Raw genomic sequence first — 144,179 nt, 5'->3', positions numbered from 1 at the left:
AATGGGGAAATCTAATACTCTCACACCCTGGTCTCCAAGTCCCTGAAAAACCATTTTCCTATCAGAATGTCACATATTTCTTAGAGATGTTTATGAATATATACAATCACTGTATCATTCTTATCTTGTTGGGGAGAGTTCATTTCTCCCTGAATTCCATCAAGATTACAAAAAAGATGTTTTCTATAATGTATTTTATTTCCCTGAAGCAAAACTTCATATTGGAAGCTTCTTTTTCTCTTTGTATTATTTCACTTTTATTGTATTTCACTGGTTTTATTATGTGCTTTCCCTCTATTTGCTCACCTTTTCTTTTTTTGGACTTTAGCTTGTTTTGGAATGTAATGTTAAATGCCATTCAACGAGCAAATTCTAAAATTCCCCTTGATGGCTCAGAGAATTAAATCTCCTTACTTTTAATTTGAGATTATGTCTGATGTGCACAGCTTGTCACCAAAATTTGGTTGGCACTCTATCTTTTATTCAGTTTATATATTTTTTCATCATGGGATGTCTGCTAATCTTGTTCCCTTGTCTGATAAAAGCTCATTTCTCCTCCAAACAGTCCGGGTAGTTTATCCAGGTCTTTAGTATCCGGCTCTTCCATGACTTGGCCTCACTCCCCCCTCACAGTCTAGGTAACTGCCATTCTGGAACCAGTACCAGCTCCCCAGAAGGTCCAGGATTTCTCTCCTTGCGAGGGAGGGATTTGTGCCTGTGTTGCCAACTGAGCAGAGGGCTGTTCTTCCACTTTTCCTGATTAAAATGTAAATTCACTCAATGCACTGTTACTTCTCCTCCCCCCCATGTTGTTTTCTTAATTCCAAACTCCCTTCTAAGGACTTGAGTTTCCTGACTCTCTAAGATGTTCTCATACCATCCCCTACACTTTCCCTGTTTATATTTGAATTAACTGCCCCACAAATCACTTTTCTTATGCTTATCATCTATTCTCAGCTTCCTTAAAATAATCTTTGCATTACTCAACTTTGCATCTCATCTTAATACACTAATCTGCCTGACACATATCAGGTGCTCAGTAAATTCTTTGGGAAGTAAGTAATAAACATGCACTTTATTGTAGGTGAAGAAATTTATTCTCAAGCAGGTCAGTTAGGGCATTTTGTTGCAAACAACGCATTAACAAATAAAAGCAGGACACATGTGTATACATACTAGGGCTGTCAATGGAAGTCCCGGTTGATGTACCTATGATGTTTAGAAGCTATGCAGGCACATACAGTATGAAACGCTCCCTGCACACAAGGAATGGCAGAACCCGTGCTGGCATGTCTGGGAGCACTGTCCTGTTCTATTCTTGGTGGGTACGCCATGCCCACCCAGGACACACCCGCCATTGCCATCGCTAAGTGCGTGTTGTCTTTTCAGCCATCATTTACCAGAAAGAAATTTGTTTGCACCTCTTTCTCCATACCCATTTTGAACAGGATTATCAGGAAGGGGCATAATGGAAGGAAATCGCATGCCATGCATGAGATTTTGCTGCAGGGGGAGTAAGAAAGCAAGTCTCAGGCTTAAGAGATAGTGGACATTAAAAGATACCTTGGAAAAATTAAAGCAGTAGCTATTCATCAAATACTTAAAAATCGAAGGAATAGATCTCTTCTTAGTAAGCCCATTAAATTATGTACCCAATCTCTTAAGATATATCCTCCATTTTTTCCCTTAGAAATTTTCTGCTTCCAACTCTAAACTTTTGAGAGTATCGCCCATCCCCTTCTGTGCACTAGTAATAATCCCTTTAATTACATGGTCATCTTGCAGAGGGGTGAAAGGGAGGGGCAGTCTTGGCTAATGGAGAAAGCCTACCTGTCCGCTGTAGCATTGGCATCCAAACCTTTGCAAAGTCCCTGTTTCTGAGCTGGGCTTCTAGTTGAGTGTAGGTTCTGCACCAAAGTGCTTACTTTCCAGTTTCACCACTTCCTCACTGTGGCTGGAGTGAGTTCCCTAACCTCTCTTTCCTCACTGGTATGTTGAGTATAATAGTAAGCCCCTACCTCCCTGGGTAGAGAAAAGACTCAGTAAGAATGCGTTCAGCACAACGTGTGGCACGTAGCAAGCACTTCACCCTGGTGCGTCACTCATGCTCTCCTTCCAGGAAGCAACTGGACCCTTGGCCCCTCCCATTCCCCACTGTGTGCTCCTCTCCTATCTCAGAGCTACATGCAAGCCCTTCTTTACCCATGAAGCTTTCCAATAACTGGATGCATTGACGATTAATATCACTGGATGCTGTGGCTTCTTAACCTTTGTGCATTGTCATGGATATTTCAGTGTGCATGTAAGAAAATAGTGAATAATATGTTTTTGCCTGCAGTCTGATGGATCCCTTTTACATCCCAATGGATTCTCATTGATCATAGTAAATCCACTTGTGCTCTGCTTTAGTGATTCTGAGTACTTATGATTTAAGGTAATTGTCATGAACAAATTGGTGTTTGAATCAGAGTAACGCTTCATCTACTAGGTATAAGACTGCTTTTGGTCACTGGTTTCTGGCCATTGGATGCTTTGGCTAGAACTGGCCTGAGAGTGCACAGGTCCATCTGGTTTTGCTGTGACAGAGTTTGTTATTTATTCCAACATTAAAATTTTGTAGATGACATTCAGGGACACAATCATGAGATGAATAGAGTGAAAGACATTCTCATTATTAACAATCTCCCAGCCAAGATTTATACATTTGTAAGTGTCACAGAGTATAATTGTGATTTATAACATTATGTGGAACTTTGGGTAGGCAGGGAAAAATCTTTACTGTGAAGGTGCATTTCTTAATCTGTGGGTCAGTGGGGACCCACTCTAGAATTTATTTCTGGACCAGCCTCGCTACAGTAGTCCCCTGTCCCCTCCTCTCTCTGGGGCCCCAGTGTCCCAGGAATCTCTTAGAGGAGCATCTACTCACAGGCTTGGGTCTTGTCCTGGCTTTCTCACCACCCAGGGTCACCTGTGATCAGAGCTTGCTCTGCTTGTTACAATCCTCTTACATGGCGAGGTCCCTTTGGTTACTGGCCAGCAAGGGCCCCGCACCTGCTCCTTCTCGTTTGCGTCTGAACCATCTCCTCTTTTAGACACACCTGTCTCTGCCTCAGTCACGGCAGATCCTAAACATTCTCTCCATCCCAAAATGTCCATGCTCCGTGCCCCTTGGTTTCCTACACTAACACTTCTATCCACTCAGTAACTTCAGAGCAAGGTGATCTGCACAATAAAACAACATCTGTTTCTCTGACCAGCATGGCTCAGTTGGGTGTCATCCTAGAAAGTGATGTGTTGCCGGTTCAATTCCCAGTCAGCACTTATGCCTGGGTTTTGGGTTTGTTCCTAGTTGGGGCATGTGCGAGAGGCAATCAATCAATGTTTCTCTCTCTCTCCCCCTCCATTTTCCTAAAAACAAAATAGCATGTGTTGTTTATTTTGCACAGTGTTCATGAACATTTATGGATAGATATAAAAATCATGTTTTCCAGTACTGAACCAGTAGAAAATAATAAAAATTCTTGTATTATTTTTTTGGTATTCTGTATATTTATGGTGCTTTGACCTTTCGGGCTGGAAAGAGTGGCCCCTCCCAGGACTAGGTTATCATTAGAGACAGCAAAGGGCTCAGTGGCCAAGCCCTGGAGAAGGAGCACACTGTCTCCCTGAGCTGCTCCTGTGCCTTCTCATGCGGCTGCACCAGACTGACCATCATATAGAGCAATGCGGAATGGTCACCAAAAACTACCGGGCCCTATCATCAACTAATTCCCTTTAAATATCAGAGATGTGCTTTTTTTTCTCATTATATCTAGTTATTTCCCCTAGAATTAGCTCTTTTTCCATTTTGAGTCACATCAGGCCTCTGAGGCTTTCTTGGTTCAAGGGCATATTCAACGCTGGAGTGGATTGTTCTGTGGGCCTGGATGTGGAGCACCTGCGGGGTCGTTTTCCAAGGGGTGGCCCTCAGGTCACGGAGCAAGGCCCCTGATCTTTGATGGGCCCTCCCTGCTGGTGAGCTTTCGAGAAAATTACACCCTGTTGGGAAGAGATAAATTATTATAGAAAAACTGGATCCACATCCAGAAAACTGAAATGAGGGAAAATAAGTGCTAGACCTTAACAGTTCACCTCATTCTTTATGAGAAAATACTTAAGTGCAGCATCTTATTTACTAAGATGCCCAATAACTAATACCCTTTACCTCTGAATGTTTCCATGTACTTTCTTGATTTACACTTGTTATTATAAGTATGAACAAATATGGCACCTCCTTGAAAATAACTTTTCTCTTCCCCAAATGGTGTTTAGCCTGAAGAAAAATCACACATAAAAAGTCAAGCTGAGAAAACATTTACTTTGGGTATAAAACTGTTACTATTACTCTACTACGAATCTTAAAACCCTAGTAAACATCACTGTTTTTTTCAATAATAAGAGAGTTCTGAAATATAATATTTTAAGAAATTTTGTTTGCAAATAAAAATGTTGAGAGAAAAGTACATATAACCATAAATAATTTGTAAATCATTTTTATTTTTATGATATTTATCAGCTGAAATCCATGAATTCTTATAACTTACCAATAATAAGTTATAAATGAAACAACAGCCCCATATTTGACTATCTAAGTATATTTATAAAAATATATAAATATCTTCTTATTTTATTTTACCATCATTTTGAGTTTTTCTACACTTGTAAATAAAGGGGTGAAATCTAAGGCTCTTTAACCTATTTACCCCCATCTGTTATCAGTAAGTAGAAATTTGAAAGTATAAATTAGTATATGGATTTTTTACTTTGCCTTGTTCATTCCAAATAATTACATTTCTCACCTTTTCTCAAATCTGCTCGACCTGAAAATCCTTTCCCTCAAATTCATCATGAATTCTACTTTTTTTTTTTACCTAATACTTTATACAAAAGGCTACAATCAGAACAGGTAAATCTGGGTTGTATTTGGCTTTGAAAATAAGCAGGAATAATGAAAGATTTGTCTGCGCTTTTCATTGTGATGAGAAGAAAGGAGGTTTGAGCTATTCCAGGGATGCTGAAATGTGACAGTTGCCAAGGCTAGGCTGGAACATCTGCTTTGCTCCTATTCACAGTACTTGATGCATTAGAAGCTTAAACTCATTCACACATCGGAGACCGACAAACTTGGTGCTCTCTGCAGGATGGCACTTGAGTGAAACCATAGCTAACGAAGAACTATTTACGAGTATCCAGAGAGTTGGCACAAAGTTTCTCAGAATTTACATGCAGGTGTTTTTTTTAATACATCTTGCAATATGCGTAAAAGATGAATAGTTTATAAGTACAATTTGGAAATAGAACATATGACATAAATATGTTTAACTAACCTTTTGTTTCTCTACAATCAGGAGCATTTAATGAACTTGTAACATTAATGAAAAGCTATTTTTCCAGATAGCACTGGACATTGCTCAGATATTTGCATTTTATGCAAGAAATCAACAAACTAATGAGGGGACCTGCTATTTGATTGCATAGTTTTATTATGTTTTTTTCCAAAACGTTATTTTATTTTATGAAAGATTTTATTTATTTATCTTTAGAGGGGAGTGAAGGAGAGAGGGAGAGAAATATCAATGTATGGTTGCCTCTCACATGTCCCTTGTTGGGAAATAGCCTGCAACCCAGGCATGTGCCCTGACTGGGAATCAAACCATGATCCTCTGATTCACAGACCCTCACTCAATCCACTGAGCTACACCAGTCAGGGCCCAAAATATTATTTTAGAAATGTCTTAAAATCCATATCAAACAATTGCTTGGTTTACACTGTTTATTGTTGATAATAAATCGTTACACTAAAAAATAAACTAAAATTTAATTTCAACATTTAGACTAGACCAAGGAGAGAAGCTAGTAAGACTGCATCACAGGCTTCAGAAGAGTGGTGTTTAATACAATGCTCTGCCGATGCCCGTGTCCAAAGTAACTGAGGCTTCTGTCAAATGCACTAGTTTCATTTCAGGTGCATTTGCTTAAAGATTCCAGAAGTTTTCCACATAAAATTCAATTTGAGAATGTATGTTCTTCAAAATCCATTAGACTACACTATAGGAAATGCTAAAAGAGTTTGTATTTCCTGTAACAAATAATGTTTGATTTTGAAACTTGGATCTAAACTTAGATTCACAGATTCTGATTTAATTATGCTCCAGGAGCTTGGTCATTTACAGACTGAAATTGATTTTCCTGGGAGAATTGAAAGTACATAGCCACCTGAATATTTATTTTGCTGCAGATTTTACATGGAAATAGTCATGGAGATCGCCACAAAGTCCATGGAGTCGGCCTGCACACTGGTTACCACCTAAGAGTGTTCTCCGTTGTGAAATCCTAGTCCAACAACAACACGCATTGACTTCACTGTTTATGTGTCTCTAAAGATTTTGGGTTTTACATCTTGGCAATCACAACTGGAAGTTTGCACTTATAAAAATGTGCCATGGCCTTTTCGGGATGGTGATGATCAAGTTGTTAGGTCTCTAGTGACTAAGGCCTATAGCTAATAAAAATAAACATATGTTTCAGCTTACAATAACACTTGCAAATATTTTCAAACTGTTTATGATAAAAATACCAAATGTCAGGTGAATTACATGAAACATACATCTGAATATGTAACTGAGCTTTTAAGAACATGAAAAATATACCAAAGTAGGAATGAAATAAATACTAATATTAAACTTGAATATGTTGAAGGCAAAAGCCCATAGAAATAGAATTTTAGCTTAGTTATTTTCTTAATCCTCACCCAAGGACATACTCACTGATTTTAGAGAGAGGGGAAGAAATGTAGGGGGAGGGGAGAAAAAGAGAGAGAAGCATTGATGTGATACAGAAACATCGATTGGTTGCCTCTGGTACATGCCCTGACTGGGGATTGAACCTACAGTGTTTTAGTATGTGGGATGATGCTCAACCAGCTGAGCCACCTGGCCAGAGCTCATTTACATCTCATAAAAATAGTAGAGATAATGACACAACTAAATATACAGTTAGATGAAGATGAATACCGAATTGGAGATGGATGGAGATACAAATATTATATCCTCTTTCCACTGAATGATGCTAATGTCCAGCGGCCTTAAGTAATGTTTCCATAGCCAAGTGTCTCTGACTTGGTTGGAGTAGTTCAATATGCTGTGTGATGTTGCCCACGGTGAACTGTGGTCATAAAAATTGCTATTTTTTACATTAAGAGATAACTGCCATAACAGTTTATTAGTTTCAAGTGTACATTGCAATTATTCAGTATTTGTATATATTGAGAAATGATCACCACACTAATTCTAGTCAACATCTATTACCACATATAGTTACAATTTTTTGTGTGTGTGATAAAAGCTATTAAGATCTACTGTCTTATCAACAATCAGATACACAATGCACTATTACCAGTTATCGTCACTAGGCCACACAAGACAATCTCATGACTTACTTTATAAGTGGAGGTTTGTACTTTTGACCATCTTCATGCACTTCCCTCACTCTCTCCCCCCATCACTGGCAGTGAGCAATCTGTCCTCTGTGTCTATGGTTTAGGTTCCATTTGCATTTTCCTATTCCATACACGACATTGGGCTTTCTTGGTCTGAGTTGGCTCACTTAGCATAATGCTCTCTAGGTCCATCCATATTGTTGAGAACAGCAAGTTTTTCTTCTTTTTTTAGGGCTGAATAATGTATGGGGTGCTATTGGATATTTCAATGCATATACATTCTTTGTGTCATGTATGAGTGTGCCCAAGATAAATGTCACATGCACCACATGCAAAAAACATGTTTTCTTGATATTAATACTCAGATATCTGCCCTCTCCTCTCCTATTGCTTTAATATTTATTATTTCAAGAGATAGAGGGTTCTGTGACAAACCATGACTTAGAATAGTTTAACTTTCCAAGTCTTGTCATGGATTCTTTCATTTGTCTGCATCCAAAGCAACCCCATAAATATAAAAAATGCATTCCAGAAATTTCTCCGCCAGCGTCAACTACTGCTTTGATAGCATTGCTCTTAATGAGGTGGTTACGTGCATTTAAGAAACACTAACTTCCGGAAGAGAACATGAGTGCACTTAGCTGGAAGGACCATTGGGCCCTCCTGTGAGAAGCTGGAGAAAGCAGGGGAGATGAGGTGTAGAGAGAGATTAAAATTGTGGGGGAGCAATGATGGGATCTAAGTGAATCTTATAGCACAACACTCGCTAATCTTACTTAACTTTTTCTCTGAATTTATAGTGGCTCCTTGATTTTAAAATGTATGCCTTTTAGTGGTTAATATTACAGAAATTTATAATTACATTTTGAGAGCATGACTTTATCTGTGACTTATTCATTTCCACCTAATTATAAGATTGAATGGAATGGAGAGTGATTAGCATTTATTGAGACCCTACTGTGTGCCAGGCATATGTTATCACATTTTCCACTAGCTTTGGGGTGACCCATTCACTTATTTTTCATTTCTCCCATTTGTTGTCACTTCAAAAGCATGCTATGACTACAATACATGGTAGTTAGTAGAGGGAAAGTTATGCCTGAATTCGAGATGTACAAGGAAGGCAATAAAGTTAAAAATACACCTCGCTTGTAGTCAGTTAACTTATGTTTCAATGTCTTTAATTGATTGGAAATTGAATTTGAATTCTTTGAAACAATGAATTCTTTTATAAGTAGAATATGTTATTTTATAATCATTTGTGTTGTTTCCTATTTTAATCATTTTAAATATTTTTCTTCTAAAAAAAGTGGTTGTTCCGCCCTGGCTGGTGTAGCTCAGTGGATTGAGCGCAGTCCTGCAAACCAAAGAATCGTGGGTCAATTCCCAGTCAGGGCACATGCCTGGGTTGCAGGCCAGTTTTCAGCAGGGGACGCATGAGAGGCAACCATACATTGATATTTCTCTCCCTCTCTCCTTCCATTCCTCTCTAAAGATAAAAAAAGTGGTTGTTCCCAGACAGCTGAAGCTGTGTGAGTGTTGCATTAGAAACCTGTTATGGCAATTTGAAAAAATTTTACAGTGTAGACTTTATGAGAATAATGTGGCTGTTTCTCTTTAAGTAAAATGAAGTATAAATGGTACATGTGCTACATTCAAATGAAAGATTAAATCAGGTCAGTTGCATTTTATGAGCCTATTGCTTTCAAAGCAGAGCAGAGGAGACACTGAAAGAGGAAAAAACCAAAGACTTGGCTTCAACCCTGTATTTTAATAATATCACATGGAAAAGCACTCATTTTCAAATGTCCAAATCTCAGGTGGCCTATTCAGTTTTCTGGAAATGCTACTGTATACCTTTTTTAAATCTTTAATTGGAGAACATACTCTCTTTTTGATGTGATAAGCACATATAAGCATCCCCCAATTCACAAATTGGGTGTATTTCAAAAGATTATTTTAATAAATTGAATTTTGAGCTCACAGCCCTTGCCCCGGAGACAAGTTTTAGAATGATGCCGGATTCCTATATTGACCATAAAAAATGCATTTTTATCCATCGTGAGACTGAACCATTTTAAAAAAGAGAATGTAAAATCACGTTTAACGTACATTTTGTCACAATATAAGCAATTCACTTTATTTTGTTCCAACGATATTTTTATTAAGTAATTTCATACCAAACTCTGGAAATATAAACATAAAGCAGCATGTACAAGGCCTCAAAGAGTTCACATTCGGACTGACTGGTCATCATTATCTAAGGATTGCAGTGTATTTATGGGGACAATTTTCCCAGGAACTAACATGGAGTCAGCATGCAGCGCGCAGTATGAGTCTTCAGGGAGTCATACAAAGTCTCCAGGGTTTGGAATAATTGACTTCATCAATCTTATCTCAATAACATTGTGTGACTCCAAGTTCTCCTCTCGGCTCACTTCTTCCGGCTCAGTTCCCTCTACCCGGTGATCTCATTGATTTAAATTTCTTTTACATTAATTACTTACTACAGGAAACCCTAAGAACATGCCATGATTGAGAGGCGATGGCTCTGGATTGCAAATGTTCAATCAGTCACACACAGTTACTACCCTTGTCTCTCTTTTGAAGTGAGAGGAGAATGTTCTTTGTCTGGGAATAGAAATAGTTCTTCAGAGCAGATGAGGGGCAAATCCTAGATGGACAGGGACATGAAGAGTCCTTTCCATCTCAGCTGGATAGCTAAGGTTGAAATACACCTGAGGCTGGAGTGTTGGGGTTGGGGAAGCCATGGTGAGAAGCATTGAATGAAAGAAGAATGTGGAGTTATATGATAAATTGGACATGACCTTTCTCTATCTGAGAGTAACCAAAGTACTATTTACTGCACAGCATGTCTGAAAAATTTCAGGACCTGCCAGAAAATCGAATCACAGGCAGACAGAAGACTGTTCACAGAGAAAGTTTTAAGAGAATGAGTAGAATAGGGTAAGAGTATTCAATGACCTTCAAGGAGAGAAAAGAGATCTTCTGGTGTGTCTTACACTACACCTTCTTCCTTACCTCCTGAACTCAGTCCAGGGATTCGCTGATTCAGCTTATTTGTGGCACTGCTCTTGACTTGCATTGTTTTGCTGACATTTCTCTTAGTTTCTCAGCAAACACTGTTGCTGTCTTACTAAAGGATTCATCATTGTCTGCCTAAACAATTGTAAAAAAGCGTATGCATGCAGATTTTGCCTCTTCTGTACAATTTATTTTCCCTGGTTAGGCCAAAAATCTCTTTATAAGAGTTACCATAATTGAACAGTCTCCAACGAAGAAACTAATTAAATAAAAATAAGATAAAATTATGGAAAGCCTAATAAAAACAAAATGTGTCTAAAATTGATATTTGTGTTTCTGTAACTCAACAGAAATTTCCTGAACATCATGTAAAAAAACTCATTGTTTTATGTAAACTTTATTGTATATTTAGTTCCATACATACATACATACATACATTGTTTGCTTCCTGCGCTCTCTATTCTCCTCCATTGGCTAATTTATTTATTCTTTTGTTGATGCTATAATGCATTAATACATGGGGAAATCAGTGCAGAGAGAGATAAGGATCAAGAATGTTTTCCAACTTTCAAAGCAATAGAGAGACACCTAGAAAGTGAATGATAGATCAGATTTTATTACATATGGACAGGAATCAGAAGTATTTGTAATGAGTAATAGTGCAGTCCTAACTGAGTGAGGCTCATCTTGAGGGGTGAGATGACTAATAAGTGGAGATAAATAGTGACTTGCTGGTATATGTTTATGAGGCATGTCTATATTCATAAATGAGGTATTATGTGGAAAAGTTGTAGTCATGGAATCTAATACTTATTTACAAACAGAACAGTCAACTGAATTCTTCCACAAAGTATGTAATGTTTTTATAAGCAGAAGTGGTATTTTTTAAATGGCGGCTGGATACAGGTTTTTTCTTGCATGTGGGTCCCCATTATGTCAGAAGCAACATGCTGGGTCACCCACTTGTGTGACCTACACAGGTGCCAGGGAGTCTTCTAAAGGCCAGCGGGAATGTGATTGCCACTGCATTGCTGTGACCTTTTGGGGCAAGTTTACAAATAAAAATATGTCTAACTTTGTGTCCTTTCATGAACATTTTCTCTTCCCTCCACTTTTTTGTTGCTTTTTCTCTACTGCTTTTTCTATTTTCTCAGCTTCCCTATTATCCTTTCTATCCACAGTTCTTCCCTGCTTTGGAGTCTCCATTAGCAGTTTATTCTTGTGTCTCTTCCTGATCATTCCCTTTCTGGTTGGATTTGTTAGACTCAAGAAAAAAAGAGGCAATATGCTACTCATGGAAGCAATAGTAATATTTTTGCAACTCTATAAAGATGAGAATAAGAGAGGGATACAGTTGATAACAAACACAAAAATAAGGTACTACTGCTTGTAAATACGACTCTACAACCAACTAAAGATAAGAGTTCAATACTCTGGAAGGGTATGTGTGTGTGAGAGAGAGAGATGTAAGAGTGAGAGAGAGAGAATGGTTTTGCAAGGATGATACTGATTCCTTAAGAAGGGCTCTTGAGTACAAACATTTTTGAGTTTTTGCATGTTAAACATGCCTTTTTATAGTTTTCAAATTGGAAGCATGTATGGAATACACATACAACCCTTGGTTTACATGTTCTTTCCAGGACTCTCCTGAAAGCGTTGCTGTCATCATGTTTTGATTGTTGCTTTGGAAGATCTTCTATCATCCTGATTTCATTCCTTTAAATAGGATCTAGTCTTTTTTTGTTAGGAGGCTTAGCTAAACCTTTTATTATTTTATAATATTTAAGTTTCTGATTTGAGTAGTTCTTGTATGTTTACAAATGCTTATTTATCAATATTCAATTTTTTGGGGGGGATGTTTTGTGATCATTCTCCTCTTCTTCATGGTTTGTATTATGGAAAATATCCTCATCAGTGATCATCCGTCTTAATTTTTGTTCCTCTGAATGACAGGTTACCTGAATGTCTTTGTCATTCTTAAGATGTCTTAAAGTGTTAGATTTTACTTGACTAGAGATCACAGCTATTTCTATTGCATCGATGAGATATTTGGGTGAGTTATTGTGTTTTACATCTAAAAAAATGTTCTTTCATTCAGTTCAAGAATAGCATTGGAAAGGTTTGAGTATGTTTGCTGATAGGAGGATACTTTTGTTTCTATGTTATTCTTAAGTTCTATCACTTTCTTTCTTCTCGCCTTTCATCCCAAGACCCCAGGGAGCACAAGCCCATGCTTTTATCCTAGAATCAGTGTTATTTCAAGTCTACCACCCTTGGTAGTGCATACTGCTGGCTCTTCATTTTACTTCATTAACAGTGAGTTCTCTGATTGGCTGTATCCAGATCTTTCTCAATATATGTCCATTTGGGTAGACCTACTCATTCTCATGTGATTATGTCTATTCCATCATCGTTAGGAATCAGCTTCCTATTTCTGTTTCCTCTCTGCCTGAGTTTCTTCCTGTGTTTGGAACTAGCCATGCTTGGTTGCGAGTTTCCACACTGAAGGGTAACTGAACTTTGGAGTATTGTTTGTCATGGGTTCTGAATGGTTTCATGCATTCAAATTTTTGAGCTACTCAATTTTGGAGAATATGTAAAGAAATATGAATTTTTTCAGCTCTGTGTGCCCTATGGAAATCTCAAATTCTTCTAATTCTAGTTTGAATATTAGAGTATTAAACTATTTCTTGTCAAATTAGCCTTTTGCAATATGAATGATATTCATAGTACTATTGTGAGGCTTTCCACTATATATGCATTTAAAGAGGATATTTAAACACTGGAAATTAATCTATTTTAGTATTTCCAGAGTAAAAAAATTTATGAATCATAATTTCCAACTGTAAATGCACATATTCCAATATTATATTTCTATAAACTATAAGATAATAAACAAAAAAATTTTCTTTTGGACACTTGCAGCCTAGAAGAGCAATTAGTCATTCTAGCCACTGGTAAAACTGTTGTATATCACCCAAGGTACTTGCTCTTGAGTTTCATTGAAAGTAGGAAGTCCAATAATTAAAAAAGTTATAAAAATATATATTTCTCTGCAAGAGCTACAGGAATTCTGATGAAGCAGGTGTCTGGATTGAATGCCCAGGACTTTCATTTCTTACAAGAACTACAGGTCATTTTGGTTGAGAAATATATTCTCTTGCCTTTTGTATTATTTTTTCTCATATATTTGTAGCTTTCCTTCATTGCACTAATAATATTTCAAAATTATAGAGGATAATAGTATTCTATTTTAATTAGTTGTTATTCATTCCTTTAGAATGTATATTCCACACGGGTCTATATAATACCCTTAGTGTTCAGGACAATGATGTACCTGTTGTAGGCAGTCAATAGATATTTATCGTAAATGTGAATGATTAAAATATCAAAGTACCAAAGCCAAGCTCTGGATAATCATTGTATAGGTTCTTACACTTAGGATGGATTGTTTTAAATTTTTAATGTAAATATAGTCAATTTATTGATTTTAATATGCATTTCTTATGCTATCAATCCCAGGCCATTAAGCTATCAAAATGCCTGAAAATAGAAAAAGAAACATTAGAATGGAGAAGCAACTATTTTCAGGAGTGTTTAGAAGTGGTAATATTTCTCTGTAACAGTGAGAAAGCAGGTGCTCAGAAACACACATGCCTGGCCGTTCTCAGGAGCAGTGAGTACCCAGGGGCGGGCACCCTTCCCTGAGCACCAGGTGCTGCTTTGCAGGTAGCTGGTTTGAATAAACTGAGTTTCAGTCAAACAGCTGAGGTCTGCCTTTGTTTGAACTGTATTAATAAAACTAATATTCTGTATCCTAGCCCCCTTCTAGCATTGTTCTTTATGTGTGGTCTTTCCTGTTGTATGGTGATCCTTCTAGTCCTGTATCAAGTGGGTCCGAAGTGTCGCTGCCACATGCTTTATCAGCAATGACCTTGTCTTTCAACAGATGTATATGGACTAGCTCTTATGTCCAAGATTCAAAAAAATGATGTTAGTGGTTCCACTCATTATAAATCGCTGCAATTTAGAGAAAAATAATGATATTTGCCACATCCATTTCTTATCTGCTCTGCTCAGGGACTTCACAAGCATCACCCCATTTATGTCTCAGGACAGCTCTGTAGTAAACATGGGACGACTTATGTTACATAGATGATGTTACTGAAATCTAGACCACATGGACTTGGAGTGATAGTCTGCAAACTGGCATTACAATTTCATTCATTACAGAACGTGTAAAATTGTCTTTCTTAAAGTTGTATTAGGCAAATGAGAGCATATTTGGCACAAAGGCAAGTCTTCAGCTTCAAATAAAAGAGCCAGAACTCTTCGTTCTTGTCATTTAGTGAGGAATTTATGGCTGGAATTCTCCAGATTAAACTCACAAATCACCCTCCTTAGCATTTCCTGGGTGGTGGATTCTGCACCTGGATTCACAGGTATGCTCAGCAAAGTGCTTCAGGACAGCCATTCGTATTATCCATCCTCACCTTAAGTGTAGTTACAGTTCATTTTCCTTCCCTCTTCTTCTGGCATTAGAGTCCAAGTCCCCTTTCTCGATTCCAGGCTTTGCTAAATAAATAAATAGATAGATAGATAATAGATAGATAGATAGATAGATAGATAGATAGATAAATAGATAAAATAGTCTAGTTCCAGAGTGTTGCATATAACAAAAATGTCTGGCCCATAATGCAGTTTAATTATTTAGCTGTCATCTGCTTTCAAGTAAATACTGTCTCCTCTCCAATTTTAAAGCCCTTCAAATATCATGGGAATCTGTGCTCTTCTGTTTTCATAAAACTGGTCAGTGGATTATATTTCTTTCCATTAAGAAGATGGCTTTTCTGATGTGCTTCCTTTCCAATAGTCTTTTCAAGACAGAAAAAGATTATTTCAGGGCTGCCTCACTCAGGCGTCCCGAGCCCCACTCACCTGAACTTAATTAATTGGTCTTCCTTCCCCTCCTGGCCTACTAAATCTGTTCCCTTTTCCTGATTAATGAGCACAAATAACACACATGCATTCACACAGTAGCAGTGAGGCTCGAGTGTATTTACAAATAGCTCATGACTCACTACAGCTCAGCATCGTGCGAACTTTGCTTAGGTGCTTCTGAGTTTCCCTGCTGTGGGTCTAGGCCAGGCCTGCACTGTGAGAACAAGACAGAGCACCAGTGCCTTCCCTTTCTGTCTGTGGGTTATGTATTTGATACATATGTCACAGTCCCTGCTCACATATTTTTCAGAAGCAAGCATCTCTCAAGCCTTCTGGAGTGAACCCCCAAATCCAACACTCCCACAGAGGGCAAATGTCCAACTCTTTCATCCCAGAAAAGATAACATTTCCCTTTTTTGTTGTTGTTGAAGTCAAGGTGAGAACCATTACATTTGCTACTTCATGCTTTATTGAACACAGAGACCAGAGGTCCAGCGACCATCTGCCGTGTGGCTCCTTCTCTTACTGCTCTTGCACCTTGGCAGGGGCCTTTATCACCACTGACCTGGGAAGCAGTCACCTCTGCTCAATGCAGCAGACTTACATTCTCCAAGCACAGTGTCTGCAGCCTCTGCCCAGAAGTGTCCTACCTAAGCCATCAACTTCACAGATGCCAGAGTGTGATTGGGCTGAGGATCCTGGAAGGTATACATTCTCCTGAAGGGAAGCAAACCCAATGTAAAAAATTCTATATCTAAAAATAGCAGAGTCACAGTGGTTGATAAATGAGAAGTAGAATGAGGGTGAGCTTGAAGTCTTATGCCTCGATTTGCAAATAATGTGAAATTGTGATTTTTTTATCTGACAACAGGCTTAACTCAGTTTTGCTTATTGGCTCTAAACATATGTGACAACTGCAGCTTCTACTAAAAATATAGAAAGCTTCCAGAAATACAACACAAAACCCTGAATAATCTACAAAATCATGACTGTCTTCAATCTGCTAGACAGCCATGGACAGGACAATCAACTAAAAGAAGACAATATCTCCAAAGAGACAAGGAAGTGACTTGATTGGGTCACCTGCTTCCCTTGAGCAGACTCAATATGTGAACTGGTCAAGAGAATTCTGTTAAAATTTACAGTGAATTACTCAAGGCCAATTGTGGGCCAGGGTGAGAGTAAAGAAATCCTAGGCACTGCAGCCACAGAGAAACTCATGCCTTCTCAGAACCTCACGAGCAAGTCTGGAGTCTCAGAGAGTCAGAAAAGAAAAACTGCTTTGTGGTACAGGTGTAAGGAAAGGGAACAGAGGCACCCATGGTGAAAAGCAAAGTCCCCCTATACTCCTTTACTTCTATGTCTCTTACATGAAAGCAAAACAACAACAGCAACAATGTAATAATAATAATAATAGTGTAGTATTCCATCGTGTAAATGTACCAAAGCTCAAAAAGATGAAAATGTTATTTTAGCCAATAACTGGAATGGATCTGGAGAAAAGTATGCAAAGTGAAATAAACCAGTCAGAGAAAGAAAAATACCATATGATTTCACTTATATGTGGATTCTAATAAATAAAATAAACAAACAAAATAAAAATGGATTCATAGATACGGAGAAGAGACTGACAGCTATTAGTAGAGAGGGGGATTGGGGGATTGGATGAAAAAAGTAAAGGGATTAAGCAAAAAAGTAAAAAAACAAAAAAACTCATCGACACAGACAACAGTGTGGTGATTACCAGGGGGAGGTAGAAGAGGGTAGAGGGGGCATAAAATAGAAAGAGATATGACTTTGGGTGGTGAACACACAACATGCTATACAAATAATGTAGTACAGAATTGTACATTGGAAACTTATCCAATTTTATTAACTAATGTCACCCCAATGCATCCACTAAAATTTTTTTAATTTAATGGAGGGAGGTTTGCAAATCTGTCCTATTCTTTCCATTGAAAATGCATTGTACCTGTGATAAGGGAAGAGGAAGGGGAGGGAGAAAGAAAGGAAGGACCCCACTGACCCTTGGTAAAGGCTAGGAAAATGTCCCAATGATCGGACACGTCATGTGGCCAGAATCTCTGAGCAGTCCTCTGTGTGCTGACCTGAGACTGCAGCTGAACCAACATTTCTTAGGATACAGCTTTTCCCCATCTCTGCTCTTTTCACTAGAATTTCACGGATGAGCATCCTCCAAAAAGATGTTGGTGGTCCCATTGTCAGTATATACTCTATGTATTCAAGATGTCATCAGATGTAGGTAATAGACTTTTAAAAATAAATACAAGGCAATCGTTTTGGAATAAAAGAGTAACATCTACTCTTGATAACCTGGAAAGACATTTTTGGAGAGAAGTGGCATTCACTGTGAGACTTCAAGGAAAGGGAAGATTGTCAGAAGCAGATACGAGGGTTGAATAGTTTAAGACAAGTTTGCATACAGGTGCACAAAGGAAGAATTAGCAAAGTATTAATAGACCAATTTGGCTGGTGCACAGTGATTTCAGGAGAGGTGTGTGATGCTGAACAGTTTGAATGCACATTACATTAGGTCACCAACAATTTATGCATCAATGTAAGAAACTGAATTCTGCCAACCACACAAATAACCTTGGAAGAGCTCTGTGAGACTCAGATGAGATTGCAGCTCTGGCCAACACCCTGACCTCAGTCTGGCAGGAAACTGAGCCGAGGACTCAGTTAACCTATGCCTGAAACCAGGCACTCGGAACCCGTAGAGCAGTACATGGTTACTATATTATTTTCAGCAGCCATAGTGTGGTGACTTGTTATGCGGCAATAGAAAAACAATACAACCTTCCTGCATCATCTACTGGACTACCTTGCCCTAAATTCTAGAGGAATACCACCAATAGCTATGAAAATAAGATGACTATCTAGAATTAATAATTTAAAAAATTAATGTGAAAAAACATGTCTGGGGGTTGCATAAATCTCAGATGCTTACACAATGAGAATCGAGTGTAATCAGTGATAATTTGACATGAAATACAACCCAATCTAGTTAACACTCATTTTCTAACTTCATGTTTCTTATTTATTTTATTTCTTTAGCAGTTGCCTATATAGTTTCAGCTGTTTTCCATATGATATGCGGTTTCTATTACTTTACAATTCAGCTCATAAGGTCTGATTCAAGCATAGAATAACAAAATCAGCAGCACCTATTCTTTTGAAATACCTAAGCAAATTTGGGTGACAGGTGTAGAAATTGCATGACTAATTCAGAGCGCATGGGATTGAAAAGCTGGAAGGTAGTTGGCCCATAAGATAGTTCCATCTCATTCAATTCAGATAGCGTAGCTCTTAGAATCACCTTTTATTAGCAAAATGTTTGAGGACTGATATAAATTTGAGTAAGTGGCAAAGCAATTTGTCATAGATCAAAATGCCTTTCCTCTTTTCCTACAGAGACATTTAAAACCTTCTTGAATGTTTATGTTCATTAAGTTCATTTCATGGGCATACTGTGGCCTGATAAAGCATTAGGGAAACCAAACAAAATAAAGTGCTTAATAAGTTCATTAAAATATTTACTGGATATAAATTGAATTTTTGTCTAAATTAGTTTTTCCAATTAGAAAAATATATATATTCATTGTAGTGAATGTGGAAAATACAGATAACAAAATAAATCAATAGCAGTGTTTGTAGAACTCAATTTGACACATTCTTAGTCATTTGGACTATACTGTATCTGTAGCACATTTGAAAATATTAATTGATAGGTTAAAAATAAAGATATTATTCTTTATATTTGCTTACTTTTGATTAATAGTAAAATTAAATTTTAATATAACATGCATGCCATTTATTTTGTCCTGGTATATTTATGGCAGATATGGTCAGATATTTTACTTCTTTCTAGTGAGATATTTATTATCAAATATATAAGATAATATATATTGCATTTTTTGGTATTTCAACTGTGTGTGCATTTTGCTCTCTGTGATTTGACGATGAGAAGTTTAAAACTGTTCATGCAGTAAAAGCTACTGACTTAGTCATTTCTGAATTTTGTCTTTGGCTTCATACTTAGAAAAATATTCTCCATCACAAAAGAATGTCAAAAAGTCTGTCATTCCTGAAAAGTTGTCAGAACATAGAAACCCCTTGAAAGTCTTCCTTGACCTGTGCCCTAAATAGTGCCAGTGCCAATGAGCATTTCCAAAAGGGTTTGCCCTGGAGAGCCAGGCTGTCTGGGTTGGCCCTTAGGAATGGGTGACAAGCCCACTTTGAACACTTTTCTTTTCAACCAAGGTTTTCTTTCTTGAAGTCTTTGATGAATCTGAAGTTGAATGTGTAGATGTTTCGAGGTAGTAAACTAAGAGTTTTTACCCCTCCAAATTTTTTTGTTTGTTTTAAAAAAGATTAAATTCAAAATACCCTTTCTAATTCAAATTTGCTAAGTGTTAATGAAGACTTAATATTCCTGACCCTGACCCTGACCCTAACTCTAGCTCTAGCCCTAAACCTAACCCTAACCCTTTAAAAATCAAATGCCATCTTTTCACTAAAAATTCATATTTTATTATGAAGAATCATGAATAATAATTCTTAGTGAATACCTGGTATAAAACTAATCCCTAATTTGAAATAAAAAATAGTAAAACGTTCATAATGTAAGTCTGAAAATTCTTCTGTACCCAATTAAAATTTGGTATTAAGGCTAACAGGAGAAAACTACTTGAGCCATGTAGAGTAATTATGTGAGGGCACTTGTCTTTGATTCAATGATGTCCACACAAATTAATGAACTCAGTTTCCCAAATGCTTGCCTTAAGTTGGAATGTATGATAAATCTTTAAAAAAATCAAGTTTTAAATTAATTTGCTTTCTCATAAATCAAATCTGATTATTCTTATATTTTCTGGTTCTCAATTGCCCTCAATGCTCCCATAGAAACTGGTCTCTAGCCAGTAAGAATATGTCAGCTAGTTGTGAAAAAATCCTAAGACAGTGGCACACAGAGTGACATGAAGACGAGAGTTGTGAGTCAACTGTGTGTGAGATCTTCTGCGCTTGAGATTGGATATGGAAATCTCCTCCTTCACCTCTGTCATTCAGTCTTCATTCCCAGTAACTTTCTCTTCTCTCTCATTGGTTTCAGGAACCCTAAATATTTGAGCTGACTCTATGGCTTCCTGACCTGAATTCTGAATGCAGACCCAGCTGGTTATCTGCAGCAACATGAAGCCTCATGACTCATACAGAGAAAGGTCTGCGATGGAATGTCGTTTATGGTGTGTGACCTTAGCAGGCTCTTAACCTATCTTGTCTTCATGTATGTTATCAGCAAATACGCATTTATGTCTATCTATCTATCTATCTATCTATCTATCTATCTATCTATCTATCATCTATCTATCTATCTTTCATCTATCTAGAAAGAAACAGAGGGAGACAGACAGATAGACAGACAGAGGAACAGGGAACCAGGCCCATGTTGGCTGCTGCTGCAGACTCTAGGCATAGGACAATAAACAGAGCACAGAAGAGCAGCTGCCTCGTCCAATGTGCTAGATGATGACAGCTTCTGTTACCCAAGGGGAAAAAAGATAGCAATTGTGGTGCCAGGTTGGGTGGTGGGAGTTAAGAAGATCTGTGAGGGAAAGATCCCCTGAGAAAATGACAAAGTCTTAAAGAGGACAAAGGAACCATGAAGCAGACTGAGGTGAGATAGCCCAGGCAGGGGAAGCACAAATCTGGAGACTGGCCAGGCCAGGGCTGGAGCCAGCTTGAATGAGGGACCAGACCCTGAGGCTGGAGTGTAGAGAGCATGGGGAAGAATGGCATATGTGGGCTACAAGTAGGGGGTTCTAGGTTTTGTTGGGTCTCTACTGTGGATAAGGAATGTGGCCCATCTTCTTTCTCCTTCTGAAGACATTTTTTTCTGTCTTAGAAACGCCACTCTTTCAAAGTCAGTGTGTGACAATTCAATGACTTTCCCATCTTCACTTTCTATGCCCCGAATCACTGTCTCTTGCGGTGTTTACCAGCTATCTGCCCCAAAGAGAATTGCTGTATGGATGGATAGGTGAGACCCTGTGTAATGTTTCATACATTAATTCCAAAAAGTCACAGTTGAGGTAGAACATGTGTGATTTGGGATTTAACAAAGGTAGATTTTTCTTTGCACAGTTAAGAGAAGTCACATTGAATTTCCTTCCCAGTAAATCTCACTATCAACATCCATAGCACCTTGAAAGACCTATTGTAAGAACATCTGCTTTTAATCATTCTAACTAAAAAAACTTAAAAAAATTAAACCCCCCACAGATTTGTTGTAGGTCTATGAAAAACAAGATGTGTTGTGCTTTGCAAATAGTGGATTCAGCACAGTCTTGTCTTTCACCTCACCGACTTTGCAGTCTACCTCAGGGGAGGACCCATCATAGAAAACCAATCACACGGCAAGGCAGACTGGAAGGAGCGCAATGCCACAGGTTCGATGTACTGTAAAAGGCAGGAGAGTCATTGCACTGTGGGACCATAGATGGCATTTTATAGAAGGACCTATGTGACCTGACGGAAGGATAATTAAGAATCAGAGACACAGTGATCAGCTGAGAAAAACAATCCAGCCTAAAGGAAAAAAAAAGCAAAGACAATTCTGGCTTTTCTTCACTGTAGTCTTTTCTGTTGTCAAATTGCTTTTGCTCCTTTAGCCTGACAACTCTGGTTTTATTACTGTGACATCCTACAGGAGGTCTTATGCTGGTGAGTCAGGCATTGATTTATTTTTCTTGCTATCTGTTTGGAAAGGGTGACCCAGAGGAGCAGTCCTTTGGATTTCTATGGAAGTTCTCTTCTTCTGAGCTGTGGGTTATCACAAGCCATAAGGATCCTAAATCTGAAGGAAGCCCTCCCCAGGATATTTGAATGTGCTTTTCATGGTGGCTTAAACTAAATTGTTGCCTTGCCTGCTTTCTTCCTGTTCTTCCAAGTTCCGGAGGCGTTTTTATGATGCAGGCATTTTGCATCTTGCTGACATCTGACCTTCTACGGCTGGCCGCCCAACCCAAGAAGAATCCTGTGCCATCACTTACTGTTCGCAACAGTCTCTTGCTTCAGGAAGTTGTGTCCCTGTTGGCCTGTTAGTTCTGCAGCTTTCTCCACAATCTCACCTCACCCTTTTAAATTAGAAGGTTTTGTTAGAATTTCCTCCAACTACTACCTATATTTCCCACAGAAGAAAAAATTTTGCAAGTCATCCTATTATTTATTAAATCTTTTCCACTCTGTACTATATACACAGACATATTTCTGTCCCTGAAAGATATCTTTCTTAGTTTTCAGTTTTATAATACACAATTTTCCCCTTAGGATTTTTAAAAGTTTTCCAAGGGATTTTGAGAAATGTAATGTTAGTATATCTGTGGTATACCATATTTGAACATATACCCTGACTTGCTTTTAAATATGAAAGAAGACAACTCTAAGAATACTAAGATGGCAAGTATTTCAACTGCTCTAATATGTCATAAAACCTAAGGAAAGAAAATATATATTATTCAACCCCTTTACAAATATTTATGAATAATTGCCTCAGTATGAGATATTGTTTAGGTGCCCAGAATGTGATAAAAACAACACGGAGTTCTGGTCCTCTACCTTATAGTCAAGAAGGGAAGAAGAAATAATAAATTTGTTATATATCACGAACAAGTAGGTAGTAGGAATTAATGTATATTTCCAAAAATGCACGGAGAAAGCATTGAGCTCTAAGATTAGGAAATTCATCAGCAGGACCCTCACACTAGTTGCTTAGTTGAAGTTTACTTTTCCAGTACTGACAGAATTTAAAAAAGAAAAATAGCTCATTTTCTTATTTAATAGATGAGTACATATTTACTCTTGGTTAAGTTATTATGCTATGTTTTTTTCTTTTGCTTATACTACAATCAAGCTACATGGTGTCTGAACAACGTAGAGACCATCACACTAGTCAACCATAATAAGGACATTCTGTTTCTCAAAAGGGTTAAAGAAAAATTACCTTGGAAGTCAAAAGCTTGGTAGGACATCTGTGCTTTAGAGGTAGAGAATAAACCTGAGGCAGAGTCAAGGGGTTGTTCATGTCAGTAATATTTTTAGGGGGCCATGGACTTAGAGTATTTCAGGAATTCCCTTACAAAGGAAATAACATATCATTGCCTTTTTCATTCCCCTCACTGAGAAGGAAGCACCAACTTTGGAAGGCTTCTTTGAGGTATGGAAGCAGCTTACTCCCTACCTGGGAGTACTGTCCAGTTGACTTATCAGGAGACCCACTATGCTGTTAGTGCTGAGTAAGACCCAGAGCAGGAAAGTACTCTCCAGGATGTTCAGGCTGGGGACAAACTGACTTGCCCCTTGGGCCATGTTACCTAGGTCGTCCTATGATAGTGACATGCCCACGTTGGATTAGACACCACGTACAGTTCTGGGTGACCCCATTAGAAAAATCCCATAATACATACTTCTAGATTTTGGGGCTATAACATCTTTAGTGAAAAATTATGTAAATTAAGAAAGTAGTTCCTAACATGCTGGAAGTGTTCAGGAGAGCGTAGACTAGACCAGCACTGGGGAGAATGACATGCTAGCAGTGTATAGTCCCCTATCACTGTGCTCAGCACCAGACACCCATATTCTAATATCCGTGGCAGTCCTGTTTGGACTAGGTTTGTTGAAGATATTACCCATCATTTGTTTTTCCTCAGTTTTGCTCTTTTACTCTTTTTTCCTGACTGTCCGAATTCTCTGTTTCAAGGGCATTTGCAGAAGCCTAAAATGCTCTGTGCCGAATTCCTTGCTGTGGCCACCATTTTGTGACAGAGGTCACAAAATGTATTTTAAAACTTCAGTGTACTCTTGGATAGTATTTCAATGCTTTTTGACAATTGTTCTCCCTAGCTTATTTTTCTGAATGAACTTTATTTATGTTTTCTTGCCTAATTTCACTGAGTAGGATTTCCAGCACTCTGCTGAACAGAACTGGCAAGAATAAATATCCATGTCTTTTTTTATGATTCTCAGAGGAGAAACACTCATCACTGAGTATGGTGTTAATTGTGGGCTTTTCACATATGGCCTTTGTTTGGTTGAGATCATTTCCTTCTGTTACTAATTTGTTAAGTCTTTTTTTAATCATGAAAGAGTAAGAATCATTTCAAATACTTTTCCTGCATTAAATGAGATAGCAATGTGTTTTCTTTTAGCAGAAAGTTGTTTATTCTGTGAAAGTGGTGTATTGCATTGACTGATTTTCATATGTTGAACCATCCTTGCATTTCAGGAATAAATACCATTTGGTCATTGTTGATAATCCTTCGAATAAGTTGTTGAATTGGTTTGTTGATGTTTTGCTGAATAGATTGCGTCAATATTCATTGGAGATATTAGTCTACAGTTTTATTTTCTTGTAGTGTTATTCTTTTGCTTTTGCATCAAGGTAACGCTGAACTCATAGCACATTGTCCTTTTCAATTTTTTTGGAAGACTTTGAGGAGGATTGATGTCAATCCTTCTTTTTTATTTTTTATTTATTTTTTTAGTCTTAGTTATACACTTTAAAAAATTATTTTATTGTCACTCAAGTACATAGAAATCCTTCTTTAAATGGTGAAAGAATTCACCAGTTAGCCATCTGATCCTGAAATTTTCTGCCAGGAACCTTTGATTGTTCATTCAATCTCTTTAATAGTTACAGGTTTGTTTAGATTTCGTATTTCTTCATGACCAGTTTTAGTAGGTGTGTGTTTCTAGAAATGTATCCATTTCATCTAGGTTATCATTGGGGGAGCATGTATTTATTCACAGTATTTCCCTATATTCCTTTTAATTTATATAAAATGGATTGCAATATATCACTCTCATATCTGATTTTATTTAATTTTTTGTGTTTTTTCTCCCTCCATCTAGCTAAGTGTCACCTTTAAAAATTCTCATTTTGATAACCAATTCTTAACTTTGTCGCTTGTTTCCATTATTTTTTTCTCTTCTCTATACTGTTATTTTTGCCCCAGCCTTTATTATTTTTTCTTTATTTTGGCTTTGGAGTTTGTTCCTTCTTTTTTCCCCCTTAAGGAGTACAGTTTGTTACTTGAGATATTTCTTTCTTTTTCATATAAGAATGTACAGCTACAAGTTTTACTCTTAGCATTGTTTTCACTATAATTCATAAGTTTTGTAATGTGTTTTAGTTTTACTTTGTCTCTAGATATTTAAATTTATCCTTGTGATTCTAAAATGTTAAAATTCTGACTGCCACAACATTCCCAGTACAAATATGATCTCTATGTCTTATTTATGACTATTTTCTATGACAAGTTTAGGGACAAAGAAGTTCATCTTCTTTTGTCTCTCTCATTGCTCTTAAGTGTTTATTAAAGAACTCAGTGAGTATGTGATATTGAGTGTAATTGATAGTATATAATATTTTGTAAGTATGTAAAAGAGGTAAAGAAATTTTATTGATTAAGACAGGTAATATGAATAAAAGGGAGTGACAAAAGTATTAGTAAGTCTATTAGTGATGGGTAGGAGAGGTAGTTCCAATTCCTAAGATTTTACTCAGTGATGTTTGATATAAAATGTATACTGAAATTATTTCTCATGCCTAAGAATGTGTTTGAACTACGTAAGTAAGCATAAATAAAGTGGTACAGAATATATTTTCATTCCTTCATGCAGTCCACTAAACATAGAAAACAGAAGAAAATTAAGAGTCAGAGAAGGAAAAAAAAGAAACACCAGGCTGGCGCTGAGAAATGGGCTGCTGTGTGGTCCAAGGATGGATGTGTGACGAGAGCAACAGGAGATCAGTGCATGTGTATGGCATCTGCAACTACCCCACAGGATGACCATCATGTTTAAGATTTTGATCTGAGAGAATTATGTACTTTTCCTTATAAACCTTTAACTCTCTAGAGAAAAATAAAATGCAACTCATTAGTTATAGGAATATTTCACTTCTTTTAAAAATACAAAAATCAGAAAACATAATCATAACAGTTCTACCTGAAATCCAACCTGGCAGTGTAAAAAGCTACTTGAACACAATAAAAAAGTATGGACTAATAAATAAAGGCATCCACAGTTGCTACTGCCACTCTTCCAGTTTATGTCCAAGTATCCATAGTGCTCAAAGCCAACCCTCACCATACTTCTTTATTCTATGTTTCCTGGGAAGACTTTGTCTGTTTTTATGCCCATGTTTTTGCTTGTTCTCTTATTTGGGGGAGTGCTCTCCTCCTGCTTTCCCACCCCATCTAATATTGCACATTTATGCAGGTTGAACTGATACATAAGCCATTCATGGAATCTCTTGTGATCCTAGGAAGGATTAAATTCTAAGGCAGGCATGCTTTCTATTCTCTTCAAATTCTAGCATGGGGCAGAGAAAAAGCACCCATTACATAACAATGCAGTCAATGCAGTTAACATTTTTCTTTTTGATTGATGAAAATTTTGATTTTTTAGAACCTTTATTCCCTTTTGTCTTCTGCAATTAAAAAAAGTTTAATTCCTTTTTTACAAAAGAGTCTTTAAAAATTTGGGATGTTATGATAAATGTCTTAAGTTACTATCTCACAGACTAAACACATTCATTTGTCTTTGTGACATGATTTATAGACTCTTCAATATCCAGTCACCATCTCTTTAATGTATTATAATTACATTCATCTGGTGTAATAAAATAGTACGGACCTTTTGATTATGTGATTAAATGAAGAAATATATCAAGTTCAAGAATGGAAAAATGTAATATTATAAAAATGGCATGTTCATTTACATTCATGTAAAATATCAATAAAGTTACAATTGTAGTATATGGTTCTAAAGATTGAGATGAGAGAATAAATGCCCAAGAAAAACAGTAACATTTTTAAAGAAAGAGCAAATGCATGAAATAAAATATTATAAAGTTCTCAGATTTAAAATAATTTAGATTTAAAATAATTTTTATAGCTCAGAAATATACAGTTAGATTGTGTGCGTGACTATATTTTTATCATTTGTGCATATTTATCTAGTATAATATGATAAAACATGTTTCAAGTCAGTTACAAAAGAAAATATTTCTCCATATATAGTGTTAGAATATTTACAACTTATTTGAAGAAAGGAACTGAGTTTTATTCAACATTCACACCATTTAAATAAATAAAATTCAGAGTACACAAAAACCTAAATATAGAAAGAAAACAAGCCCCCCAAATTATAATTATATTTGTTCAGTCCTTTACCTTATGTCTTAGAACTCCTGACTTCTCAACTTCTCATGGACTTTATTACTGCAGTTAAAGTCTCCATATGCTGGAGCACTGCCTTCATTATAAAAACGTTTTGTCACATGCAGTTAATACGCTCCCTTTAGTCCCTGTTTCCTCCATTTCCTCCCAATTCTTTTCTTCTGCTCAGAGCATAATTATCTTTCAAGGCTTTCTTTATCCCGGTTTCCAATTCCTCAGCAAGCATGTTATCCTTAAATCTTTTCAATCTCCAGTTCACCCATATTCTGTTTTGAATTATTTTCACGATAAAGGCTATTATTGCCTGTTTGCCTTCACCAAAAACTTCGGTCAAGACATGATCTCAGTTGTCATCGGTTTCTCTCCAACATTTGGCAGGGTTGATGACTCTCCCCTTGCTTACTCCCTCCTTTTGTGTGGCCCACCTCAACCCAGTTTTCCTCCGAATACTGTAGCTGTCTTGACTTCCTTCTTCAGAACTTTACATTTGACATGCCCCAAACTTGATTCTCAGTCATTTTATTTTCCTTGTGCACATTCTCTTCCTGGGTGATCTCATTGAATCGCATGGTTTTAAAAGTCGCATCTATACCTCAGACTTCCAAATGGGTTTTCAGATCTAGTTGTCTCACAGGCCTACTCAGCGTGACACTGCTTAGTGCTCCATTCCACCAACATACTGCTCTCAAGGTTTCCATCTCCAAAACTGCCCCCAATCATTTATTAAAATCCACCCTTCCTTGAATAGTCATTTGGGATCTTAACTTTCTTCTCACATTATATCCAAGTTTAACAATAAGTCCTGCTTATTAAGCTAGATAAGACAGTCCTTGAGCTTAGGTCTGCTCCCAAGTTCTACCGTAAACCCGAGTGTTAGCCAGCGACTCTATCCCAGAGTGCTCCGGGATGAGACACAGAAAGGGGCCTGGAAAGGGAGGCTGGCCGAGCACAGCCTCTAATACCACTGACGCTGAGGCCCTGGCTGCGTGGCTCAGTTGGCTAGTGCATCGTCCCCATACACAAAGATCGTGCCAAGATTGTGGGTTTGATTCTCGGTCAGGGCACATACAAGAATCAACCAATAAATGCATAAATAAGTGGAACAACAAATCAGTGTTTCTCTCTCGATCTCTCTGCCTTTCTCTCTCTCCCTCTCAGATCAATAAAAAAGCCAGAGCTAAAACCAGGTGAGTGGATTTAAATATGGATGTTGCCAATCACTGGCTGCATGGGTCAGGTGACTGGCATCCTTGTCCTGCCTCTTTGTGCCTTTGCTCAGGGTTTCTGTTATTTCGTGTATGATTTTTAAAATGTTATTCTTGGATTACAGTTTACATTTAACATTATGTTGTATTAGTTTCAGGTGGCGATTAGTAACAGTACCTACCTTGTTGCGTTATTTTGGGTGTTAGGTGCATTAGTGTATATATATATATATATATATATATATATATAATGCATAGAACAATATATATAGTACATGAGGTTGAACTCTCTATAAATGTAAATTCTCTGAATGTCAGCACATTAAAGTGAGCATTTCTATAACATAAAAATTATTATTAGCCCTGCTAAAACAAATTAATAAGAATACAACTACAGGACACCAGTAGTTCCAAAAAAGATATAATATTTAAGAGAGCATAGCATTGGGACGAATTAGAAAAAGGAATTGTCATGTAGCCCAGACTCAGACCTTGGCATTTATAGAGAGATGTCTGATGTATACAAGTGATGGAAAGAATCCACTAGCTGCCTGGACTTACCTTAGGGAGACTGAGCCATGGAGGTGAAAAAGCCTTGAAAACAGACCTTTGTTCTGTCATCAAAACAGTGGTAGAAGTAGGTGGTCTTTTGAATAAATTATACTGGATATTTGTATATTCATTTTCTTAAAAAACTTATTTTGATTATTAACCTACAAAATATACAACAATCACTTCCAGATGGGTTATAGCTCTAAATAAAACAAAAGATCAATAAGGGAAGATAACATTGGAAAGATATTAATGTCAATGAAGGAGATAAGAATTTCTTTACCTGACTGCCAAGATAATAATCATAAAATAAAATGATACTTCTTAAAATGTTGTATATGCATCATATAATGCATAAAAATTAGGCAAGCAACAGAGTAAGGTGGGAATATTCACATATATAAAATTGACTAGGAGCTCATATTCATAATATATGTAAAAATTAAACCAGTAAAAAAGAAAAACGAATCAATTAAAATGGATAAAATATCTGAAAATATACTTGACAAAAGAGGATACCCAAGCTGACAATGCATACATGAAAAATGTGCTCCACATCATTAGAAATCAGGGGAAGGAGCTGTGACGTCTATGTGATTTCTCTAGGTCTTCCAGGGTGAGTTAAAGGAAAGAGTCAGAAGTGCAGTGTTTGGTTAGTGTTGCAATATCTGTTACAGCTGAATAGCACATGCCTGCCTATGACCTGGTAATTCCTCACTTAGCACACATTTGCACTAAACCATGTGCAAAAGAATGTCCGTGACAGCCTTATTTCCTTAATCAAACACTGGGAAAAGGGAATCATGCCCATTTATTAAGAGAATAAATAAATGCAAATTAAGCTTCTTACAGCAACAAGAATGATTTACTTAAATCATTACCTTTCACAGGGTAAATGTCTCAGTGATAACAGTGAAGGAGAGCATCCAATCAAAGGCTCTGTGTGCATGAGGTTTCATTTATATTCCTTAAAAATACAAACCACAAAGACCCAAGTCAGATGCTTGTGCTTAGGAAGATGAGTGGTTCTTAACTTCAAAGGGAATTTTGGGGTATTGGTAACATATTATTTCTTTTGAGGGGATGGTGTACATGAGATTATGTCAGGGAAAAACCTCCAGCTACATACTTAACTACACACACATCCAGGAGAAGATAGAGTTAAAAGGTGATGGTAAATAAGTATCTGAAGGGAGTATGAGTGCGTTGAACATTTCTGGATGTTTGACTGAGCAAGTAACCTTTAAAAAATGGACTTGTCCCAGTTACAGAGGAAAGTGGCATCAAAAAGTGTTTTCTGTTTTATATGTAAAGCAAATTATTCAATGAAGTGAAAGGTGGAAGAAAGGTGCGGAAGAAAGATGAAGTAGCAGGCCCAAAGGTAAGACATTTATTGGGGTGTAGTAGCCAGAGATTAGCCATTGAAAGAAGAAATATTTTATCTTTTGATAGACATAAAAAAGAATGTATATAATTTACATAAATTAATTCAAAATACATAGTAATAGAGGTTTTTAATTAAAATGTGTTTAACATGTAAAAAGACGTGGTGTAAACTGAGCTCATTTAGGTAGAATTATACCCTCAGGTTTATAAGTGTGTTTTTAAACTTGATTTCACCCCTGGGTGATGCTTCCAAATGTAGTGACCTTCAAGAAGAGCGCAAAAGTGGCCCACAGGTGTGAACCCATTATATATTCCTACCTAGCCTCCCTCTACGGTGATACTCTGCTCCTCCTTTACATGTTCTCTCTAATCAGAGACATATCTGTGGAACAGCCACAGCTCCTTCAAATATATTCTGACCTTTACTTATGTACAGGGTTCTCCCTTCCTTTTTCTAAATTTTGGCTTGAGACAACACATTCCTCTGGCGTCGTTACCCCATCTGTCAGTTTTCTTTTGATCTGTCAGTTTCCGTTTGATGAGTAGACTCTTTTCCATCCTCTGTTCCGTGAGATGACACTGCTGGATTTTCTCCCGACCATTCTGGTTGTCCCTTCATTGCTCCATATCATTATCTCCTCACTTCTCTGCAAAATTGCATTTTTTAAATTGACGTTCACTCTTAAAAGCCTGGTTGTCAGCCAGCTGGCCTTTCAGGCTGGAAGGCATATTTTACTTTTGCCAAGTTTTATTTTAAACATTGTCTTAAGGCTTTTGTCAAAATCTCCTAATGCCAGTATATAGTGTCTTCTTCAGAAAGTTGGAGTTCTTTCTGCCTCATTAATCTCCACCTACCTAACAGATTTATTGCTGTTATCCACACCTTGAAAAGGTATCTTTTGCATTGTTTTATTTGTGAGCAGTAACTTGAGCAATGACTTTTTGTTTTGTATACCTGTAAAGTGAACTGAGAAATTTCAATGCAGAAATCTGGCCACAGTTTCCTGCATCTTCTGCTAAGAACCTCCTACCCATTTACCTCATGACTCAAAGTCATGATCTTTGATAAAGCCAGCGACTTCTCATGCCTAAAAATAGCTTGTGAACAGTCAGTTTCTACAATATCATTAGCTGTTGAAACTCGGCCTGTCCACTTGGAACACCGTCAAGATGAAGAGTGTAATGGAGGGAAGTTGAATGTGCATACTGGAGGAAGGCAGGACGGGTGCCCGACTCAGAGAGAACCTGCAAAGAACCTGGCGTTCAGAAAAAATGGCAAACATCTGAAGGGAAGTGGTAGAGCTAGGTAACTTCGGATAACAAAAGACAATTCTCTTCATAGATGGTGGGTGTGTCACTAAAGTGGGGGAGTCACGGGCTCAGCTGGTGGCAGGAGCAGGGACAGAGCCTGGATTCCTGGTTCTCACATACACAGCAACTTCAGTATCTCGCTATCTACTTCTCCTTCCTTCTCCCTTTCTTTCCTTGTCATTCATGTTTTTACTTTCAAGTTCTGGGTAGTAGGTAGTGTTTTCTTTGATACTCATGCAATTCCTCTCTTTTCCCTGCAGATCAACAATAGCAACATGTACTGGTGAACTATGTGTGAACATTCACACAAAGACAGGTGCACTAGTAAACAGCCTCTTTATTTCCTGCATTCGCTCTGATTGAATTAGCCTGGGATGGAGGAATAAAATAAAACAAAAAGAAAAGCCAAGCCTTCTCCAAGGGATTGATCACATACATGATGCTGCTGATATATATTTTTTAATTCTATAATTTGGGCTTGAAAAAAAAGTTAGGTTAAATAGTATGAATTAGCCGATACAATAAGCACAGCCAGGAAAAACATACATTTCAAGAATTGCACCCAAATTAAGCAATAAAGAATTATATTTAAATTCTTGTAAATGGATGATGTTGAGAAGTGGATGATGTAAAATCATTTTTGTGTTACCATTCTCAATGGAAAAATTAAAACTAGTGTGGTTTACTTAGTTTAAATGTATGGATTTTGGAATAGCTGGTGTTGCAAAGCATGTTAACTATGTCCAACTAGCTCAAACAGAGTCAGGGGGCTTTGGCTACAAATACATGATGAAGATTTATTCATGGCTCTTAGAGTTTGCAAAGTAGAAACACAACTACCTGAAGTGTTCCAACTGAGAAAGAAGAGCCGAAGATCCTGAAACTAAGAATCAGTTTTGCATTCTTAGCCTCTGGATTAGTCCGAGATGGCTCCTCTAGATGACCAGTGGTCCAGATACTGAATGTCATGTGGTCTTGATAGGTGAGCTTTCTTTTCTTAGCCCTTTAGGGAGTAATCAGAGGGTTATCTGGGGGTTTGATGGAAATGTGGCATTGATGAAGGCCTGGAAAGTTCAAGGGTTGAAGTTCCCAGGCTACTTAAAACACAAAGAGTTCTTTGCTCATGCCTCAAGCTACCTGACTTTACTAATTTAGCAGCTTGATTCTATTGTATTTCTTCACTTTATTTCTCAGATATGATCAGGTATTTTATAATTATTTTAAATTATCATCATCTTTCCAGTTTCAGGAACTTTAGGACTGCCTAGCAATATATACAGCTGTTAACCTGGACAAAGGTGAAAGAGCAAGAAATACACAATAGTTTACTTTTTATTTACTACATTTATCTTACATATTATAATCATATTGTTATGTTAGGTTCATTATATATTTTTTAAAATTATTTTTAATGTATAATAAAAGTGTTTAAACTCTTCACAGCAATTTCTATGAGCACACAAAGTAGTTTGTACATTAAAAGTTTTACGTTAGTTTTAAACAAGAGAGAACTGATTGAAAAATATATAATAAAATTTGACTTTACTGATCTGATTAAAAATGTATTACCCAATGGGAAATGGACTTACTCAAATATGTTAATTAAATTTTATTGTTAACTGAATTATGATAAAAAGTACTTGGACATGAAAATATTTTTCTGGATTTTAAATTCTACTTTAAAGTTTCAGCTACTATAACTAATAATTTATAATATGAGATTCTTGGGGAAAAGGAATTTAGATAGCTTTGTTTTTTAAATATATATATTCACATAAACATTTATGATGTAAGTATATACATTATATACACAAACACATAGAATGCATATAGAATGTACTACTTATATGTTTACAATATTTACATATACATATGTTACCATGTGTATATATATATATACACACATATATATATATCTTGCATAAGATGTTATTCTTCCATATATATCTGTAAGAGTCCTAAGATATAAAGCTGAACAAATTGGTAAAATATTAAAAATATACATCAATAATTTACATTTTAAGTGAATTTTTTCAAATGCAAAGCAGTATGTGGCCCTGAGTGAAAAACTATAATTATTTGTAAAATGGAATTTGAATTTGCAGTAGCAGAAGTATTTTCTGATGGTTAACTCTTTTTTTAAAAGATTTTATTTATTTTTTTGGAGAGGATGGAGGGAGAAAGAGAGAGATAGAAATACTGATGTGTGAGAGAAACATTGGTCAGTTGCCTCTTGCACACTCCTTGACTGGGGAGCTGGCCTGAAACCCAGGTATGTGCCCTGATGGGGAATCGAACTGGTGACGCTTTAGTTTGCAGGCTAGTGTTCAACCAACTGAGCCATCCCTCCATGGCTTGATGGTTGGCTCTTTAAATAATTTCTGGAAGTTTTAAACCTCTCAATCTACTTTAGTTTGGTAGTTTTGTATTTTTAGGTTATTTTTTCTATATATATGCTTCTCTGTTTCTCATATATAATTTTCTCTTCTTCTCATGTAGCCTGTTGTCCTGGACTCAATGCACTGAGTATGATGATCATTGCTTACTTAGCTAATTGAACAGGTAGTTCATCCATTCAGAGAATGAAACCCACAGCACAGCATACCAAGGCAACATAATCATTTGAATCTTTCTGATTTTATTTTGATTTGGTTTGTATAACCAATCAAACATGCCTTTGAGGCCCATGGAAGGGACAATGATTTGCCCTGCGTTTATCGGGCTGCTTTGGAAAGCCCTGTGGTGGGGAATGTGGGGGAACTATTTTCAGAGAGTGACCTCCATGGCACTTTCCTTCTCCTGTGCAGTGTTTTGGATGCAAGAAAGCCTTTGGTTGTCTAGCCTTTCCTTAGAGAGAGTGAACGACACAGAGGAAAGTCCTAACAAGAGACTCATTCCTTCCTCACAAGCTCATTATTGTGTGTCCTCAGGCAAGACCCTCAGCGCCCGCCTCTGGTGCTCTGTCCCAGCACGTGCTGAGGTTACGCTGAGTACCCAGCTGCACCTCTGCAGAACGCTGTGTTCTCAATCCAGCAACAGCGACTGGGCACAAGGTCGAGTCTAGGAGCTTGTCTGCGTATGCCCATCACACCTCCAGGGGCTGGAAGACTCCTTTCTGAGTGATGAAGTTCAGTTTAAGGGGAGAAGACCTTCTTGCCCTTGATCTTCTCATACTTATTTATCTGGTGTCAGTAAATTCTGCCTAAGAGTTCCTCAATATCCAGGCTCCCTTTCAATTTTCAGATCTGTCCTCAGATTTGTACCCATCTCATGTCATGCTGAGCAGCTGTGAGATAAGACCATGCATGTGATGATGTACATGGACATTATGCACTTAGGTAAAACAGGTGTACTGACCTAAGGACATGCAATGGGGGTCAGACACCCCATTTGTTTGTCTCTTCAACAAATGGTGTTGGGAAAATTGGATAGCCACTTGCAAATGAATGACACTCAGTGAATGCATAAGTGCTCCGGTGTTGTTGTCAATTCAAGTTTTGGCTCAGGGCCCTCACCGAGGGCCTGGCAGGTGTCATGACACTCAATTCTCAAGGCATCTTCAGAACCTGGTGTGTCTAAGCCCATTCTCTTTGTCTTATCTCGAAACTGCAGTGCTGCAGTGAGTCAACATAGTGATCGAGCGTCTCTATGAAAGTCATGGAACATTCAGAATCATCCTCAATCTTCTCTCTGTGCAGACATGGAAAAAAAAGTCCTGAAATACCAAACCCTATTCCATGTTCTCCTGAGGCTTCCGGTTTCCTCCATTATCTTCATCCGAATGATCAGCTGCCAGATTTATTTACATGTCACGATCCCAAGTCATAGTGAAATGTTTCTGTTATCTGTTTTGCAGCCCTGGTCTTCTTCCCTTTGGCCATGCATGGTGCCACCATAGTCATACCTTCCAGGTATTCCTGGTGGTGCTTCATGACCTGTGGTGTCATTCATCCTACTGAGCACCGGTGACTTGTCAACCCTGGTAGGTTCCCATGCTGTTGGACACCTCCTTCTGCTGCTTCCTAGTAAAAGTAAGTGACGTTGATCTACCACTTTGGGAGTCTAACGTGACCAGGTGCATGTGGACAAGCTCAGCCTGACAGCTGGGAAACGGTGCCAGCTTGTCTCCCTGGGTCACATCTCTGCAGTCTCAGTCCCTCACAAATACAGGGGCACCCTCCTGTCGGCATCACCCCAATCTCTCATTTCTTCAGGGATCTCCATGTCGGCTCTCATTCCATGGAAACTGAGAACCCCACAGACATGTGTCAACAATGTGTTGAAAAGCATTTGGGTTCTTTGGCTATAAGTGCAAAGAGTAATTACACCTAAGAGTAATATTGTATTTAACATTATGTTATTAAATACATCATCTGAAGCATATTGAGACACTAGATTATTTGTGTGTTGACAGGTACAGGTGTTGGGAAAAGGCATACAGTTTGGTTAACCAGCAGGAAAGAACTGCAGATACTGAGTGAATTAGTTTTATGACAATGGGACTCACCAGCCTAGATCATCTTTCTGTCCTCAGTAGTCCACTCTCAAGCAGCAAAGCTTCTGACCAGCTGGGCAGGTTTCATGACAAATTGTTGAACATTTAAAAACAGGTAGTGCATCATTTCCACATTCAGAGATTGGATTATATTCAGAATTTCTTTTTACTAGAGAGATGCATACATTTCTTCACTTAGGCAGATGCATGTGTCTGAACAGCTGCTGATTTCCAAGTTATTTCCTGCATTTATTTATAAACATTTTGAACACACACCCCAACGTGGCCATAGCATTGCTATAAGCTAAAAATAAGAGCGGAGCCAGTCTTCCAGATGCTGCTGGCTTGACACAGAGCTGCTGCTGCAGAGAATGGGCATGTGATTCCAGCGCAGGGAGGCAGCGCTGTGTTCGGGGATCCGGTGAGGCACTCTCTGCCTCACAATGAATTGAAATTAAACTGTAAAAATACAACCTGCTATGAAGATTGTCACAAATCAAAATGAAGTGGTGTTGTTGCTGCTCTTTTCTTTTTAAGCAGCAGGAAACCCAACTAGTAATTCCATGATCTGAGTAAGTCAGATTCCCTCAGGTTTCCTTGGATTTGTGCTCAGTTTCTTTATTTCAGCTGCAAATGTTCATAAAATACACCTTTGAAGCTAAACTGTTGCTATGCTTTGGTCCTAGGCCTGGTTTTGTTGATCAACCACAAATAGCAGTTTATCACCATCTCGGTTTTTGCATTCTACTTCAAAAGCTACACGAAAGACAAAATAAATCTATCTATTTCAGTCAATAATGAAAACATTTTAATGGAAATGTAAGTATAAGTATTCTTTGGTGACTTCATATACATATTCGCATGAAGAATATGACAAAGAAATTTTACTGTTCTATTTTCTTATAGATTGATATATGACTGCATGTCCCCACTCTAAAATAATAAAATCAGCTCAAAATATATACTAAAAATTATCTGAAAATAACTATATATACATGCATGCACAAACACACACACAGAAAGAGAAAAGAAGATGTTTTAAAACCTACAAAATGTATGTACTATACTTGGAAGCAAAGTTAGCTATAAATTCATTTCAATCAGAATAAAAAGGAAAATTAGTTCAATTGCCTTTGTCTGGAAAAAGTGGTTTTCTCAGATCATTGGAAAGTGCAAAACATGCCATGATATTAAATTACAAAAGTAACCTGCCCATAGTAAATGATCTTTAATGTTTTATATGTAAAGAACAGATAATTTATTTGAACATCTTTAGTAGTGACTCTAAAGAATAGCTGAGAATACTATGTAAAAAAAATTCAACCCATTATTAAACAATGAACTATTATAATGTATTTATCATGTTGCAAGAAGTCATTGCTTTTTGGAAATTTTCTCTTCTTAATATAATTAATTATAGCAATATTATATTATTTTTTAAAAGACTACATTTATGAAGTGCAAAAATTTGAGCAATAACTCATGAGGAACTTGTTATTCTTTACATTTAATAATAGTTATAAAATGATTTTACTATACTGTTTATATTTCTTAAATTTTGTCAAAATTTTATTCTATATTTAATAATTGGCAAATTTTACATTTTATGGGCTTTACTCAACTTTCTGTTTCACTAAAATCTTCATTTAGTTTTGAAAATTACAGTTTTACACATTTATAAAAGGTACTAAAGTTTTACATCTAATGAGAGCTAACTTACTATTAAGCACTCTTCCTGCTGGAGACCAGACTGAAAGCTTTATGCACTTACATCATTTAATTCATGAAAGAATATTATTAATCTTAACTTGAAAAAAAAGAAAAGTGTATAGAGATTTAGCAACTTTCCCTGTTTACATAGCTCAATTACATCAGAGAGCTAGGAAATAAATATACATGTATTTGTTTTAAAGCTTGTATCCTTAAGCTCTAAAATACATTACAATAAAATGCCACTTATATTTGACCAGTTTAATCTATAGTGTAATCTCTGTGTATATATGTATGTATATATATACACACATACATATACATATATACACACATATACATACATATATATACACATATACATATGTATGGAAATCATTCTTTCCTAAGTAAATTTGTGGAAGTTGAGAAACACTTGAAAAGCAAATAAATTATAGTTTCCTAATAAAGACATTTTTAGAATGTTTTAACTGAACATTTCAAATTAAACAAGCAAGAGAGTTCAGTAATCTGATTTATGTCTTTCACTAGAATAATGTTAATGATGCATTTCTGAGCCATTTTCTTTTACACTAGAGTAGGCAAATGCCTTGATAAGGACAAAATATCACAGGCAAATGTATAACCAGAATTCCTTCTTCCCTGGATTCCAGAGAAGTACTACGAGCCAAAAATGTTGCTCATGAAAGGGATTCCTATGCTATTTCTTCGACTGCACCATCCAAATGTCGGGAATGTGGCCAAGTTACATTCTAACCTTAGGGCTTCCTCAGTGCCCTGTGCAGAGCGGTGCTCGTTGTTTGTTTGTTGGACGGGTGCATAAATGAATTCGAGTGCCTGTTTTTGTTTACATAAGTTTTCCCCTTAGTTTGGCAAGCATCTGACACAACTGTGGCCAGTTAGTATTTAGCTTTGAATGAAGCTGCCCAAATGTTCTCTTAAGCAGATAAACCAATTTCCACTCCAACAATGGGTAAGAGTTCTGGTAGCTCTGCATCCTCACTAACAGTTTGTATTGTCAGTTCTTACTATTTTCGCCACTGAAATGGATGTATCACTTGCTTTGCTTTGCCATTTGCATTTGCTTACTGACAAATGATGTTGGAAAACTTTTCATATGTGTATTTGCCATCTTTATATTTTTTTTATGAGAAATCTGTTCAGGTCTGCTCATTTTTGAGTTTTCTTTAATTCTCTTTTGCAGATTTTTACATTTGACATATTCTTCAGTTTTCTCATTATTGCTTATTAAATTTTAATGGTTCTTTGTATATTTTGGGCACAAGTCTTTTATTATGTATATATTGTCAATGTCCCCCTATTTTATTGCTCATCTTATTCTTTAACAGAGGTTTTAATTTTTAAAAATCTCTTATATTTTCCTCCTATTTTGTGGCTTATGCTTTTGGTATTACTTCTAAAAGCTCATCACCAAACCCAAGGTTTTATTTTTTCCATTTTCCCTTGAGTATACATAATTTTCAATTTTATACTTAGGTCTATGCTCCATTTTGAGCTAATTTTGTGTAATGTGTTATCCAGACATCTAGGTTCATTTTATGCATTTATGCATCCAAGTGTTAAAAATGTTTGTAGAAAATACTATCCTTTCTTTATGGAGTTGCCCTGTGCCTTTGACTCTCGGCGGCTATTGATGTCGGTGTTCTGTTCTATCGATCTGGCTGTCTGCTCTTTCGTTAATGCCATGCCATTTGATTACTGTAGCTTTATAGGAGGTCTTGAAACTTGGCAATGTAAGTCCTCCAACTTTATTTTTCTTCAGTGTCTAGACTGTTCTAGGTCCTTTGCCTTTTCACAAAACTTTAGAATCGGTTTATTTTCCTTATTCCCATTTTGATTGTGATTACCTTGAATGGATAGATCAGTTTTGAAAAAGTTATCAAACAATAACAGATCTTTCAATTATATCCGTTATATCAGTGTCTTATAATCCTCTGCAAACAGATTTTTGTACACATTTTATTACATTTATACTCAAATGTTTCATTCTTTGGTGCTATTATAAAATGGTATTATGCTTTTTTAAATTCCAATTTCAATTGTTTATTGTTGACATATAGGAAAGTATATTACTTTTGCACATTGCCCTCACTTTATGAGTGTGTAAAACATAAATAAATTTGGTCATCATATATATCTCACATAAGTGATCTTTTATAAATCTAAGAAATTCAAAAGGTGCTGAATGGTACACTATAAATTACAAAATAAATGTGGAATCAGAAATTGGTTCTTTGAATCAATTTTACTTGGCATAATTTTAATATACTACTGAACTGACCTGTTAGAGTTAAATTAAAATGCTGGCAACTATATCAAGGATGACTTGCCCCATTCATAAATATAGTATATCCTTCATTTAGCTTGGGCTTCTTTAATTTCTCTTAGCAAAGTTCAATAGTTAGCCCTGGCCTGGCCTTGACTATGATGCATAAATTTATCCTTGGCTATATATTTTCTTTATTCTGTTATGAATGGCAACTTTAATTACTTTTCGAGTTAATAGACTGTATTTCAAGAGCAATTTTTAGGTTTGTAGCCAAATTGAGCAGAGGGCATGGAGAGTTCCCACCTATTCCTGGTAAAACTTCAGCTCTAAGCTCCACGGAGAATCTCTCCCAGGCTTCTGAATTTCCCTTCATGCATCACAACTTTGCTTCAACCATGCATTCACGAGGACTCCCAGACAGGTGTTTGCAAAGTGTTCTCTGCACTGCTTCCCCTTCTCAGGGACTCAGCTCCTCAATTCCCTCCCCTTGGCCTCCCCAAGCTCCACCCGTGGACATCATCAGGGACCATAGGGCACCCCGGTTGTTCTTCCACTCCATGAACACTTTCTTTGTTGTGCAAATAATTGTTTCAATATTTTGTCAAGATTTCTCATTTTTTATGGCTATAGACTAACATTAGTCTCTGTTATACCCTCCTAGCTAGAAGCATAAGTGTTAATATATGTTTTATTCCTCCAATATTACTTCTTATTTTTTGAATTGAATAAAATTGGAACCCTCAAACCTGCATATCCAGTTGAAACCATTGTTTATGTTTCTTTCACATTTCCAGCTGTCTAGGAGGTCTAACTTGGTGGGAGGGGGAAGGGTGCTACATAGGGTGTGATATAGGGGGAGGGGGTCAAAAGGTACTGACTTCTAATTACCTAAAAAGTTAGTCCTAGGTGCTGTAATGTACAGCATGGTGACTAGAGTTAACAATGCCCCATTTTGTATTTACTAAGAGAGTAGACCTCAAAAGTTCTTATTACGAGAAAAAAATTGTAACTACTGTGTGCTGATGGATGTTATCTAGACTTATTGCAGTTCACAACATGTACGAATATCAAATCATTAGGCTGTATGTCTGAAACTAATGTAATTTACATGTATGCCAATGATACCTCAATAAAAAAAGACATTAAGTGCAGTTATAGAGTTTTATGTGTGTCTGAAATTTATCCTGAACCTAATCTATCTTGGATTCTTATTACAGTCAATAGTAACCACCTGAGACCTATTTGCTCAATCAAACACCAGAGAGTTCGCCTAAGATCTTCTTCCTCTCCTCTTTTGCTAAAGCGCCGCCTATGAACAAGATGGAACACAGGGAAAGGCAGGGTTTGTGGTTAAGAGCACAGGCTGTGGAGCTGGGCTACTGGGACTCACATCCCAGCTCCACCAAGTGCCAGCTCTGAAGCCTCAGGAAAATGGCCTCAGCTCTGGGCCAGTTTTCTCATCTGCAAATGAAATGACAATGATAATAACAATGATATGGTTATGTCACAAAATGAGTGTTCTTAAAACAAACAGAATTATAGCTACTTCTTTAATAAATGAAAGGCAAAGCATAGTAAACCAATTGCGTTTTTAAAAACATCACGAGCAGGAAATGCCGCTGTTGATTACCAAGTTCAAAACCATTATATTTTTATACCACTTCCAAAATTGGTCATCCTGACACCAAACTTTCACCACATTTTATAAACTTCATTTCACTCTGAAATAAAACTGTCTTTATAAAACACAATTCCCATGTTTACCATACCTAATGTTTTTTATTTGCTAATGTCCTTAAAACTTTCTACCATGGCACTTGCTCTTAATTTGACCTCTACTTATCCTCCAAGACACATTTATTATCAATTTTTATTTTTCTTTGTAATTGTTCATTAAAAGAGGAGTCAATGGATGTGAGGAAGTTCATTGCTGTCTTAAGAAATGGCCACAACCACCCCAACCTCAGCAACCACCACCCTGATTGGTCAGCAGCAATCCACCAACAGAAAGAACAGGACTTGTTGAAAGCGCACACAGTGGTTAGCATTTTCTACTAGTAAAATATTTTAATTAAGGCATGTGTATGTATATATATAAGACATAATGCTATTATGTCTAATACTTACTAAACTACAATATAGTGTAACCATAACTTTTATATGCACTGGGAAACCAAAGAAAACTGTGTGAGTAGCTTTATCCCAAATTTGTTTTATTGCAGTGTTTACTTCACTGTGCTGGTATGGAACTGAACAAGCAATATCTCTGAGATATGGATAATAAAATTATGAAAGGCCACTGAGTCATAACCACATTTTAATGGTATGGATTAAGGTAGCTTTGATGATGTCTATAGATCCCAATGAAACTGGGGCCAAGTGCAATTATTTTGAATTCCCAGTTGTGTATTATTTCTAGACAATAATACAATATTGTACAATATTGCACACTATGCAACAAGAAAAATAGCTCATAATATGGTATTGGTATCAGACAATTACTAAAAGCTACACAGAGGTGATTGCATAACCCATGGGAAAGTATTTCGATGAAGTCAGTCTCTGATACTCTCCCAGGGAAGAGGCTGCAATACTCCAGACGATCTGTTCAGGACCCTTTGATGCTGAAACATCACAGCAGATTTCCACCATGGACCGAGCGAAACTGTGTCTTGGAGAAGTTCTTAGGGAATAGCCTAACATTAGGTTAGACTATTAATTAGCTAAATGTGCCATCTAATTATCATTTTAAAAATTCACAAACTATACCTTCATTGTCATTTTCTGCTTAAAAATAAAAACCTGTTTCAAAGGGCCATATTGAGGAAGATCAGGTATGCTCTGCCCTTTCGGTCTAACTCTGTGACTTTGGGCATATTGGCCCTGTGGTCGGGGCCATTTTCTGAGTCAAATAGATATTCCAGGTAAGAAGCAACCAGGTGTGATACAACAGGGTTATATACCCCTTGTTGAATGATTCATAGTGAGTCATCCAGGGAAGGGTTAGGGCAGGATAATGGAGTTTAGTTCACACCACAGACTACTTTCAGTAAGTTTTAGCTTTACAACACTGAAATTTGGGACAGTCTTTTGAAATTTATATTTAGACAAAATTGAAAACCATTTATTGAACACTTACTGAATGCAATCCATTATGCAAATTACTGTAAATCTCTAAATTACCAGCATATGGAGATACAAAATTAAAAATTCACAAGTTTTGCCAATCAAATATTATAGGCTATTTTAGTTTGACAAGTTATATAGTTATAAAACACCAAACAAAACAATATATCTTACTGAGGCACTTGCCTAAACTTTCATAGACTCATCTCACATAGCTTACTGGACAATGCTGTTTGTGTTCAAGGCAGTTCCTTCAAGAAATATGCAGTCAAATGCTATTTCTTCTGCATTGCAGGAAAGGACAATTTAAGAAAATGTTTTACTCTTTACATTTAGTTTTTGATTAAACATAAACAGTTATACATAAACACAGAGACTAGATGCATATTGTTTTTTTCTGTATCGATCATGCTTCAAACAAGAAACAGCTTGGCCTGGGCTGAGTAGCTAAGTAAGTTAGAGCACCCTCATGAAACCCAAGTTTGTGGGTTTGATCCTCAGTCAGGGCACATGTAAGAATCAGCCAATAAATACATCAAAAGGTGGGACAACAAATCAGCCTTTCTCTCTCTCTTCCTCTTTCTCTCTGAAATTAATAAACAAACAAACAAACAAACAAATAAATAAAAGAGAACTATTTCATTAATAATATATCTTAAACAACTCTGTTACTGAACACCTACCTCTCAAAGGTCAACTCTTAACATTTTAGAAATAATTATTATGTACTGAAGGCATACGAAACTAATGGCTTCTTTTTCTCTACCATTTATTTGGGGATTTGGTATTAGGAGAGGTGCCTGCATTGGCAGAGATCAGAGCATCAATCTGAAATATTAGGGAACAAGGAAATGTTTACCGTGAATCCCACCTTTAGCAGTTGTAGACCAATTATTTTGAACTCTTTCATAGAAATAAAAAAGTACAAATTCTCGTCTCGTGAAGGCAATTAGAATGTTCTAGAAAATTCATCACATGTAAAAATTGAAAGACGTTATTGGGTAATTTCACACTCCTGTAAGTAAAACCCTATCTTTTCTATTAGAAACGGGATCTGAATTAAATAACTGTGTATGCCCAGACTCTCCAGGGCAGTTGTTTCATTTAAAATAAATTAGGTAACAGACTTGAAATACATTTGCTAGGTGTGTGCATTGTGCACCATTTAAATGTAAAGAATTGGAGGAAGTAGAGAAATTATAAAAGGAAACTAAGAAAGACTGACTTTATTTAGAAAAACCAGTTACAACTGAAAGTTAGTTGTTCTTTTCATAATGTATAATGACTTCCTCAACTAATAATTAAAGAAGCCATAAATTAAATCCGTTTTAAGTTAATACCAATGAAACACCAATCTGGAGAATAATTAGTTCATTTATTAAAGTGTTGTGCATTTTTTATAAAAAAATGTTTATGTCATTCTCCCATCTGTCAAGAATGTGTTGAGTGTTCCTATATGATACATGCTGGCAGGAGGATAGAGGTGCACCAGAAATACAAGATTTAGTCTTTGCCCTCAAAGGGAATTGTGGTCCGTGGGTGGACGCATCATCCCTTCATTTGACTATTTGCTCTTTGAGTTTTCTCCTACCATAAATTCAGTCAATTCTTTCATTTATTTTTTAAAATTTTATATTTTAAATACAGTGTACATTCAATATTATTTTGTATTAGTTTCTGTTGTAGAGCATAGTGGTTAGATGATCATATACTTTACAAACTGTTCCCCCTGATTATTTCTTTGTAATAATATATCTCCTCCAACACATTCCCTCCCCACTCCTCCTGGGATTAACCATTCATCCTTGCTGCTACTACCTCTCTGAGCTGTAAATATTTCTCAGTTTTTCTCATTGTCTCAGTTATAACCCATAGTCACCATTAAAAAGAACACACAATTCTTGAACTGTGGAAAAATTAATTTCTGTTGTTTACACTGTGGAAACTGGTGTGCTCTACCGCAGGTGTAACAGACCGATAACTGGTCATTTTCCTGTGCTTTAAGTTATCAGTATATTATTTCCTACTATTTGTGTCACAGCTTTAGGGGTATAAAGCAAAAGATAGAAAAGATGAAATGAATGTATTACTAAATAGTTAATGAATTACTTCAATATTATTCATTGCTATTTAATTATGATAAACTTGATAAACTTGATATATTACCCTACCATATTAAAATAGAGTTTTCTCATAGATACACTGTAGTATGTTCCTGGGTTATTATTTTTATTCAACTGACCTAACTATTCTGCCATGCCCATATCATATCATGTTGTTACTTGGTCATCTGATTTAAAATCTGAAGGTCCAATTCCTTTTCTATTATCTGTAGTCAACTTATCCCAGAGCCATCCAAGAGTGTACATTTATGTTAAAAAGTCATAACTATTTATTATCCATATGTTTAAGTGTGGGTGGGGACATGAAATGTTCATGATCCGAACCATCACACCAGTGGTGGCTCATGCTGCCCTGCCAGGAGGTGAAGGCTGCTTCCCAGCCAAGATGTCAGTGGATTGTGCCGATCTGCCAAACAAGGTTCTAAATAGAAATTTCAAAATGCTTGGTTAGTGTTCTTATGAAGGGCACTGTCTATTTCATCATAATAAATTAAATTGGAAAATGAAGCCAAGAAATATTCCATTTTATATCTTCATTGTGCTTATGCGGACAGAGACTTTGATCATGGCTGCAGTTGCTACGGGACTAAATTTTTGTTTGTTTGTTTGTTTCCTGAATCCATGCTTTCTTTATTCCTCACCATTGATTTTTGCACAGCCAACTGGATAGATCATGAAGTTAATCAAGTTCAGTCTGGGAAAATAGACAAAAAGTCACAATAACATTCTATCATTCAGTATTATGTTTTTATTGGTGATATAGCTGTTCCATACTTTGGCCACCTACTTATTCTCTTAGAAATACGTCACAGTGGGTGGTGCTTTGCATTTCAGCCTCTAAAACATTCAATCCATATTGGCATCGGCATAGTTCCCAGCTGAGCTGTCTTTGCATCTCAGTTTTCTTTAGAACTCATTTTTGCAGAGTGTGCTTATTCATATATTTGGTCATTTTAAAAATACTACCATTCACTTCATGCCCCCACTATGTAGGACATACCATGCATATAGAAGTTGCTAGAGGCATATTTTGAAATGAGTGAATAAATAATCAATCAGTGCAAGATGTCTTGTTAAAAATGATACACGGAAAAATAAACATATGGTCTGACACTGAGCCAGCTTTAATCTACTCTAATTGAATGATGAGATTTCCACATCTAGTCTTTTCAAGCTACCTCTGTGCTCAACTGGTCCCTGCTGTTTGTATTTTGTGTAAAATGCAGCCAGAAAACCCTTGTTGACTTACTACCAGATAATACCTTTTCCATATGTCTTCTACAAAGAAGGCAAATTAAGTTTTTTAATTGAATTTATAAGAGTGAGATTGGTTGATAAAATTATATAGATTCCAGGTGTACAATTCTATAATACATCATCTGTATATTGTACTGTGCATTCACCATCCCAAGTCCAGTCTCCTTCCATCACCATTCATCCCCTTTACCCTCCACTACCTCACCCGCCCTCCTTTCCTTTGGTAATCATTATGGTGTTGTCTGCGTCTGTGAGGTTTTCGTTTTTTTGTTTTGTTTTGTTTTTTGCTTAATCCCTTCACCTTTCTCACCCAGTCCCCAAGCCCCCTCCCCTCTGACGGTGGTCTTGTCCGTTCTCTGTATCCATAGGTCTGTTTCCATTTTGTTTATTGTTCCTTAGACTCCACATATATAAGTGAAATCACATGCTATTATATGGCAAATTAACTTCCACGTAAAGAGATCGGAACTTTCAAGTCTTCTCTACTCCCCCTGCTTATTGGCTGAACCATAGAAGATCACGTTTCACAGAGGACTCTACCTCTCTCCCTCTGCTACCACCTAAGGCAAACTGAGTCCCCCATCATTCAAGCACCCAGAGCGGCCTGTTCAGCTCAATGTGGAATTTCTCTCCTCCACTCTTTTGTCAAAATGGCCAGCAGAGCTTGTGTGATGACAGACAAATATAATGGTAATTTTTTCTCTTGGATTGAGTAATAATTATAATTGGCAAATTTCCAGGGAAATGAAAACTAAATATCATGCATAAATAATAATCGATAAATTCTCAAGGAAACAATAACTAAATTTAATTTTTTGTCGAAGTTACACGTCCTGTTCTCCCCCACCCCCAACCCCCACCCAATCGCGGAGCGCCTGTACGAGCCAGGGAGGTTCAGAGAAGGCCAGTGGGGCCGATGAGGTTCCTATTTCGATGGGACTTGTTTCTCCCCCGGATGCAGGATGGAGGAGCACTGAGACAGGATAATAAATAAGCAAACCCGTGACTCAGCAATGTGCTTGCAGATGTTATGTCTTTGCAGACGTTGAACTGAAGCGAAGGAGAGGACTGCGGGGAAATCTGGGAGTCAGTGTGAAAGCAAGCGCAAAACCAGCCCATCCCAGGTGAGACCAGAGGAGCATCATTTACGGAATATCGAGGTTGGGGCTGTGATCAGGCTGAGGAGAGGGAGCCACACGCTTGCCTTGGGAGCAAAATTAAAGGGGATTCAAAAAATCTCAGTAACCCAGTTAAACACTTGGTGCAATATTTTAAAACATAAAAACAAATCAATGCCGAATATCCATGATGAACAGAGAACACAATAGGAGAAAGCCAGGCTCTCGTTATCTGCCCTGTCACTCAGAATTACGGTTCAGAAGGACCTGCACGTTCTGATCAGGCCTGCATCCCAGCCAAGGCCCGTGTTGCCCACCACGTAGGCTCAAGGAGGGCTGACGGCGGCATGAACACGGACTGGGTCACACAGGGACCTAAAGCAATGCTATTTTTTAATTGCAGGGATCTTACTAACTTCCGCCTGGAGCAAGAATGGAAGGTTATTTGGACAGGCGTTGGAGGGGATGCGCTTTCAGCTTCGCCTCGGATTCCCCAGCGTGCAGCAGCTCACAAGAGCGGCAGGTAAGTGGGAGATGCCCAGGAAGTAGGAGAGGACCAGGGTCGCCATGCAAGGTCACTGTTGGGAGTTTGCAGGGGTTTTACTTTGACTTTTCCAGTGCATTATTTAGGTAGTAAAAAAGTGACTTTAGCCTGAGAGTGATGGTAAATAAGTGGGCAGTGGTCTGCTGCTATTTATTTTGTTTTGTTTTACATTTCAAGATGGCAGCAACAGCTTGTGTGTCAGTTAAAAATGTACCATATTTTATTCTATATCTGTAGATATCTTGGACTTGAATTCAAGTGTATATCTTTTGTGTCCAATAGGTACAAGCCTAATACATCCTTTTAAAAGTGTATATCATTATAACAATTCCTGTTCATCTTTAAAATTATTACACTAGCTTAATACTATACTCCTAAATGGCTTTATTTGTTAAAATAGTTTTAGATATTTTACTTCACCTTTTTAATATTAATAAAATACATTACTAAAACTGAATAAATAAGGCATTGGGTTGCCTGATTTTATGAAGATAAGATGAGGGATTGATCAGCATCGCGTTTTACCACTCTTTGGAAGTTCCTTTCATTGTGGGAGCATCTCGTTCTTATTCAACAATACATTTGAAGCATTCTTATTACCTAAATGCTTTGAATTACAAAGAGCAGATCAAGGGACTGTACTGTTGAGGACAATTACTTAATTGGCTAAGAGCACGGAGAATAGAAATGAAGATGGAAAGGGACTCTGTGCCACGAAACACGATGCTGGGAACCACCATTTTGATTTCGCTTGATAAACTGTCACCTATGAAAATTAAATTGTAACCTTAGTCACCTCCGTCACAGAGAAAGCAGACGTTTAAATGTCCCCATCCTGACATAAGTACGTGAAGAGTCACCCAATTTGAAATCTAATTAGTGTTTAATAAGCCATTTGAAATGATGTCATTCAAGTCCTACAAATTAATCCTGCTCTTTCAACACCTGTGGGTATTTTGCAACAGTAATTATTTCACAGCAAAAAGCAGGCTGAACCAGTTGATATTAACATAAGCGTCTCTTATGATTACTGGACACATTTCTCTCAGAAAGGTGTTAATAACCTCTTCCTGGTGCAAGAGGAAGGGACTTGCTGCACAGACAGTGAAACTTGCTCTGAGTGAAGGTGGTTTACTATTCTACAATGCATTTCACAAGGTCAAATGCAGAAAACAACCTTCCCCAACCTACTCCGGACCTTTTAAAAATTCCTTAACTAAGCACTTGTCTATCCATTTTTTTAAAATCAGACTTGCAGGGATAGTATACCAAACAAGGACATTAATAGAAACATACTCTTTCACTAACAGCGGGAGTTTTAAAATAAAGTAGCATTATGTCTATTGTACAACTTAGGGGTGGAATGGGATTGGTTACTAAACTGGGTTTTTTTTTTTAAGAAAATCAGTTCATCAATTAATTTGTCTTTGCTTTACCCTAAAATACTTTGTTTATTTTCTGTCCCCCTTAGATAATATTTTAATCTCTGTTCTGTACACATTGTGACTGTGGGGTAATTCCCACCTCGGATGCACCCCTCAGCGGAGAAGCAGGATCTCTGTGGTGGGGAGATGGACTCAGCTCAGCAGAAATGGTCCATCTCTGAAACTGAAGCTGTGGCGCTGGGCTATCGTTCTCCTTGTTCAGATGGGGCAAGACATCTTTCAGCTATGAGTGAAAAAAACACAAGGAGTATCCGTCATTAAAAATAAATGCTTTTAATTTTATGCATTTGTTTGTAAAAGGGAAAGGAGTTCTGTGTTCCTCGTGTGTGTTGGTTGGTTGTAAGGTTGTTGGTAAATATTTTCAGGTTAAGCCCTTAAACTCTGCCCTGTGCAGCACAGGATTTTCTCAAAGCCATCACATTTAACGGAGCTCTTAGATGCGTAGGGTTGTGAAGCAACAGTGAGTGGCAATAAATCTGGCAGTATTGTAGGTTCCTCTCTCCTAGTCCAGAATCTGAGCCACTTCTGCAGGGGTCGTATCTGTTGGCTGCACCAGGATATCCCCTTCGCTTAAGACTCACCCAAGAGTTACCTCTGCAGAGGTTTAACATATTTTGCTTGGAAACTTAATTACTACATCAGATTTGCACAGTTAGCTATTTCTTTTTGTCCAGCAGAAACTTTCAAAACCTGCCTAACATACTGGTTAAAAAGCGTTCAACATATGAAATGCATGGTGTATAAGCTATGAGGGAAGATGGGCATTATTCTCCTTGGCTCTTGGTGCTAGAAGCACCATTATATATATATATATATTTGATGACCTATTTGTCACAGGCGAGACTTCTTCTCTGCACCACTTTAGAATTACTATTACCCAACTTGAAATAATGGCTATGGCATGAAAACAGTACGTTTTATTACATTTTATTATATGGATTTCCATTTCCCAAACAGCCTTCCTGGGGCATAGTAACAAGAGGGGCTGCTTTTAATCACTAGAAGAGTTGACGGAAAAGAGCTTCAAGTTATTTCAAAAACTCTTTTCCTTGGTCAATTGTCAAAATAGTTAACAGTCAATAGACACAGGAGATACTATCCCCCCAACCAATGTACGTATGATTGTGCAGAATTTGTTTCTTTCTCCTTTATCATGTTTTTTTCTCCTCAACTTGTAATAATAACAAAGCCTATTTGAAACTTTAAATATTATTGACTTTAAAAGTGAATTAAATTATATAAATAAAGACAATTCAAAGCTGTTGCAAATGGTAGAAATTGTGTTATACTGCATATGCTCATGTAGCAATATTCGGGCAAAAATTAGGTTCCCACACCCAACATACTAGGAAGTAATGATTTGATGATACCCTTGCAAAGTATTGAAATGATATTCTACCCTAAGAGTCTGACACTAAAATTCAACTTTCGTTGGTTCCTTTGTGAACCAGAATTCTGCACCTCACCTCCAACAATCGGAATGGTACTCCGGGGCCTTGGGGGCAGCAGTGAACCTGCATGCATCTGGGTGAGTTCGTGTGTTCTGTAAGCTCAGTGGCACAGTCATTCAGTTCTCTCAAACACCTGAGCTGGGGTATCAGGCAGTTACACTGATGCACTCACAAGAACAGCCCCATGAAGGGGTCAGTGTTTTCTCGAGCTGCTTTATTCCTGGTCCATGTTACAACATGAAATAATTGACATACATTTCTAAATGCTTACATTATGTAGTGTATGTAAACCAAAATATATTACATGAGCAGGGATAAAAATAAACCTTGTCCTTTTTTTGTTATGCCTAGTGAGATAGATGACCACTTAACAATAACTTGAATCACAATTTATGTTTGAGGGTTTTGGGTTGATATTTACCAAAAAGGAACACTAAGTATGTTAGCTAGTAGACCTGAACTTGACAGCATCTAAATATCCAAGACTGACCCTTAGGCAGGACTGTATGGCTATTTCCATCATTGAGTTTCGAAAGACCCCTGTGTTAGCGTGGACATGATATCCAGGAGATTGGGTGAAGACCAGAGGCGCAAACGGGAGAGCTGGGAGGAAGACTGGAGGAAGCCAGTGGTGTCTCCCATGGCCAACTGAAGCCGCTCTTGTATGAACTGGAGGGCAGGTCAGCGAGGAAAATGACTTCTGTCATCCTGTGGTGATGGGGTGTCCCTATGTGTCTGTGCCAACATTGCAGAGCCTTAGTGAAGAGACACTTAGGTGTTGTATACCCACCATCACAATGCCCACATATAAGCAGACTATGTACTAACCAGTGGACTTTAAAAATAATCATCTGAATTTACTGTTTGAAACAAGTGTTGAAGACCTGAAGTGGGTCTTAGAAGGTAGCAGGTTAGGGAGAGTATTTCAAAGAACATACATTAAATATGGAATAGGCATTAAAATAATTTATGACATTTATTTAAAAAGTGGAATGCTGCATAATGTTTCTATACATCAAGAGAGCCAAGCACACTGAAATTGGGGACACACAATAAATAAAATGTCTGTGTACAATAAACCTGGTAGAGCAATATTTGTGTTGCTCACTTGGCATGTGAAGAGGGAAAACTTTCATCCTCACATCTGAATTGAAGGATGCTATTTTGTCTCTAGTTGTCCGAGTGGGTCTTCTGCATGGTTAATAAAATTCAATTGTTGGAGTGGGCTTTTAAAAAACTCAGATGGAACATTATATAATATTAACATTTAACATTTATTTGCATAAAATAGGATAAAAACCAAAACCAAGAGGAACGTTTGTATTAAAGAAAAAGATTGAGGGTAGCTGGAAAAAATAAAAACATGAATGTGTGATGCATTTAATACGTGCTGGACTATGTAGAAGACAAACTGAAAACATGGTCAAAAGGGAAGATTATTTTGTGTAGGCTTAGTTTTCATCTGTTTCTAATCCATGACCTTTCCCTGCTAATCTCCAATTCAGACAATCCATCTACTAACAATTAACCATCTTTTCAAAAATGTATTCAAGTATGTTGAGTCTCTGCACAAAATGATTGTTTATCAGATACACTGAAAAGTAATAGAACTCACCAGGGCTGTAAAACATGTTTATGTATTCAAAATAGAAGTAATAATTTAGGCTTTAGAGCTAATCGTACCCTCTCAGGGATGAGAAATCCAACTCCTTGTAAAGTTTCATCTTTAGCTAAATGCCACAAAACTAGCAAAAAGTATAGTTCTATATTTCAGGGTCCTCACTTGCTTTACATAGTGGACATGTTTTCTATTATTTTAAATATATAATTTTTTATTTTAGAAGTTTTAGATGTATAGAAATTAGAAAGACAGTGAGCTTACAAATACCTCGCACATAGTTCTTCCTTTTATTATTATCTAACATTAGTATAAAATTTCTATTAAAGTTAATGAAGACCCAAGTCTCCTCTTTTATGATTCTAGTATAAATGGCTTTATTTTCTTTGAGTTTCAAATTCCAGTGGTCATTGCTGGCATATGGGAAAGCAGTTGACTTTTGTATATTAATGCTCTATCCTTCGAACAAGCTATACACACTTATTAGGCCCAGGGTCTATTTGTAAATTCTTTTGAATTTTTTAACTTATAAAATATCACATTTGAAAATGATACTTTTATATCCCACATATGAGTGAATATGGCTCTTACCCCAATACATTTAATAAAAAGTACTTTCTAAAAAGAAAATTTCTGTGTAATCTAATAAGATACTATACTTATAGAAAACTATAGCATAATTAAAACAAAAATGCATATGAACATTAAAATAACCAATTAGCAGCAACTTTTTTTTTTTTCAAGTACATTTTTTTTTCTCTTCCCCCCCCCGGTCTCCCCCTCCCTCCCATTCCCCCCAGTCTCTTTGTGTTCATACTTGTTCCTCAAAATCCCTCCCCCTTTTTCTTAAGTCCCTTCCTCTCCCCTCTGGTGTTTGTTTTATTAGTGTTTTTTTTTATCTGTTTTTTTTGTTTTTTTTTCAAAGGTGTTAGAGACTTTTATTGTTGCTCATTTAACATTTGACAACTGTTAAAATTATTCTAACAACAGTCAAATAATATCTTGATATCTTTTACTGCTCATTTAACATTTGATAACTGTTGTTAAAATTATTTTAAATGTTATTTTTCACTCCAGCTTGATGATCCATCGTGGGGAGGGCAACTCCCTTTTTTCCTGCCTCCGGGCTCCTTGCTCCTGCTCCCTAGGTATCCAGGTGTCAAGAAGGGCCTCCGTGTCTGCCCTCTGGGCAGCCTAGTCCGAACTGAGTCAAGTCCCACGACTTGACTTCACAACATTAGGAGTAATCCAGGGAAACGGTAAGACCACTATAGACACCTGTTCTTTTTCAAGATGAAATCGGTCCAGCTAACCAAATGTAAAGTTATTATGTGAGAACATCAGAGTCCAGAGGCAGATTAAGACCTGAGAAATGCGATTTCTTCAGCTTTAAAATTTAAGGGAAATTCAGGTGCCTTCAATCCTCATATTTGCTACAAATAACAAATCATACCATTCAATAAATAAGCACACAGATAAAGGAAAGTTGTGTCCTCAAAAAAACGTGCTCATGAAGCCCTTCTCCCAGTGGAAAGTCTGTCTGGATTGGCAGAGGCTTCATTTCCCACAGGTGTGACCCTAGGAAGCCAAGGATGTGGTCACACCTAGCTGGGTGCATAATGTCATCCATCCGGTTTTTGAAAGTAAAAAATGTAAAGCCTTCACTTCCAGTGAAACAACCATTATTGCACTAACCCAAAAATGTACTCAAGTTTTATCCTTCACCAGCCACCTGCGTGGGCTCTGAGGTTGCCATTGTCTCCACAGAGCACTTCATAGATCCTAGTTCAACTCCCTGCTGTTACGTGGGAATCTGTAAGATCAAAATGAATATTCATCATGCAGACTTTAACTCTATGAACACAAATTGGTACGAGGAAACAGTAATAAATCTACATCATCTCTAAATTATTTGTAAGCAAGGATAGGACTGGTATCTTAATAAAAAAGTCAGATTTAATAGTCTCAAAACACATGAGTTACTATTTTTTAGCATAATGCATTGTACCCTGCTTTATAACTTCTACACCTTTTAATGGCTTAACCCTACTTTAATTGTTTAAATACAGTTTTGAATGAACTTAAAGTACCTTCCATGCTATTAGGTAAAAAATTATATAGATTTTCTTCAATATGAAATATGAGGTTTAATTTTCATATTGGAAAAGGAGACTCACCAGAGATTAGCTCTGCAGCCTCATCAACTGCAGAAAGAATGGCACGATGTCAAATATATTTAAACCATAATACGTATTTTGGCAGATAGCATCCACTATTTAATTGGCTTTTTTCCAACAAGTGCATAAAATATATAAAATCTGTAAGTCATCTGGGAGTACATGTATCACACACATAATTTTTCTTGGGGTTCACCAGGAAGTGATATTACTTAGCCATGATGTGTGTAGGCTTAATTCAGTTTTCTTGTGTATGGGTGTGACTGAAATGGACAGTTCCCATGAAAAATTATCAATTGCAACATTAAAAATTTAATAGTGGAAAATTTCAGTTTTTCAGTCATTATTTTCAAATTGTCACAGACAACCTTGTATTGTATTCTTGGAATTCCCTCTCTTAGAGCCTTACCTCATTCTTTAGAGAAGTAAAATGTCTGTTAAGAGATAAGGCTATGCATGCAGCTAGGGTTTCAAAAGAATATCAGGACTTCCTACGTGATTTATCAAAAGTCCGTAATGATCTACCTGGAGCAAGGTCTCCAGGGAAAATATTACCTTCAACTATCGACCTGCTTCTCAATTGTTGTTAATAATCATTTTGGGGAAATAATTTTTGTAGATGATTTTCTGACATGATGTATAGCGAAACATTTTCTCAAGTACTGTAAAGTTTTTTCTTAGCCTAAATCTATACTGCTAAAGGATTGTTCTTTTGGACAATTATTTAGTCCTTTGTATGACATGTGCTATTAAAAATTAATTCGGCTTTATTCTATTGACCTACTTTAGGGAATATTTTAATAAATAGCTCTATAACCTCTCTTATATAAATTTTAGCACCACATCAATAATTTTTAGTATTACTTCTCTTCATAACGTGGTCTGAAATGGGTATAGATCCACCAAATTTTTGTCACTAGTCTGCGATTAGATAAGGAAATAAATTCAGAGTAAGCATTTAGAAAGCTTTAGAAATCCTTAGAAATAACTACCAAGTGATTGTATGTGTGTTGTATCTAATAAAAACAGGACTTTTATATATCTGATCATTTAATTTTTATTTGTATTTGCACAAAAGTACTATCTGTGATGATTGGAATTTTCTTAAAAGAGTCCCTCATTTAGACCATTTGGAAGTACTGACTTCTCACATGGCGTGTTCCTCAGCAGGACTCCCAGACCTTGATTGTGGACTTCTCCTTCGAGATTAAATGCCAACTCTGTCCTTTGTTTATTTCTGGTTCATGTTGCTTATTCGGCTCTGTACTACTAGAGTCTGAAGACCTTGGAAATGTTCTCTTTGCCTGGCCGCTGGGGTACAATGAGACACCTATGCTGCAGGGATGCCATGGACACCCACTAAGACTGTGACGAGACATGGTTTGGCTTCATGTTCTAGCCCAGAAGATGCAGCCCCCTTTCACGTTCTTGTTGCTCTTTTGTGCTCCTAGCTTCTGAAGGGCAGAGGCAATATCCAGGTCCTCGTTTTATCCCCAAGGTGCTCAGAGCGTGGATGCTCCTAGAAGAGGTAATGATTCTTGGCAAGTGGCTCTGTGTTTCCCAGTGCTGGGTGAGAGGGCATCTGCTGAGCAAAGAGGGGATGAACTGACACTCAGTGGACAGGGGACTTGGGCTGGTAACACTCCTGGTCTGCTCTCAAAAATGTTCATGAGAACATTAGAGAAAGCTATTAATTTATATTCCTAAAATTATACCATCTAAAACAGCATGTTCTTTTTACAAAAGTACTTTGCTCGACCTTTTTTTCTCTTGAATGCATTTACATTTAACTGGTGTTTTCCCACTGAATTCTAATAGATGAACCCCAAGTAAGTTATCGTTCCTCTGTTCTTTTTGGTATTCTCAAATCTGTATGAATTGTTTTACATTCGTATCTGGTATGATAGCTGATACAAAAACACGTGGCAGAGAGGATGGGTAGTTAGGAGATCTTCAAGAGCTTAGAGAATTCACTTTACAGGGACTTACATTTTTAAAAGAGGGTCTTGTAATTTGAAAGCTTAGATATATGAGAAAAAATCTTCTGATACTAAGTTGTCTCTGAAACTGTATTTCATATGTGACAAGTGAAAGGTTCATTATAATGCAGAAGACTTAAAATCTGGAAGCCCCTCTAGAATAGTCAGGGAAAAGACAAATACGACCCGTTCAAGCTTCCTGAGGAAATTTGAAGCAGTGAGAGCACCTCCTTTGTTTCCGGCTAAAACTCACCTCAGCATGCCTTGAGGATACTTTTTTCTGTACTAAGTGATTTTTAAAGTCCCAAATTATATAATATCACTTCAGAAAATTTGATGGTGGGTTCGTTTTAGGCCAACACTTTTCTTTTTTTTTAATATTTATTTATCTTTAAAGGGGAAGGGAAGAAGAGAGGGAGAGAAACATCAATGTATGGTTGCCTTTTGTGTGTCCCCTGCTGGGAACTGGCCTGCAGGGAACCAGCTTGCAACCCAGGCATGTGCCCTGACTGGGAATCGAACCGGGATTGTCTGGTTCCCAGGCCCGGGCTCAGTCCTCTGAGCTATACCAGCCAGGGCTAGGCCAACACTTTTTGAGGGTGGCTATTTGTTTATGGTTATTACTGTTGTACTCGCACAAGGGGCCTCTGCTCTTTTTATCTACTATCACAAGATACACCTTTATCACTTGGAGAGACACTCTAAGGTGAATCCCAATGATTCACATAATTGTGCAGCCCCCTTGCCCTGAAGGTGGGCAGCCCGGTGGCCTGTTTCTAGTTCACGGGGTATAACAGTGTTGGGATAGTACAACTGTGATCACAATTTTCATGTTAATTTTGTCTTAGCTAGAAAGAGAGACTCTGTCGTTGGCTTTGAGAAAGCAAAGGGCCAGCCAGCTGCCTGTGGAGAGGGCCCTGTGGCCAGGAACCATGGGCAGCCTGCAGTAGGCGGGCAGAAATAGCCTGGGCTTCCCTCCCGCAGTCATGAGAAGCAAGCCCGGGAGAGGAGGCTGGGCTCCAGAATGCCGCCCGCACAGCCCCTGGGTTTCAGCCTGTGAAGCCACGAGTGCAGGACCCTGCTCAACTGTGGGTGGACTCCTGACCCTGAAAAACTGTGAGATAAGTGAGTGTTATTTTAAGCCATTAAATGTGGTCATTTGTTACACAGAGACAGGAAAGCAGTATTGCAAAGGAAATCTCTATAGCCCTTTTAGTAGAGGTTGTCTGTTTTCTAGAGATTTTAATATCTAATGTTTGCATAATAATTTCTTGGATGTTAGGCATTAGTTTGGTTTCTAATATTTTCTATAACAAATATTACTATTTTTCTATTACAGATTCTACACATAAGATAGAATGACAGAAATATAGTCATTCAGTAACATTGCATTGGCAATAATAATTTTATTGCCATCTATTGATAAATTGCTTCCCAAGATGTTTTTCTAATTAAAATGAGCAAAATATGAAAGTGTCCTAGTGGTTTTTTTGGGGGGAGACCATATACATTATTCTTAACTAGACACTCGTGGAGGAAGTTCCGCAATCCAAGTGCTTGACCAGAAATTGTGTTTGCATTCTTTCCACCAGGCTGCTTTGCTAGATTGCCGACATCCCCATGTCCCGTGAGGTCCGCAGAGCCTCCCTGACTCACTGAAGTGGTAGCGCTCATTTTCACTTTAATTAATACCGAATGCTGACATTTCAACAGAAGCAGAGAAATTTCTGATTGAGCAGCCTACACCAGTTTCCGTGTTTCTCTTCACATTTTGAATGAAGCCTGTTGGTTCTTTTCAGCTGCTTTTCAGAGAAACAAAGCAGAAAGCAAAACCACATCTCCAGTGCTCTGAGTAATAGCCTGACACCCGTTTTAAAAAGAATCCCAGCTGTGTCGTTTCATAACTCATATGTTTGAAAGCCTTTGCTGATTTTCCTGCATGTGGGGCATGGTTCTGCCTTATTTCCCACTCCAGCTTGCATGATTTCAAACACTCTGCTCAAAGAGCATTTCAAGCCCTGAGCCTGTTCAGAAACCAGGCACATGCTCTGCATTGACAGGAGTCCCCACCAGAAGGCACTTTCCTTGGAGGGGCAGGCCTTTCATGCTGGAATGTGCTCAGCCTCTTCCTCCTCCCAGGTTCAAGCTGCTTACCACCACCCAGCACTAGGGCTCTGAGGCAGGTTCTAGAGAGCGACCAGGGCTGCTATCAGGAGCATGGCTGTGTGTCCCAGCACACTTACCTCTCTGTCTCAGAAGCTACCTGGCAGGGACATGTGTCAGGGGCAAGTCCCCAACACTGGAAGAAACATGCAGATGTATGATTTCCAAAGGAATTTCTGTTTTCTGAGGACCCACACTCTCCAGCTGTGCAAACCTTTAACTCTCCCTTCACTGATGTGCCTGGATGAAACCACAGAGCTGTTTTTTTTATATTAACAAAAGTGCTTCTGATTTTTATGGTTTTCCATTTTTTTGCAAACCAATGATACATTCGCAGATTAAAAACTGTGCCATCCATAATATTCTTCCATGTTTTGCTACTTCCTTCTATTCTTTTACATGCAGCGTATTAGTTCTCACCAGATTCTGCAGCAGGATGCATTTCATATACAATTCATTTTTCCAAAGAAATCATTAAAGTGTTTATTTATGGTCTCACAATATAATATAAAATCAATATAAAAATTTATAGTTTGAATTAGAAGTTAGCGTTGAAGGAAGTAATGGGTCACAGAAAAAAAAATTGAAAGTCAATCCACTTATATCTTTAGGTTATTCTTAGGTAAAAATGACTGTCACTTGGTAATTCGGAGAGGCATGTGAATATGCACTTATCAAAATTATTCTTGAAAAAATATTTTTCAATAAATTATTCAAGGTTTATAACATCTTAAAATATCTTAAATGATATTTTAATGGTAATGTAAGAAGATAAGGAACAACCGTGAAATCAGGAAGGCTGCTTCTTAATCTACTTTTCTTTCCATGTACGCTTACCTGCAGGGACTTTCGAGGTAAATTGAAGTTCACCTATGGATTTCTCCTTCTCCTTCCAATACAGAAAATTATATTCAGAAATATTTACCATCTGCCAAATGTACACCTCAGTTCCAGACCTCTCCCTGAGGCATTGCTCTCCGTACCTACGGACTTGCTTGAACCCTCCATGGGGATGGGTAGTTGAGGTCTCAGTCCTACCACGTGCGAACAACCCAGACCTCAGCACGACACTGCCCCTCCCTCAGCAGCATCCGCTGGTCCTGTATACATACCTGTGCCGCCACTTTTTTTTTTGACTGTTCATGCTCACGGCTTGAAATCATATTTGACTCATCACTTCTTTTCATCCTTTAAATCCAAAAGTACTAGGAGATGTTTAACGAGAATATATTCAGAATCTGACTGCTTGGTCCTGCCCCAGCTGGTCCTTCCTCCGCCTCCCAGGGATTACCACCTTAGCCTGCCCCCCCCCCCCCCCCCCCGTTTCCAGCCTCCTCCCCACCCCCACACCCTGCACAGATCCTTCCCAACCCAGTTTCCAGCCGGATCCTTTGAAAGATGAGTGCACCAGACACCACTCCTTTTCAAAAAAAAAAAAACAGCTATGGGTTCTCATTTAACTCTAAATAGATGCCAAATCCCTTCGGAGGTGTGGGGAGCCTGCGTGCCCTGGGCCCCCAGCACCTCTCTGACGTCCCGTGCTCCTCTCCTCGCACCGCAGCTCTCTGAGGCACATCCACCGATGCCTTATTCTTCCTGGAGGTGCCAGGGAGGCTTCTGCCCTAAGGCCTTGGCACTGGGTGGTCATTCAGCTGAGAAAGCTGTCTCCCTGGACATCACCTTAGCTAGGTCCTTTCCCTGCTTCAAGTTCATGACCAAATGTCATCTTTTCTACAATGCCTTCTGTAACCACTTTATTTAAAATTTCAGCTGGATTTCTTATTCCTCTTTCCTGCTCCACAGTGTTGTTTTCCAATCCCATTTCATTTGTCTTTGAATGCACTGCACAATTTATGTATGTATGTATGTATGTATGTATGTATATATGTATTTACAATTTATTTTATGTATGTACGTATTTATTTACTTATCTGTTTATTTAGTGTACTTATTTATTTTATGTCTTCTGTCCACCTCCCTCACTAGAAAGTAACCACAGAAGTATCCATCTCTTCTATGCTAAGTGAAATAAGCTAATCAGAGAAAGACAAGTACCACATGATTTCATTCAAATGTGGAATCTAATGAGCAGAATGAACTAACAAGCAAAAATAGTGACAGACTCATTGATAGAGAGCAGGCTGACAGCTGTGTCCCTATGTCGGGGGTGGTAGAGGGATTGAGCAAAAAAGAAAAAAGGAGAAACAACTCACAGACAGGGATAACAATAGGGTGATTGCTGGGACAGAGAGTATTGGGGAGAAGTGGTGATGGACGGAGACCTGACTTGGGGTGGTGAGCACACAACATAGTGTACATATGATATGTTGTAGAAGTGCGCACCTGAAATCTGTATGATTTTGTCAACCAGTGTCACCTCAATAAGCTCAATAATAAAAAAAAAAGAGCATCGATCTCATTTTGCGTCACAGGCCCCACTAAATTACCTGCATGCAGCAGGTCTCAATGGCTCATTCAATACTTAATGAACATACACTTTTTCATAGTGGTACTGAGTTATGAGGATGAGAAAATAAAACAATATACCCACTCACGGTTGTGAATATTATTTTGGGAAAAAAACTCTCCTGTGTATAAGTCAATTATATCTCAGTGTAGCTGAATCACATATCTCCAAAATAAAACAATTCTTTTCCAATCTTTGTTCTGGACAAATGACTTTGTTTCTGCAATTTTTTTCTTTCCTCGCTCTCCAGTTGCATCCCATTCTATTTCTGTGTTCTTTCTGGGTTTCTGAGATGTAGTACTTTCGGCTGAGTGCACGATTTCCTGTGTAATAGTATTGTACACTAACAGAGGGCACAGCCAGATCCTGTGCGGCAGAGCCCGCGCGTCCTGAACCAGCAGCAGGAAGGCGAGAAGGCAGCAGAGCCCGGGTTGGGGCGGGATGGCTTTATTTAGAAGGTCGAAAGTCCCAGCAAAGGCATGGGGTGGGAGGTCCCAGGGGTTGTTTTGGCTCCACAGGGGGGGTCATCTGCCGCCGTTTGAGTCCATGAATGAGAGCGTTGAGTTGCCTATAACGAAGCGGCTTAAACACAGATTCCACGTTTTCCTGGCGGAAGGATTCCAAACCTCACTCACGACCACCGGTTTTTGGAAGTGGGGTGAAAACTTGAATGTCTGTGAATGTGAGGAAATTCGAGAGAACTGGGCAACTGTAAGGAAGTCCGTACATTTGTGTCAGGTTAAACCAGTTTCCCATCTGCTCTTGCAGACACACTCAAATGAAATTGTGCATTTGGTGGGTTGTGCATTTGTGAATTAGAGAGAATCTGTGATGCTAGAATACTAGAGAATAAAAATAGTGATATAATTGCAAAGAACAAACAGGAAATACACATGTCACAAATGTATAAATTAGTTAGCTTAAAGCCTTTACTAGGCAAAAGTCTAAAGCAATTATCCACATGGTGACTACTCGCAGAAAATAGTTCTGACGTGAAAAGAAATTAAGCTGCCTAAATAAAATCCGTATGAGTGAGGGAATATCCTCTTATCCAGTCATTTCTGCAGGAAAATAAGAGACACGATGCGTGTTGGAATTCATACGTGTGAGCATCGGAGTCTGTGCGCACCTCTGCCTGTAGGACAAGCTCTTCTTACTTCAGTGGAATCGCCAGCTCATAGTTTCCCAAAGAAAAGAATTCCAGCTCCTGAAAGAATTGCTAGTAAAATGTTGTCATGCCATTTCCAGAACTACCAATTCCTTACATGGGGAACTGGTGATTTAAAAGCTGTAACCTGAAAGTGTCTAAGTAGCCATTGACATACTTAAAGAGAAGAGCTAGAAAGCTTACACAAAGAAGGTGACTTTGCTGGAAATTCTCTTGGGGAGACACGGATGGTTCTAAATGCCACGATATTTTTCTGATAAAAACAAAAATCTCATGAAGGTTTTGGAATTAATTTTAATATATAGTAAGAACAATAAAAACATATATTCTCAGCATGAGTAAAAGAATGGCAGAGTTTGGAGAGAAAAATAAAGACTTGAAAAATAACAATTTTTGATTCAAGTACCAGTACCACCACCACTAATCAATTTTGTAACTTGGACAAAATGATTCACTTTTATTATTTTTTAATTTTAGAATATAATAATATTAAATCTAAATGGTTAAAATAAAGAGTAAGTAAAATAAAATTTATAAAACACCAAAAAAAGGATAATATCAGGGTGCGAGTTGCTCTTTGAGCTTCACACTCAGATTTCATCCAACATTCTATGGAAAGTGGAGTGAGAATTTTTATTATGATGATTTTATTCTGATGGGGAGCAACCAAGCTTTGCTTTGCATTATGAATTTTAACAAAAATGTAAGACCAAGAGCCAATTTCAAATATTCAAAAAATGTATCTTATGAATGTTGAAAATAAAATGAAATTGAGTTCAACTTCCATGAGCAAATTTGCCTGCCTTCTGCAGTACATGTTTAACAGATGCGCATTTGTTTTTTAAATAAAGTCATTTTAACTGCATTGGTTAGAAGCAACGACAGCATATTTTGAAACGTTGTGATTGTTGACCTCCCTGCCTTCCCCTGATTTGTTAGAGAACACTTCCTACATTTGATTCAGGAGGACATGTGTTCTAGAGGGCTGGGGAGATGTTCACGCACACGGAACATGTTTTCGAGTAAGAAATTCCCTGTAAAACATTTAATTAAAAATAATGACCATGCATGAGTTGTGAATTTCATGAATTGAACTGGTCATATTATTCCAAATATGATACATATATCAAACTGGTCATATTAATTCCAAAGTAGTAAAATATACCAATTATATGAATACCTATTCTTTTTTCTTCATCTGTGGACATTTTTTCATTGCTTTTAGAGAGAGAGGAAGGGGAAGGGAGGGAGAGAGAGAGAAAGAAACATTAATATGAGAGAGAAACATCGATCGGTTGCCTCCTTCCAGTACCTGTCCTGACTGAGAATCAAACCCACAGCCTTCTGGTTTCCCAGATGATGCTCCAACCTAGCAACCCGGCCAGAGCACCTGTTCTATTTTTAATGCACACACTTGTTTATGACATAAATCTAACTATATACAAAGATGATATTAAGACATTGGTACCCCACAGATATTAGACTTTGCCAGTGTCCGTAATTCATTCTGTCTCTTCCATTTTTTAAAGAACCAGGCCTAATACACTGCCATATAGGGAACTTGTCCAGACTATAATGAAGATTAGACACATGGGAGAAGCTGCTATCCAAAGGATGGCAGTTGGATACAGAAAACTACTGATGGAGCCAGGTCTGCATGCAGTAGAGCTGGGGCTTGGAAATCCACAGGCTCTCAGCATCTTTGCTAATATTCATATTTTCCCCCCTCCGCTCTTGGGAAAGTAATAAAATGACCATTCACAGAATGTATTTGTCAGCGCAGCTGTATTTGAGGAACTTTTTCTTTTTTCTCTTTCTCACAGAAGCAAATTGCTCCTTTTAAACATGCTTCTCTGGGCTCCCACCCTGGATGCATTGAAAGCATATTGATTATGCCCCACGCAGCTGCCAGAAGCAGCCGCTCCCTCCTTCATGTGGCTTCCTTCCCTCCCTCGCCTCGCTCTCCCCACTTCGCACTCCCCACACTCAGCAGCCCTCATTCCCCTTGTTAGAGCACTCACCCTGTTGTGCCACATTATTGGATTTATGTCCCTCCCACAGAGGTTTGGACACTTCAGGGCTGAGTCTGTGTTTGTGTGTATTTGTGTTTCTGGTGCATCTCTGTGGCTCGGAATTACCCCTGACAGGTCTGACCTGTGTGAGATGTTACTGTGACAAGGAGTGTGGGTCCCACATCACAGATGGCACCTGACCCAGATTATCTTAATCTCGCTGAAGGGATGAAAGTGAGGATGAATGACTACCTAGCAAACAGACTAAGATGAGGACAAGTATTATCTAAATTTTAAACAAAAGGAGTCTGAGGGTATAGGGTTTATCGTCTTGCACTTTAGATTTGTGTAAGTGGAAACAGAGAAGTTGTGTAAACCTTCAAACTCAGGGTCCTCAAGTATGCAGTCAAGACCATAACAGTGCTTCCCTTATAGAAACATTACATGTCAAGGGAGATGAAATACATAAATCCTTGAGGCTAGAATCCAGCCAATGTTTAAATATTAGTAATTATTATTTTATGATTTTATTTAATCTTTTAAGATATCCTTAAGTATTTCTTTTAATTATATTCTAAGAATTCCTCATCACTCTACTCAAGGATTTTTTAAAAGAAGAAAAATTGATTGTCAAAAGTTGAGACTGCCCTGCCGAATTCAGAATTTCTTAACTCTTACAGTAGGTTTGCTCAGGCTTTGAAAGAGTTTAAAAACAATCCTATCAAAGTGTTTCTCTAAAGCTGATGGTGCTCTCATTCCTGCATGCAGATGCATTGGGGCAGAGATGCGACTGGGTCCCAGGGTATGGCTGGAATGAATATGAAAAGCATGGGCACTATCTGTGAGCGAATCCATGTTGTGAAACCTTGTTGGCTGGGAAGGCTCCTGCCCCTTACAGACACTGACAGCAAGAGACCCGCTCACGCAGGGGTAGCTCTGGAGTCTTCCTCTCCACAGCTCTGCATCTTCAAGTCCGTGACATGTGCTGAGATCCATGGCCTCCGATGAGCACATCACTTCATCCCCGTGTATCCTGATTTCCATCTGGTTGATTAGAAGCCACCTCATTAAGTTCAGTTCTCCCACATGGCCTGGTACTTACCAGCAAGATGTCTCACCATGTAGAATTTCTTAGGACCATCCAGATATCCCACACAAACCCTGCTATATCTTATGAACCTGTTAATCACACACTAAAGATTCCTCAATACCATTAAGGATGCTTCAGATGTTATTTCTGGTTTAGAGGAATGAACGAAGATTTGATAAATGAGGAAGGAAAAGAAAAAGCACCAGATTTGGACTTTAAGGTTGATATCTTGGGGCAGTTTTCAAGCATTCCACTGTAGAATCAGACTCTTGGGACAGATAATGAAATTTTCATGTCATCTCGGGATACACGCTCTGATTTTTTAGTTCCTCACCCAGGCAACTTACTAAGTGCATTTCATTTTGTATTCCACCTGAAGTGCAATTATTCTATGCTCCTTAAAACCCATTCTCCACAAAGAGAGAGCTATAATGGCACTGAAGCCTTTGAAAGTAAAGCCTTATTTGCTTACCATAAAAATAGACCAAAATTAAAAGTTAGAAAAACTCTTTTAAGGCCATGCATTCACCCTTGGTAATGCCATTTTAAAACCTGTATAAAATGAAGTTCAACTTAGTCCAATATACGATCTCTACACAGGTCACATTCCCTATGCCTCGGACGCTTTCCAGCACCCTCCGCACCCGCCGCCCCAAGCGTCCACCGTCTCTCAGTTTAGATTCTCTTATATCACCATAGAAAACCTCGAGATTTGAAACTGTGAAGCCTCGTTGTGTTACCTGCTAGTGTTCTCTCCATCGTCCTCTGTTTTAAATGTACTTATCTTTATCCATGAGCATCCTGGGAGCTCCCGGAGGACATAGACAGCATGAGGCTTAGTCCCTGCCGGCCTCCTGTGCATCGGATTTGTCTCCAAACAGTAGGTTTCCCAGGAAATATTCATTAAGTCATTGACTGAGTGGGTGTCTGTTACACACTTTATTTATTTTATTTATTTCTAAGTATTTTTTAAATTGTTCAAGTACAGTTTTCTGCCTTTTACCCCCATCCCAGCCCACCCCCCACCCTCCCCACCTCCCTCCCATTTCCACCCGCCTTGTTATGGTCCATGTGTCCTTTGTACTTATTCCTGCAAACCCTTCCCCTTTGTTACACACTTCGGAGCACTTGCAAGGTATTAACATTTGATACGAAGGTGAAAGGTAGTGGTGGAGTTTATCTGACATTGTTACCATCCAAATGATGAGAAGGATCTTTATTTTATTATATTTCATTCAGTTGGTTTAGTGATTTAATTAAAATTCATTTACCACTTTGCCGCAATGCCTTTATGTCTAAGAAATTTGCTACAATTGATATGCACAGGCAATGAAGTATTTAAAGTAGAATCTTTATCTAAAAATACCTCTTATATTTTTGGCCATTTGCATCTTTTAGTAGTTATTTCCATTAAAATGTACTAAAAATGGTGATCTACATGTTAACAAAGGATAAGAATAATCTAATTAAAGTGAGAGAATTAATAAACTGGTGGAAATGCAAAGAGGAATAGAAATTGAATCTACTGCCATCATAACTTTACAATCAGCTGAACAAATCAGAGGATGTGGCTTCTTCTGTGATTCATTTGAATGTGTTCATTTCCTGCATTGATTTCTGGAGAGTAAGGAGACTGGTCAGACATCAATCAGGGGGTAAGCAGGGCCCAGAGGAAACCAAGTTCTCAATCAGTGATAAGTTGTAGCAGATTAATAACAGAAATGAAGATAGGGATGAAGCTCAGGTAGATAAATTTCAGCCACATCGAATATTCCACACAGATGAACAGAAGTAGGGTTTTTGCTAAAATGTATTGTTTACCGATGCATGGGTCTCATTCTAACTTTATGCCAGGCAAGTGGCCAATGGCTCAATTTGCTCCCATCTCCATTCTATTTACACCCACAAACAGTGAAAAAATGAAAGTTTTAAAATAAAACCAAAGAGATGGGGGAAGTTTACAACTCAGTGTGACCTATAGCAAAGCTTGCTTAATCTTGCCTTTGTATTTATTTTTGTCTGTGTTCCTTCTGCATTTTTCACTATCCATTTAAAAGCACTCTTTGTACTAAAAGGTGGGAAAGTGATCTAAAAAGATCCTGTCTTAAAATATAGTAATTTTTGAAGGTCATCTATTCAGAAGACCGTGTTTATAACTTACAACCTTTTGTTTTCAACCACACAGACATGTATCCTCTGGCCAAATCAGAGTCTTGACTGTGAAGTTCGAAGATGTGGGAAAGACAGAAAGAATAGTACTGGACTTTGGAAGGACATAGCGCATGCTTGTCCATGACTCTTCTAAAGTAAACACTAAGATGCACATATAAGCAAAAACTGTATAACAAGTAAAAGGATTGAGTTAATAATTTAAAAACTTCTCACAAAGAGTGCTTCAGCCTCAAATGCCTTCATTAGCAAATTGTTTTATATATATATATATATACATATATATATCATATCAATTCTTCACAAACTTTATTGAAAAAATAAATAAATAAAGAGGAGGTTATTACACTTTACCAAAACCAGACAAAAATATCACTGTAAAGGAAAACCCTCTAGTTATCAAAATATTATATTCAAAGTTCTCTCAATATATCATGTCATATATATCTTTGAGAAAATACTAGCACACTGAATGCAGAAAGACATAAAAAGATCATGCAGAATTAGTAAGTGGAAATTATTGCAGGGGTCTGAGCTTGCCATCATTTAAAAATGTATTGATGTAATAATACACATACCATTACAATGAAGGGGGAAATGTGATGATGTCAGACACACAAAAAATCATTTGACAAACTTTAACACCTCGTTTCTATAAATGATGTAAAATGACACATGAGCAAATCTATAGAGGCAGAACTTACACTGGTGGCTGCCTAGATCTGAAGGTTGGGAGGTGGCTGTTGAGTGAAAACCCCACGTGAAGTGAAGGCAGCTTGTTGGAGGGAGGTTTCAACAGTGGACACTTCACTGTGGAGATGGAGTGACTCTCCGGGGTATTTGTGTAGCAAATAGGAAGAGAAAAAACTATGCAACTCAAATGTTGTAATGTAAACTACTTCATAAGATGGGAAGACTCTCCTAATGTATTTCAGTTGCCATATTAAATTTGGAATAACACAGAAGATATGTAAGGGCTTTAATTAAATTGGATAAATCTCAGTCTGAGCAAATTCTCAAATGACACGATGTTTATTTCCCATTTTAAATGTTTTTTCTATATAAGACTCAGAATCTTTGTTTTTATTTTTAAGGAGAAAAAATGCCTTTACTCAGCATCACAGTTTGCTTTATTTTAGTAAACACAACTTAATGTAACCCTATAAATATCTAAGAAAAAATATTTTTCAATCTACATAAATTATAGAATGTTTAACTTTGGCTTCATAAAAGTAAAAAAAAATCTAAGTTTATTAAAACAATTACTATTTAAATATATATTCATATAAAACATATATATTGTAAGAGCAGTCCTACTTTTTATTTATATTATATTGTATGACATGTTCCTTTATAATGGTTAATAGAATAATGAAATATAAAAATGGTAGGAATGAATCTCTAAAGCTATTCTGTTTATTTCCAATATGTAATTCATTGAAATACTAAAGAACAAAGATAGTTTAAACCACAGATTAAAAAAATTAACATCCTTTATGTACTTTCATCTCATATACAAAACATTTTTTGCTTTTGTGTATTCATAATCACCAACAATAACTCTCTAGAACTAAACAAATGTAGTCAGTAAAAATTAACTTCAATGTAATTAGATTTGCAGTAATAAAATGGACCAGTGTTTTGTAAATTTAATGGAATGATCATATTATGTGATGCAAGACATTCATTACCTTTATTTGAATGTTTATTATATTTCTAAAATTATGCCTTTATAAACCTGCTGGGTGGAAGCAAAATAAAATTTATTTTTTATTCCTTTAAAGGGTGAAACTAAACCATCAAAACTAACATCAACAACCTACAATCAAATGTGCTCTAATTTTCTGGTATTCTAGCAAAATTCAGTATGTTCTTTTATGATTTTCTGTTATTAGAATGCATCTCCTGAACATATTTGTTAGTTGCTACCAGAGTGCCTAATATGGTGCTTAAATATATCTTAGCCAAGGAAATAGGTTTTCTGCATGTTGGGAACCTTGGTCACATTTTGCCAATGGTTAAGTTTCTCCAACTAATAAAAACAACAGCGACTTTTCAATGGAACAGTTACCCACAGCATGAGGTCATTTGAATTTAGCATAAACTTCTTACCATAGTTCTGAAAATAAGACTAAAGGGAATTTGCGTTGGACAGAGAAATGTAGCCAGTTAAAAATGCTCAAAATATTATGATATGGTTTATAAATTCCTCTTAAAATTTTGATTTCTATTTAAGTGGATAAGAAAATTTTTATCTAATCTCAGAAGCTCTTCTGCATCTTATAAAATCTTGTACATGGCAAAGCATTTTGGAATTATCCATTTATCACATGGATTTGAAAGTCTTGCTTGGCTCATGAACCTTCTCTTCTAAACAGACAGCAGGAACCGTGCTCTTCCACTGTTAGATCCCAAGTATTCAGCACAGTGTTTTTGGCAGACTCTGCTGGACAGGGTCTGCAACAGGCAAATATTTAGCTCCAATAATGTTTGTTTAAAATATAGTGACTCTGTTCATTACCTCTTTTTTTGGCATTTTTAAGCTATGTTTTGGAAATACCCTAGAGTTTCTAAAATAATCCTGGTTTTGTTAATGGGTAACTTGATTTGTACACAGAATTTTATTTATCTTTAGTACATAATACTTTTATTTGTGCTTGATTAGTTGAATATTTGATTTTCTTAATTGCCTAGAAGCTAGTAAACTCAAAATTTAGGTCAAACAGTACTACCTTGGAGAATAATTATTTTGTTACATATCTGTCAATGTTTGACTTGTTCTTTTTCTTTATCTTCAAGAAAACTTATTATCAGAATACATATGTTTACAAGTATGAGATCCTGCTAAAATTTTGACCTACTCTTAATAAATCCTTACCAAAACTACATTTTGATTTTGTAAGAAAACACTTTAAATTTTATACTTAAGAATTTTGCTTATTTGTGGTCACCAGATATGCTCTTGCTATTTTAGAAAATACCACATGTGACTGGCATCATTATTCACACTTGATTAATGAGAAAACTTCAGTTTCCCTAAGTAGTGAAGAGTCCTCAAATCAGAGGACTGGTAGGTGCCAAAGCTACAGTTGAAGCCCACATCTGGGTGCCAAGAAAGGAATTCTATGCTCCCTAGCTTGACCCTTACTACATACTTAGAGATGACGGAATATGAAATCACATTTATCCGGTATATCCAAATGATTTCAGGCAATTTTTAGAGTCTATAGGGAACCGAATATATCCAGAGTAGATTCTATCATCTATTCCATAGTTAAAATCTCATTTTGCCTTTGTTCAGATAGATATTATATTTCTGTCTTCAAAATTTCAACTATATAAATAGAGCATAAAATGAGTGACTAAAGGGAAGGCTTTTAGTGTGATTGATGAAGACAGATAATTAATATCAACTTGTTCTTTTTTTCCTTCCTGCACCACTTGAGACGAATGAATTTCTCAATAGCCAAGGCATTTTTAGTATCAGTGACCAATATTTATTAATTAAAATCAGAGGCTGTGGGGTGCCAGGCAAATGCACATTCTTCTCCAGGATGCAAAGGGCTGAAACTTACAAGACATCTTGATAGTTTCTTTGGAAATGTGAAGAGATTGCTCTAAGCAGGAATTTTCTGGAAAATTTAGGAGTATGATTTTCTTACTTACCAAAGACACATTTAAGCATTGTTTAAAATAACAGAATTTGGTTATAATTTCAGCCTTCTAAATTTATATTTATTTTTCTTTTACTAAATATAACCCAGGCACCAGATTATATGACCACAAAATCTGTGATTAGAGAATTTAGGCCAAGAGCTGACGTTTTTTATTCTGTGTCAAGTTCATCATTTAGCCAAGGTTTCTGCTGTCAGGAGAGCGCACGCACAACCTCGGCTGGGCCAGGGCTTCCACTGACGCTGAATGTACTCGTCTTTCCAAATGAGAATGTGCTACACTCAAAATGGTGTTTCTTAGTTTGCAGAGTGAAATGGCAATCAATCTCATCAGCGGCAGGGATCCACAACTCTAGAGAGAAATGATCAAACGTACCTGTTCCCTCTATTTTCCTAGTTTTAAAAGTTTTTACTGCATCTTTGGTGCATAGTTTTTCATGACTGTAATTATAATAGTGCTCCAACTTCATGTGAGTATGCTCTTTCTTTAAATACACCTTTACATGTCAATGTAAGAAAGAGAAAGAATCGAAGCATCTCTGCTTGAAGGCTGAAGGAAAGACAACCTAGTTTCTTTCAGCTTCGTCCAGCATCGTTCTTCAGCTCGCTGGCCTTTGGAAGACAGAGGAGGCCCCGCATCCTTGAGAAGCGAGGGGTACCTGTCACATTTGCCTGCACAAACTGGAGCGGTTTGTATTATTTTTAAACCATCCAATTGCATACAGCATACAACTGGAGTAATACCAAAACCACGACGGTGTGATAAAATCAACATCTCTCTTGCTCATTAAACAAGAGAGCAAAGTGGCTTATTTAACAGCCATCTAGGGCCCCTACCACCACTATGGCTCAGACATGGTGAAGGCTCTGCAGGAGGCCGGGGCAGGCCTTTGACCAGCCCCTGCCAGGTCCTCCTGCAGCCCCCGGGAGGGTCAAGCTCACCAGCTCTCCTGCTGAGCCCTCCTGGAGTGGCCCCTGGCACACACTTTCTGGGGAGCCAGCTTCCCCGCGGTCTCCCAGCCAGAGCCGCTAGCTAGAAGGTGTCAGGCTGTTTGAAATGTGAATGAGCAAAGAATTTTTAGTTCAGGCTTTTGCCATGAATAATTCTAGTTAGATACCTGTGTTGGAATACACAGCCAAAGTTCTTACAAGAGGTAATTACAGTCCCTGATTTTTTTTAACTCCTTTGTTTTCTTTACCCAGAGAGTTGCATTTCCCTATTTCTCTCTCTCCCCTCTCCCCTCCCCTTTTTAAATTACGTTTTGCATCATTTTGTCATGAGCTTTCTGGATGAACTGGGATTCTCTTCATACTGTTTCTACATCTTTATTCCACAGCGTTCTTCCTAATGAAGGGTTCCTGTCCATTTTACACTTTCCCCATTACCTTTTCTTTAAAAACTTATAAGTCAATATAATAATTATTTTACTTACTGTTTTGCTCACTTATTTCATTTTGTAGAAGACTTTTAGATTCACAGATAAAAATTAACAGATAATACAGAGTTCTAATATAACCCTGCACATAATTTCCTATTGTATTAACATATTATTTAATAAGTGTGGTTTGTTTGTTAGGATTAGTGAACCAACATTGCTACACAACATCCATAGTTTGTTCAGATTTCCTTAGTTTTAACCTAATGCCCTTAATCTGCTCCAGTATTTGACTGGGGCCACCTTGTTACATTTACTTGTCAAGTCTCATCAGGCTCCTTTTGGATGTGACACTTTCTCAGACTTGACAATTTTGAGAACTACCAGTCAAGTATATTTTTGGCTGTTCCACAATTATAATTTCCCTGATATTTTTATGATTGTACTGAGATTCTGGGTTCTGGGGGAAAGATCGCTGATTCCATATTGCCAAGGTGATTATGGCCGTCAGTGCAGACCTGGCTGAGGCCGCAGTCTTTGTCAGCCTCCTGCGCTGGAAAGTGATGCTTTTTCCACCCAACCCTTCCCTACTCTGTCTTTAGAAAGAAGTGCCCACTCAGAGCTGACATTTAAGAAAAGTGAGCCCTGCCTCATTCATAGTGGAGTATCTACGTAATTTATGTTGAATTCTTCAGCTCTGGAGTTTTGTCTCATTCCTATTTGTTAATTCATAAAATCATGAATATTTATTGTAAATTTCAGGTTGAAATCCAAACATTTATTTTGCTGCTCAGATCATTTGGGCTTTGGCCATCAGGAGCTCCTTCAAGTGTGCTCACATGCCCCTTTGGCACACTCACGTCTTTGAGGGATTATTTGATGGTTTGAGGACCTCCTTGCTTTCTGGCATTACAACCAAGGCCCCTTGGAGAAATGGTAGCTCTTAGGACTAGGCTCATCTTCATAGGTCATGCCTTGGTCCTAAGAGCTACCATTTCTCCAAGGGGCCTTGGTTCCCTTTATTCAAGAGGGCTACTAAACACTAAAAAATGGACACTCACTGTATGCATTGTCCCCAGGGTGCCATTTCTTTTCGGTCCTCTCAGTATATGTCTGCATACAAACACATATATATGTATATATCTATAAATACGTGCATATGCAACCATAAGCATTTATTTTGTGTCAAAAATGGGTATATGCACATGGGTCATTCTGACTTCCTTCCTTTGCTTTTCTATAAACTGCTTCTCCAAGAGTGGGAGATCGGGCTATACAGGGAGACCTCCCCGTGTAGTAGGATGAACCTGTGCACTGCAGAAAAACTGTACCTAGGAGGGTACAATGCTTATGTGAGATCCATTTTGTCTTTCATCTTAGATTTCTCTTTCGACCAAAGCTACTCAGGTCAGCCACTCGTCCTCCTGCAGCCTTTGGTGCGATTGGGTCCTGCTCTTGTTAAACAGATGCTGCTGTCAGCCCACCAGCTTTCTGAGATGACACAACATCCTCAATATTTTTTATTTGCTTGCGTCAAAGTTTAATCTTTATGCTATGAGGTTCAAAAGGTTTTTGACAAATGAATAATATTATGTGTTTTGATTTCAGTACCTTAAAAATTTCCTGCACATTTCACTTTCAACTTCCCCAAACGCCTGGTAATCACTGTCTTTTCCTGTCTCTATAATTTTGTGTTTTCCAGGATGTCTTATAATGTGAATTGTTCAGCATGCAGCCTTTTCGATTGTCATCCTTCACCCGGAAATATGCACTTCCGGTTTCTCCACGTCATTCCATATTCAGTAGCTTTTCTTTTTTTTCCTTTCTTTTCTTTTTCTTTCTTTTTTTTCATTTTACTGTTTGGAGCTGCTTAAAAATGCTTCTTTAAAAAAGCATTCAAATTCTATTTGTTTATTACTTTTCTATTGGATTTGCAAGAACCCTTTGCTTATCAACCTTGTATCTTGCAGTCTTGTTATACTTACTTATTTGTTGCAGGAATTTTTTTGTTAATTATCTTTTTGGATCACAGTCATGTCATCTATAAACAAAGATAGTCGTGATTCTTACTTCCATATGTGTATGCCTTTTTTGTTGTTTTAGACTTCTTACAGGCTTCTGGTATGATGCTGGACAGAAATGATGAGAGAGGACCATGTCCAGTATATTGATGAGACCATTCTTCCTTCCTATTACAATTTATTTTTTCTTTCTATCTTTTCTTTTGAATCTTAGTTCTTCCACTTGTGCTTACTTTACTCAGACATTCTCTCAACTTATCTACTTTTCCCATTAGTGTCTTTAACATATTAATCATAGTGATTTGAAATCCCTATTGTATAACTCTAAAACCTGCCCTCCTTGAATTTGGTCCTGAGGCTTGTTTTGTCTCTTGGGACTGTTTTTTTTTTTTCTTGCTTTCGCCATGTCAGCTTTGGGGGACACAATATATAAGGTAACAGAACCTAAAATAAATAGGCCTTTAAGGCTTTATGTTAATCTGCCTCTGAGCTGCACTCTTTACAGTTTGCTGTAGCTGTAGGTTTGCCAGAGGCTAGTTTCCTCCAGTGTCCTTATTTATGTCCTTCTGTTTGTTGTCTTCAGGTGTCTCTAACAACTTACCTATGATTACATTTCTGTCTTTTAATGGGCCTGAGTCCCTGGGCTATGACCCTCAGAAGTGGTTCATAAAGTTGGTATTTTCTCTCCTTTGATGAGAGAGAAGACCAGAGGAGGATGCATTAACTGATGTCCCTTCCCTTAGGTCAGTAAGGTTTGGTCTAGTAGTTTCCCACAGAGAATAAACATGTGCTCTGGGGAATGATCTGACCATATTTCAAAATAGTTATTCTTTCTTTTCTCATATGCAAAACATGAGGATTGTGGGTGCATGTACATGTTTGCTTTCAGCATGGGAACCAGTGTGGAATCTGAAAGTGAAACCCACAGAAGGGCTCTCTGGGTTTTCCAGACACCCAGGACTTTATCTCAACCTCATCTGCTTCCAGCCTCCAGAAACCCTTCTAAATGCTCACCCTTCCCAGAAGTGTGTGGGCATCCTTATTCTATATGCATGTCTGCACATGCATTGTGAGACCTCTAGCATTTTGACAACATTATGGTTGCAGAATAGCATATCTAATTGTGATCTCAATTTGCATGGCTCAGATTTATAAGATAGAACTAACTAACTCTTCATTATCTAGCAGAGGTGAGCTTCAGTGCTTCCTGTTTGCCGTTTTGTATAACTAACACCATTTCCACTGCTTTGACCCAAATTTGGCAGAGGACTTTGGCAGGCTCTTTTAGAAAATCTAGAGCTGCTGACGAAGTTCCATCTTTCTCTTTTGTCAAGCATGTCCTGAGGTATATATAAATGTACATAAAGTGGAAGGAGAGCCAGGTGCCTCCCCCAAAGCTACTTATGTCACCACACGTAAAGTGTGTGGAACGGCCTTCTGGAGCCAGCTGGGGTGGGGCATCATGCAGGTGCAATGGAAGCTGAGTGCTGCTAGACAGAGACCGTTCATTGGGTTAGAAGATGAACACCTCCACCTGTCCACCGGCTGTAAATGTGACAGGGAGTCTCCACTGGTGCCAGGGACATGAGAAGAAGAACCAAGAGACCACAGTGCCATTTTTCTTTTGGCAAATACTGCATGGAATTGATTTTTTACAGTGAAAGAGTACAACTATAAAACCATACCTAAGAAGAAGGGCTGGAAATAGGGATACAGAGTCCCTACTGCAGTGGACACAGCACTGGCCCACCCATGCAGTCCTCTAAGGTGACTGTGGAGCATCGGTGAGACAGACCACATTATGTTACTGCCGTTGGCTTACCTAGTCTTGCAATGAATATTCTAGAAAGGGTCTTGGTACCAGTAGAGGCCATGACTGGTGTGCAGGCACATAAAATTTTCAGAGCAAAAGTGCATGGCACAAACAGTCAAGTGGAGTCTGGAAGAAGAAAAAAAGAAAGCTTGACAAGGGACAGAACACTCACTGTGTGTGTCTTGGGTCATCAAAGCCCTGTGGAAGGCTTTGGAAAACTAGCAAAATGGTTTGTGAACCTTGTTTGTCTACCTTGTTGTCGGCTCATTTGTGCAGCCTTTACATATGTTTTTAGGTTGTGTCAACGCAACTTTTTGACACCCATGCTTGTAGAAAATAGAATGCCTTTTAGAGGATGTCTGGATTATGTATTCCATGCATTTTTAAAATAAGAATTAAAGGTTATAATCATATACTAGGAAAAGAAGCTGACTGTTTTGACTGAAAAATAAATCCAGGAGCTTACCAAAATAGAAAACAAAGTGGCAGCAGCTGGGTGGGACTGAGTTCTCAGTTGCTGTTTGCAGGCAAACGTAATGAATTCCACAAAATACAGACACTTTTTTGGGTCTTTTCTCCTCTGCAGTTAATCTTGCCCGAGGTCCACAGAGCAGTGCCTGTACGATTTTGGCAAGGAAGTCGACTACCTGGGAAAATCTGTAATCAGTCAAAAACCGTTTATGTGTAAAGATGGTAGAATGTATTTCTCCAATACTCAAGGACTCAAAAATATATTATCTATATCATAAATTTCTTTAAAAGCTCATCGCATATGCTCTCAAAACTCATTTCAAGGAGGTTCACAGAAGGATTGTGAAACCTTGATTTGATAGAAAGAAATTAAAAGAACTGAAGTTGGCCTCGGTGCGAGTTTAACATGGAAAGTAAGGCCTGGCCTGTCACACATCTGATTTAAAGTCAGAAACACTGATTGCTATTAATCTTCTCAGGCTGTGGTAACAAAATAGCATGGCCTGGGTGGCTTATAAACAATAGTCATTTGTTTTTGCAGATGTGGTGTCTGGGAGAGTTTCCTGGTTCAGACAGCTCTCTTTCTCTATAACTTCACCTGGTGGAGGGGAGTACAAAGCTCTGAGGGGTCTCTTCTCTAAGGGCACTAATCCCATTTGTAAGGCTCCACCCTCATGTGCTAAGCAGCTCTCAAAGGCTCCGCCTCCTAATGCTATCACTTTGGACAGTAAGTCTCAACGTATAAATTTTGAGAGGACATAAACAATAACAATTTGTCAAAAGAATGAATTGAATAAATGATCGAATAGTCATACTTGTAAAGATTTGGTATCAGGTCTAATACTTCTTTGCCTTGCCTGGGGCCCAAAGCTGTTTTCCAGTTTTTCTGAAAGTTTTATGGTTTTTATTTTACATTTAAATTTGTAATCTGATTTGAGTTAATTTTTGTATAAGATATGAGTTTTTAGTCAAGGTTGGTTGGTTTGTGTGTGTGTATGTACAATAATGGATCCAGCATAATTTATTTGAAATATCACCCATACTCATTGAATTGATTTTGCATCTTGGTCAAAAATTAGTTGAACATACGTGTCTGTGTCTATTTCTGGGTCATCAAGCTCATCAACATTTTTAAAATTATGCCAATCCAATGTCTTTGTCCTTGTTTTGAGGTAAGGAAGGTCCCAGGCCTGGGTTGAGTTAGCTTGAGATTTTGTGTTGACACTCTATATGTGGGCTTATATTTTGTTGACTTAAACAATTGCAATTCCACACATTGCAGTCAAATCACAGTCCTTACTCCTTATATTTGCTTGGTATTAGGTTGAAGATCTAATTTGGGGTTCTGTCATTATATTTGTCATTTGGGGTTTTGTCATTATATTTGTTTTACACCTTTTCCTCTGATGACTTCCTGTTATTCTGACCAGGATTCTCTATGCCTCACGTTACTATGTGGGTCCACATAGTTGTACACAACTGTGCCTCACGTTACTGTGTGGGTTACAACGTTGTACACAAGAACACCCTGCAGTGCCTGTTTGGACAATGACCAGCCCTTCCTGTTGTGTAGCCTTTCTTAGTTCGGTGGGAAAATCCGATGTAGGAGTGGAAACTTGGGTTATTTAGTGCATAGGTTTTAAATACACTAAAAACTCCACTCCTGGTGTATGATACACTACCTTTGTTGCCCAAAGTCCACTACTTCTGGGGCACTTCGGCTAATTTGTATCAACATGATCACTTGTGATTCAGTACAGTTCAAACCCTAACGCCAGCTGTATTGAATCAGGCTGCAGTGCAGAGGGCTCTGACAAGCCCTCCAGCCTATTCTGACATAGGTGTTCTCGGGGCAATGAGGTCTGGTGACACCAGGCCTCCAGGACTTGCCATATAACCCAGATTCACAAGAGAAATCCATCTCTGTATAATTTCTCGAATGTAGAAACTAGGGTGGCTTTACAACATGGTTCATAGTCCTTTACTGGCAGGGATCCAGCTGCATCAAACTTTTCAGAAAAGTGTTCATTAGCCTTGTATTGTCAAAGAGCCCAGACTCCAGAAAAACAGGCCAGTTTGTCCAGGAAAGAGAAGATGCAGTTCATCTTCTATGGGGAAAGTGCACACATAGAAACATTAAGAAAAATAAACCACTGGGTCAAAATTCCTGGACTCCAAGGCCAGAGTTGCTGTTACTATGAAAGTCAACATAGGGCATTCAGTCTCCCCTCCAAGATCCCCTGGTTTTGTTCTGGTACGTACGAGTGCCTGGCAGCCTGCGGCCCAGTCCTGAGCACTCAGGGAAGCCCTGTGTAGAGAGCTGTGTAGACAGTCAGGCATTGTCAAGTCTTAAATTCCCGGTGCAGCCTTGCTATAGAACTGCTTTCCTTAATTTTGAAATATGCTCTATATTCGACATGGTATTTTAGGGTCATATGACAAATAGATGTTGTCTGATGGAGGTGTGACCTCATACTGACATTCACTTTGGTGATGCATACACGCTCTCCTCACCAGCAGGTTTCAGGACAACAAACAGCACTGAGTACGGATATTCCATGACTGGATTTGTCTTTGTGCCAATATGCATAATGCTTGGTGGTGCTTCTGTCAGAATTTCCTCTATTTAATTTCTCATGAAATTATAGTTTGCCTTGTATGGAATCATGGGTGGTATTTTTCAATATGGTTCAATTTACATAATTTCACTTTGAAATTACATGCTTATGGAATGTGAAATGAACTTTTTCCAATCCCAGCGATGCTGTTTCCCTCCCTTTTTGGCACATGTACTTGTGAGAATCATCGTTTATATTTAAACAATGTGGGAAAGAGGTAATACAATTTTTTCCCTTATTTTGACTTTTCCCAAAATGACAAAAACAAAGTTCTAGTTAAAATAGTTGAGCTTTATGAAACCTTTGAGATATGATGTGATAGAGTATTGTAATACTGCATATTTTTTCATGTCACCTTCAATTTTGCACATGATTTGAACATTGTTCAATTCTTACTACTACCGAAGTAATTTTTCTAAAATGTATATGTTGGTATTCTTCTTGTTCCTTTAAGTAAAGAAGAGAAATAGACAAAAAATATACTTGAAAAATAATTAAATAAAAATTTTAAAAATCTATCTTCAGTTTGGACAAGAAATGGAATTGAGTCCATGTTTACTAGTAAAACCAATTAGTCAGTTATGCGGAGAATTATTGTGTATTTTGAAAACAACAGGTGTCAGCCCACAGAAAAATTATCCCTTTTTATCTACAGGGATATCAGTTAGACATATCTATTCAGAAATCCAAGGCAATTGACCTTCCCAATACTGTATTATAGAGATGAGAGTACAGAAAATTAGAGGGCACTGGTCTTCAGGATAAAGGACACAGGGAAAATTGATTATTTAGGTGAATGAGGACATAAAACTGAGGAGGAGAAAATTTAGCAAAATCAATCCATGAGTTGAAGCTGGTGATTGGAACTCGATATTCTAATGTACATTGCATTTAGTCTGTGATCTTTGGGGTGACAGTATATTCCTTCTCACTCACGTAGAGAGAAAGAATTCCCAGAAGAAATTACTGTAAGACTGCAGGTAAACTATTTGTGGTTGGAAAGGAGAAAGTCCAAGAACAACAATGTTTTAGATAAGAGAATTCCAGGTGTGCCAGGAAAATCAGAAATGGTTCTTAACTCAATCTGTCAGGTCCGTATTTGAATTAGCGTTTGAATTACAAGGATAAATGGATCAAGTGTTAAGTCTTTAATAGATTAGTCTTCTTATTATGCTGAGATGTCTTTTCCCCTGCTTTTCTTCAGGGAGATTACACATTTGCAAACCTCAGCTGCTCTTGTTTTACGCCTTGGCTAAGCCAGCAGCTTTATAGTTCATCAATCAATGTCTCTAAGTGCTCGCAAGTTATATACAGTTTTGTAGCTTAAGCTGCCTTTCCAACTTCCTGAATTATCACCTTTATTTATTCTTGTTCATTTTCACTACTTCATCCTTATTGACCATGTAATGAAAATTAAAAATGCAAGCTTCTATGCTTTTATTGTTCATTTTAACCTCATTTCTCCAAAGTTAATAATCTTTGAATTTCATTTACTTTGTAAAGATTAAATTAAGCCTAAGTATAAATAAATCTGTGCCTTTTATTTGCATGATTTTGCTGTGAATTTGCTATACTCACCCATATGCACATGACAAGAGCCCATGTCCACATTCTTACAATTCCAGATGTCTAGCCATGGAGATGACAGCATTGATATTTCATGACCAGTGATAAACTAGAGACACATCTCTTGTGCTTGGATTAGCAAATTAGTTTCCTGTTGCTGCTGTAGCAAATTTTCACAAACTTGATGGCTTAACACAAAGCAATTTTTATTGTCATATGGCTCTGGAGGTCAGAGTCTGAAATGGAAACTGAGGGTCCACAGTCAGGGTCAGCAGCGTCAGAACCACATTTCTCCCAGGTGATTTATGGGAAAGTCTGTTTCTTTAACTTTTCCAGAATGTGAAGGATGCCCCAATTGCTTGCCCTCATTGTTCCACCTAAAAAGTCACACCAAACCCTGAGGAGCCATTAATACACAATTTGACATTAATGTTCAAGTTATTTTTGAATATTAACATATTTTATTTAAACATTTCTAGTAATTTTCTCTTTCTTGCTCTACCAAAGCCTTGCTCCTCTTTTCAATCCCTCACCTCCAAATCCAGCTACACACACACACACACACACACACACACACACACACACACACACACACGTGTGTATTTTGCAGGAGAACTGCAAAAGATTTGACGCTTGGCATGTGGTGATTCAAAAAATATATGGTCCTTTCTTAGCACCTCTGATGTCTTTATCTTACAAATCCATAGGCTATGTGGTCACCATGGCAACTGGTAGGCTTGTAATTGCAACCCCTGAGAGCTAATTTTTCTACTCAAATTGTGGCATACATTTAACCTATGTGCAGTTTCAACAAACCATTTTTTAGTGACAAGTGTTTTGAAAGATCTAATTTAGTCTGTTTATTTGAAGGTGCATTCTTTCTTTATTTAACTTTATAAACAATCCCTAAAATGGGCAGCAGGTGAGGCAGCTTGTTTATCTTGCAAAATTATACTCGATCATTTTACAGCAATAAAATCTAAATGTGTGGCAATCAAATTTTCTGATCTTACCTATAAAAAGCCATCCCTGTTCCTTCATTGCACCAAGTGTTTCACAAACCATCTCTCACGTTCCCTTCTGTCGACTTCTGCTTACAGAGGGCCTAGTGGACCCACGCTCCAGAAGAACCTATTTTAAAGTCAGTTCATTAGCATTTTTAACTGTACATGCAATCATTTTTGGAGTGCCATCATTTTATCTGCCATAGTTAGGTCTATTTACCTGTAGTTAAAACAACCTTCATTCTTCTGTCTCCACTCATTTCCAGAGAATCTACAAAAATAATAACACTGATGGTGGCCATAAAAAAGGAGAAAGAGAAGTTAGGAGTGAAGAAGGCAAATATGAGAAGCCCCATAATCTTTTATTGGAGAACATATTCTATTATTTGTTGATTCCTTATTTCTAATAATATAAGGAATTAGAATTCCTTATTCTAATAATAATATTACTTTTCTCCACACATACACAGGCACATGTGGCCACAGTGATTAAAAGAAGTCCTAGGCCCAGAGGTCTTCTCTGTATTTCCATTCCTCGTATCCTCAGAAGAAATTCTTCACTAACTATGACAAAGAATGCGTACAGCATTCTAGGAGTTTTTTTTCCCCTCGAGATAGTATATGTAGCCAGACAGGTTTGTATGCAACCAAGGTGTCTATTACTTTTTTCAATCTGTAAGACTTTTTAAAAAATTTACTTCCTAATGCTTACTTGAAGCTAGTTTGCCTTTATTTTCCGAGTTTGTTAAGAAGAACATCTGAGTCATTGACGATTAAGGAGGACATTAGGAGAGGCAAGCAGAGAGGACCTTCTGATTTGAAATTTTAGCCCTCTCAAAAGCAAATTCCATTCTTTTGGGAGGGGATTGGGAGCTATCTCTTTTATAGCCTGCATTTCCATCCAGGTAAAATCTTTGAGTCAGGGCTCTGAAACAGAGTTGGGGATAATGGCAAGTTTTTTTTTTTTCTCTGAGCAATGCCACCATCCTGGGAGTTGGTGCTCTGTGGGGTTGTGAGAACCTGGGAAGACAAGCATTCTTATAAAGGAGAGCCCAGAGACCTCTTCACTGCCTTTCTGCTCTGTGAGGAGGACTCAAGATCTCGCCATCTGGAATTCAGAGGAAGGCCCTCCCCAGAACCTGTCCCTACTGTGTCCTTGGTCTTAACCAGACCTCCCCCAGAAGACTTCCAGACACCGGAACGGCCAGAAATAGGCTTCTGTTGTTCACACACCCTGCAGCCTGTGGTGCTTTGGCATTAGCAGCCTGAGCTGACTGAGACACCAGACTCACACAGAAACTATAGTACTACACACTCCTTAATCCTTATCCTATAACTGTTTAAGGCTTGATTAACCTGCTAGTGCTTCCAAGAATATTTTACAAAAAAATAAATATTCAGCTTTATTTATTCAGAATTATCTGTTCCACTTTGCAAGTATGGAGCATTTTGATATAAAACTTATGAAACTAATACTTGTAACATAATGCATTCATCATTTAATAACTATAAAAATGCTAAAGCAGTTATTGGGGACCCAAACATACAGGAACAAAAACAGTCTTATCTTTACCCTTACATGTTTTATGTAAAAAATACATAAACAAATAAGTAAATTAACAATTAATTAATTACAAACAGTAATATTAGAAAGAACACAAATAGTATTCACAAGAGAACACAGTAAGGGAATAATGAATCATAAAAAATACCATTTTGACATAGAAAACAAAGAGTCTTTGAGAGTAGACTTGAAAGTGAGGAATAACCCATGTGAAGAAAACAGCTGTCTTTAGATAAAGGGGGAAATGTTAAAAATGTATTAGCTGAACATTTTTGAGCAAAAGCAGGGATGCGGTGTGCCTCTCGGGTGTGCCTCGTGGGTGTGGTGCAGTGAGATAGCCAGGGGAGTACCCCGCAAACAGACCGTGCTGGAAAGAGCTAGTGGGGTCTTCTCTACAATGGCATGATTTTGAATTAATTTTAGTGTGTCAGGAACACATGAGATAATTCTGGCATACATTAGCTACATTAACAGGGGTCAGCAGTGCCTTGCCCATGTTCCAAAGGGTTCTGTCTGGTGCACCGTGGACATCGGAGTGAGTGAATGTGAAAGGGTTGAGGAATCTGGAGGAGAAGGCCGGCAGATTACAGTGCTGATTGTGGATGGTGAGAAGTGCTCAGAATAGGGACACATTTCAAAGGAAGAGCCAAGAGGAGCTGCAGATAAATGGCATGTGGGGAGTGAGAAATGAAGGATCCAAAATTACTAAAAAAAAAACAAACAAAAAACAAAAAACAAAACTTTACTCCAAGACTGGAAAACAAGTCCTGACATTGGAAGAATGATGGTGCTTTTTACTATGAGGGGATACTCAGGGAGCTGAAGGTTCAGAAGAAAAAAATAAAAGCTCTTGTTTGGGAATTGATGACAAATGTTATCTCCAAAATGATTTGGGGATCAGGAAGCTAACGTCCTGTGGTAGCCCATGACTACACAGGCTTAGACCTGAGCTTGAACTAGTTAGGACAGTTTGTCTATCAGCACTGTGTCCTTTAGTTGCAACATTTTCAGTGGCAATAATTACTCCAAACGTGATTGTAGCTGACACGCCCTAAGGAATGTAAATCTAATGTACATTGTCTGATCTAGCTGGTTTTGAAGACAGAGGGGATGATTTAACAAGACATAGGTCACCTGGAATGAAGTGCTTATTGAAAGCACAGCTCTGACTGGCCCTGATTTTTCATGGCACCGTGTGTTTGGCTTGACTGCAAGAACTGGGGGAATATTAGCTACCGCAGCAGAAATGATGAAGTAAACAGCAAAAAAGAATCCATGACCATCTCAGACCTTTATATTCTCTGCTCAAGGCATAATCAGAAGCTGAGCTTTCTCTTTCATTGTTAAAGGCATAACAACCATCTTGATTATTGGGCAAATTTAACAAAATAACAGAGAGAGAATCTGGTTTTGAAGTCTAAATTACAACAGGAACTTCTGATCTCAATCTTGCTGTGCTTCTGAGTCCAACTGGGTCTTTGTTTAGGAATAAATGATATTCTGAAGTTTTTGACACAGAAAGATTTGAGAGGACTCGATTCCAAATAGCCTAGTCCCTAAAGTCCACTAAGTTTCTTGTGTGCAAAACCAGACATTTTTAGATAAAGTAACTCATTCCTGGTTTCAGACCATATGCTTATGTTGAGCAAACACATATATCATCCCCCTGCACCAATCTCTCCCAATCTTAAGAGGCTCAGACCTCTAAATAGTGCCAGAGAGCAGAGTATGCAGCTGAATATTCAAAACAGAACAATTACAGAGTTGGCCTGGAATAAGAAATCTTACCAAGATAACTACAGATGTTTTTTTAATTTATATCAACAAGCACCTGTAGGTGTGTCAGAGGATGAATTTCTGTGGTGCTCAATCTGGCAGGGATAAATGGTTTTCAATCAAGGACAGGAGTACCCTCTTCCTACAAAACAGGAAAAAAAATGCAGTACCACACCACAGGAGGGATTTCGTAAATCAGGGTGAACATCAAAATCTTAAAACATGAAGGAGGATGACTTTAGCAGCTCCACAATGAACTTCTCTACTTACTTTTTCCACAGACGAGATGGTTCTGGGAGAACAACAGTGAATTAACACATGTTGGCTTTCTTGCTGCCTTCAGTGATGACTGCTGCTGCATCCCTTTTGCTGGACAAATGAACAAGCGTTGTGGCAGGTGGCATATAGTCATTGATAAGGTTATTGATTTTTTTCTCTAACCTCACGTTGTTCAAGATAGTAGATACTAGTCAAATATGGTTATTTAAATTAAATCAATTACAATTAAATAAATTTAAATATTTCTTTTTTTGCAAGCACCAATTGGCTAATGAAACAATAGCTTCAGCTGTGGCCTGCATGAGCAGAGTTCCACCATCTACTGGCCATGGGAGGTTGCTCAGTTCACATGCTCTCTCACAAACACCGAGCCTACGGAACCCTGACATATGGTCTGCTGATTGTATACTTGCATGCCTCTTCCTCAAATTAATACCCGAAAGATTATTTTATTACTTGGCTCATGTTGAAAATCTATACTCTTTAATGGTTTGAAAAATAAGCTTACTGGGGGTGAAATCAAATTCATAAAATGTCATTGGACAACACAGCTCCAGATGTTCACAACAATCAGCAAGACTCTCCAAATCACTTTTGTGGAAAACAAAAACAAAAAAAACAAGGTTTAATAATAAGGGTTTGCCTTACTATCATCATCTAAACTAATCAGTTTTCATTTTTATCTCTGAATCCTTGCTTTTTCTTATTTTTAAAGATTTTTTCATTTTTAAAATATATTTTATTGGTTATGCTGTTACAGTTGTCCCATTATCCCCACTTTATTCCCCTCTGATCTGCACATCCCTCCCACCCGTGCCCCCCACTTAGTTCATGTCCATGGGTCATACATGTAAGTTCTTTGGCTTCTCCATTTCCTCTGCTATCCTTAACCTTCCCCTGTCTATTTTGTACCTACCATTTATGCTACTTATTCCCTGTACCTTTCCCCCAGTTCCCCTCCCCCTCCCCACTGATAACCCTCCATATGATCTCCATTTCTGTGATTCTGTTCCTGTTCTGCTTGCTTGCGTATTTTTCATTTGTTTGTTTGTTTTAGGTTAAGTTGTTGATAGCTGTGAATTTATTGTCATTTTACTGTGCATAGTTTTGATGGTCTTCTTTTCCTTAGATAAGTCCCTTTAACATTTCATATAATAAGGGCTTGGGATGATAAAGTTCTTTAACTTGATCTTATCTGGGAAGCACTTTATCTGCCCTTCCTTTCTAAATAATAGCTTTGCTAGATAGAGTAATCTTCGATGTAGGTCCTTGCCTTTCATCACTTCAAATACTTCTGTACATCCCCTTCTTGCCTGTAAAGTTTCTTTTGAGAAATCAGCTGATAGTCTTATGAAAACTCCTTTGTAGGTGATGGTTTCCTTTTCTCTTGCTGCTTTTAAGATTCTGTCCTTCTCTTTAATCTTGGGTAATGTAATTATGATGTGCCTTGGTGTACTTCCTTGGGTCCAACTTCTCTGGAACTCTCTAAGCTTCCTGGATTTCCTGGAAATCTATTTCCTTTGCTAGATTAGGAAAGTTCTCCTTTATTATATGTTCCAATAAGTTTTCAATTTCTTGCTCTTCCTCTTCTCCTTCTGGTGCCCCTATGAGTTGGATGTTGGAAAGTTTAAAGTTGTCCTGGAGGTTTCTAAGCCTTTCCTCATTTTTAAAAATTTTTGTTTCTTCATCCTGTTCTGGTTGAATGTTTATTTTTGCCTTCTATTCCAAACTGTTGTTTTGAGTCCCACTTTCCTTCCCATCACTGTTCATTCTTTGTGCATTTTCCTTTATTTACCTTTCATATCCTTCACTTTTTTCTGTATTTTGTAACCATACTCAACTAATTCTGTGAGCATCCTGATTACCAGTGTTTTGAATTGTGCATCTGATAGGTTGGCTGTCTCTTCATCACTTAGTTATATTTTTCTAGAACTTTGATCTGTTCTTTCATTTGGGCTTTTCTTTTTCATCTTTGAGTGCCTGTTATGCAGTAAGGAAAAGGAGCCTTCGGTATTTGCCAGGGTGGGGCAACCCACGTTTCTGTGTTGTAGTGCTGTGGGGGACGGGTCTGAGAGTGAACAAGGCTGCTTGGCTTGTTCAGCTCTTGGTTGGCTTTCAGTCACTTCCCCTGCTACCTACAAGCAAATTAGGCCCTTCTGCTGCTGATTCCCAGGTGGGTGGGTTTGTGTACATTCTAGGACCCCATGGGTCTCTCCCATGGATTCTCCAGTGAGGCTGGGAGTTCCTCCCACTGCCACAACCCGTACAGATTTTTTCAGTCAGAGGTTTTGAAACTTTATTTCCCCACCTGGAACCCTAGGTTGTGTGGTCTGTCTTGCTCCCCACTTGTTCCTCCTGGTTTATCTGCAGGAAAATGTGGAATCATCCACTCTGCCAGCTGCCGCACTGCCCACCCCCCAGTCCTCCAGCCACTGCCTTGCCATGAGTTCACTCCTCCCCAGTTTCTTGTCTCTGCCCCTCCTACAGGCCTGGATGGATGTTTCTTCTTTAAATCCTTGGTTGTTGAACTTCTATATAGTTAAATTTTCTGTCAATTTTGGTTTTTTTAAAAATTTATTGCTGTCCTTTTTTTGGTTGTATGAGGAGGCACAGTGTATCTACTTAAGCCTCCCTCTTCACTGGAAGTCTACCTCTGAATGCTCATGAACTCTGAAAAGTAATTTATCTAATGTGACCAATGAGAAGGAATTTGTCTATCAAGATGGGCTCCCTTTGTAATAACTATGCATGGTATAGGTCATTATTTGAACTATGAGGGGACCACTTCATAAACTATGTCTATATAACTGAAACTAATATAAACTGATATTGAATGTCAACTGTAATTTAAAATTTTTTAAGCTTTATGAAATTTAAAATGAAAAGATGGACTCCAAAAGGTTAACTGAGCCTAAATTCAAAATAAGTCTCATGGCAATTTGCTAATGGAGCCCTCTCACATTCTCTGCATCCCAGTGGTACTGCAGACTATGTGCATCTGAGCCAACTGCTGCAGGGAAGGTCCCCTACCCCTAGACACAATGCTGCCACTAGGCCAGTTCACTATGGGTTGCCCTGACCAACCATAATGGAACAAATTGTAGCTTCATTGGCCTCTGCATCAACCCATTTGAGCTGATCAGACTTGAAGCAACTGATTATTCATTTGCATGAATGGAGTTGAATGAGACCCTGAGTGGAAACTTCCTGTACAGAGGGCAGACTCTCCTTTGTCTGGAGGTGGGAAGGTGGGGGCACCCAGTTGGTTTCCACAAGATGCAACACCCCTTTGGTTTGCTAAGCATTCACTTGAGTAAATTTTCTTATTTTTCTCTTAACACTTTTTGGTGACAGTTTTATTGACATACATCTTCCTTCTAACTTGATCAATTCTTTCCAACCTTTCCACATACCTGCATTGTTAACAATCATGTAATCTATTTCTATTAAAACTAATCATCAAAATGATTAAACATATTATATATATCATATATATATCCAAAATATAACTGATACATCTTTTAAAATACTGCTATTAAAACTTAAAACATTTTGTACATGTTTTTAAAGTTAATTTTTTAATAATTAAAAATCCCTTATTGTACTAGGAAGACAAATATATATTGTAGCTAATAAATATTTAAATCTTGAATTAAATGTATCTAGAGCTAATATTTTTGTTTTTCTAATTTAATTAGATCTTACAAAGTATTTTATAAAGATTTATTCACATTCAGAATCAATGTGAAGACATGTAAATAATCTGTATGACACCTTAAGCGTGTTTCTCATAGAACTACCTCATGCAAATTTAATAGTATATAAATTGCTTAATTTTCTGAAATACTCCTTTAGAGTATTTTTATAAGTAGCATAAGTATAATAGATTCTTGCATAATTTATTATAATTTTGAGTAATGTACAGCACCCATTTTTTATGCTTTTCTCCATTTTCCAGTTTATGTGTCTCAAGGTCCCAGGCATGAGAGTGGCTGTGACAGCTGTTATGATTTATGGAAAAGGATTTAATTTAAAAGGTTGGATAATTCACCTCTCCTTTTAACTAAACACATCTGCCAATCGAACCCTTCCAAACATCTCATGCTGCCCCCTCAATGAGCCTGACGTATATGGAATTTATTTAAATTAATTTTGGCTGAGTGGAAGCTCTTGTCACCATCTATCTCTGTTGGTACAGGCACAGTGATGCAGACGCTGATGTCTGGGGACTGAATGGCACTGCAAGTGTGAATGTTGGTTGTGTGGATCTCACTGAACAAGCAGTTGGCTTAAGATCCCAAGTAACATTGCTGCCTGTGAGTGCTGTATTTTATTGTCTGCCTGTCTGTCTGTCTGTCTATCTATCTATCTAATCTATTTACCTACCCACCTACTTATCTCATTCATTCAATTGTTCATTTATTTATTCATTTGCTGGTTCATTTGTACTAAGAATGCTAAATGGGGCAGCTGTTTTAAGCACAGACACCAAGACAGGAACCTGTGTCATCATTCCCCAAAAGTTGTACTATTTATTGATAACAGGTAATAATGAATGCATTTTAAAGGCTTATTTTACACTATGAACATTCTTAAACATACCAATAGAACATCTCTTATAAGTTGATTATTGTGATAACTCTATGACATAGGCAGCCTAAATATCAAGCAGAGCTTTCTGAATTAATATATGTGAGAGTTATGTTAGAGAACCTGCATTTTTATCCAGCTCCTTAATGCAGAATACAGTTTGAGAAACACGGTCGCCTGCCATCAATGTCTTTGAAGCCCAGGCCATGTTTTACTCCCTTTTCTCAGTGTGAACCTAGGACATAGCATGTGCCAACTAAAAGAAGTCTGGGTCAGGAAAAAGCCAGCTAAGCTCCCAAGAGACAAATGTTTACTAATACCTTTCATGTAAACATGAGCAGTATATTCTTGTGTTACTAAGGGAAGAGGTTAACTGTGGCCAGGCAAAAGTGGAATGTCTTAAAGAAAAAAGTGGTGACCAGTGAACTCTAAAACAAAAGAAAGACCACAGGATTATGATGCTTGTCCCAAACTTTACTTTATTAAAAAAATAGTATATAAAATAAATTTTCATTTTGTTTTATTTTATTGATCTAGTTGTAAGTTGGAGGAAACATATTTTTTAAAATTTACATGGAAAATCAATAATTATATCTTAACTGAGCAAGTATGTATTTTGTTTTAAAAACTATAAAATTTCCTGGAGGACTTCCAGACAAGATGGAGGCATAGGTGGAAATATTGTACCTCCTTGCACAAAGAAATTTAAGGACAACAAAGATTTAGAAACAAAAACACAACTAAAACGGAGAGAAAATTTAACTGTACTGAAGTCCAACAACAGCTAATCATTCATCCAGACTGGTAAGAGGGGTGGAGTCGTTGGCCAGTGGAGAGGGATCACAACAGGAAAAAGTGGTGGCTGCAGGACCAACCCAGGTGTGCTGGTGGTGGTGGGCAGATCCTAGGTGCGGGGTGGCAACTGGCAGACCCAGTGAGGGTGCAAGGCAGCTGGCTTACTGGGGTCACACATTCGAGTGCAGATAAATCAGGTGAAAATGGGCAGCGAGACAGGCAGTGCAATGCAGGGCCCCAGTGACAGGAAATAAAGCCTAAAAGCACAAATTGGAAAAACTTTTTGGGTTTGAGGTGCTGGAAGAGAATCCCAGCCTCACAGGAGAGTTTGTTGGAGAGACCCACAGGGTCCTACAATGTACGCAAGCCCATACACCCAGGAACCAGCACCAGAAGGGTCCAATTTGCTTGTGGGAAGAGGCAGAGGGGACCGAAATCTGAGAGAGAGAAGAACAAGTTCCATCGCTCCCTCTGACCCTGCCCCCACATACAGCATCACAACCCAGCCACATGGGTTTCCCTACCCTGGTAAACATCTAGGCTCTGCCCCTCACATATAACAGGCCTGAACAGACCAAAACATTATAGCTTAAGCAGAAGAACAGCTCAAAGCCCCAGAGCCAATACTTCTAAGCCACCAAGAGATAGCCAACCTATCAGATGCACAGTTCAAAACACTGGTGATCAGGATGCTCACAGAACTGGTTCATTTAGTCACAAATTAGGTAAAAAAAAAATGAAGGCTACACTAAGTGAAATGAAGCAAAATGCACAGGGAACCAATAGTGATGGGGAAAAACCTGGGACTCAAATCAATGGAGTGAACCAGAAAAAAGAAAGAAACAAACAAACAGAAAAGAATGAAGAAATAAGAATTCAAAAAAATGAGGAGAGGCTTAGGAACCTCCAGGACATCTTTATATGTTCCAACATCCAAATTGTAAGGGTACTAAAAGGGAAAGAGCAACAAGTGAAAACTTATTTGAACAAATAATAAAGGAGAACTTCCCCAATCTGGCAAAGGCAATAGACTTCCAGGAAGTCCAGGAAACTCAGAGAGTCCCAAAGAAGTTGGACCCAAGAAGGAACACACCAAGGCACATCATAATTACATTAGCCAAGATTAAAATGAAGGAGAGAATCCTAGAAGCAGCAAAAGAAAAGGGGACAGTCACCTACAAAGAAGTTTCCATCAGACTGTCAGCTGATTTCTCAAAAGAGACCTCACAGGCAAGAAGGGGCTGGAAAGAGGTATTCCAAGTCATGAAATCCAAAGACCTACATCCAAGATTGCGCTATCCAGCAAAGCTTTCATTTAGAATGGAAGGGCAGATAAAGCACTTCTCAGATAAGGTCAAGTTCAACAAGTTCATCATCACTAAGCCCTTATTATATAAAATGTTAAAGGGACTTATCTAAAAAAAAGAAGAGAAAAAATATGAACAGTGAAAGGACAGCAAACTCACAGTTATTAACAACCACACCTAAAACAAAAGCAAACTAAGAGGACAGCTAGATCACAAGCAGAACCATAGAAATGGAGATCATATGGAAGGTTAGCAACAGGAAAGTGGGAGGAGGAGAGAGGGGCAGAAGGTATAGAGAATAAGTAGCATAGACAGTAGGTAGAAGATAGGATGGGGGGAGGGCAAGAATAGTATGGGAAATGTAGAAGCTAAAGAACTTGTGACACATGGACATCAGGTAAAGGGGGGAATGGAGGAGGGGCTGTGCTGGGTGGAGGGGAATGAAGGGGAGAAAATGGGACAACTGTAATGGCATAATCAATAAAATATATTTTTTAAAATGATATAATTTCATTTTAATAGCTAATATATATTGATTGAAGAAACAAAATACAAAAATAAGAAAAATGAATTTGTATATAAGTAGAAATTATCTATGTACTTCTTTATCAATCAATTATATATGAATTTTTATAAAAACTATGTTTAGTATAGCATACTTAGCAATAATTTATACCTATATTGATGTATGTTCCAACATCATTTTAAACATATAAACTCTATTTTTGTTTAAGTTAATCTCCAATATTTTACCACTGCACCTTACATCTGAATTTTTTCAAATGTCTTCACATATGTTCTTCAGACAAATTCCTGGAAGGGAGGCAGCTATGCCAAGAGCGGGCAGCCTTTGGATGTTTTTGTTATGCATTTCCAGATGGCCATTCCAAAAAACGTACAGTAACTTGCAATCCCCTCATCAGCATCTGAGAGTATTCTGGGCTCTCATTCTTGATGCATCCAGCTTCAAAGGGAGCCTTAGTGCTTTTTTGGCATAGCTCTGAGCAGGAGACGACATGCAGGGAAGAAAAATCGCACAGAAGGCTCTGATCGCTTGAGGAATTGTACTTCTAAGCTCTGTTTTGGACCACAGGACATAGACATAAACCTCGCTAGTGCTCTGTGAGGAGCTGCTGACCCTGCTTGGCCGGGACCGTGAGGCACTCCAGAGAAAGTGTGGTATGTGTAGCACAGTTATATCCTGTTCTTGATTCTTGGGGATAAACCAAAAAGGAATTTATAGACTATTTATCTTTAGTTTAGAGATAAGCATAAATGTAGAATATTTATCCCTAATTAATGTTACCTCTGTAACATACTCAGAATCACATTACTCTTTCATTTCCATGACACCACCCTAGAAGAGGTCACCATGACCTACATAGGTCATTGTCACAGACACCTAAATGTTCTCCCTTCCTCCAGCTTCCTCCAGCGAACACAGGCACACAATCACTTGTTAGTTCCCTCCTCACTTTTTCTCAGAGAAATTATCATACATTTTTAAGACTACATTGACTTATGAATTCTCAGAAAGCCTGTGTTACTGCTTTAATTTAAAGATATTATATATGTATGTGATACATATTATATATAGACCAATAAACATATGAAATATCTAAACATATATGCACACAATTAAAATATATATATATAAAAACATAGAACAAATACCCAGAGAACCAATAAACAGATTTAACAAATGTTAATTTTATGTCACTTTTTATTCAGATAAATTCACTTGGAAAAAATAATAAACTACAGATATATGTAATGCCATTTTGTACCCTTTTCCCATTTTATTCCCAGTCTCAAATCCCTGTGCAAACTCTGAAGTCATTGGTTACCACAAATGGCATTACATAGTTTACAAAAGGCAATACATACGGCACTATTATGCATCTTTATTAAATTTCCATAAATAATGCCGTAGGTGGCATGTCACTAGTAAATGTTGTTTGAATGGTATTCTATTTTCAAGATTTAATGTTTCCACATGTAGATGTATTTTATTATACTACCCTGTGGTAATAAGATATTTTAATATTAACATTTAGAATTTTGCTAAGTTTGCAGTTGCTAGACCTGGAAGTTTGGGGGCATAGGTACTTTCATCTTAAAATTTATTGATTATTGCCACATGGATCTTCAAAGCAGTCCTAGCAATTTACGGTGCTCTCCACATGCACGTGCAGTTCTATACCTCTGCATCCCAGCCGTCCCTGTCTGGCTCCCTGACCTCTAGCAAGCTTATCAGAGCCTTGAGATTCTCATCTTAAACCCAAGGCCAGCAGTATCTGCCATGGTAGTTTGTTCATTCGTCTCCCTTTATTTTATTGCTGACACTATTGCAGATGTCCCCACTTTCCCCTTTTTGCCTCCCAGTGCCAGCTCCCCCTTCCCTCTGGCTGTTACCACACTACCGCCTGTGCCTATGGGCTAGCCATATATATTCTTCTGCTAATTCCTCTTCTTTCTTGTTTTAACAATTAAATGTGATGGCAGATGTGATTAGACTTTGAAACTGGATTTGTTAGTTAATTGGATACTGTTAAAATCTCCTACTTTGGTGTTCTTCTTTGTATACAAGGTCCTTGGGACAATGGGGCACTTCTGTTCCCCCAAATCCTCCCACTGATATCCCATCTATGAGTCTGTGCGATAGAAGTCCACATACTCTTCAGGATAGGTGTGTGTTTCTGGGATGCTTCAAAGGCAAGAGAGACATTGGGGAACTCACACCACTGATGGATATAGTGATTCTTTCAGTCATCAGGTAATGGAATTCCCTGAATATCTCTGAAAGTCTTAAGAGTCACATAAGTAGTATACTGGTGGCCCCTCTCACAGAGGCATGCAGGCATGAATAAAACACCACACATGTGAGTCACTGGGAAATGCAGTCCTCATGGTCCTTGTTCATAATTTACTACATGATTAAGTTAAGATCACTTAACCTCCTTGTGATACGGGGTGCAGCCAGGGGGGCCCCCCCAAAAAAAGATTTGGAATGGTGTCCAGAATTCAAAGTGTATAGGAATATTGGAGAGACACATTAAGATGTCCTTACCGCCTTCCCCCAGGGGGAAGAAACGAATGGAGCAGGGCCATTGAGAGTTGTTTTGCATAGCAACAGTTTTGCAGCTAAACTCTGGAATGGTTATTTAACATATCTATAACCTTTAACTGGTTTCATAGATATGTTAAATAGCAGTGGCCAAGTTTGGAGCCCTGGAGAAGGGAGTGGCTGGGACCCAGGATGTAACTGGGGGCTGCATTCCTGAGAGGAGAAGGGCTTGGACTCAGAATGAAACGAGGGACTGCGCTCCTGAGTGAAGTGCCTGTGTGGGAGCTTGGAAAAAGATGGGCTCCAGGACATGAGGGGATAACTGCCCAGGTGAAAGGGAAGACCACGCAGCTTTGCCAGAATGGAGATCCCTGCAGCCAGGTGAAGAAGAAAGACAATGCGCTTTTGGTGGAATGTGAACCCCTGCAGCTTTGGTAGAAGAGGCCCACGCGACTTTGGGATGCCCCTTTGGCCGTGTGGCCTGGAAAAGCAGGAGAGACTTTGACTGGAACTGGGTACAAAGGACTCTTGCCAGTGGACCATGAGAGGGTACCACAGTACTTTGGATTAACTCGAGATCCTGCACAGTGACACAGCTGATGGTGCCAGCTGCCTGCAACACAGACATGTGCTCTTTTCCTGATTTACGGTACCCGGAGTTGGGACAGTGGGAGAAGGGAGAGCTGTGTGGGTGTAGGTGTACAACCTAAAGGACTTTGATATTCTAGTGGAGGCATTAGGCCTGAATAGCATTAAATAAACATTTTGTTTCCTTTTCACAAATCTCTGGCATTGAGAGATGTCTTTCCAATTGGCGGTGGACAGAAGAGCCCAGTAGATATTAGTATACTGTCCTTGGGAGGGGCCCCTGTTGTGTAGCAATATTTGGCATCCCTAGGTGGGCCAAATATTGTATTACCCCTCCCTCGGACCTCTTGTACACTTGGGCCACAGTTTTTGGCAGTGACATTTTGGTGGGGTGGCTGTACTTGCCTATTAAGGGCAATAACAGTGGTCCTCTGTAATTCCTAGAAAGAGGGTGAAAGTCAGGCAAGTTGTTCTATATGTAACTATGTCACCCTTTTCTTTTAAACTTTAAACATTTATATAATTTATTATCTATACATTTTTTAGCTACTTGGCCTGGAATTTCTAGGAACATTATTTCTTCTTCTTTTTTTGAATTTTTATTTTATTGATTATGCCATTACAGTTGTTCTATTTCCCCTCTTCATTCCCCTCCACCCTGCACTCCCCACCCCCACCATTCCCCCCTTTAGTTTATGACCATGTGCTCAAGTTCTTTAGATTCTATATTTCCCACAATATTCTTGCCCTCCCCCTATTTTCTACCTACCACCTATGCTACTTATTTTCTGTACCTTCTCCCCCCTTCTCTTCCTCCCACTCCCCTGTTGCTAACCCTCCATGTGATCTTCATTTCTATGTTTCCACTCCTAGCTGTTCTTTTAGTTTGCTTTTGTTTTAGGTGTGATTGTTAATAACTGTGAGTTTGCTGTCCTTTCACTGTTCATATTTTTTATCTTCTTTTTCTTAGATAAGTCTTTTTAACATTTCATATAATAAGGGCTTGGTGATGATGAACTTGTTGAACTTGACCTAACTGAGAAGCACTTTATCTGTCCTTCCATTCTAAATGAAAGTTTTGCTGGATAGCGCAATCTTGGTTGTAGGTCTTTGAATTTCATGACTTGGAATACCTCTTTCCAGCCCCTTCTTGCCTGTGAGGTCTCTTTTGAGAAATCATCTGACAGTCTGATGGGAACTTCTTTGTAGGTGACTGTCCCCTTATCTCTTGCTGCTTCTAGGATTCTCTCCTTCATTTTAATCTTGGCTAATGTAATGATGATGTGCCTTGGTGTGTTCCTTCTTGGGTCCAACTTCTTTGGGACTCTGAGCTTCCTGGATTTCCTGGAAGTCTATTGCCTTTGCCAGATTGGGGAAGTTCTCTTTTATTATTTGTTCAAATAAGTTTTCACTTGTTGCTCTTTCCCTTTTAGTACCCTTACAATTTGGATGTTGGAACATATAAAGATGTCCTGGAGGTTCCTAAGTCTCTCCTCATTTTTTTGAATTCTTGTTTCTTCATATTTTCCTGTTTGGTCATTTTTTTCTTCCTTCTAGTTCACTCCCTTGATTTGAGTCCCAGTTTCCTTTTCATCACTATTGGTTTCCTGTGCAATTCCCTTCATTTTAATTAGTTTTGCCTTCATATGTTCCTCTAATTTGTGACTAAAATGAACCAGTTCTGTGAGCATCCTGATCACCAGTGTTTTGAACTGTGCATCTGAAAGTTTTGCTATTTCTTGGTCACTTAGAGTTATGGGCTCTGGGGCTTTGAGATCTTCCTGAGCCATTTTTGGTCTGTTCAGGCCTATTAAGTATGAGGAGCAGAGCCTTAAATGTTCACTAGGGCAGGGCCACCCAAGTCCCTAGGTTGTGACGCTGTATGTGGAGGCAGGGTCAGAGCCGGGAAATAGAGGCCTCCTCTGCTGCCTCCTGCCACTGGGGCCTGCTTGGTCCCGTCTCACTGCCCACTCCCTCGCTGGTCTATCTGTGCAGGAATGAGTGACCACAGTCAACCTACCGCCCTGCGCCCTCGCTGGGTCTCTGGTTGCTCACTGGGTCGCTCACTGGGTCCGCCTGTTGCAACCCCACGCCTGGGATCCACGCGCCTGAGTCAGTCTGACCGAGTTTTCCTGTGCAACCCCGCTCCGCCAGCTGCTGGCTTCATCCCTCTTACAGGTCAGGCTGAAGAATTCATTGTTATCAGACTTCCGAAAAGTTCAATTTTCTGTGTTCTGGCTATGTTTTCTATTGCTAATATTTTATTGTCTCTAAACTTGGTTGTGTGAGAAAGCATGGCTTCTCCACCTATGCCTCCATTTTGGCAGAACTATGTCGCCCTTTTTTGTAAATCTCATTGGAGGAATTTTTTTTTTTTTTAGTTGCAGTAGATCGCAACTGTTTTTTTCAGGTGTGGTAGACCTTGATCCATGTGCTTTTCTGGAAATAGCGATGAAGTGGGTACTGCTGTCCAAAGCAGTTCAATAGCAAATGGACTTCCACTAACACTGTAATGCTTTATTGTGTTTTTTTCAGAGCAAAAGTTTATCTATTAAAATGTGTCTTTTATTAAAAAAAGTTCATCAGTGAAGGTTGTTATAGTTTCCTTAATCGAACTTTTAATTAGACCACAGAGATTATATTAAATGTTTCCTTTGATTATGTGTTGAGCACTGTGACTTGTTGCCCTAAAGAAATAGCAGAATTGACATTTACTTCCTTATCTCCTTGAAGGCATTCAGATAAGGCTAATTTCATTAGCTCCCATCTAAATGATGTTTCACATCCAGACCCTAGAGCTTAGGCAATGGTTTTCCACAGACTGCACATCTGAGTCTATTTGCGTAGACAAATTACATGAATCACAATATTTTGGGAAAACTTCTAAAATCCATAATTATGAACAACAAAATACCTTTAACGTTTGTTTGAATAGGACTATCATATTAAGAAAAACATAACTGTTACTGAAAAGAAAAGTTTGTGTTCTTGTCAATCTTTGGTGCGTTTCCATTGGGAAATGTCAGTTACATGCTGCTTTTGCCTTTAGATATTTGCTTCATTATCCACATAATCAATTATTTATTCTGTAGCTCAGACTAATTAGTATTTTCAAAGAAAAGTATCTTGAAGTTGTATTATTCCTCTAATATTAATGTGATTATATCAAACAAATCAAACTTGCCTGTGATGTTGAAACATGGGAGGTTTTATGTTAAGTGATAGAATTAAAAGTCTGTGAAATCTAGTTATCAGATTGCTAGAAAACAGTGTAGCAAATGACATGATTGGAGTTTAATAATTCTTTTAAAAATGTAGAAAACTGTTTAAAAAGTCTATATCCTCTTACGGACTTTATTTAAAGGTTGAATTCTTAAAAACAAAACCAGGAGACATTCCCGGCTTATTTTATCCAAAATCTTTAGGTCCAAACTATTTGGCCACTGCACCCATACTTCAGCTGTAATGCTGTGGTGTGTCTATACACTTACAAAACAGGTGGAATGATTTAAAGTTACTGAAAGAAGTGTATATTGCATGGAAATGTTGCTGCAACAGAAATGAGGTATATTAAATTGTGGAATTTAAAACAAATAAAAGAGAGATCATACATGATTTCATAATTTCAGTATAATTTCTACTATATTTTTATTTATTATAAAAATTAGGAGAAAATGAAGCCATAAGATAGTCACCCCATGTTGTACACTTTCATTGAATAACAGAGTGCATATCAGTGCCTCTCCTCGAAGTCTTAGAGGGTGCATTATAAAGCCTGTGCACTTACATTCTATTTTGATGTCTAACAGGGACACACTCAAAATTTAGCCTACATAGGGTCTGTCTCTGTGTGTGTATGTATATATATACATACACACACAGAGACAGACCCTATGTAGGCTAAATTTTGTATATATATATATATATATATATATATATATACACACACACACACACACACACACTCTCTCTCTATTTAGGAAGGCTTATACTATAGGGTAGGGATTTATTTGTCATGAGTGTTTTGGGACAACCTATATGAATTTTATTGCTTCATATAGGAATCCACTTCCCTGTATGATACTTAGAGGGGTTTTTTTCATTTTTTTTCTGTGCCCTATTTTCACTGACACCAAAGCAGTTGTGGCAGCTCTTGGTCCCCACAACATCTTATAACTCTTAAAATATGATTTGTTTTTAATTTCTATACCATGATGACTGATTTATTAGGTAAGGAAGCTCTGAGGGAGGCTTCCAGGCACACCAAGACCCTGTAGCTGCCCAAACAAAAATTTGGAAAGCTACACCAAATAAGTGTTTCTAAAAAATGTCAATAAAACTAAATTCTTGAGCTAATTAATTCATTCTCCTGCTACAGACTTGGCACTACAATGTCATCATTAAATCTGTATTGTAATGCTTCGCATGTCAGGTAACCCAAATGGTTAACACTATGACACAATCTTCCTGGGTGAGTACTGGGTGGCATGGCATTAATCTTTCCATTTTCCAGAATACTTTGGAGCGAGCAAATATCTGTATTATATTTATGTCCTATAGTCCCTAGTTTGACACCATCTATAGATGTTTCTCGACTAGGAGTCTAATGTTTTATTTTTATTTAGAAAGTTGACAAGCAAGGAAGGAAAGGAACAAATTGGGAAGAAGGAAGGAAAGTGGAAGGAAAGAAGGAAGGAGGGAAGGCAGGAGAAATGGAAGGGAGGAAGGAGAGGAGGGAGGGAAGGGAAGTGAAAGGAAGGCTGAGGACAGGTGAGAAAGGAGAGAAGGGAGATAAAGAGAGAGACGGAGTGATAGAGAGACGAAGAGACAGAGGAGAGAAGTGTCCTCAGGGCTGTGAGGTGAGAATGCATTAGTATTTCTCATCCCAGCCAAGACTGACAGCTGGCCTTGCTCTCTTTAGAGATGTGGCTGCAAGTCGTTTCTGCAGCATATAAGCCCTACCCCCTTCACTCCGTCACCCCCAAGGGTTGTCAGTTCCTGTTTTGGCAGAGTCCTTAATGCCAAATCTAAGCATGTGCTTAATTTGTTTCTGAAAGCTCTTTGCTCCAGCACTGACACATGCCAAAAACAAATTGGTGTTCTTCACATAGGCAAATTTTTGTATCAATACCATAAATATTTATCGAGTCCCCCCTCTGTGCTTGTGGCTGCTCCAAGGGTTGGGGACCCAGAAAGAGCCAAAACTCCTCTTCTCATGGAGCTTGCATCCTAGTTGACACATATCTGCAGAGTGTTTGTCGATTTTCTTTTTGTAATGGACAGTTCATCATTGTCAGGGACTTCGACTGCATTATCTGTCTACTTCAGAGTAATCTGGGGCTAGAAAGCAAAGCAATATTATATTTGGAGAGGGTTTTTTGGCCAATAACTGTTAAAGTTTTTACAAACTAACTTATTTAAAACTCAAAACCAAAATCTATTGCCTTCCTCAATTTACAGATGAGGAAAGTGATTCATAGACAGGTTCAGAAGCTTGCTTGGGAGTAAACAGTGACCAGCAGGAATTCAAACTCAGCTGGCTGAAGAGGGGCTTTGACACTTATGCTCATAGGTGACCATCATCCCACGTCATAGCTACACTGGACAATATTTTGTCTATCTTTCTCTACTGGCTCTTGTTTTTTCTTATGATCAATTTTAGGTATCTGTTTTTTTCACTGTGTTTTTTAAGTAAATCATCTAGTGCAAACAAATATAGACTAAAGTAGCACAAAAGTATTTCTGGGAAGAAATGTGGAGTTGGGGAAGTCTTTGTGTGAACACACACTCTTGTGCATGGAATAAATGGACTCTCAGTTTCAGGGCTTTACTCTGGGTGTGAGAGTCAGAGGAAAGAGAGGAAAGGTTATGCACATACCTAACCATATTTGTGGGCTATTTTATGGAAGCCGGAGAGAAAACACTCTCTTTAAATGAAATTTGGAAGGCGAAAATCTAATGGTATTTCGATTCATTGCTTTATTATTAAATAAACATGTTGAAGGCCTCTAACTGCCTAAGTCTACTCTGATCCTTACCTGCAGCTTCCAATCATAAGTATTAAGGGTACGGGAAAATGTAATGAGTGTAAGGATAAGAGAAGGGTGGCATGATGATATTAATTAACTGTCTCTATTGGGTGAGTCTCCCAGATGAGCTCAGAGACCCATGTGAATGTCGAGGCAGAGCTAATGAGCAGAGTCAGGAAATGGTCAAACATTCTGCACCATCCGAGAGAACCTGAGCCACAAACAGGACTAAAATATGCCTCCTATATATTGTATACTCAACCCTAGAAATTTAGAGGAAATTTCAGTGTCACGGAGGAGGGTCAAAATCATTCTCTTGGTTTTAAAATACCAGGTTTATTAAAGTAGAGAACTTTGACAAATCATAGTATGCAAAATTAAAAATGAAAAAAATACAAACTGTCTAAAACAGAAAGAAGCTTTATTTTTAAATCCTAACACTTATAAAACATAGTACTTTGGCTTTTCCAAGCCTTTTAATATGCTTATCTCTCTAATCCAGTGAAACATCTATGGAAAACCCTTACCTGTGCTATACATTCATACTCCAGTATCATCTTCACATGTACAAAGTAGCACAGGTGCGAGAACTGGAGATTAGGACGTCCGATGGTCAGTAATGACATCCTGTGCAGACATCTTCTCAGAGTGTGTCTCCATTATGTATGTAAAATAAAGCCCCATAATAGGCTCGGTAGCTGGAGTGACTCTCCAATCTTGGCATGTAGGAGAATCAACATGGAAGCATGTTAAAGTGCTTTTTTTCTGGTCTTGCTCTGAGAGGCCAGATTATCAATTTCAGAAGACCCTGTGATTTACAATTGTAGTCACACCCCCACGTAATTCTAAGGCAGAAATTCATATTGATATAGTAGTGCTCCTTTCATGAGAAATTTTTATTAAAATGGCATGCAGAGAAACTCTATATTGTTTCTCTTTTTGTTTAGGTACATATTATAAGCAAGGCATTGTGTGGGATGGTGTGAAAAATACAAGGAAAAGTGCTAACAGTCTAAGTAATGAGTAAATTACTCTGTGCAATTTGTAAATTCATACTTACTATAAGGTTATATAGGTAAAATGAGTTATACAATCAGTGTCATGAAAACTGAGAGATTGGTTAATTCCATTTGACTAGGAAATAATGGTTCCATGGAATATGACACAACTGATGAGCTCTTCATTCAAGGAGGTTATTTTAAGTTTTTTGAAAAGATAATGTAAATGGAGAGGGATGTAGAGATTGGAATTTCAGGATGAGTATAGGAATTTAAGTGTGGTCTATTGTGTCTATGTTATATTTGGAGACTGGGCTTAAGTGTGATTTTTAGGGCACAAATCTGAGGACATTTTGATGCAATATTCAAAAAATATAGAATTAATTAGAAAATGTGGAAATAGCTGTTATTTTTAGCAAGAGACTGAAAGAGATTCAAGATTGTGTTTTAGAAGGAGATTTCCCAGAGCCAAGTGTAGGGTGGATCAGACAATGGGAAGACTGAAGGCCACAGTGGCAGAGAGAAGACTGGGAGAAGACTGAAGACCAAGGGTGGATGGTGGCAGGGAGAATGGGAATGTAAAAACTCACACTGGGGTTCAAGTCCAGAGCAGAGTCAAGGCATGTTGTGAGTAGTTAAATATGAAAGACATTTGGGATAAAATATTCTGAAATGTCCATTTTAAGTTTTAGAAAAGACGTGTGGGCTGTTAATCCAGCTAAGGGAGTACTGGGGGAAGTTGGAGGCATGATGTTAAATGCAATGGGGCATGCTGAACTTGACCTGATACCCATCATCACACTATTGCCTGTCTATCATGTGTAAGCATTTCATTATTCAAGCTGCAAGCTGAAAGATTTTCCTTTCTATGAAACCTTTTCTTTGTCCCATTTCTGACTGAGGACCCCAATATATTGCACCTCAGCAGGTGGATTGTTTTGACCTGAAGGCAATCAAGACCCAGCAGATATAAAGGAAAACATAACTTTTACCTCTCCCTCAAGTACTAAAAGAATGTAGATAGGGGACCTGACCCCAAAATAGAGAGATTTTAGAGATACATTTTTATCTAAATAAACTATCTGTGTGTCTAATTACCAGACACATTGGGTTTTCTTACTTGCAAGATTACCTTCCTTAACTTTGAAATCCCATGTCCTTACCCCATTCTAAGGAATGGCAGATAAATCTCAATTGCCTGCCTTTGGTCTCATATTTTTACGGGGCTCTTTCTCATACAAAGAAACTAAATTTCTTTTCTTCCTGTTCATCTGTCTTATGTCAATTTACTTACTAGACCAGCCAAAGAACCCGGAAAAGAGAGAAAAAATTTCCACCCCTACAAAACTTGATGATAAACTCTATTGAAGAGGTACCATGTAACAAACACAGAGGATTTGTAAAACCTTAAAATCATTACATAAAATATGTCTCTTGTCTTCAAAAACACTAGAGAAGTTTTTAAAAAGGTGGGGTTATTCTGCATATATTTTTAAAGTAATTTCTTAATCCAAATTAAAAAAGGACAAATTTCATATATACAATTATAAAAGCATACTGTTAAAATCCTATTTTCTGAAAGTAAAATGCTGCCAATAAATTTTTTTCAGTTATAAGTTTCTTATACTGCTGTGACTTTGATGTCAATATTCAATAAAGCACCTTCAGTGCTTTTGATATGAAAATGTGATTGCTATTGAACATTAAACAAGGGGTGCTGGTAATTCTATGGCAATTATGTTTTAGACTTCCATACCAAAACAATGATAATCAAATCTCATGCTGGAGATCTGTAGCTGATTGTCACGGGGAGAAGCGTGTGCCTCCAAGGGGGTAATTACAGAGGAGCCCTGAAGGCTGCCTCCCCACCCTTGGAAGGGCAGGCTAAGTCATTATAAACAATGAGATGCAGCTCCTCGCTGATGGGTTGATGTGGCTGATCAAATCTTGTGCTCAGATGTATCTGCATTATATTCCATTTATGTGCCATGGATTATAACTCAGCTACATTTCCATGTTTATGGAAATGAGCCTGATACTCCCATCTGCTTCAGAGTATATGGGTCTTCTGAGAATCAACTATGCTTGTACCCCTTAGAGTGAGACGTGCTCCCATTTCTGTGGCACTCTGAGCAAAATTTCTGCTTCTGTTACTTCTTTTTTTTACTGCCTCTTACCAATAAAATTCTCAGGCCCATCTTACGGGAGAGAAGGAACCTTTTTTGTTTTCAGAAAAGTGGGCCAAATTGGCAGAGACACCAAATAGGTGAGAATGATATGTAGAAATCAATATGGTAATCAAGAGGTTACCATAAAATTCATTTTTATATTTTAGTAAAAATAGATGATTTAAGAAAAAGTTTGCCAATGTTTGGTCTGTGTTTTAAATGTTGCTATGAGTTTTGAGTCCATACCTGTGATAATAGAGTATAAAAAGAGGCCTCATACCTAACAGGGTTTTTGTGTTAAATTTTAAAGGTGATCATGCCAGGTAAGCTTTCACCATGTGAGTGGAAGGATGATTGCACAACACACACAAGTCTCTGCCTTGGAAAACAAGTCTACGTGGGTACCAAAGCACATCTTATCTTACTGCACTTCCATTTTAAAATGTAAAAGTTAAAATAAGGCACAGGCACATGGTGAAAACGTGTGTGGAAAGTTGCTATAGCTAAACTAAAATACTGAAGCTTCTCTGCTATTTCCTGCTTTTCTTCTATAAATTAGTTATTCATGAGTCAGATGATCCCAGGTTAAGCAGACTAGAGGAGACCAGTAAATCAATATTAGCCATCATTACACATGTCAGCTCTTGTCCCGTGTGCCTTGGGATTAAATGAAGACCATACTCAGCCAATACCTTTATATGCTTTGTGGGGAGGGAGTAAATATTAGAAGCAGAAAAAATGGGACAGAACTGAGCTCTAACTTCAGGAAAAGAATTAAGAAACTTTAATATGAATAATCCTTGTGGCTAACATTTAATTTTCAATGTATAATATGGATTATATGTATGCTCTCTTTGAATGAAATAATCTTATGGGATAGCTTTTATTTTTACCCATCCTACAGATGTAGAGACATCCTACAGATGAAGCTCCATCCTGAAGATGAAGCTTACAGAAGTATATGTAATTCAATGAAATTCTCTCAGTTTGTATATGGACAGGACTCAATTACAAGGCTGTCTAAATCACTGTCTTTATGTAAAATTATTAACAAATAGCATGGAAAAAGGCCTTTTTGGTAGGTCTTTGTCAATTTCTGTAGTATAAATACTCTTACCATGTCTAATGCAAATTGAAGTATAATTGTACAAAATCAGTACTTATAAAACTTTGAGTCAGTTTTACCCTCCACACCACTGAACTTTGAAATTTCCTAATTTCCACCTTTAGGTAATACTCTAACTCATAAACAAAACAACAGGAAAGAAAGAAACAGCAAAAGAAAAAATAGTAAACTCTTAGGCGGGTCTGACAATGTGTCTCCTCTCACTAGTATCTTGGAAAGCTTCCTTTATGTCTTTCTTCCAACGTAACTTCTATGGTCTGAAAAAAAAATTACCTGCAATTTCACTATGGTGCCAATTATTAAGAATTAATGTATAGGACAAGCCTGTCTAATTTCTTAGAGATCAACACTTATGAGGAATAGAAGAACAAGGTGGTGGAAAAGAAAGGGATCAAAGGTTGAGAAACACTGCTGGCAAAACTTCTCTGGGACTGGGTTAGAGATGTGTGAGTTGGGGCCCAGTAGTGAGATTTTATTTATGTCCATTCTTTAGGGTTGGCCCTTTGTATTAGAGCATTCAATTGTCAGAATAGTCTTTGGGGTATATGTTAGTAAGATGCTGATTATTTACTTATTTGTTTGTTTGTTTATTCCTCCGCCCAGGACATGCTTAGAGAGAGGGGAAGAGAGGGAGAGAGAGGAAGGGAGAGAAATATCAGTGTGAGGGAGGAATATCCATCGGTCATCTCTCATATGTATGTGCCCAGGCCAGGACCCTCAACCCAAGAACGTGCCCTGACCCGGAATCAAACCAGCAACCTTCCATCTAAGACATGGCGCTCCAGCTGGCTAAGCCACACCAGCCAGGGCCTGATGCTGACTTTACAGATAAGCAAAATGAGGACTAAGGGGTAAGTTAGGAAAGTTGCCTTAACCCACATGGCACTGCATGTCCAACATTTAAAAGACTCTTTCCAGTTTATGTCCACACTCCACACACACTGTACACACTCTCACATCAACTACTCAGTGGATGGTGTCCACCTTTTCACTTCATGATGCAACTTGGCCCATAGTTTCTGTAAAATAGCCTCTGGTCTATTTGAAGAGAAGCCGTGTTACAGTATTCTTCCATTTGCCAATTCACTTGATAAGTGAAAAGTACACGGACAATGTACAATCCTATTTATTATAAGATTGATTCTCCCCCCTCTGGCTTTCATTCTCTCTCTGAGTCTTCACAGAACCCTCAGTCTTTCCACTTACACGTCTCTGTTTTCACAGCATCGTACTCCAGCACCTCTGGTTGCTTTAATGGGATCTTGGGCCCCCGAGCTGAGTGCTAGTACACAGATGCAGACTGACTTCATTGTTTCTTTTTTCTTTTTCTCTCCAACCCTGCCCCTTATTTTATGGCCTGTAAACACCTGTAGAGCAGGTGCTCGATAACTGGTGGTTATCTGGTCAAAATGGGCCTGTAGTGATTAAACATTGGAAAGAATAAAGAAAAAAACTGTTAAAATGTAGTACACTTTAATGAAATCATAGAGTATGCTTTGGCAGAGAACATAGAGAATATTTATTTTAAACTTTTCATTGGCTGCTGAGGAAACCGAGAATAGGGAAGGTTTTATTCTCTCCACAGATTCATTTTAAGGGTATATTGTGATGCATTAAAGCTCTTAAACTGGAACTTTTTGCGAGGAATAACAAATATGTATGACTCCGAAGAACACCTTTTTCTGAGGTCCCATGTATTCGGGGACAAAACAAAATGCCAAAACTGTTGCTAAGAGAAGTTAGACAGATTCCCATTGGCTGCCCTGCCCAGCACTGACAGAGCAGGTGTCCAGCTTTATACCTGAACCCCAAACCCAAAACATTGAGCATTGTGCTGAATACAATTATTTTGTTAGTTTGTTTTCATCTGGATTCCAGCCTCCATTAAATTCCTTCTAGGTGATTGTGAATGGCCCCAGGGAGACCTACATGCCCATCGTGAGGCATTGACCTTGATCCTCTTTCCCAGCTCCAGAGTTCTCTGCTAACGTCTCATGCCAAAGTATGTGCTAATGCCAGAAGTGGTGGGGATGGCATCAGTAGCCACTGGTGGTATGCTTGGTAACACCGATGTCTGCAGAACATGCAGACACTGCCAGTACTTCTTGTCCAGAGGCCACATCTCTGCTTAGAGGCTGACGCCTCAGGTTCTCATCACATAAGGGTGTTGAGAAGTCTGCCCCCAGGCTCTGCATGGCAGGCCTCACCCAAAGGGGCTGATGTCCCCACCACAACTTTGATGTACAAAGTCAGTCTATTCCAGATTTCTGGGGGAGCCCATAGGACCAAATCCAGGGAACTCCTTGTGGGTGCCTCCTTCTTGGGGACCTCACTGAGGCACAGTTCAGTCAAACTCAGGGTCTTCCCACCCCTCTCTCTCCCACACCCATTCTTCCTGGTACGAAAAGGCTGGCGCCATCGGTGTGGGTCCTCGGCAGTGAGAAGATTCCCCCTTCCACATCCCATGTCCTCTGACCCCCACCGGTGCCATCCAGCCACAGAACACTGAAGAGCAGTACTGCTCTCTGCCTCTTGTCTGTGCTCTCCCAGGAGGGAACATGGTTAGATTGTCACCTTTAGTTTACCTTGTGCAAATTGACACCTGTTATACAGGTGAGACCACGGAGCCTTTGGCTGGTGCTGATAACAACTGATGGGCTTGGGAAGACTTGCCATCTGGATTCCTCAAAGCTTTTGATGGGGATGCTTCTGAAAGGTCTTTCTTTTTAACACCCTACTGAGAGTTCTTTCCATTTTCACGTACTGCTTTATTGCCCTCCTTCCTCGCCCTTGGACTCTGAGGACTCCAAGCTGGATCAGAGGCCGACAGATCTGGCTGGCACAGTTTTGTGTGTTAAACCACCCCTTAGCCCTGGCCCTTTCTTTCTGGAGTTCAGGTATGCTTTTCACGTTTTCTTCACTCTGGAAAACTTTTGACCTAGAGATTTTGTAGAAAAGATATACCCGGGATTCTCTGATCTTTGTACTCCCCAATTCTCCTATTAGGTGCAGCTATGCCTACATCCAGGGGAAATTCAGCCCTGGTGAAACTTGAATCCCAGCTGTATTAATTAATCAAAAACACGATGTTCTTGCCTAGCATTCTAATTTGTGAGGTTCTTTCATACTGTTTTCTCATTTCAGCTTTAAAACAACTCTGCAAAGGAGGTAAGAAAAATGCCGTTTTCTATGTTGCATATGGTAAGACCAGGTTCAGTGTCATTCAGCACCCAGCTAATGGCCTGTGGTTTGTGAATAATGGGCCATGGGTTTGGATCTGGTTCTGCAAAATAGAATCCACTTTTATTTCTACTTAACCATGCCTTGCTGTTTTCAATATATATAGTTCCCAGAAACGGAAATAAGAAGCAAAGCTGATTCTCAAAAAGCTGAAATAAGAAGCAGAGTTGATTTTTCTGAAATGACAAGTTTGCAAAGTATGAGTCCACAGGAGTGACTGTGTAAAATAGAGTATATCATGTATCAGTCAAGACCCTGTGCAGAGCACTGGGGAGGGTCACACAGCAAGTGGATGATGTCATTTCTTCTCAGACAGAAAAGAAATCCTGACAGTAAAAGTTAAGTGGACTTGGGCAGTAGGAACATGCTCAGGGCTCCAGGAATCCGGTGGCAGGTAATGAGCACAGCTAGCCATGCACATTGAGGTCGAAAGGACTCATTTTGAATCTTGCAACTCTGTCTTGTTTCCACAATTCTCATCACAGGAAGAAATAGGAATTAGTAGATGTTATGAACACCCTAGGACATCTCTTCCAATCTACGTTTTAGTGACTCCGTTGATATTTCTTGGTCAGTGTAGATGAGCAATATATTATTCTTGATAATACTTGATAATAAATTAAATCGAGTCACTATTTTATTAATTATGAACGTAGTAAAAATGCAAATGGAACATCATGAAATGGAATCACACAAAATTAACCTTAGCTTTAAAAATGTCTTCATTTTACCTTACAAGCACATTTTTAAAGTGCGTGTAATGAAACACATTATTAAAAATGTGAGCTGCTTGGGGCCTTACATTTCATAACTAAAGATACACAAGAGAACGACCCCTCCATAAGGCACCTATTTTAAACATTAATTGTCCTTCCTTCTGACAGGTTTTAAATGATGTTTTAAACTACAGAAGGCTACAAAAATTACTAACAATATCAATTCATAGACTAATTAGAATAAATGTTTCTAGCATCTGCTCATTTTTCTTTGTATTCCTCTTATACAAAACTATACATATGCTCCATCTAAACTCTTTATTATGCAACAAAAACAACTTTTGTAGAAAAAGAAGCATCTGCTTCTGTTATTCTAGTGACTGTGTTAAATAGATTTAACTAAATAAACTATCTCCAGTGATCACGGAGTCAATGTATTAAAAAGTTCTAGGAAACAATGGCTGCATTGTTTAAATAAACATCACAGATACGACTACCACCATCATGCCAACCTTCACGTAATTTTTTCCTGTTAAACAAAATGATTTTAGTCATTAACTTGTTTGCCCAACTTAATAGAAAATTGTATTGAGGTCATTAATTTAATTATTTTATTCACTAGTTCAGATGATAATAATCCTCAGTTAAAATTGAGTTCTGGGTGCTGAGAATTGAGTGATAAGTAAGAAGTTAGCCTTTGTCCTCACCACACTCAAAACCGAAAGAAAAAAAAGATGAGGAAACGTGGATACCTTCGGGATGTGTTTGCAGTTGAGATAAAGGCACTCTGAGTGCTTCGGCATCTAATTTGTTCAGGATGATGGGTCAAAAAGAGACCACCAAGGCAGGGACACCTAAGGTCACGCCTTGGAACCACAGCTCTGGTGCCAGCTGCCTGAATTTGTACATGACAGTTGACTGTCACACAACAACGCTCCCTTTTCGATGTTTAGAGGATGGCGTCTTTAAACTGGCCCAGGGTGGCTGGGAATACAGCCCAACACAAAATTGTAAATTTACTTAAAACTTTTTTTTTGTTCATCAGTTTTCATTAGTGTTTGTGTATTTAATGTGTGGTCCAAGACAACTCTTCTTCTGGTGTGGCCCAGGGTTGCCCAGAGGTTGGGCATCCACGCCAGTCCTCCCCAGAAAAGTGAATGTGTCTGAGTTTTAGCACAAGTTTATCTACAGACCTGGTAGGGAGCTCAGATGTAGTCTTAGGAGCAGGACTTTGTCCATTTTGGGTCTAGACAAAGTGATTGTGGCTACCTGTAAAGAAAGGCCTTTTACAGAACTTTTTAATTTTAATTTTTAATACAAAATGATGGAGCTAAAACAAGTAAATAAGGCAATGATTCCATATTTTTATCATCCCTCAATTTATGCTTTCATTATCACTGTTGTTCCTAAAATTTAATTGCTTAGATTTTTAATTTAATGTCTGTATAACTGAATATTTGGAAAAGTGACCAAGAGTATTACAATGAGCATATAGCTACCCTTCAACTGCTTTCACTAATTACTACTTTTCTCTCTCCCTTTTTATTTCTACATACTTTCAAAATTATATTCTAAGAATAAGTGTTTTCTCCTGCATAACAACAATAGGCTCACAGGTAGTGGTAGAAATAAGCAGTGCTGTGAACCTGCCCCCCAGCTGGCTCCCAACGCTGACTGACCCCTGGCACAACTACAGTGAAACTACCAAAAGCAGGAGATTGACATGGGTACACTACTGCTGATGATGAAGCAGAGCTCATTCTCTTTTTACCAAATTTTACAGGAAATCCCTTCTGCTTCTTTTTATGCATCTGATTCCATGTATCAACCTGTGTAAATCTACGAAAATCAAGTCACCGAAGCATCCCATCCCTGCGAGGAAGTTCCTTCTGGCTACCCCTTTGTAACTGCTTCTCCTCAGTGTCTGCACTGCCGGGCACTGGTGTGCTCCTCTTCTCTACAGTTCTGTCATTCCTTCAAAGTGTTGTATGAATGGAATCATGCTGTATGTGTCCTTTTGAGATTATTTTTTTCAGTATGCATAATGTCCATCCAAATTTTTTCATGAATAATAGTTTGCTCCATTTTAATGTTAAATATTATTCCGCTGTGTGAGTAAATTATAATTTTTTTATCCTCTGGTGTCTTGAAGGGTATTTGAATTGTATCTACTTTGGGGGAATTATAGCAAAGACTATTATAAACATTCATGTACTGATTTTTGTGTGAATGTAAATTTTTGTTTCTCTAAATTAATACTGAAAAATGGAATTTCTGCTTGCACAGTAAATACATGTTTTGTTAAATTTTTTTTTAATGAAATCTCCTAAAGTATTCTCCAAGGTCACTCTCAGATTCCCTTTCTTTCTAGCATTGGTCACTATTTTTAAAAAGCTATTGTAATGTAGTGATATCTCATTGCGGTTTTAATGTGGAGTCTCCTAAGGAAAATATAGTCATATGCCATCTGTATACTCTCTTAAGGAAAGTGCCTCTTTGTGTTTTTTGTTCATTTTCTAATAGAGTCATTTGCTTTTATATAGCCTAAGATATTATTCTTTTGTCAAATAAGTAGTTTAAAAATATTTTTCTAATATACAACTTGTGTCTTTATCATATTAACAGTGTCTTTTTCTGAGACAAAACATTTTACTTTTGATAAGGGTACATTATCATTTTTTTAATGATTATGCTTTTGGTATTTAAGCATTTTTGCCTTGCCACAAATGCTAAGGGTTTCTTCTGTGTTATTTCTAGATGTCTTATAGTTTAGACTCTTACATTTCAGTTCATGATCCATGTTGAGTTATCTTTTGTATAGGATGTGAATCTTAGCCTGTTGTTAAAAGTTTTTTTTTAGACTATGGAAATTCAATTGCTTCAGCACCATTTATGAAAAGAGTATAATTCCTCTGTTGAATTATATTTGTTTCTATATAAAAAATTAATTGGGCATATTTGTGTGGGTTTATTTCTGGATTTTTCCTCTTTTTAAAAAAAATTTATTTATTTATCCTTAGAGGGGAAGGGAAGGAGAGAGGAAGAGAAATATCAATGTATGATTGCCTCTCGTGAGTCCCCTGCTGGGAACTGGCCTGCAACCTGGGCATGTGCCCTGACTGGGAATCAAACCGGGATCCTTTGGTTCAAAGGCCAGCCAGCGCTCAACCCACTGAGCTACACCAGCCAGGGCTAAATTTTTCCTCTTAATTTATGTATCTAGTCCAATACCATTCAGTGTTGATTACTGTAGCTGTGGAAAGTCTGAATATGAGGTAGAATAATTCCTCCAAATTTATTCTTCACTTCCAAAAGTAACTGGCTATTTTAATTTTTGTGTTTGTACATTCATGTTAGAGAAAGCATGTCTATATCTGAAAAAAATTGCAGGTATTTGAAAGAAATAACAGTAAATTTATATAATCAATTTGAGGACAATTAACAATATTACCATGTTGATCTTGCAATACATGATTCTTTTACTTATTTATATAAGTTATATAATTTCTTTTATCAGTGATTTGGAACATACAAGTTTAGTACATATTTATTTAGATTTATACATACACATTTCATTTTAAGAGCTATTATAAATGTTATTGTGTTTTAATGTCAGTTTCTATAGATTCTTTGCTAATGTAGAGAAAGCAATGATTTTTGTGTGTTATGTGTTGATCTCCAATATTCCTGAATTTACTATTACTTCTAAGTTTTCTTTTATATTTTGGAAGATTCCCACATACAAAAACATTATTTGTAATGTGGATGGTTTACAATTTATTTCCTTTTTTTTGCTCTATTACCTTGACTACTACTTCTAGCACTATGTTAAATAAGAGCAATAGAAGCTTACATTCTTGCCTTGTTCATCACATTCAAGAGGAAGGCATTCATTCTTTCACTATTAAGCATGGTGTTGACTGTATGTTTGTACAGATGTTTCTTGTCAAGGCAACAAAATCATCCTCTATTTCTAGTTTGCCGACAATTTTTAAGATGGTCAGTGTTGAACTGATGTTTTTTCTGTATCAATTTCCTTTTTTTCTTTCTGATCCCCTATAGAAGTTGCCTTCAATGTCCATATTTCTATCTACAAAGGAAGAAAAATGAATACCCTTAATAAATTCTACCTGGAGACCTAGACAGATCAATGCCCCCAATTTAAGCTCTTTGGAATAAAAATTATGTTGTTTCTACATCTGGAATTATACCAAAAAATACATGTATACATCTAACAGAATTTAGGATATTACGGTTTAAATAATTAAAGTATGCCTTAGTTATAAGGTAGCATACTCTAAAGGTAGCCTCTAAAATTATATTGGAGTTTTACAAGTGCCTTAAAGGTAGGTATTCCCTTGGCCACACCCACCATATACCAGAGTTTTGCATACAGATTTGGGTTTGGCACTATATTTTCAGGAGTTGGCTTTATTGGAGGAAAGGGGACTCTTACTAGGAGAAGATCAGCTGAAGGAGAAGAAGCACAAGTTCCTCTTCTTTTCTAAGTCCAGAGAAGCAAGGTTGGATGAGGTACAGTTTAAAGAAACCTAGGTTTTATTGGAGTAATATGCTACAGTGTCCCTTGGTAGGGACCTAAGACAGTGGTGAGAAAATGTCCTTTTGATGAAAGAAGGATCAGACTTCTTTAATGACATGAAGTCCAAGTATGGGTGACAGCTAGAGAATCATCTCAGCACCTGCGAATAAAGAGGGCCATAGAGTGTGACATTGTCTTGTGTGGGAGAGGAAGCCACAGATGCTGTGTGAGGTGGTCTGGGTACACTGCTCCTGGTAGGTGGACAGCACACATATTTCAGTGAGAAGCAGGCAAAACTCTGTAAGGGAGAGTTAGGAGGTGCTGTTTACATGACTTAGGCTTGAGTTCGATGATTTAAAGGAAGATGAGGAAATCGAAGTTGGAAGTAGATTGTATGCTGTCAAGATGCAGGACAAGTCTATGATTGAGTATCTTAATAATTTTTATCTAGGAGATGGGAGGATTACAGTGGAATTAGAGTTGTCACGGGTAAAGCGGCAACAATCACTCGCAGAGCTGTTCTGTCATTATCTTGTTCTGAGCATTGTTTCTGTTGACATGGGCTGTTTATCTTTTTCTTCACAGCCAAACAAGACGTTGAATGACCAGATGAACCAGAAGAACTTGGTTATTTTCTTTGTGATAAAGTCGAGGAAAACACACACCCTGTGTTCCCCCATCATCAGGTGCCATTTTAAGAGCAACGTGGAAAAGAGTCATCATCGAGAAAGACCTAGAAGGCTTTTGTTTGTTTTGTTTTGATTTTTCCTACAGAGAATGAGAGTTACCTGAAGAGGATAATTAGATTATTAAAACAGGGCCATCTAAACAAGCACCCTGACTTGGAAATGAGGGCTCAAGGAAAAGATAATAATTATCCACAGACAAAACCACCATATAACATGTGCTAAATTAGGGTACGTAAAGTTCTGATGCTACTACTTAATAAAACAATGGCATCACTGGCAGGTCTACTGAAATCTGTGCATTTTCGTATCTAGAATCCAAACACATACAGACTGTTACTATCTGTGATGGCAGACTGGATGCTTGCAATAGGGATGTAAATACAGATGGGAACATTTTACTTTTAACAGCATATTGTTGTTTTAGTTCCTGTCATGAATTTCATGTATTATATTTATCATTAAAAACCAATTTATGTTTAAAACTTTTAGATAATGTATAATCTCAAAAGTGCATGTTTTTGTGTTTAGATAAACAATATTTTCTTATGAGTAATTAGTGTAAAATGATTAGTAAGCCATTGTTACTGAACATTTTTCTTTTCTTTTTCTTTTTTTTTTTTTTAAAGATTTTATTTATTTATCGTTAGAGGGGAAGGGGGGGGGGGAACATTTTGGGTTTGAACATTTTTCTTAGTTGTTCCAAGGTTTGGTTCTAACTTATGAGAAAGGGTATTGGCATGGTTCAGTAATGTGGTGTTTCCTATTTTGGTTAGTCACAAAGTCTGGCTCCATATTCACTGAGAATACTCATTCACCACTGATTGCCGGATGCTGATAGTATCAGTTTCTTGAGAATGCCGTACCAATGACCTCAAACTTGCTGGCTTGGAACAATAGAAGTTTATTCTCTCACAGTTCTGGAGACCAGAAGCCCCAGTTGGGTGTCACTGGCGGGAGATCAAATTCTTAGCTGGCTGTGCTCACTCTGGAGGCTCTCAAGGAGAATCCTGCCCTCCCTTGTGGCAACTTCTGGTGGCTGCTTAAGTCCAGTCTCAGATTCAGTGAACACATTGCCTTCTCCTCTTCTTCATATGTCAAGTTACCCTCTGCACCTCTCATAAGAATACTTGTGATTGAATTTAAAGGCCACTCAGTAAATGAATGGATCAAAAAATTATGGTACATATACACAATGGAATTCTATGCAGCAGAGAGAAAGAAGGAGCTACTACCCTTTGCAACAATATGGATGGAACTGGAAAGCATTATGTTGAGTGAAATAGGCCAGGTGTTGAAAGACGAATACCATATGATCTCACCTTTAACAGGAAGCTAAACAAGAAAACAAACAAGCAAGCAGAATAAAAACAAAGACACTGAAATAGAGAACAAGGGGACAGTGACCAGAGGGGAGAGGGAAGGGAATTTAAGGGGAAAAAGGGGGAGGGATTTGGAGGAACAAATAGGAAGGACACAGGGACGAGAACTAAGGGGGGTGGAAATGGGAGGGAGGTGGGAAGCATGGGGCAGGGTGGGGGGCTGGGATGGAAGAAATAGACAAAAAACTGTACTTGAAAAATAAGTAAATAAAATTAATTTAAAAAAAGAGGGAAAGGTATTGAAAGATAAAACAATAGTAAAAATTTAAAGAATAAAATATTATTTAAAAAATAAATAAAGGCCACTCAGTTAATCCAAGATAATTTTTTCCTATTCCAAACTCCCTCATTTAACTGCATCTGCAAACTATATTTTCTTATAAAGTAACATGTACAGGTTGGAGGCATTAGAACCTTTCATCTTTGGGTGGTCACCATGGAGCCTTCTACAGTGGTTGCCAAGGAACTAGAAGACAGCCAGTCTTGACAAGGAGAGCTGAATACTGTAACAAGAATTCCATCATACAACTAATACCATGTATTATTATGACAGCAATCATCCTCTTAACAAAAATTATCTGTTTGCAGAGAAGATTATAGATAGTTCATATCTAACTATCATTGTAAAAGCAGTCATTTTTCTGTTTTTAAATACTGTTAGATGATTACCCTTGTTTTCAGCCTATTTGGGGAAATATTTCATCAGTATAAACCAAAATTGCATCTAGTACCATCATTTATTAGGCTAAAGTTTTATAGTATTTTCAAATAATTTTATTAAACTTAAGCACTTTTTCAGTTCAAAATGAGTCTTTTCCAATCTACATAACATAAAAAGAAAATTGAAAATCTCATGAGAAGTTTTGAAAAAATGTTGATTCCCAAATGATTCAGGTATTCCCATACAAGTATATAATTTCCAGCCAAATTACTTAATATACCTTATTACTGACAATTGGTTTGACCAATTATATTTTGAGGGAGGGGGCTTATGATAAAAAGGAGCCTCATAAATTTTATACTTTCCAGAAAAATATAAATTAAATAGTATACTTGGCTCATAATTATTGACCCATTTACCTTGGATTAGAGATTTGTCCTTAAATTTTTCTTTGAAATGTATTTACTTTTAGTGTTCCACATGTAATCAGCCTATTGGGAATAAACCTCAAGGAATAATGTAAGACTAATTAGAAATGATGTGTGCTGCAATGCTTTGAGATTCCCACGGGGAAGCACATAATTGACACATGATCTTTACCACACATTACTGAGATGGAGCTAATCATATCACTTTTAAAGGCAGATGATGGATGTTGAAATGAAACTGCAAACATCGCTCTGGAAATCCATGGGACATTAGCACAGAGCCATTGCTCCACAGCCCAGCGGTTAAGGAGCACAGTAAACCACATATACGTGGAGATCCAAGGGGTCTCCTATTCCATATCCTTTCACACAACCTCAACCAAGGGCCGGGTTTATTCTAGAGAAATCATTGGATTTCTCTCCCCAGGTGACTCTAAATAAAAAAGGTAATTAACCTCATAAATCAGAGCCATGTACAAAAATTTCATCACACATAAAGCAACAGAAAGGGCAAGTAAATCTTGCCAATCAGTATAAATAATTAATGTCTTAAACTCTCTACCAAGACTGGGTTAATTTGCATGGTAATGTAAACAGAAATTACCTGAGGCAACGTTCTTCCTAGAAAGTGAACATCATTAGTTTCATTTCTCCTGTTAATATTTGATTGTTTTCTATTTGGGATATCAGATAGTTTTACCATCTTTTCACTATCCTTTCCCTGTGCCCTCACACATAAACACTGGGTGACATGTGGATGCCTGCCTGCACAGCTATTATAGAATAGTACAGAGCTTCAGGAGTGACTGCTTCACTCTAACTCGTTTTACTTCCTGCATGTCCAAGGCTCTGCTTGTTATTGGCTTTTCTGCATGGCAGCTTCATGAGAGATGGAGGAGAACTTCTCCGTGGAAGGCAGCCAATGATGACAATTCTGGGGCTGAATAGCCTCAGAGCAATGCAACCAGCCAGAGATTATGTTTATGTGCAAAAGAAGGGGTGAGAGAGGCTGAACAAAGACAGCCTCATGGGTCTGTGTGAATGAGACTAGCTATTGATATGCAGCACGAATCAGGAGTTCCACTTACAAATAGTATTAGTTGACTCAGGGGGTCACATTTTATCTAAATTTGATGCAAAAAAATTGACTATCAGAATATGTGGAGTCTAATGAACAAAATAAACTAACAAGCAAAATAGAGACGGACATGTAGATAGAGCAGGCTGATGCCTGCTAGGGAGAGCTGGATTGAGTGGGGTGGGGAAATTGAACAACAACAATAACAAAACTCAGGGCCGCAGACAACAGTGTGGTGACTGTGGAGGGGAGTGGGGAGAGGGGAAGTGGAGGAGGGTATTGGGCATAAGTGGTGATGGACGGAAACTTGACTTGGGGTGGTGAACCCAATACAATATACAAGTGACATGCTGTAGAATTCTGCACCTGGAACCTGTATAATTCTGTTAACCAGTGTCATCCTAATAAATTCAATAAAAATGAAAAAAAAGACTATCTTTAATTCAGGCCAGCTCCTCTCATCATGGCCCCGGCATCACCGCTGCCTAGCCTGCCTGTGTATTCTCTGGTCTTCCCTGTCCTGTGTCACTCTACTTCTCTCCTTGTCTTGCTCCTCTCCTTTGACTCGGCAGTGTGGCCCTGCTGAAGCCGCCTTCCTGAGATCCTTCCAGCAAACATGTTGTAGCCCTTATTTTGTTAGACCTTCCCATAACTGTCACTGTGGTCTCTTCGGCCTCTCGAAATAGATTCTTCCATTTGGGGTCTCCATCATGAGCCCCAGGTCATCCTTTTCTGGGCACATTTCCAACCTGCAGTGCTCTGCTTCCTTCGCAGGCTCAGTTTGCTGTCCTCATTGCTGAGGCTCCTGAGCATTCTGACATCAGTATGACATTGCACTGTTTTGGAAAAAGTCTCCAGTTGCTTAATATGCCTGGTGATGGCTTCTTCCAGTTTACCTCTATGCCATCCTTGAGTTCTATGTTTTAGTTGCAATGTTATATACATTTTTTTCATTTTCTAGAATGTCCAGGTCATGACACATGACTAGAACATGCTTTTCAGTAATTTTCTTTGGTATTTTTCCAAGTTCCATGTTAAAAGATGCTTCTGTTGAGAAACATGTCCACTACTTCCCTCCACAGGATGAGCAGCCTTTGCTGTGGGCTCTTAGCAGGCCTGGCCTCCCATTGGAGAGACTTACCAGGTGGCACTACTTTCTTATGTAAATGGCTTGTTTCATTGTTTCTTTCCAGGCTACCAAGTCATTAGGGAAGGGCTGTGTCTCCCTTATCAACGTGTCTGCAATACTTAGCATAGCAGTGGGAATGTAGTATGGTACAGTTTAACAAATACCTGTTGCATAAAAACTGCATTAATATTTTTGGAACTGAATTGGGATGTGCAGTCTAGAGTGAATGGGAGGCTGGAACCTCAGAGCTGGAACGAGTCAGTAAAATTTGACAACAATGCTATTATATATCTTGCTCCTTGTATAGGCTAATGGTTTTGGTATATTTTATCATTCCTAATCTATCTGCTCCGTCACATCTGGCTTACCCATTAGGTAAAGCCAGGGATTTTGGTTTTCATTTTCATAGTGATTGAAAAGAGCAAAATTTGTAAAACCGATAGCACAGTGTTGGTCCCAAATCATCTTCTTTACATAAAAAGAATAGGATAAATTTTAATATTTTTTATTTTAAAAACACATTTCCTTGTAATTTAGAAAGGATCCAGGCATGTGTTTTCTTTGCAAGCACAAAAAATATATACATTCATGTGCTGCCCAGCAGTAAATTTGGAAGGCGACTATAATTCATGGTCCAGTTGCTCCAGTCAGTCCATGTAGAAGGAAGGGTGAGATGTTTACCTGCACCAGATGTAAAACATGGAGTGTGGAGAGAAACAACCTGCAATATTTCACAGATGGCTGTGCACATGATGTCCAGCATGCTTCCCTGAAGTCGGGGTGCACATTCGTCTGGCTCCGCTGCTCCCCTAGGGACCACTGGAGGCACAGGGCAGATGCTGCCTTTGTCACCTTCACAGCTGTTTGCCTCCTCTCTGTGACTCACAGCAGTAGCTCACTGGGGAAGAGACAGAGGGGAAAAGGGTCAGTACATGAGATTAGGTATTAGCAAAGCTCCCAACTGCCTGCTCTTATAGCTGAAATTTTCCTAAGGAAGGGAATCCATCAGCAAGATAACAACCATGCCGTTAATAGTGTTGTACAAAGCTATGAGTTGACAGGTTATGGTGACATTTAAAAATTTTCTCCATCTGAAATTGCCTGGGAGAGTCAAGTATGTGACCTCTCCCCTCCCTGGTGGCAGCCCACCATTTTACACAATGCTTCCAGAAAAGTCACCTCTAAATGCAGGGGCATCTTCATCAGCCACTCTCACTCCCCAGAAAGGTCGCCAAGTGCTCTCGTGATGAGCGGATTGTTCACTGTGACTCTTTGCACGCATGTTGCATACATAGCAGCAACAAGAAGAAAGCAGCCGAGGTGGGTAATAGCGCCCTTTTTCTATTTTGCAATATCCCAAGGAAGCTATTACATAATGTAGAACATGTTTTATATGATTGGTGTAGTTATACTCCTCCCACTTCAAATACCTTTTGACATTAGATGCACCTTAAACCTTTCTTATAATGTGCATGGATATTCTTGATTGTTTTGTCCTATTAAGAATGTAAGTGCTGTGAGAAACAATGTTTGCTTAATGTGATTACAGTGTGTTGTGTTGCCTAGCATGACATGCGTCTTGAGTAACTACTTGTGGGTGAATAGATAAATACACGAACGACTGCATCTTCAAAGAGGTATTTCCAATTTCTTTCAATGGCTGCATTCACAAGCAGAAAATGAAGAGTAATCCTGAAAATATTCTTGTTTTTTGATGCATAGAAACAGGGGAGAGCTGCTGGTCAGTCACATCCAGGTAACCACTGATCCACTTATGGTCCCTACAGCTTTGACTTTTCTGGACCAAATTTTGTATAAGTGGAGCCCACGGCATGTGGTCTTTGGTGTCTGTCTTGTACAACTCAGCACTGAGTGTGTGAGGTTCATCCGTGTTTTGCTGCTATCAGCGTTTCTTTCTTTCTTATCCTGTTTTCTGAATAGACCATATTGTGTTCCACATTCACCAGCTGGGGGACATTCAGATGATTTCTACCATTTGGATATTAGGAATAATGCTACTGCAACCACTTACATACAAGTCTTTGTGTAGATGTGTCTTCATGTGTCTTCAGTGAAAGCCTAGGGGTGGAATGGCTAGGTCATGTGGTAAATTTGAATGTGACATTTCAAAAACTGGCACTACCTTCCAAGGCGGCTTAGCCAAAGTACATCTCTAGCAACAATGTATGAGGGTTCCAGTTTCTCCATATTCTTGTCAACACCTGTTACTTGTCTTATTATTCATGTCAATTCTTTTGGGAATGTGAAGTGGTACTCAGTTATTTTTGTTTGCATTTACCTAATGACTAGTAATGTATATTTATTTTGTATGTTTTGATATTGCTACCATCACAGGCATGTAAAAGCAAGTTAAAGGACCAACGGATGTAGCAGGGCTTTTCTCTGGGCAGTGACAATATAGCTAATTTTTATTTTTAAATTTTTTACTTTAAAATATTTTATAATAAAAGGGATTGTAACTAAAAACCATCTAGCACATTTTTTTCTCATCAGATTATAGAATCTAGTATTAAAAAGCTACTACTTTTCTGGATGAATTTCTAGAACCTCCTACCTGACTCTTGACCGTTGGTGAGCTAAGGTATACCCTTTTACGATATCCATTAATAATGGCATCATTTCTTGCCAAGTCTTAATTTCTCAATCGATTTTGAGTCCATGTACATCAACTACTTATGTGCCAGGCTCCCTGGCCAATTTCTGGCAGTGATCCCAGGTGTCTGATTCTCTCCCAAAGTCTATACACAAAATCATTGCCAACACTGGTTCTGGTAATAATGATCTTTTATACACTTCTGAGGTTATGGGGAGTTAAATAAGGTTAGCTGGTGGCCCTTTCTTTTGAACTAACTTTGTAAGTGAATTAATGCTTCTCTCTGCTGAATTTACCCCAAACTCTCAGTACTGGAAATATTTGTCAGCCAGCAAGGAAATATAAATCCATGAAAAAGCATAGTCAAGAGAAGATTGGGAGAAATTAGAATCTGAAAAACATTTTAGATAGAGGAGAAACATAAGCGCACTCTCATTGTTCTCCCTTTTGCATTCCAAATTATTTTGAGATTCAAGCACAAAATTAGTGGTGAAAAATTGGTAGCATACATCAAGGAAGTATTGATATTTTAAAACAGAATATTGATATTTTTAAAACAGAATGGAGGAGTTGAGGGCTTTTTTTGTCTTTTTATGGAAGGGTGGATTTTAACTAGTGGATATTTTTACATGCGCTGAAAGTCCTTTTGTGGTGTTTAAGATACTTTGGGTGAGAAGTCCTCTGGTGGGTGCGTGAGGACGTGAACATCCTGGTTACAATTCACAGCTGACAATGGTGCAGGAAAAGCATTGCCCATTTTGATACCACTTCCCTGGCTTGTATTTACCTTTCAGACTCTGATTCTGTAAGTCAAGGCACAAGTGGGCTCTCAAAATGAACTTACCGATTAGAGACTGGGTTTCATCTCCTCTTAGCAAAGGACTGTCAGTAGGGACACTTCATGCCACCTACACATTATTTGAAATTTAATTCAACTTCTCAAAGCTTAATTCTTATAGAATCTTTGTAGCTGCTGGAGAAGAATGTCTCTGCCCTCATTTTCCATGTGCTCCATGGTGACCCAGTTAATCATCCATCGGAGAGCTTTCTCGTTAGTTAAAAACAGACGTGAGTCCTGGACTCTGTCACTCATCCTTTCTGTGGTTATATGTCCCTGCTTTATTTCTTTTAGACATAAATTCTGTTAACTAGTTCTGTTTCTGTTCTCTACAACTCTACAGTATTAGTGACCCACGGGTTTCTTTTGCCTTTAGTCATCTACTTTTTCCTGGCTTATCTCTTGAAAGAAAAATCCATCTGCCACCTCTGACTAGAGTTTGCTTGGTTGCAGGGATTCTGGCAATTCTTTTAAAATCTTATTAAGCACACTCTTACTGAGCTAGCTGGTGCAGTAGAGGCATTGAGTTTGCTCTTAGACCAGGCTTTGCAACATCCCTGCAAACTGCAAGGCACACAGACACTGAGTAAGTATAGGGGGATGGTCATTCCCTGTAAGTCAAAGGGACAGTACAGTTTCCTGTGTCCATTGTTCTTCTTTTCTCACTCTGCCTTCCAGCAAACAAACCTGGCCATAATGTACCCCATGTGCCTATATTGATAAGTATCTTACTTAAAATTCTCATTACTTGATGGCCTCATGCAGCCCTCATATAAACAAAGTGTATTCTTGGCCCTGGCCGGGTTAGCTCAGTTGGTTAGAACATCGTCCTGATACACCAAGATTTTGATTTTGATCTCCAGTCAGAGCACATACAAGAGTCAACCAATAAATGTATAAATAAGTAGAACAACAAATTAATGTTTTTCTCCTCTTCCTCCTCCTTGTTCTTCTCTCTAAAAGTCAATACATACAGAAGTATTTTTAAGAAGAAATTGTATTTTTGTGTGAGCTGCCTCTTTTCTTCCCACCACAGCAGTCCATGGGCAGGAATGATAGCTGTGTATTCTCATCTATAACTACATGCGTGTGGGCACACATCAATAGCGACTCGTGTATGTCTCTCCCCCTTCCAGCTGTGGCCACTCCATTGAGTCCCAGTCCCTCTCGCATGCACTGATCACATAACGTATGCTCTCTAAAGAGGGCATGTATGATTTATCATACATACCAGGGCTGAAAGGGGCATGCATTGGTTAGATGCGAGCAAAGTACACTGAGACTGTCCCCAACAAACAATTGTGGATTAAACTGGTCCTAATGTGACCTTGCTACTTGAGCACCCACACTGCTCACCCTACCCCCAGCAACTATTTCAAATCTACATGAACCAAAAGTATGTTATTTCCTGTTTTTCCCCCTTTTCCTCTCCAAGTCATGTTTTCCAATTAACTTCTGTTTATCTTAGAATCTTCAGGGTTTTTCCCTAAATTATTTATAGCAAAGATTTTCACCTGCCTTTCATACGTTCATATAGAAAATTTGGTGGGCCCTGGTAAAAATGATCACACTGTATTGAATTCTGTTTCTTTTAACTATCTTCTCACCGATCTTTCATTTCCTTGGTTCCTCAGTCACCATAATGATCTTGGCGTCTAGCAAAATATTTGTATCAATAGAGTCTCTCGATAAACTCTTCAGGCATGCCAAATGAATGGGATACTGACAGCCATCCGAGTGGTACAATTATGCAGATGCTTGACCTCCCCACTCACCTGCTTAAATGTCAATTTCTCATGCAGCTGGTGTTGTTCATTGGATTGAACACTGGCTTGTGAACCAAAAGGCAAAAGGTTGCTGGTTTGATTCCCGGTCACGGCACATGCCTGGATTGCAGGCCAATTGATGTATCTCTCATACATCCATGTCTCTGTCTCTCTCTCTCCCTCCTTTCCCCTCTCTCTATATATAAATAAATAAAATCTTTTTTAAAATGTCAATTTCTCTACTGGTTTTGACATGATCCCATCCCAGGCCAGACTCTGTGCCTGCCCTCCAGGGCGATGCATTATTATTCTCCTGCCCTTGCCATTTCCTTCACATGCAGCAGCATTGCTCACAAGCAGTGCCACCTGACTTGCAACTGAAGACAGATTGATTGTACCTAATAACTCGCTTAGACAAACGTGATCGTAATTTCTAAAACTATGTCTTAACCAAAAATTGTAATCCATGAAAAGCTTTCTGTCTTTTTTCTCCTCCTCCACTGGGTTTTTAACTCACTGTAAATTTTAAAGCCCGTCTTACCTAAAAGGAAATTTTACCAAACTGCCAAAGACAGGAGAAACAAGTGGGAGACTGAGAAAATGTTCCTGGTTAGAACCATCCAAGGACGGATGACAATGAAAAATGTCCCGGGACAGTCGATTTTATGTGTCCACTTGACTGGGCCACACAATGCCCAGACATTTGGCCAGACGTTATCCTGGGGGGTCTGCAAGGGTGTTTCTAGGTGACTCCAGCATTTGAATGGGTAGTTGTAATGCTAAGAGTGAACAGGTGGCCTGTGTGGAGTGGGCCTCATCCAGCTCACAGAAGGACTGAGTGAAAACAAGTTCTTCCTCCCTGACTCTCTGTGACTTCCAGCTGGAACATTGGTCTTCTCCTGCCTTTGAACCTGGAATCGGACTAATAATTATAGCAGCAGATCTGTTATCTCTAGCTTGCTGACTGCACACCTTGAGAATTAGGCTTCATAATGAATGAGCCAATTCCTTACAATAAATCTCTTTCTATCTCTCTCTATTCTGTTCCTCAGGAAGACCCTGACTCACACACACCTCAACTCCCTTGCTTCTTCCCCCTGCACTTAGTTACTATGGAGTAGAACCATATTGGTTTATGTAGTATACCCCAAATGGTTAAAACAGACATATACTCAGTTCTCATTTGTCCTGATGCAGAAAAAATAAAATGTAGAGAAAATGAATCATATCATCCTGAAATGGACACCTGCTATCTTCTTACAGTCTTATTGCCGTGTCCACTGAGCTCCCTCTCTGCTCTGAGCGTTCAGTTTCCCATCTGCAGCTTCCCTCAGGCCTGGAATACTTCCACCAAACCTTTCTACTGGTGGCCTTGCACTGCACAGCTCAGAGCAGAAGAGAAATGAGCCGGCCCACGACCCAGTGCCACCACCCTGCCCTTCCTATACCCCCAGACCTGCCCATCCCCCACCCTGGGGTCCACGGATCAAGGCTCTGGGAGCCAACCCGCCCTCTGCCAGCACTGGGCTCCGTGCCTCCAGATCTGCCGAAGAACAATGCACCGCTGAGACGTTTTCCCTGTCCTTTCTCCAAAGAAAATTTAAAACTACAGTAAAACTGCCTTCAGCATGCCCCCGGGTCTGCTTTACTTTCTAACCTCCTATCTGCCAGGTGCTGTCTCCAGTCCCGCCCCCCAGTCACCTCTCCCAGAGTCCTCCAATTGGATTCAGGTTTTTGTCTCCAGGCCTCTAACACACTCCTCTCAAAGTCAGCCGTGGACCACCCCCTTTCTCAGCAGCAGCCGTCACCGTAGCTGAACACCATCATCAGGAGTCTCCCCTCCCTGTCCCTGCTGCTTCTGACTTTTCTCCCACCACCTTGGGGTCTTGGGCATTTCTGCGCCCCGCCACCTGGCATTTCCTTCTCTCCTCCTTCCTTCCCTTCACCCTCAAAATGCTGCAGCGCTGCAGGGACATCTTCAGTCCGTAGCCCTATTTTTTGTTAAAGAGCCCAAGGAGCTCCACCCACCCTGTGCACTGCGGAGCCAAGCCCTGAAAGAGGAGCTGGGCAGTGGAGACTGTAAACCAGTTTACTGGCAGGGCCTCAGGTCTGGAGAAGGGGGAGCTATTGCTTAAACCTGGACCTCTCTGATAGCTTTTGATCAAGGGGCTTTAAAGACAAAGATTGAGAGTCAAAGGTAACGGGGTCATGGGCCAAGCTGCTTGGTGGGTTCTTACGCAGGCCTCAGTGGGTTTCTGTAGTCTGATTAATTTCTGCCCCTGACCGCATCTTGTCTGGAGCCTTTGTGACTGTGGTCAGGTGATCTAACCAAGATGAAGTGACATTATCTTTAAAGCAAGAGGCAGAAACTAAATGTCTTGGGGCCGCTTGTATTGTTAAGCTACCCTTGCTTTTTGCTAACCTCTCTACACTTTTGTTTCAATCCAAGTACACTTTTAAATATTTTTCCTAGGACTTGTTTCATAGACAGGCATCTAGGACATGAGTAACACACATTCTTAATCTTTGACTATAAGCTACATGGCAGCCAGAGCAACGGAAACATTGAATGGAAGCCTGTATCTACCTCTAGACTCTGTGATTTAATGCCTGAACATGGGCACTGTTGGCTGGTTTCACGTCTATCACTGTCTTCTGCATAGGTGGTCTTGTGCAGCCCATGGCTTCCACTGAAGCACCATGTGTATCATACGTGAACCTATGTGACTTCTACGTTACTTTCTCGAGCTTCAAACTCTCTTGGGTTCCAGGCTCTTGTTTTCAACTGCACAGGTAGCAGCTGCTGGGATCACAAATGTTGAGGACACATATGTGGATTTCTCCAAGTATTTTCTTTCTTAGGATCTCCCACATCCATGCATGGGCTCACCCTCATGCAGATTCTTGGACCAAGGAGTTAAGACTCTTGGATTCTCCCATCTTCCTGGTACTGTCATCTTCTGCCGTAGGCCAGTGATTTTCAACCAGTAACACCACTAGATTTTGAAAACAGGCACTACCCGACTATTTGGCTAGAGCACTGACCTCTATTCCTTTACATTTTCAAATTAAAAAATGACAACCCAACACAACAGTAGCCATCACTGTGAATGAATCAAGGTTACATCTGTATTTGTCAGATTGGCAAAAGCTAGGTTGTGTCACAGAATTTTAGTAATTAGTGTGTGAGCCGTGAGATGAAGAAGGTGGGAAATCACTGCCCTAGCCAGGCCCATATCATCCCCCGAGAAACAGACCCTGAGTTCATGTGCACTGTCCCTGCTGGTCCCCTCTCCTCCTGCTTGAAATGAAGCCGAGGGCCCTTCTTTCTGACTTAGTTGCTGCCTTTTGGTAATCACCTGCCATCCATAGTGCGGGCGGAGCAAGTCTGTTCAGAAATATCAGCCCCCCAGGCCTTTCCGCTGCCTAAAACCCCGGCGGAGAAGGAATTGCAGTCTCTCCCATGGTCTGATGCCACGTGCGTCCCTGGGTCACCGTCCAGGTCTTTAAGGACCTGCTACCTTCACTCTCATTGCTGCACATGGGATGGGCTTGTATCTGACCCTCAAATGCATAGAAATGATTCCCAGTGAGGGGCCTGAGCTCTTGCTCTTGTACGCCTGGAGTTTGGCAACTATGTCCCCTCAGTTGTGTACAAAAAGCTCTTTATTTAATGTTGATATTATTTTAATGTGATTACGTACTTCACCGGACACACAGGGGAGGTGGGGAAAGACGATGCCTTTGAAAGCTTTGTTTTCAGGGAAAAGGCGGGGAAGAGCGGGCAGGCAGGGGAGGGCGAAGGCGGTGCGGTCCACACTCTTCAGTGCGGTCTCCGAGGAGCCAGGGCCGTTGTGTCCGGGGGCTGGAGGAAGGCTGTCCCCGAGGCAGGGCAGGTGGCAGACCCGAGGCCAGTCTCCGCCGTGCAGACATCACAGGTTCAAGAGCAGAGGCTCCTCTCCAGAGGCCCCCGCCCGGGCACATAGTGGGGCACCACCCCATTTCTGACCAGGGGCTTGAAGGCAGAGGGCCTGGGCTCCAGGCCCCGAGTCCCACTGCTGCTCTCCGGGATCTCAAAACAGAGGGGCTCGTCAAACTTCCGTTTCCCCTTCTTGCACTGGCTGAGTGCTCTCAGCACCGTCTCCTTGGCACAGGGGTCACGGCGCTCCTCAGTGGCTGGACTCCCAGCAGGGCAGACTCCCTGCTCTGGGGGTGAACAGAGGCCTCCCTTGTGCTCCAGACTCTTGATGGTCACCGGGCTGGAGCTCTGTCTTGGGGGCTGGGTTCTCACAAGCCTCCACTTCACGTAACCCTCCCAGGCGCAGGAAAGATCCTGCCCCACGGTGGTCTCAGGGGGCGATGCGGCTGGAAGGTGTATCCATGCCTCCTTGACTACCCTCTGGGGCTTGGCGGGCCCCCAGTTCCACGGCATTTGGGGGAAGGGTCGGGTGTGAATGCTGCGCCCCTTGTGGTCCCCTTCCTGGGCCCGGGCCAGAGCAGGCCACAGGTTTGTCCCCTGGGCCAAGGGTTGCAGTGTGGACAGAGGTGAGCTCAGGTAGCTGCCCATCGATGTGGTCGGCGAGAAGGGGGCTTCAAATAGGGCTTCTACTTCCAGAAGGTCCCGATGAATCCGGACGTAGCTGCAAGTGAATCGTCCAAGGCTCGGGTGACCGTTGGCATATGGGCGCAATGAAAGCACGTGGGCATGGGGGCTGGAACCCTCCACACCCACGTCCGCGAGGTGAGGCAGGTTCAGGGGACTCGGGAGACAGTGGCAGGTGCAGCAGGAGCCTTTGTGTCTGTCCTTGGTTATCCGGAAGTCACAGCTCCTTCCCACTGGTGACAGCAAGAGCTTGGCTCTGGAGAGATGTGCCCGTGAGCTCGCTCTCTCGTGTTCTTATCCTCATCCTCATTCTCTCTCTCTTTCATGTTTACTGATACAACTTACCTTTTCAAAGCGTACAGTCCGGTGACTTTGGTACATTCACAGATCCGTGCACCCATTCCCAGGGTCATCTTGCAGAAATTAGGGCACTTCAAGGAGAGACCCTGTGCCCTGCAGCTCTGGGCTCCCCATCCGCCTCCACTTGCCCAGCCCCGAACAACAATCAGTCTTTCTCTCTACACAGATTTTCCATTTTCCTATTGGACTTTCATCATAATGGCAGTAGATATTAGGTGGTCTTTTGCAACCAGCTTCTTTTATTAGCATAACGCTTGGAGCTCTACCCCTGCTGGGTCTGCCCCTCATTCCTCTCTGTGGTCCAGCATTTTTCCATGGTATGGATCTACCACATTTTATCTTTGGCCGGTTGATGGGTTATTTCCACCCTTAGCCCATTATGGATAATGCTGGTTTTTTCCTATACATTTTTTACATTTTATTTTTATGCTATTACGGTTGTCCACATTTTTACCCCTTTTCTCCCCTCCACCCAGCCTGCCCCTCTGCTTCCATAATGAGTCCCTTCACTTTTGTCCATGTCCATGAGTCCTTCATGTATGTTCTCTTTTAAACACTCATGTATGAGATACTGTGTGAACACATGTTTTCATTTCTCTGTGGAGTTGCTGGGTCACATGGAAACTCTGCTTAACTGCTTGAGAACCCACCGAACTGTTCCCAGTAGAGTCTGTACCCATTTATATTCCCTTGGCAGTGCTGCCTCCATTATTGAACTTGACATCTTCAGGGAGAACGTGTAATGATCCCTGCAGTTCCTAAATTTTGCAGGTAAGGTATTGACTGAAGGCCACGCTTGCCGTTGTAAAAAATGAGCATAATTCACTTAAATACTCTTTTAAGGAAAAATAAATAGCATGTTTCTATTTCAGCCAACGGGATGTGTGTTCTATTCTTCCAGAATGGGTGGTAACATTACTTTGTGCAACTTGCCTCTGAAGGAAACAGTGATGGTAGACTGCCATTTGTATTTTAGCTGAATCCACTGCTGTTGTGAAGACTCCTATAATTTTAAGTTCCCGTGCATTCATATGCACATTCTCTTCTCTCTGAGCCTTAGTGCAATGTCTCTGTTTCTTCTGGATTTACTGGTCATCCACGTAGACAGCATACATGATTCGTATTTCCAGCTGATAGCTGAAAATCACCTGATGACAGAAAGAGTGTTGATGGCATTTGGGGGTTTGTTCAAGGGCTGCAAAGACAACAGTTCTCCAGAACATCTTCCTCAAAAGCATGTGCAAGAGGAACTTGCTTGGCTGGCCACTGTAGACAGTGGAGGGTGGCAGGGTCTGTAGGCAGCCAAGCACAGGCACAAGTTTCTTTCCTGATCTGAGAAGCAGACAGGTGACTACTGGGGACATTAAGGAGGTTAATGAGAAAACCCCCTAACTCTCTGCTAGAGAGGGGCCAATTGTTAGGGATGAAGGGGTGTTATCAGCCCAGGGGTACTACAGAATGAGGTTAATAACCCCTCCCTCATGCTAATCATTTTCATATCCTTCAGATTCCTTATTTGAGTAGTGATCCCTAGTATGTGATTTTAAAAACTAAAAGAAATTCCTAAGCTGTAATTTTCTTCTTAATGGGACATTTCTTGATAATGATGGTAATGAATTTATTGCAAGAATCCTCTCAAGGTGCCATTATCACCATCATCAGAAGGGGCCATTAATGCAACTGAGTACAGATTTCTTAAAATGCATTTTTTTCACAGTATCTACAGTTTCCCATGTCCCATTCACAATCCAATCCAAAGGGTCGTCATTTGGTTTGTGGTTAAACACCCTTGAAAGATCCACATTCTTTCCACCAGTGGCCTTCTTCGGTAAATCAACACGCTGATTAATTAAAAGTGGTTCTCATAGACACTGAGCATGTCTGCTCCTTCTCACACACCACAGAATAGCATCGTTCTTTTGGTTAGTTGACATTAGAGATCAACGTAGATCAGTGGTTCCCAATTAGAGACAATTTTGCTATCTTCTACCCCAGGAACATTAGACAGAACATCTCTACTCTGGGTTGGGGAACAGGCTGGGATTGTTACTTATTTCTAATGTGTAGAGGCCAGGGCTGGTGCAGAGGCATCTCATTTTCCAATACTTCTATCATCATGCTATTTTTCTTGAATTTTATAAATCTCATTAAAAATTAAAGTCAATATATATTTAGTTCTTGTGTCCTTTAAAACTATGTTATGAACAGCCCCATTCCAATTGGATATAGCAAGGCAATAATTTTACAGGCTAGCGGTTCTCATGCTTGAGTGTGCAGCATCCAAACCACCAGGAGGACATGTTAAACCAAGGGTGCTGGCTGGGTCCCAACAGTCTGCATGTCTGACAGTTTCCCAACAGGCCTCACGGTGCCTGCCTTGGGCCACTCTTTGAGAACCACTGCTGTAGGCTTACTTGTGTATGTGTCTGGGTTTAGGATCTGGGATTTATTAGGCTTAAACAAATTTAAATGGGTATCAAAGGGAAAGGAGACCATCATCTGACATCTGACATCCTGAATATCATGTTTCTCATTTGGGATGACGTGTATCATTTTTAGGAACATTTCTCAAACTGTAATGCACATTCAAATCATCTGGAAATGTTAAAATTCAGATTTGAATTCAGTAGGTCTGAGTTGTGGTCCCCAATTCTGCATTGCTCACAGACCCCAAGCTATCCAAGGGCTAGCAGTATTGGTCATAACCTGGCTGTTTGTCAGAATGCAGAACCTAGGGCACCTTCTAAAGCATTGGCATTTGCATTGTAACAAATGGATTTTGAACTTTGGAACATACAGGGGTAGCTGCAGAGTTCTGGAGTCCAGCCTCCCATTAGAGTCACCTGTAAACACCGTGCCCTGCTCTTCTCTTGTGAATGGTCTGGAGAAGGTTCCATGGATGCTGCATGCTATCTTAGGTATTCCCAGTGGCTCTCATTGTCACTATGGTTGAGGATAACTGAGTTGGCTGGTCTCTGGCATGTGAACATGGCCTGCCATGGACTCTGCATCTCATTTTTGGCCAGTGTTGATTTTGTGGACGTGCCTGACTGTGCAACGCTTCCTCCTATCATTTTCCATGTCCACCTGCTGGAGGGTCTCCCATGTCACATTTATTCATACACAGGTCTAACCTTGGGTGAGAAAGCAACATTTGTCTGTTTCTTTCCTATATAATATGACTAAATTTCAGATGTGTAGGCTAATGCATACATTAAATCTATACTATTAGACTCTAAAGCCAACGCTGAGTATAATAGCTGGCACACATATTAAAAATAAATGCTTATTAAAGGAATAGCTCTCTCAGTTTGGGAAGGCTCCATATTTACTTTTTGTTTATGTACTTTGCTTCGTATACAGAAGGTTTCTTTTACATACTTCTGGAATACATTTTAGCACACAGCTTCATCCCATTGAGCTCTTTTTTCACTGACCTCTCTTCCATAACCAATAGTTTATGAAATGTATATGGAACAAAATGTGTGTTATCTGACATTCTATTCGGATCTAATCCCAACTTTCAGGCCATGAAACAAAACTAGAGAAGACACTGTACGCTGCGCTGTTTCTTTCCGAGTATGAGTGGCAAGGGTAAAAGGTCATGGATCTGAGCTGCTGGGTAGAGCATTTTACGTGACATGGATGCTCAGCACTTGTTAGAGGAGAAATTTACCCCCGGGTCCTGTAAGTTAGAATTTTGATCATCTCACCGAAAATGAGCACAGATGACAAAGTGGGGAGCTATGACAGGGTTTGTCTGGAAAGCCAGGATTGACATGCACGGCCGAGTGAGCCGCAGCTAGTTCTGTTCTTGTAACTCTCCCAAATTCATAATTCAAAGTCTCACAGCTTGCATAAGATTCATCAGACAGAAAACAGTAATTACGAAGACATAATGAAAGGATGATTTCCAGAGAAGGCTCTTCCGTATATTGGATGTCACAGTAGGAAACGTATTTTTGTAGCTTTTAAGAAAGATGAGCACCGCAGGTACTGGCCTTGTAGTGCCTGCTCTCTGGCAGCCAGATCTTTTATTAGGATCATTTCAGATAGTCTTGGGTTCAGCTGAAATTGGGAAGTCATCCCTCCAATGTATGAAAAATAATGTAAGTCAGGAATGATGAGTCATGATAAAGCATGCATGCTTCTTGTCGACTTGGCTACTAATAGGCATTCCCATGGTGACTCATTTGACATGAAATAAATGAAATTGAATGAATTAAACAAACCACTCCCATGGGTTTTGCCTTGATCACATTGAACTATTATAATAATATTCAGTCTAATGAAATGTCAGAGATTAAATCATGTCAAAATATAAAGGTTTACTAATCCCTAGCTAATGGTGTTTTGTCATCTTCAGGATCATGCTAGCAAAGATAAAACACAGAACAAATATATTCTAAAGTGCATGAGTGCACAGCAATAGACCATATACCACATATAAACTAAGTAACTGACTGCATGTGCAGGCACTGGCTACACTGATGTACCTTTCTGCAAGGTATCCTGAATGCCAAAATGCTGAGCATTGTATCTCTGCTGGAAAGAACCAGTGCAGCCACCTCAAGGCAGTGTCATTGGCTGGGAAGTTGATTGATAAAACTCTGCTGACCAAACCAAATTTATTTGGGAAATAAATTCTTTTTAATATACAAATTGACATGGTCAGTATTTCTTTCAAATTCCTTTTTGTACCCACCACCTTCCTTGTTTGATCTGCAATTCAGTTATTTGAATGTGTTTTCAAGTTACCCTTTTATAGTCTTAATTGGAAGGTAATAAAAGAGAGAGATTTTTGTAAAATTTGGAAGGTGTCTGATTAAATTTTTAGGGTATCTAAATCCTAATTCAAAATAAAAATAATGAAATGATAGCTATAATCTGAACTTATAATTTCAATAAAACTTTTTTGGGTCTGAATTATTACTCAAAATTATAAGTTGGTTTCTTTAATTAAGGTAATGGACTTGAACCAAACTCTTATAATGTGTTTTGAAAAATTAAAATGAACCTTAAAAATCCATATTTTAATAAAATCTATCAATAAACATATATTAATATATTCTAAGCACTATTACATTGATTTATTGTACTTTAAAGCCAAACTCAAAAAATATTTCTTTTCTCCTAAAAATATTCTGTCGCAAATCAAAGTTCTTTTGAAGGCAATTTCAGAAAATCCTCAGAAAGGGAGTGATACTGGGTAATGTAGTCTATGAAAATATAGATCTATGTTTCAAGTTATCAAAGAGTTCAATGCTATAAAAGATAGCTGATGAGTTAATTTTTGTTAATTGTTCAAATAAATAAATGAAAGCAAATATCAGAAAACAACTTCAGTCTACTAAAAGAAGGCATATTGATATAAATTCCGCATGGATACAGGCATGGGATCTAAGAAAAAAGCTGTAGAGAGGCATCTGACAAGATACTTCCAAGGCAATTTTCTCAAAGTTATCTCAAAGGCAAGATAACTTTAAAAACCTATTTGTGGAATACCAAAGTAAATACAACAATTGTTCAAATAAAAACAAAAACTCATAGACACAGACAACAGTATAGTGGTTATCAGAGGGAAGCAGGGTGGAGGGGAGGATGAAGAAGGTGAAGTGGGTCAGATACATGGGGACAGAAAATGACTCGACTTCAGGTGGTGGGCGCACAGTGCCATATACAATGTGTCATAGAACTATACACTTGAACCCCGTATAATTATATTAACCAATAACACCCTGATACATTTAATTGAAAAATAAAGAAAAATAAATAAATATTGGTCTCGTATATAAACTGATCTCTACATTAGATACAAGTCCAAGAATTGCAAACTAACAAACAGTCGAGACCACACAATTACCAACTGGTCTAAGTAGGAATCAAGAATCTGTGGATGGTAGAAGCTGAGGGGCTCTGAAACCAACAACTTGGTCTTTGTTGATGCTGGTGAGGCAGAAATCTTATAATTTATGGAACAGGAGGCCGCAGTACAGGACAAGGGGAAACAAGAGTCTGGATGCAGAAAGTCTACATCCAGAGACAGAAATTTGCACCATTTGCATCCATGTCAAAAATCATCACAGATGGATGCTGAGCTGATGTCAGTGAGGACATAAGCTACACTGGTGCATTAGAGATGCAGTATCAAGATAGTCAGGAACAAGTGTGACTGTCAGGGTAAGTGGCAGGTCTTGGCTAAGTTATCCTGATGAATGTCCAGGTTTCATGCTCACCATGACACTGCTTCTTTAAACCACCATGCCTGTGTAGCCCAACTACTTACTTTACCTCATCAAAGCACTCTGGTTTTATCATCATGGTGCATTGTCAATGTATCTTTAGTAGAGTTTAAATATATTATTATAGAAGGGCTGACAATACTCAACACCGTGGTTTGAAGTGCAGGGGTAACACTCCACAGCCTACAATGGACCAGGAAGATAAATGATGAGTGAAAAGAGGTATAAGAAAGTAAACCACATGTATAAAAATGGTTCTCTTTATTCTATACTCTATGAGACATGACAAGGCAATTAGAAGAAAAATTGCACCTGCCACTTCCTCAGCATCATCAAGATAAATGGAAGTGTGAATTCTGAACTCCACATAAAATGATAGTCCTCATCAGCTCTCATTGATTGTTGACATGCAAAGGGGCCCAAAGTGATACTTGGTATCCGAATTGCATGAGAAGCTGACTATGAAGGGTTTCATCTTAAGCCTATCAGTGTTCAAATGATGACAATATTTTATTGCAAATAGCTTGTTCTTTTTATTGTATGGTGTTTCTCCCAAATAGATAGTCTTTTTCTGTGATAAAGTTGATCTCTCTTACCTGCATATGTTTCTCCTTTTCGGTTCTTTTCTACTCCCAGGTTCCAAAGTATATGTTCCTACATTGTGGGTTTTAATCCAACTGCCATATTGGTGAGGACAGGTTCTCTTATAACATCCTAACTTCATAGCTGCTCATCCATGTGAAAAGCCAGTTGCAGTCTCATTTCCTTTCACTGGTTTTGACGCTACCACAGTTTTGAATACATGTATTCCTGTATGTGATTCCAGGCAGGCTATTACATTCAGTTGTCTCCTAGTCACCCTTACTCTGTTAATTCCCCTCCCTTTAGAGGGGGTGCTGACTTTTCTCTAATGTGTTTCACCATCATCATTCTCCCTCAACTTTGCCTTAGGTATTTTTGAGCACTTTTATTCATCAGTAATCATTGTAACATCATCTCGTCAAAATACCATTTGTGAAAGTATGGATGAACCTGGAGAGTATCATGCTAAGTGAAATAAACCAGTCCGAGAAAGACAAATACCCTATGATCTTGCTCATATGTGGAATCTAGTGAACAAACTGAACTCTCAAGGAAAATGGGGACAGACTCATAGAGGGAGAGCTGGATGACAGCTGTGGGGGGGGGGTTAGGAAATGGAGCGATGAAGGAAAAAGGAAAAAGGACTCATGGACATGGACAACAGTGTGGGGATTGCCGGGGGGAGGAGGGTATAGGGGACTAAAGAGTAATGGAAAGAAATACAATAAAGGTTAAATTAAAAAGGCTACTGGGATATTGACTAAAGCTGAAGAGGACTCACAGATATACTGAGGACGTGCAGCCATTTCTCGAGATGTTATTTATTCTGAATGTAACCTCCACCGTGGCCTCTCCAGTGTTAGTCTTCCTTAGTGCCTTTTAATGTTTTATCATTTATTTATGAAGGCCTTTCATATCTTGTGCTATAATTATGTCCATACCTTATAATTTTCTTCTATTGTGCATGTTGCTATTTAAAGAAAGTTTTATCAGAATTTCATTGTTTATAAGATCCCTATTGATTTTTATATTAGAATGTTGTATTAAGCAACATAAATACATTTCTGTGTTCTAATCATTAGCCTATAGAATCTGTTCTCTATATATACAATCAAACCATTAGAAAAAATTGCTTTTATTTCTATTCAATCAATATGCTACATGTTTCTATTTCCTTATTGATATCTTTATCATATATGTGTTTTCTATTTCATTATTGAATTTTTTTTCTATTTAGCATTGTTGGACTCAGAAAACAATAAAACAAAATAGGACACATGGTTTACTTTGAATTCAGATAAGTAAATTTTTAAAGCCCAAGCATGTCCCCTACAGTAGCTGGGAACTGCTTGTACTAACAAGTTATTTGTTATTTATATAAAATTCAAATTTACTTGAGGGTCCTGTATTTTTTTAATGTGACAGCTCTCTTTGATACTTTTCGGATTCATGTTCTGTTTGTTACTTTTATTTCTTGAGGTAGATATACAGATTACTTATTTTTACAGTTTGTTTTGTTATATTTGCATTTAAGCCTGTAAATTAAATCTCAGTGTGGTTTATCTGGGACCCTTAATTTTTAACATGTTGTAATTACATTATCATTGAGTTTAAAATATGTTCTAATTTACTTTGTACGCATGTTTACACAGGCATTGGAGAAAACATGTTCATTACAGAGCTATGGCAAACTGTTCCAACAGCCACTACTGTTAAGGAGATAGAGATCTACAATTTATATAATGCAATGTGAAAGAAAACTTTAAAAAGAGCAAACAACAGATGAATGTCATGCCCTGGACAAATCCCAAACCCAGTAAAAGCAGCTTGAAGACCCCTCTGACTGGAGCATCACAAGCTGTAAAGGTGCCACGTAGATTATTTTCAGGGAAATGGAAATGTTCTATGTCACAGTTTTAGAAGTTAGTCTAGGGATGTAAGTGGACAAATTTTAAAAGTGGCAGGTCATGAGTAGAACTGGGGATGCATTTGCATCAGCAATTGCTGATGTAATAGGTAAAGAGATCACAATTTAAAAAAATATTGAGTCTTAGTTTTCTTTGAACGGTTTACTTAACACTATAAAGCACATTCTCCGATCCAAAATTCTAAAAAACCCATCACATTATCACCGTTTTTCCCTCTCTGGTTCCAGCTGATGACTTGAGACACTTCAGTTCTACTCTTTTCTGTTAGTTTGTTTCAATTTCTTGAGCTGGATGACTCAGCCATGCTTTCTCATACCAGCCTCTTCTCCTTTCCTCTACCCGCTCCTGCCTACTATTTTATTAATGTTCTGTTTTCTGGAATGGTTTGGGTGAAAGCAGTGCTATTTCTTCCCTAAGTATTTAGAGGATTTCGCCGGAAAGCCATCTCTGCCTGAAGCTTTGTTTATGGGAATACTTGAAAGATGTAATTTCATCGTTTACTCTGCTTTTGTGCCATTTTAACGTGGCTGTATCATTTTTCATTCCCACAAAAAAATAATTCCAATTGCCCACAAATTCCCCAGCGTTTTAGAGGTTAGACAATCTAAATAAAATGTAGTAGCTTCTCATTTTAGTTTTAATTTATAAATCCCTAATACGAAATCATTGTAACTTTAGGTTTTATGCTAATTTATCATCTATATATCTTCTTTAGTAAAGTCTTATTGTCAGTTATTTTTAATTGGGTTGTTTGCTGGGGTTTTGGAAATTTTTTGACATATTTTGATACAAATCCTCTGTAATATATATATTTTGCAAATGTTTTCTTCTGGTCCATGTTTGTTTTGAATCTCTAAATCAGTCTTTTCCAAACTGTGGCCCATGGGTCCTGAAGGTATTTCTCTATGATTTTTTTCTAAAAGTTTTACAATTATTTAGGTCCACAATCTATTTTGTCTTAATTTTTGTGAACAATTGTGTGTCATTTGTTTCTGAGAATGCTGATTTTTATATATGGACATCCAATATCTTCAATACTATTTATTAAAAAGGTTATCATTTTTGTGTGAAATTGCCTTTATTTATTCTCCTACCAAAGAGTGGTTGACTGTGGGTCTCTGTGTGCCTTGCTGTTACTGAATTCTAGTTTCATTCTGTTGTGGTCTGAAAGCATGCTTTGTTTAACTTGTTTTATTTGTTAAGATTTGGTTTATAACTGGGAAGGCAGCCCCTCATGGTAAATACTCCGTGTGACCTTCAGAAGAATGTGTATCCTGCTGGCATCAGGGGAAGAGCTCAGCTATTGTCCATCACATCCAGTTGATTGACAGCACCATGCATTTCCTTGCTGCTCTTCCTGGGTTTCAGCCGGTGAGCTCTGTCATCGCTGATGGAGGGGTGTTGAAATCTCCAACTATAATAGTGGATTTGACTATTTCTTCTTGCATTTTTATCAGTTTGTGCTTCATGTACTTTGATGCTCTATTGCCAGGCTCTGATACTTCAAGAATTTTAAGTCTTCTTGGAGAATTAACCTTTTTTATTTTTGCTTAATGTTCCTCTTTACTTCTGATCATTTTTATTGCTCTGCAATTTGCTTCATCTGAGATTAACATAGCTAGTGCAGCTTTTTCAAAAGCAGTATTTGTACGGTATGTATTTTCATGTTTCTTTTTTTTTAATCTATCTGTGTCTTTATGTTTAAAGTAGGTTTCTTGTAGACAACATAAAGTTAGGCCTTAACTTCTGATCATTTTTATGGGCTCTATTTGAAGCAGTGTATTTAAACCACACTTATTTATATGTTTCAGGGTTTTTTGCTGTACCTGTTATTTTCTTTTTTCCTCTCTTGTGATGACTCCTTTGGTTTTAATCAAGCATTTCAAATTAATCCATTTTCTTTCCTCTTTTAGCATGTTGTTTGCAGGCCTAAAGTGTGCAATATAAATTTACAGCAAATCTAAATTTGGAGGCCCTCAGGAGTTTTTAAAACTCTTTAGCTAATTTTTATATGATAGAACTAATTGAAAGTTTCTTTTTAACTTTTGAATGATAATTTCAACAAATATAGAATGCCAGGTTGGTGTTTTTATTATTTTCCTCCAACACTTTAATTATTTTGCTTCAGTCACTTCTTGTTTGCATGATTTCTGATGAGGTGTTCATCATAATATTTATTATTGCTTTTCCTCTATATAGTTCAAGTTTTTCTTTTCCATCTTTTGGCTTTACTCAAGACTTTTTCTTTTGTTTCCTATAGTTTGAATAGAACATGTATAGATGTAGTTGTTTTTTTTCTTTTTACCCTATTTGAGGTATTCTATGCTTTTTGGACTTACACTGTGAGGTCTACAGTGTAGAAGGTTGTCAACCACTATCACTTCAAATATTTTTTTCTGGTCTGTTCTCTCCTTCTTATTTTGATATTCCCCTAAAAATTGTTCACAGTTCTAGGGTGCTTTGTTTAATAGTATGAATGAAAATTATTATAATTATTGTTATTACTTTTCTCCTTGCATTTCAGTTTTTAAAGTTCCTGTTGATCTATCTTTAAACTGACTGGTTCTCTCCATGGCTTTATCCAGTTCACTGGGGAGTCCATCAAAGGTGTTCTTCATCTCTGACACAGTGATTTCTAGCATTTCGTTGTTTCAGTTTTAGAGTTTCCTTCTCTCCACTCATTAATTCTTAAATGTTTTTGAGATATTGCACTATTCGTGGTGGTCAAAATTCCTGTCTTATCATTCTAACACGTGTGTCATAGCTGAGCCAGGTTCTAATGACTACTTCGCTTCTTCAGCCTACAGATGTGGTACTGAACTAAAGGGTTTGGTTAGCCTGTGTACCTCAAAGGCCAACCAAACACAAACTCAATTTTGCAGCAAAGGAAGTAAAGGTTTATTTTGATCTTTACGAGGCAATGGCACCAAACCTGGAGTAGTCACAGGTGAGCCTTGCTCTATAAACTGGCTCCAGATGACTTCTAGGGGATTAAGGGATTAGGGTCCTGGTCAGGGCCATGGTCTCTTCTGATTGGTTTGCACTAGGGTGGGGTGTAGGTGGTCATTGCCTCTTGTCCTGATGTCAGCCATGGTGGCCCTCTGTCTGGCTTTGCAAGGATGTGTTCTGTGGGGTCGTTCTGATTTTCTGGGTCTGGATCTGAAAACGGAGGCCTACGTGTCATCTCTAGTTTGACCAAACTCTGCCTCTGTGGTCAACAGACCCGAGGCTTTGTTCCCGAGGTCATTTAATGCTGACCAGGGCCTCAAGATCCTGAGAGCTTAATGATGAAGGAAGTGCATGTACAAGGGAGAGGGAGGTGGGTGAGTCAGGGGGTGGATGAGACCTCTCCGAATCCAAAGGAAAGACGGGAGAAAAGGTCATGTTAAAGAAATGCAGTTTCTGAACCGTTACAGGTGCTCCTCAGTTTAGGATGAGCTTACTCTCTGATAAACCCATCATGAATTAAAAATATAAGAAGTTGCAAGATACATTTAACCTAGTAAAAACCATTGCTTAGTCTAGCTGACTTCTGCTGACTGTGCATTGTTTTTGTACCACTGTAAAGTCAAAACACCATAAATTGAACCATCAGGCACCATTTGTCTGTTTCTTGCCTTTCTTGCACACCTTATAATGTTAAAATATGATTTTTTAGGATAAAGGTAACTGAAATTTTTACTCCTTAATGTCTGAGTTTTTGTCGGTTGCTCTCTGGGGTGTGTTGAATGTAGTGTTTGCTATGACTGCAGGTGCCATTGTGTTGGAATTCCTCCCGTTTTTGTTTTTGTTCACTCTGTTGGCTTTCAGCTTCCCCACGCGGTCCTCTGAAGCAAGCATGGGGTGGTTTGGCTTTCTGTTGTAATCTGACTACTGACAGTGCCCCAAGCTACGGGGGAGCAGTGCCATACTATAATTACGATTAGCTCTTCCTCCCAGTGGGCCTGTGTCCCCAGACTCTGGCCTTCGTGGGT

The sequence above is a fragment of the Artibeus jamaicensis genome, unplaced genomic scaffold, assembly GCF_021234435.1.
Source record: "Artibeus jamaicensis isolate MK-2021 breed Jamaican fruit bat unplaced genomic scaffold, CSHL_Jam_final contig_1016, whole genome shotgun sequence".
Lineage (NCBI taxonomy): Eukaryota > Metazoa > Chordata > Mammalia > Chiroptera > Phyllostomidae > Artibeus > Artibeus jamaicensis.
Note: the sequence above shows the minus strand (reverse complement) of the source record.